Source organism: Conger conger, chromosome 11 (genome assembly GCF_963514075.1).
Source record: "Conger conger chromosome 11, fConCon1.1, whole genome shotgun sequence".
In the NCBI taxonomy this organism is placed as follows: Eukaryota; Metazoa; Chordata; class Actinopteri; order Anguilliformes; family Congridae; genus Conger; species Conger conger.
The window spans coordinates 8,576,483-8,720,661 of NC_083770.1; the positions used below are offsets into that span (position 1 = coordinate 8,576,483).

Consider the following 144,179-nt stretch of genomic DNA (forward strand, 5'->3'; position numbering starts at 1 on the left):
GGCACATTGACGATTTCCTTTTTCCTCCTCAAGATCTTTATTTTTTCCAGAAACTAGCGGGGTTTATCATTCGTCGGTAAACTACCTCCAGAGTGAGCGTCGCATTGTCACGGCTGTGATGTACTCAGTTACCCCCCCTTCCCTCCCCCTCCAAATACAGGCATATCCTTGTCTTGCTGGTTGGAAATATCTGGTGTTTGTTTTCTGATTTATGGCCCAGCGCACTTTCAGACTGTTATTTCTCTGTAGCGTCCCGCCGGGTTGTGCTAAAACAGAACTTCTCAGTCCCGTCTCTTGCGCCCCACGCTCTCCCACGCCGAACCTCCACTGAACTCTGGGCTCCTCTCCAGGTTTTGGGTTTCGTCGAGCTCCCATCGGCCGAACAATCCCGGGTCAGGTATCCAGGTTCAAAGGATGTCCGCTGTGCATAACGTTCAATTGTTTAAGAGCAGTTCCAGCACACTGTAAACTGGGCTTTCGGTGAGGTCGCGTTGAGCCAGTCATTACGTGCATACAACAGTAATTATTCTCCAACTCATCTGGGCTGAAGTTAAATGCCACCTTTGAATTTCAGTGGTTGGTGAATGGTCACGTGTGATTAAGCTTCAAAAAGGCTTCAAAATCACAAGCTTAAAAAGTAAGTACAAATAATTTATTAAGTATAAAATACATACAAATTTAATGCCATGCATTTTAGCTGATGGGGGTAAAAAGCTAAACGTAAAAGGCTTGCACTTGTGTTTTTAAACAGAACAGTGGCAAGCTTTTCTAGTGCAGTAGTGCCATCTGGTGGCTGCAGATGGTCTTGCAAGCACACCTGATTGGAACAAATGTAATATACAGGGGCACCATGCAGTGGACTCTTGTCCATGACTAAGGACATATTAGTATGAAGCTAATATCTGCTATCAAAACTCACCCAGAATTATAATGACCACACACACACACACACACACACACACACACACACACACATTCAGCATTCTGGTTAACTGGAAAGGGTAAAGCATTTGCTTTAGATCATTTCTGCATGATGATGCCACCACATAGAAATCCCTTAAATATGAAAAACTACATGAGGAACACATTTAGTTTTCTTTGAAAATAGGGCAAAAATAACAGAGAGTTTGCTTTTCCAGAACTTTCCTGGCATTCAAGAACCTGCAAACTGCAGATCATAAGCTTCTTCTAATACATTAAATCACAGCCTAGATTAAAAGCTTTTCCGTAACCATTTACACAAAGCTTTACTTCCCCCACCATCTTGGCTAGTTTATATTAAATTAAAAAACACACACAGAATATAAACTATCTATACAAAACCATACACTTCAAAAACTTTACACAATAAACACGTTCCCCCCCCGACCACGCGTGGTCATTAACGGTCCTTGTCTGTCGTGAACGGTCTGGACCCTTTCAGTCCCAAGCCCAGTATCCAAAGGGGGTTAGGCTTTGGTTGAGAATTGAGAATTTAGTTTTAATATAGGCTCAAAGAGTATAGCGGTCATGTTGGTTGAAAAGGTATAAGGTTAAGGTACAGGGCGGCCTGTAGCGTACTGGTTAAGGTAAATGACTGGGACACACAAGGTTGGTGGTTCTAATCCCGGTGTAGCCACAATAAGATCCGCACAGCCGTTGGGCCCTTGAGCAAGGCCCTTAACCTGGCAATGCTCCAGGGGAGGATTGTCTCCTGCTTAGTCTAATCAACTGTACGTCGCTCTGGATAAGAGCGTCTGCCAAATGCCAATAATGTAATGTTGACTTGGGATTTTACGATAGTTATGCTCGGGCGCCATACAGCACTCTTGGGACTGAAAGTGGTAACCGTCCGCCCCACGCGTAGCCGCGCTAACCGCCCACCCCAGCGCGTAGCCACGGTAACCGCCCGCCCCAGCGCGTAGCCGCGGTTACTGGCCGCCCCGGAGGGCCACGCCCTCCTGGATGCGGCGGTTGAGCTCGATGATGATGCGGTCGTCGTGCGTGTACACGCCTGTGCGTAGCAGCGTGTCCCTCTCCTCCAGCAGCCGGCTCAGGTGGTCGTCTGCGGCCTCGTTCTGAGGGGCGGGCGGGGACTCCCGCCACGGCCGCGCCTCCTCCTGCTGCTTCAACCTGGGGACGCACGGAGCACGTCTGTCTCACAAAGCGTCCGTAAAGCACACACCCGTCACACTGTGAACGCCAGGCTGCTTAACTCCTGGTCCTGTGGGCATTTGCTTCAGCCACATACTACACCACTGGACTTCACTAATGACCTCACTTCCTGAACAAAGAAGGCTAAATAACAGGTGGTGTAGCGCATGGCTGGAGCAAATACCTGTAGACACTGTGACCTGGAGCCAAGTAGCCCTGCTGTAAAGAATCCAAACCTCAACAGGATTCGCAAACCTGACAGGAGCTAGTCTTTCTAAACACACATTGGAAACGCTCATAAGTAAATTTACATAAAGAAACCAGACTTCAGCAGGCTCATTACACTTAAAAATCCGCCTGTCATTCTAAATAAACAAAAGCGTCTAACTTACTTGACCTTCAGTAAACGCGTTAAGCCAGTTTAATCGTTTGCTCAAGCAGTGAACTCGTTTTGTCTGCACACACATACTCTAGGAAAAGCTCACAGCAAAAAAAAAACTAAAAAACCCTATACACAGCAGGTTTATGTGCAATAGCGGCCATTTTTGAAGCTTGCCTACCAAGCATTTTAAAGCATGTCCGAGTCTGCGTGAGGTCTGGTGGCTGGTACCTGTTGAGCTCGTTCTTAATGTCCTCCAGCTCCTGCTTCTCAGTTTTCACTGCCTCCTTTTCTTCTGTAGCCAGGTAGCGAAGCCTCATGTGCTCCAGCTCCTGCTGTTGTTTCTTCAGTCTGTTCATGGCGTTCTCCTGCTCTCTCTGGCACAACACAACACCGCATCATCACTGTGAGCCACTGCTCTCTCTGGCACAACACAACACCGCATCATCACTGTGAGCCACTGCTCTCTCTGGCACAACACAACACCGCATCATCACTGTGAGCCACTGCTCTCTCTGGCACAACACAACAGCGCATCATCACTGTGAGCCACTGCTCTCTCTGGCACAACACAACACACCGCATCATCACTGTGAGCCACTGCTCTCTCTGGCACAACACAACACCGCATCATCACTGTGAGCCACTGCTCTCTCTGGCACAACACAACACCGCATCATCACTGTGAGCCACTGCTCTCTCTGGCACAACACAACAGCGCATCATCACTGTGAGCCACTGCTCTCTCTGGCACAACACAACACACCGCATCATCACTGTGAGCCACTGCTCTCTCTGGCACAACACAACACACCGCATCATCACTGTGAGCCACTGCTCTCTCTGGCACAACACAACACACCGCATCATCACTGAGCCACTGCTCTCTCTGGCACAACACAACACACCACATCACTGTGAGCCACTGCTCTCTCTGGCACAACACAACACACCGCATCATCACTGTGAGCCACTGGTCTCTCTGGCACAGCACAACAGAATGCATCATCACTGTGAGCCACTGGTCTCTCTTGTACAGCACAACAGAATGCATCATCACTGTGAGCCACTGGTCTCTCTTGTACAGCACAACAGAATGCATCATCACTGTGAGCCACTGGTCTCTCTTGTACAGCACAACAGAATGCATCATCACTGTGGGCCACTGGTCTCTGGCACAGCACAACAGAATGCATCATCACTGTGAGCCATTGGTCTCTGACACAGCACAACAGAATGCATCATCACTGTGGGCCACTGGTCTCTGGTACAACACAACACACCGCATCATCACTGTGAGCCACTGCTCTCTCTGGCACAACACAACACACCGCATCATCACTGTGAGCCACTGGTCTCTCTGGCACAGCACAACACCGCATCATCACTGTGAGCCATTGGTCTCTGACACAGCACAACAGAACGAATAATCACTGTGAGCCACTGCTTTCCTGCTCTCTAGCACAGCACAGAAGAACACGATCACTGTGAACCACTGCTTTCCTGCTCTCTAGCACAGCACAGAAGAACACGATCACTGTGAACCACTGCTTTCCTGCTCTCTAGCACAGCACAGAAGAACACGATCACTGTGAACCACTGCTTTCCTGCTCTCTAGCACAGCACAGAAGAACACGATCACTGTGAACCACTGCTTTCCTGCTCTCTAGCACAGCACAGAAGAACACTATCACTGTGAACCACTGCTCTCTCCTGGGCCTCTGGCACAACACAAGCATCATCACTAAGAGCTACGTATCCCCTCAAACCAGGGGTGGTCATGGTCTAGACTTCCAGACGACTAGCAACAATTCCCATGTAGCATAGGCTTCATAAATGAATCAAAGGTTGTGATGAGCAATGAACAGTCCTAAAAATATAACACTGCTCTTCTTGCCTGACCCTTTAAATCCGTAAAACTGCAACATGAAAGGGATATGCTCACGCAGACACTTAATTTATTTAGTTTGTGTCACTCGGTTCAAGAACAGCCCTCATTCTGGTCTTCATGCCAAAACCAAAATAACCGAACAAAAACCTTGAAGTACCGTCACAATTAGCATCCATTAGCCTATTGCAACTGAAACAAAAATGTGGACCGGCTCATTTTGACCCTGAAGCCAATTTGTGCATGCTCCTCCTCCCCCACACACTGGAGTAAAACCCCACCTCGTTTACCTCAGTAAACCAACACAATCGCATTGGGAATCGAGCACGCGCCTGTGCTTTCAGTGAACGTGCGGCAAAGAAAACAAACAAAAACGCGCTAGTTACCAAACGTGTGGAAACAAAACACTGAAACTATTAACTCCTCTGCTCCATCTGCAATGCTTTTCCCTCGCTACTGGGGGGTTGATCAGTCTACTAAGTATTTCCAGAGGTTAAAAAAATAAAGTTTTGGCTAGGTGTGTGGGCCCCGCACAGCCTACACTGACACATTCTGTGATACCAGCCAGCCTCTGGATGGAAACGGCTCTGCAGAGTTTGGCTAGCTTCAAGGATAAGGGGGGGGGGGCATACAAGCGCTAGGTGACCAGTGAGTAACCCCACTCTCTCTCTGGCCCGTGACCCACAGGGTCAGACCGAGTATGGGCCGCAGTCAGGGAACCAGGCCAGGCACGGCTCAACTGCAGTTTTCTGGAAATAACTGCACTGACAGGGCAGGACAAGTACCTGGGGGATTTCACGCTCCCATTTTCGCAGTTCTCGTACGGACACAAAAATACCAAAGCATCCTGGGAAGGCGGAGTGGAGAGTAGCAGGCATGTTAGGCCTGAGATTAATCAGATGGCTATATCTGCTGCACTGGGAGCCAAAAAGATAAGGCCTGCTTGGAGTTAAAGACAGGAATGCACACAAGGTTAAGAGGATGGGTTGAGTTATTTTCAAAAGACCCCCCCCCCCCCCCCCCCAGAAGTCTGGGAACATTAATAACTCTCTGCATTTATTATTTTTGTAAATCGCGAAAATTAATGGCACACATCACCTCCAATCAGATTTTAAGCACACAGCCATCAATTAAGCAGTGGTGATTTGTCACCCAAATATCAATGCTTTAAGGACAATCTGACAGACCTAACGTTCAAGGCTACATACATTATATTCCTTGATCACAGCAAGCCGAAGCTTTAGTTACTTTCAGGGCCCCTAACAACCGCGCGTGACATTTAAATGGTTAAAGTTATGTCTAATGCTTCATATAATACAAACATGATTTATAGGCTCATTTCATGTGGAGTTATGAAACCCTTAGTGCAGCATAAATCAATTGGTGTTTTTTTTTGCATATCTGGCACTTAAGTTAAAAAAAAAAAAAAAAAAGAAAGAAAGAGAAAAAAAAAAAAGAAAAAAAAGAAGAGAAAGGGAGCAGGTCAGAGTTTCCAGCTGGCTTTCGTCTTCAGCAGTTATTAAGACGGCTTGATAAGCTCTGGGAGCCGGCTCTGTTTACAGCGGCGTCTCCGCGGGGCCGCCCCGCCGTCCGCCGCCGTCTGCCCCGAGGCAGAGGCCTTTCTTACGGCTTCTCACCGCTCAGGCGCGGTCACAAACCCGCTTCTGCCCTCTGCCTTTCACAAAACAAAGGTCCAGTTCTGCCCTCTGGCTTTCACAAAACAAAAGGTCCTGTTCTGCCCTCTGGCTTTCAAAAAGGAGAAAAGGTTATTTACTTTCAACTTTTTAAATAAAAGTAGCCTATGCATATGACAAATACTAAATAAGAACAAATACTGTATTTCTTGTGATGAGAAAGGTAAAATTAAAATGAATGATGTTCATTTAACATTTCAAACTACATCTCAATTGTACTTTGTGCCTCACACTAATGTGCAAGTTCATGCAATTTAATAGTTCATGCAATTAAAGACCATTTTTGGACCATAGTCTAGGCTATATGCCTCAACTATGATGCACAGCTGTAATGTTACTCTTTTGATGTAAAATTACGCTGTGCAATAATGACACTTGGCATTGTATGCATGTACAGTATCACAACTGCATATTTTGACTAACTCGTTTTTTCAGCTATTCTGTGTACCCGCCCCCTTGTTCCAGAAGCTTCTGTGACAGGTTTAATGTATGTTCCTACGATGGCCTTGTAAGTTTGAATAAGAGTGTCTGTCAAATAAAATAAATCGGAAAATCCAAGACTAAACCACATACTAATTAAGAAGATAAGACTGAAACTTTATTAAACTTGGACAAGTGTAAAACACCCTCCAAGTGTCTGAATATTTAATGGCATACCTGTTTAAATCTGGCCAGTTCTTTTAAGGCACGCCCCCACTGCTGCTTGTAATGAAGCTTGGACTTGGTTGTGGATTCCAGTTTTCTTTCCAGTTCCACCTTAAATTGAGGGTGGTAAATCACAAAGAGCCACATTAGCCCATTACAAACATTTCTTGAAAGATTATATATACGCCTGTCTGGATTGCAGACGGTTGATCCGCTGTGAGGAAAAAATATGGTTTCAATCAGCTCATGTCACATTAGCTAAATATTATGGCAGACGAACATTTTCTTTTCTTAAAATATGACCTTGTTACTCAGTTAGTCATATGAACGAGAGAGAGCCCTTCACAGGGTCAGGTTTGAGATGTGTCTATATTTAGTCAGAAGTGCAGGAGCTGTTCTTCCGGATATTACTCATGGTTCCTCTGGTTCCCCCCCCCCCCCCCAGCCCTGACAGGCCCAGTCATTCCATTTTTACCAGTTTAACTCCCTTCAGGTCTGGGCAAACTTAATTCCTGCACTACAAAATGCTTACTTACACCAGTCTTCTGTCAGCTGTTTGTGTTTTCCTTGTCCTTTCACTATGTAGTACCAAGCAAATGAGAATCATGCCAAATGCTGGGGATAGAGAGGTCAGACTGGTTCAGTACAGGTCAGAGGTCGGGGAAAGCGCTTTGTTGCCAGTAAACATTGGGATATGTAATAAATAATACCTTCACAAAAGCGAAAACAACTGACTAGTATCGTCTGTGAGCCAGTCTCAGTCAAAACAGACCGTTCACCCGTTGACCTCCCCAAAAATTAATCCCACTTTTAATCAAGGTCAAGCACTGAGACAACGTTGAACAGTTTTGCATTTGAGGACAGACCGCTAAGCAGCTGAGAGAGCTTTCAAAAAGGAAACTGTAGTGGTCCTTTTAGCAATCATGAAATGGTAGCAGGGCTCTTTCCATTAGTTGTTTTTTTTATTTTTAGGAGCCCACTAATGCACCCTAATGAGTAGATGTGCCCCTAAAGTATTCGTCCAGTTAGCACACATAAAATTTCCAGACCAAATGCTACAGAAATGGGAGCACTGGCTGTAGAGCCCTGGGTAGGAATTGTTTCAGCATTACTGGGTTTCTAACATGAGACATGTGATGTACTCAGTGCGCCATCCTAAATCTGGCTCTCAAATCCAAATCTGGCCCTGGTTTTCTCCCAGGTAATCAACTAAACAATTAGTGATTGGCCACTAATTGGTCACACTTGACTCCCAGGTGGGGGGGACCCCAGCAGGACCCCAGCAGGTCTCTGCCCTGGAGGACAGTGATTCTCTGTGACATGTCTCAGCCCTGCGTTTGGTGTAGCGGGGTTATGAGGTACGGGGAGGGGGGGACCCCAGCAGGTCTCTGCCCTGGAGGACAGTGATTCTCTGCATTCGGCGTAGCGGGGTTGTGAGGGCAGCGGCCTCACCTTCTCCAGGCTCAGCAGGTTAATCTCCGACTGCAGACGGAACTCCGGCCGGGTGTTCTGCTGCTCGCGGAACTGCTGGAACTCTTTCTCCAACTGCTTATACCGGCTTTCTCCATCCTGGATCTACGACAGAACAGGAAGAGAGAACTCAGCAGAACTTTATAACAAGCTCGCAATCCAAGGCCTCTTTTACCACCATCTTTTTCCACAATATATTTGTTTTCTTGGCAAATCTGTTGCCTATCGGAGGACATCTGAAAGTCATCCAAATCTCATGTCAATTGCCTTGAGAGGCGAGTTTAACGCTTCAGCATTCTCTTCTGTGATCACAAACATGCTACTGACAAATAACATCCCATAACAAGTGCGACGGAGTTGCAAGATGGGCTGGTCGTCAGGTTGGTTGGAACAGGAGAAATGCGATCAGTCTAAAAGCACAGAACTGAATAGGCAACACATAAAAAGATCAGCAGAAAATTAACAAGCACATGCCTCAGATCTGATACAGTTGACCAGTTGGATCAGATTTGAGTGTAAACAGACCCTTAAGCGAACAATGTGGAGACAGAAGGCTGCTGAAAGGCAGATGTGATTATCTGTGAAGGAGACTCTGCTGTACTGGATTTATACAAAACAGGCTTTTAATGCATCTTGGGCATTACAGCATGAGAAAATAATAGCAGAAAATATAAACATTAAACATTAAAAAAGCTAGCCTATAATCACTTCAGTACTTGATATGATCATTTAAAGCAGCCTTGCACCAGGGGTTTGTTTCCAAGTATGTAAAACTCAACCCTGAAAACAGCATGTGGTATTAAACATTTTATGTTTAAAACATGTTCTGCCAAATCAAAGTACACTAATTTTTTTTTTTCAGATGAAAAGATGACTTACAGCTCACTACATTATTCCTCCATTGCAGACAACAGGATCGTGACACACCAAAAAATAAAACGAACAATCCATGGGAATGTGACCGTTTCAGCCTCCGAGGGGGTTTTAAAAGTTCCCAGTTCGCAGAGAGAGATCATGGCTAGACACCTACTCGACACTAGTCTGTCCTTTGACGCGAAGCAGACGTGCAGAGAGAACCTGGAGCACAACGGCTGGCATTCTGCTCGGGAGGGGAGTGCACAAACAGGGTTCTGCTCGGGAGGGGAGTGCACAAACAGGGTTCTGCTCGGGAGGGGAGTGCACAAACAGGGTTCTGCTCGGGAGGGGAGTGCACAAACAGGGTTCTGCTCGGGAGGGGAGTGCACAAACAGGGTTCTGCTCGGGAGGGGAGTGCACAAACAGGGGGAGTGTGGGCCGATAAGCGGGGTCGCGGGGTCGCGGCGCGGGCCGAAGGCGTGTTTACGCGTCCCCCGCGCGGGGAGACGAGGCGCAGGGCCGAAGGCGTGTTTACGCGTCCCCCGCGCGGGGAGACGAGGCGCAGGGCCGAAGGCGTGTTTACGCGTCCCCCGCGCGGGGAGACGAGGCGCAGGGCCGCGCGGCCCAGGGGCGACGCCGTTCTCAGGGCCGCCTTCGCACGGTGTCAGAAACCCACTTTGCTTGATTTGTTATCGCCGGGGTGTCCAGATGTTTCTCTGTGAAAACGAGACGCCAGACAGGACTATTTCACTAAGTGGGCTGTCGGGGATGGAGGGCTCGTGAAAGAGCGGATGTTTCTCCCTCAAAAAACCTGCGCTAATAACTCCCGCGGAGAAACATGCAAGGAAAGGAAGCCAGGCTATTTCCACGGAAATGTGCTTCTCTTTTCTCATTATTTGCCTGTGCAATAGCCTGCTTCATGGTTGTATTTGCATGCGTATGCCAAACAAGTAGTTTGCTAAAAAGACTGAAAAGCTTGGCCTGGTTCAGCAGGTCAGATCCTGTCACAGCTTGATATCCTTCAATGTCATACAGGTAAAATTCTGTAGGTGGGGGAGAGTAACCAAAAATTTGCAGTGTAGTAATTTCTACCTATAAAACTCCGCCTTCGGCAAGTTATTGTATTGTGCCTTTTCCCGAAATCTGGTCATCGAGTCATCCTAGTTACAGTAGAGAAACCAGGCCTTTAGTCCACGTTCTTAAGACCAAAAATATCTTCCAATATTAAACGTTCAAGAGATTTCACCTCCTAAGACGTTAAAATAACAGGTCTCGGTCGAGCGGCTTGCCAGCAGTCTCTCTGGGTGGCAGTGCAGCGTCAGGGTCTGGGCACTCCGGGCTCGCTGGCTCCACGCCCAGCTGGGCCCCTGCCACTGCACCCTCGAGCGAGGCACTTAACCTTATTCGCCTCAGTGAAACATTCAGCTGCATGAATAGATCGCACGTACCAGATTGTAAGGTCGTTCAGGATAAGAGCGTTTGCTAAATACCGTAATGGAACACAAATGGCTTTCGTAGTAGGTTCAAATGCTAGCGTGGAGAGAATCCAGTTAGCAGCAGGTCGTCCATTCGAGTGATGATATTCATATTGATGATATTGCAGAGAATGAAGGACAAGAACTGAAAGTGTAAAACTGGTCACAAGGCTTGGCTGTGCAGAGGCTACGTTAGCCTTGTGTTTCATTTTCCTACGGGTGTGTTATTGGCTGATTATAATTCAACTAGAATTCAAAGAATGTACAGTTTGGAGTTAATTACCAAGGAAATAAACTGCTAAATGAAACACTAGCTGCTAGCTTTGTTTAAATGTATGAATAACCTCATTATTTTTATGGTCCTTTATGCTATTAACAAACTGGCAACACTTTTACTGAGAAATGAGTCTACACAAGTATCTAAAAATAAATAATTAGACAGAATACATGACTGATAGCCTGCTTTTGAAATGATGCTTTACTTCATGGTTCATAGCTTGATAAGACATGTATGCCCACAACACTGCAAAACGTACTTAACGTCCATACATACCATTTACATTTGCCTAAATATTATTGCCGTATCAAAATCCAGCGTGCAATTTCGTAATTATACCACAAGCAAGCCCGTTAAAAACATGCAAGTGACTGATAGCGGTCATTTGCGCTAAAGGTATGTGAAGGTTCGTATTCAGAAGCCTACAGAGAGCGTAATGCCAAGTCTGAATTTCTACTTTGGGGGCTGGCATGCTTCTGCTTTCAGGGTGAGACTGAAGTGTCATGACACTTTGGTTAAGTGAGTGAGGGTCCCTGCAGTGTCACATTAGAGAGCGGGTGTGCGGGTCGACAGGCAGCCGACGCGCCCCGGTGACCCCTCCCTGACCCACCGGGCGTCCCCCGCGCCTACCTGCTGTTGCAGGCGGGAGCAGTCCTCCTCCGCCTGCCTGACCTTTGACCTCTCCAGCTCCACCTGGTGGGCGCAGTCCTCACGGAGCCGGCGGCCGCTGTCCTGGAGCTCACGCATGCTGAAGTCGTGCTCCGCCCGCATGTCCCTCTGCAGCCGCTGCGTCTGAGGAGGAGACGCCGCACACGCCGCGTCACGCCAAGCACACGCACCAGAACAGGAGAGACGCCCACACGCCACGTCACGCCAAGCACACGCCGCGTCACGCCAAGCACACGCACCAGAGCAGGAGACACGCTGCGTCACGCCAAGCACACGCACCAGAGCAGGAGAGACGCCGTACACGCCAAGCACACGCACCAGAGCAGGAGAGACGCCGTACACGCCAAGCACACGCACCAGAGCAGGAGAGATGCTGCGTCACGCCAAGCACACGCACCAGAGCAGGAGAGACGCCGTACACACCAAGCACACGCACCAGAGCAGGAGAGACGCCGTACACGCCAAGCACACGCACCAGAGCAGGAGAGATGCTGCGTCACGCCAAGCACACGCACCAGAGCAGGAGAGACGCTGCGTCACCCCAAGCACACGCACCAGAGCAGGAGAGACGCCGTACATGCCTCATCATGCCATGCACACGCACCGATTGAAGGCCCACACACATATTCTACATGTTTTTCAGCTTTTCATATCATCCTGGAGTTTGTGTTCCATGCCGATCCAAGTAAAACAATCGCAATTTTAGTAGAATATTTATTTTCAGGCCTAACTGAAATTTTGGACCCGTTTGCAAAACCATTTCCCACGTGACATGCGGTTGACATTGCTAAATGTTAGCACAGAGAGCTGACCACAGGAGGTGGAGGGGGAATTGAGCTCTGGGAGCAGGGTCAGGGACAGGGACATACTTAAAAAATGAAGAAATAAATAAAACACCCAAAAAAAACCTACATCACTGATGACTTTGCGAACATTTTATGTGAGAACACACTGAGGCGTGTGGCCCTTTAACATTGCCGGCAGCTTGCCAATGGGCTTCCCTTCCAGAAACTTCCGCAGAATACTCACCTCCATCTCCGTGTGAGCTAGATGCCTCTCCCTCTTCTCCACATCAGCCAAGGTTTTCTGGAGCTGCTCCTCTAAAAGGTTATACTCCATCTCCTGTCACACAACACAGCAAAGGTCGCATTAACCGTGACCAACTGTCTTTGCTAAATCATACGCGTCATTTTCACACGTTTTGTAGGATAAGGACCATTTTATATGAAATTCAAAAAGACAAGTTTACATTTGTAGATCTCTCGTTAGCTAGCCGTTAGTTGAAGCGGTTGAAGTTATAGCTAAAGCCATGATTGATTGATTGATTGATTGATTTTGGCTGAAAGTAAACAGTCAATCAACCTGAGGTCTGCCAACCACTGTAATGCTTGTTTGGGGTGTTCCAGGAATTCTAGCGTGACCTAGAACACAAATATCCAATTTCAATAATTGTGCAATTCATGAAAAGACTGTCCGGAATGTAATACCTCAAAAACGCAAACATTAATGCAGAGTACTTCAATCTCAAATGTGTAAATTTCAAATGGGTTAGCCAAAACGAGTAGGCAGCTACAACATTTTTTTTAATATGATCTCCTGCTGCATCAATAAAGGCATTTTAACATAGTAAATGTATTATAGAAACAAATATTTGTGTTCATAACTCTCAATGAACTCTATAAAATGAATCTGTCCAAATGTACAGCTTTTGGAAACAAAGTTAGAAGCGGTTTTTGAACAAAAACATGAAAGTAAAACAGGAATGACATCAAAAAAGCCCAGAAAGCTATCCCTTTAACAGCAGCAGGGGTTTTGCGCAGTGCAGTGGTAGCTTGCAAGGTGAACAGCAGTTTCTCTGGACACTGCAGGAGGTCTGAGGTTAAGAACACCTCTTCTACCTTCAAAGCAGCCAGCGCCCCATGTGTAGATCTGTTCTCTTTAAAAGAAACGTTTGCAGTTAATGCTATAAACCTTCTTAACAGTTCAATGTACTTCATCTTGTGCAGGTTTACCATCTTGGACAGAAAGCCTAGAACTATTGTCTCTCTGCTTGTGCAGTTAAACACAAACGTATTGAGACAGGCACTATTTTTGTTGTCTTGGCTTTGTACTCCAGCACATTGGATTTGAAATAAAACAATGAATATGAGTTTAAAGTGCGGACTGTCAGCTTTAATTTCAGGGTATTTACATACACGAAGAGGCACAGCTGCGAAGATGCACGGCCACAAAGCACCAGGAGCCAAAGCACAGTACAGAGCCAAAACAACAAAAACTGTGTCATTGTCTCAAGACTTTCACATTTAACTCCATGTTGACCAGGGGCTGTGAAACTCTGAGGTCAGGGCAAATGATTTGTGAGTGGGCGTGGCTACCTTCTTCTTGACCAGCGCCTCGCGTTCTCGATCCCTCTTCCTCCACTCCTCCGCTAGCGCCCGCATGTGACTCAGCTCCTTCTGCTTCAGCTGTGGAAGGACATATAGCATTTAGCATCACAGCTAACGTATAATGCATAGCATTTAGCATCACAGCTAACGTATAATGCATAGCATTTAGCATCACAGCTAACGTATAATGCATAGCATTTAGCATCACGCCTAACGTATAATCCTTCAGACACAGACGATCCGCCATGTCACCAGCAACCAGAAACGCAACGTGTGCTGTCCATCCTAATCCGTACTCACAAGGACCACGATCAGAGTGAGGTCATGTTCTGAAAAAGATTAAATTGCCTTTGAAAATTAGTCTTTCTGCCCTCCTCAAAACGATAGCAGGTGGAATTAGGCCATGGGTGCGCACTCTTACTAACAAAGGGCCAATGTGGGTGCAGGTTTTCTTTTTAGCCCAGTGCTACAAAAGTCAAGTGCTTCTATCAAGACCTTGATGAGTTGAGTCAAGTGTTGAGCGGCCTGCAGCATCGTGCCTAAGGTACGTGACTGAGACCTGGAAGGTTGATGGTTCAAGCGCTGGTGTAGCCACAGTAAGATCCACACAGCAGTTGGGCCTTTGAGCAAGGCCCTTAACCCCAATATTGCTCCAGGGGGGACTGCCGCCTGCTTAGTCTAATCAAGTACAAGTCACTTTGGATAAAAGAATCAGCTAAACAACAAATTATTTATAGAAACCTGCATCAATAGTTCACAGATAGACTAAAGGAGACCCCTGAAAAGACTGAACGGGTCATCTGAACGGGGGGGGGAGACTATGTAGGGACGGATGCTGTGCAAGGCCAATCACTCAGACCTCCGGCGACCCCTAATGGAGCGTGACGTTACCTGGCTGTCAAACAGGTCCTCCTGCTCCTCCTTCCACATCTCCAGCTCCAGGGCTGCCCTGTACTCCAGGGTCTGGCGGGGCTCCTGGGGAGGCTCCAGGGGGGCCTCCGTCGCGGCCAGGGCGCTGCGGGGCCTCCCGGGAGGAGGCTCGGCTTTCGGCTGAGCAGGAGGGGCGTCCTGTGGCGACATAAGCAGCGGTTTTATCACTTCTCCCGCCCGTGCTCCTCACTGTGAGACCTCCTCACCCTGAATCCTCCTCACTGTGAGACCTCCTCGCCCTGAATCCACCTCACTGTGAGACCTCCTCGCCCTGAAACCTGCTCACTGTGAGACCTCCTCGCCCTGAAACCTGCTCAATGTGAGACCTCCTCGCCCTGAACCCTCCTCACTGAGACCTCCTCGCCCTGAATCCACCTCACTGTGAGACCTCCTCGCCCTGAACCCTCCTCACTGTGAGACCTCCTCGCCCTGAACCCTCCTCACTGTGAGACCTCCTCGCCCTGAATCCACCTCACTGTGAGACCTCCTCGCCCTGAACCCTCCTCACTGTGAGACCTCCTCGCCCTGAATCCACCTCACTGTGAGACCTCCTCGCCCTGAATCCACCTCACTGTCAGACCTCCTCACTGTGAGACCTCCTCGCCCTGAATCCACCTCACTGTGAGACCTCCTCGCCCTGAACCCTCCTCACTGTGAGACCTCCTCGCCCTGAATCCACCTCACTGTGAGACCTCCTCGCCCTGAATACTCCTCACTGTGAGACCTCCTCGCCCTGAATCCACCTCACCGAGAGACCTCCTCGCCCTGAATCCACCTCACTGTGAGACCTCCTCACTCTGAAACCTGCTCACTGTGAGACCTCCTCGCCCTGAATACTCCTCACTGTGAGACCTCCTCGCCCTGAATCCACCTCACCGAGAGACCTCCTCGCCCTGAAACCACCTCACTGTGAGACCTCCTCGCCCTGAACCCTCCTCACTGTGAGACCTCCTCGCCCTGAATCCACCTCACTGTGAGACCTCCTTGCCCTGAATCCTCCTCACTGTGAGACCTCCTCGCCCTGAATCCACCTCACTGTGAGACCTCCTCGCCCTGAATCCACCTCACTGTCAGACCTCCTCACTGTGAGACCTCCTCGCCCTGAATCCACCTCACTGTGAGACCTCCTCGCCCTGAACCCTCCTCACTGTGAGACCTCCTCGCCCTGAATCCACCTCACTGTGAGACCTCCTTGCCCTGAATCCTCCTCACTGTGAGACCTCCTCGCCCTGAATCCACCTCACTGTGAGACCTCCTCGCCCTGAATCCACCTCACTGTCAGACCTCCTCACTGTGAGACCTCCTCGCCCTGAATCCACCTCACTGTGAGACCTCCTCGCCCTGAACCCTCCTCACTGTGAGACCTCCTCGCCCTGAATCCACCTCACTGTGAGACCTCCTCGCCCTGAATACTCCTCACTGTGAGACCTCCTCGCCCTGAATCCACCTCACCGAGAGACCTCCTCGCCCTGAATCCACCTCACTGTGAGACCTCCTCACTCTGAAACCTGCTCACTGTGAGACCTCCTCGCCCTGAATACTCCTCACTGTGAGACCTCCTCGCCCTGAATCCACCTCACCGAGAGACCTCCTCGCCCTGAAACCACCTCACTGTGAGACCTCCTCGCCCTGAACCCTCCTCACTGTGAGACCTCCTCGCCCTGAATCCACCTCACTGTGAGACCTCCTTGCCCTGAATCCACCTCACTGTGAGACCTCCTCACTCTGAAACCTGCTCACTCTGAAACCTGCTCACTGTGAGACCTCCTCACTGTGAGACCTCCTCGCCCTGAAACCTGCTCACTGTGAGACCTCCTCGCTCTGAACCCTCCTCACTGTGAGACCTCCTCACCCTGAATCCACCTCACTGTGAGACCTCCTCGCCCTGAATCCTCCTCACTGTGAGACCTCCTCGCCCTGAATCCTCCTCACTGTGAGACCTCCTCGCCCTGAATCCACCTCACGGAGACCTCCTCGCCCTGAAACCTCCTCACTGTGAGACCTCCTCGCCCTGAATCCACCTCACTGTGAGACCTCCTCGCCCTGAAACCTCCTCACTGTGAGACCTCCTCGCCCTGAACCCACCTCACTGTGAGACTTCCTCACTCTGAACCCTCCTCACTGTGAGACCTCCTCACTCTGAACCCTCCTCACTGAGACCTCCTCGCCCTGAATCCACCTCACTGTGAGACCTCCTCGCCCTGAACCCTCCTCACACATCGCAAACAGATCACATTTCCATCGCTGGAAACAAACTTGTTTTGTGGAAACTGAGGATGGGTGTTTTTGTGTGTGTGTGTGTGTGTGTGTGTGTGTGTGTGTGCGCGTGTGTGCGCGTGTGTGTGTGTGTGTGTATGTGTGTGTGCATGCGTGCGTGCGTACATTTGTTTGCGGTTAATTCAGAGTGTTACATCATGTCAGGACCTAAACTGAGGTGCCCAACTTTTTTTTTTTTTTTCTCATTGTACAGTGTTCAGTATTCAGGGTTCAGTGTTCTACAACTAAATTGAACATATTTGTGATTTTTTTAATCTTAAAAAAAGGGGGGAGACTTAGGAAAATGAGGGACAACTACATGCAAAACAGAAGCTACCGCAAAGACAGAGAGACAACATACCAGCATGCATATGTCATTAAAATGCTGGACAAGTCTGGACGTGTGTAATTATGTCTAGCATGGCAACAAAAGGTGACGTGACCTCCATAAGCTGGGGGCGCATACGTTTAGGAGATTCAGCAACCAAGGCATTCAACCCGCTGAGGTTTCACATGCGATAGTGTCAAGTAACGTCAGCTCTGAACTCCAAGGCAAAGGGTAAACAAAGGGCCCCAATGCAACAAAACATATCAAAAATAATATATACTTTATTGAACCCCGTGGGGTCATCTGTCCTCTGCTTTTGACCCATCCTAGTCACTAAGAAGCAGTGGGCAGCCACAGTGCAGTGCCCAGGGACCAAATCCAGTTCTGAGGCCAGTGCCTTGGTCAAGGGCAACCTAACCTGACATGCATGTGTTTGAGTGTGGTTGGATACCGGAGTACCCAGAGACGCATGAAACTCCACACAGGGAGGATCAGTCTGGCCGAGATTCAAACCCAGAACCTCCTGCTTGCGAGGCAACAGTGCTATCCCATACACCGCTATGCCGCCCATCTGTGCATATTCATTATGGTTGGAATTTATATAGCGCCTTTATCCAAAGCGCTGTACAATTGATGCTTCTCATTCACCCATTCATACACACACTCGCACACCAACGGCGATTGGCTGCCATGCAAGGCGCCGACCAGCTCGTCAGGAGCATTTGGGGGTCAGGTGTCTTGCTCAGGGACACTTCGACACAGCCCAGGCGGGGGATCGAACCAGCAACCCTCCGACTGCCAGATGACTGCTCTTACTGCCTGAGCCATGTCGCCCCCATTAGAATAGTGGAGCAACCAGATCACTTGTTCATGAATTTCAACCTGGGGTGAAAGCAGCACTTTAATAAAAAATAGCAGTAGCCGAAAACTCAATCTGTTTATCACTTTATTAATTTATGATGGAGAAGCAGGTGAGCGGCTGCAGACGACTCCACCGTGAACGTCTAACCGGAGATGAAAGCAGTTCTTTCAAACCAATATGGTGGAACACCCAATTAAGAGACTATACTTGGCGTTTCCATTTTCCAGTTTCCACTTCTAAGGGCGGTTCCAATATGCTAGCCGCCAAGCCAAATAAAAGGACATTTATTATCTTATAGTTTCCATAAATACAATTATTCAGTTTCAAACTAAGAATAAACGGGCTGAATTCAGCATTTTGACGGAAAGATGTACCTGTGTGGATTCCGACACGACGATGTCTTGGGCTTTGACTAAACCCAGGTCCTCCAGGGTTGTGACGTAACACAGCTCAGCCAGCTTTTCACTGGGCCTGAGGCGGGAGAGACAGACACTCTCACAAAGGGGAAATTCACCCCGCAGACACAAAGACTGAGGCAAGGCCAGCAACAACAGCACCATCTAGTGGCCTTTCTGCCGCAGTACTATTCTGAAGGGCCAGGATTTCTTCTCTTGCAAAACAAATACAGTTTAGAAGATTGTTAGAATGACTTGTCCATAGTAAAATATGACTGGTCCATTACTAGTTTAAAAATTATATTACACTGAAAGATTCAGATGTTAGCAATTTGTGGAAGGAACTGTTGATTAATGGTAAATAAAGGTTAAATATCCACTGCCTTTTTTTAAATGGAACATACAATTAGCTGGTGACAGATATTATAAAAGATGCCTCAAAGTGTGCCTAAATCCACAAAGGCAAAACTTAAACCACTTAAAAAAACCCAGTGTTTGCCTTTCTTATGAGCCAAACTCTCATTGGCTCTTGCTGGTCTTCGTTCTAAAAAAATCTATTAAAATAGTCGGTATCCACCTCACGCAACAGGAATCCAGCAGAATTCTAGCAACAAAACCTTTTCCAACATGTTTGAAATGATCAGGAGCTCAAACAGCACGCAGAGCAGAGCGGTAGTTGAGCAACGTGCTTATCGTTCCGTAAGCGTCGGGCTTTACCCTCGGGCCTTGACCACGGGGACGCGGTCGGAGAAGGTCTGCCTCCAGTGCTGCTGGCCGGCCGGGCCCAGGAAGCGGGTCTTCTCTGCCGCCAGGAGGTGGGAGAGCTGGACGCTGACCGTGCCCAGAAGCAGGTCCCTCGCGCTGGGGTCCCTGTGCCACACCTCCACCACCAAGGGCACCCTGAGCCAGAGGGGCAACGCCGTTAACCATCCATCCATCCATCCATCCATTATCTTAACCCGCTTATCCTGAACAAGGTCGCAGGGGGGCTGGAGCCTATCCCAGCATACATTGGGCGAAAGGCAGGAATACACCCTGGACAGGTCGCCAGTCCATCGCAGGGCACACACACCATTCACTCACACACTCATACCTACGGGCAATTTAGACTCTCCAATCAGCCTAACCTGCATGTCTTTGGACTGTGGGAGGAAACCGGAGTACCCGGAGGAAACCCACGCAGACACGGGGAGAACATGCAAACTCCGCACAGAGAGGCCCCGGCCGACGGGGATTCGAACCCAGGACCTCCTTGCTGTGAGGCGGCAGTGCTACCCACTGCACCATCCGTGCCGCCACGCCGTTAACCATTAAAATACAATTATTTTTCTTTGTAATTAGGATTTTTTTGATTGTCGAGTTAATTGAGGGACAAGGTAGAATGTTATATGAAGAAAAGAGGACACAATAGAATTGGGTCCACACAGACACCAGGGGGAGTGCCCGCATTGTTGACACGCTACTGTAGAACCTCAGAGATCGCAACGCAAACGAATAAAAGGAAAAAAACGTGAACTGATATTAGGCAAGGGACTGATCTTCATGGCTGTTGCTAAAGAGTAGCCTATAAGTACTGCTTTTGACATAAAAGTACTAGGACAAAACTCGCTGTTGGATTAGCCTATTTGATCGCACGTTGTATGACTGTTACAGGTTTATCATGACTCAAAAAACTGAACTGAAATAAACATTTAATTTCCTAAAATCAGTGCATGTCACTTTCAGAGTCTCTGGAACGACCGTTCCTGAAGTGTGCGATTCTCTGAGGCTTTACTTTATTTAAACTGGTGTCGCTTGCTGAATCCTATATGCACTCAAAGAATCATTTTGCAGCTGGGACACTAATTCCGGGTGTTGTCAGGCGTATTGCACAGACGCACCTGAGGAACGTTTCCTGGAGCTGGTGAGGCAGTGTGGCGAAATCAAAGGCACAATACGACTGGGGGAGGAACACCTCCACGTTCTTCTGGACTTCCACAGGGGGGTTGGTCATGATTGGCCCGGCACTCCCGAAGAACTGGTAAGAATACCTGGAACAGGAGAGAGAGTTTGAGTCTAAACCGCTTAACCCATTGTGCACTAAGGCACCCTATAGAAAACCCATAGAAAGGCCTAGGAAGCACAATGCATTTCAATGGTCATGTGTCTTGAAAAAATGGGCATATGAAAAATGCTGGCATCACATTACATTAGTGACATTTGGCAGACGCTCTTATCCAGAGCGACTACAACAAAGTGTAAAGTGCATACCCATAACCAGGGATAAGTGCGCCAATTTGATCTGATTTATTTATTTATTTTTTATTCAAAAACCGCAACACTCAAATGTAAGAATAAACTGCTTACCTAGCCAAACAAAACTAGTAAAGGTATCATCCTAATACACAAGGTAAAGACAGCAGTTAATGTTGTACATGGAGGTAGGGAGGGACAGGAAGAGGTGTGTCTTCAGTCTGCGCTTGAAGATGGCAGAGTCTGCTGTTCTGACCTCCACAGGGAGTTCGTTCCACCACCGTGGAGCCAGAACAGACAGTAGTCGTGAGTGGGAGGTGGAAGTTCGGAGAGGGGGAGGTGCCGGGCAGCCTGTGGTGGCCGAACAAAGAGGTCTGGCAGGTGTGTAGGGTCTGATGATCTTTTGGAGGTATGCTGGGGATGACCCCTTAACTGCTCGGAAGGCTAGCACCTATGTTTTGAATTTGATGCGAGCCATGACAGGCAGCCAGTGGAGGGAAGTAAGCAGGGGGGTGACATGCGAGTGTTTGGGAAGGTTGAAGACAATCTGTCTGTTAAGGGAGAAGTAGCGTGCAGGTTGCATCAGCCCATAAGGGGTTAATGCTACAGGGGTTAGTGCCTGTGTATCCTTCCAGACTTCCTCTTCCCGTAATCAAAAATTAAACGCACTACTTAGTAGCGTTTATACACGTATATGCATCGGCACCGGATACTTCCATCATCAGCTATTGCATCTTGCTCAAGGATATTGCAGCAGTGCCAATATCAGGACTGACATACAAACTTAAAATTACAGTGTCAAGTCAATTGAAACTGTTTAATGCTCAGAAATGTTTAAATATGCATGCCTGGATCAATGTACTTCAACTGGACGGCTTTAATTAAGACAAAGCTATGGAAGCAGCAAGGCAGATAGAATGGGTTTGCCAGCCAAGCAGACCACCCCTCCTGCCTAGTGGCTAAGGCACATGACTGGTACCCACAACGTTGATGGTTCAATCCTCGCTGTATCCACGATAAGATCTGCACAGCTCTTGGGCCCTTGAGCAAGGCCCTTAACTCCACTTTGCTCCAGGGAGGACTGTCTCCTGCTTAGTCTAATCAACTGTAAGCCACGTTTGATAAAAGCGTCAGCTACGTAACATATAATGCAATGTCTGACCCCAGTGCTTACAGCAGCGTACTCTGTGCTTAAGTGACGCAGGGGGCCCTGCAGCGCTGAAACGGAAGCAGATCCACACCTCAGAGTGCAGTTGACCGGGAAGCCGGCGTCCATGTCTCGGATGCTCCGGAGGTCCAGGGAGAAGCAGAAGTGGTGAGCCGAGGACGGGATGGCGATCTTGGGGGCCGAGACGCTGACGGAGGAGGCTGGGGCCTCCGGCTCGCTCAGAACCCGAGCACCGCTTGGGCCCGGGGGGCCTGCAAGACCAAGGACCAAACGCAGCTCTTCAATAAATTGCTTTCTGGGTACACGGGATGTCTGCATCAGCGATACTGAGGATGGGTGTGTGTGTGTGTGTGTGTGTGTGTGTGTGTGTGTGTGTGTGGGTGCTGGCGTTGGCTGTTTGTGTGTGTGTGTGTGTGTGTGTGTATATGTGTATTTGTCTGTGGTCACTTCAGGGTGTACATTACATCTACAGTCAGGACCTGAACTGAATGATGAACAGGGAGAATGCTCCATTGCAGTGGCCCCACTACCTGCTGGGATAGACTGGGTCTGTCCAGAGTCCTCCAGTAGGCTCTCCGCCTCGCTCTCGGTGTGGAAGCTTGCTGGGGCAGGTTCGGGGGAGCTGTGCTCCGGGACAGGGGACCGGGGTGGGGTGACGGGCACATAAAGCCTCTGGTCCGAGGGAGATCTGGGAGGGAGCGGAGACACGCTCCCCTTCTTCACCGGAGACGGAGGACCATCCACCGCCCGACCAGGACTCCCCAACTACAACAACAGAAGAAGACACGTTCAGCCAATCCCAGCATGTCTGCCACTGTTTTACTGATTTTAAAGGTCCCATATTGTGGAAAATTACATGTCCCTTGGATTATAAAGTTGAAGGTGTCATAAAAACACAAAGTATCAAAACGCACAGAACCAAAATAAATCCACACAATCAATATAAGGAAAATGTGCATTTAAACCAGCCGTTTTAGCAAAATGTGAGAACATTGTAGATTTGACTAGTTTGGATTAGTTAGCTTTTGTTATTCACTTTTAAAGGAGTTTACTAGCGAGCTGGCTAGATACTGACTGCCCTGAGCATAGCTGTGACAATAGCCGCTTAATTTGCTAGGCATGTCAATTACAATTACGTCAATAGAACACCGTCTATAACGAACAATGATGTAATGGGCGGCCTGTAGCATAGTGGTTAAGGTAAATGACTGGGACACACAAGGTCGGTGGTTCTAATCCCGGTGTAGCCACAATAAGATCCGCACAACCGTTGAGCCTTTGAGCAAGGCCCTTAACCCTGCATTGCTCCAGGGGAGGATTGTCTCCTGCTTAGTCTAATCAACTGTACATCGCTCTGGATAAAGACCATTTGCCAAATGCCATTAATGTAATGGACTGTTATTTCCCTTTGACTTATTTATGTTATTTCCCTGGTTATTCATTATTCTTGGAATAGAAATTAAACCGTGTTTTTTGTTTCTGAGCTGGGTACCTGCGGGTCGACGCTCTCTTTGCGGAGCATGACGGACACCCCCAGGGTGGGCTGCAGGTCCGGGGGCACGGCGGGCAGCTTCAGCCTGGCCCTGTTGGGGGGAACCATGGCGAAGGCCCCCTCCACGGTGGCCGGCTGGGTCTCCAGCTCCGCCCCGTCCTTCAGCAGCCCCGCCAGGGAGATCTCCGAGCTTCCCAGGGAGTGGTTCCCACAGCAGAGGTGGATCTGAAAGAGAACGCACAGAGAGGATTCAAACCGGGCCCCTTCCACACACACGGGCCATTAAATGTTTAAGGTCCCGTATCGTACAGCTTTACAGGGTTTTAGTTTATGTCCTGATATCCACAAGACATTTGTGTGGTTTTAAGAACCAAAAACGATCTATCTAGTATTACATGTCCATTCTCCTGCTCATCTCATGAGATTTACCAAGAACAGGCTGTTTTACTGACTGTGTCTTTAAGGCTCATTGATATCAGTGAACCTCTGTTCTGATTGGTTGGCTAGCCCCAACTAACTGAACACCTTCTGTGCCCAGCACTTGGATTTGTTCTGGCTATAAGGTGGGCAAATGAGCTTATCAATGCAATGTCATAACGTCACAGAAGTCCAAACTACTGGTTTAAATGCACATTGTCTTCATACGGATTGTGTGGATGTATTTGGGGACTGTGAGTTTTGACATAAAATTTTCAATCTTCAACTTGCTTTAATAATCGACACAGCAAGGGAAATGTCCCCCGCTTAGTCAAATCACCCAAGTCACTCTGGATAAAAGCTAAATGGCAGCTAAATAAGAAAGGATATGATATGATATGTCGTTATATGACCTGCAGACTGGGCTGCTGGCTGAGGAAGGCCCTCAGGAGGCCCAGGCTGCTGCGGATGCGCACGGACGCCCGCTCGGGCTCGAAGCTGGGGCTGATCAGGTTGTGGAAGGGCTCGCTGGTGATGTCGTTGCCCAGGAGGGTGTAGTAGAAGAAGAACTCCGACCCTTCCTGGGAGAGCTTCATCGTGCTGGAGATGAGCTGCGTTCGGACACACGGCGGATAAACCCTCAGTGGTTACATACACACTGTCAAAGCCCGTATCCACGGTCATCTGTGATGTTCTCATTTCCATTACATTTACAATGTGGGAGCATTTATAAAATAATATACAGCAAGATACAATATAAAATCTTAAAATCTCAGATCAGATGATTACTTTAATTCCTGAAAATTAATTAATTAATTAATTCATTATCCTAACCCGCTTATCCTGAACAGGGTCGCAGGGGGCTGGAGCCTATCCCAGCATACATTGGGCGAAAGGCAGGAATACACCCTGGACAGGTCGCCAGTCCATGGCAGGGCACACACACCATTCTCTCACACACTCATACCTACGGGCAATTTAGACTCTCCAATCAGCCTAACCTGCATGTCTTTGGACTGCGGGAGGAAACCGGAGTACCCGGAGGAAACCCACGCAAACACGGGGAGAACATGCAAACTCTGCACAGAGAGGCCCCGGCCGACAGGGATTTGAATCCAGGACCTCCTTGCTGTGAGGCGTCAGTGCTACCCACTGCACCATCCGTGCCGCTATTCCTGAAAATATTATATGAAAATATACATATACGCCCACACACACACAAACCTACATACTGTGGTCTAAGAATTACGACAGTGACACAATTTTGGTTGTTTAGCTTTTTTGCTGTGTAGTCCAACACATTGGTGAATGTCAACTTCAATTTGAGGGTATTTATATAGTGGACCATGTTGTAGTTTAATTTTCCATACATATATATACAGTGGGGCAAAAAAGTATTTAGTCAGCCACCAATTGTGCAAGTTCTCCCACTTAAAAAGATGAGAGGCCTGTCATTTTCATCATAGGTATACCTCAACTATGAGAGACAAAATGAGAAAAAAAAAATCCAGAAAATCACATTGTCTGATTTTTAAAGAATTTATTTGCAAATTATGGTGGAAAATAAGTATTTGGTCAATAACAAAAGTTCATCTCAATACTTTGTTATATACCGTTTGTTGGCAATGACAGAGGTCAAACGTTTTCTGTAAGTCTTCACAAGGTTTTCACACACTGTTGCTGGTATTTTGGCCCATTCCTCCATGCAGATCTCCTCTAGAGCAGTGATGTTTTGGGGCTGTCGCTGGGCAACACAGACTTTCAACTCCCTCCAAATATTTTCTATGGGGTTGAGATCTGGAGGCTGGCTAGGCCACTCCAGGACCTTGAAATGCTTCTTATGAAGCCACTCCTTCGTTGCCCGGGCGGTGTGTTTGGGATCATTGTCATGCTGAAAGACCCAGCCACGTTTCATCTTCAATGCCCTTGCTGATGGAAGGAGGTTTTCACTCAAAATCTCACGATACATGGCCCCATTCATTCTTTCCTTTACACGGATCAGTCGTCCTGGTCCCTTTGCAGAAAAACAGCCCCAAAGCATGATGTTTCCATCCCCTTGCTTCACAGTAGGTATGGTGTTCTTTGGATGCAACTCAGCATTCTTTCTCCTCCAAACACGACAAGTTGAGTTTTTACCAAAAAGTTCTATTTTGGTTTCATCTGACCATATGACATTCTCCCAATCCTCTTCTGGATCATCCAAATGCTCTCTAGCAAACTTCAGACGGGCCTGGACATGTACTGGCTTAAGCAGAGGGACACGTCTGGCACTGCAGGATTTGAGTCCCTGGCGGCGTAGTGTGTTACTGATGGTAGCCTTTGTTACTTTGGTCCCAGCTCTCTGCAGGTCATTCACTAGGTCCCCCCGTGTGGTTCTGGGATTTCTGCTCACCGTTCTTGTGATCATTTTGACCCCACGGGGTGAGATCTTGCGTGGAGCCCCAGATCGAGGGAGATTATCAGTGGTCTTGTATGTCTTCCATTTTCTAATAATTGCTCCCACAGTTGATTTCTCCACACCAAGCTGCTTACCTATTGCAGATTCAGGCTTCCCAGCCTGGTGCAGGTCTACAATTTTGTTTCTGGTGTCCTTTGACAGCTCTTTGGTCTTGGCCATAGTGGAGTTTGGAGTGTGACTGTTTGAGGTTGTGGACAGGTGTCTTTTATACTGATAACGAGTTCAAACAGGTGCCATTAATACAGGTAACAAGTGGAGGACAGAGGAGCCTCTTCAAGAAGAAGTTACAGGTCTGTGAGAGCCAGAAATCTTGCTTGTTTGTAGGTGACCAAATACTTATTTTACCAAGGAATTTACCAATTAATTCATTAAAAATCCTACAATGTGATTTCCTGGATTGTTTCCCCCCATTCTGTCTCTCATAGTTGAAGTGTACCTATGATGAAAATTACAGGCCCCTCTCATCTTTTTAAGTGGGAGAACTTGCACAATTGGCGGCTGACTAAATACTTTTTTGCCCCACTGTACATCACCGGACACTAATGCACATGGTGCAGTTGCATCAGAAAACCCACCTGCTCCAGCCTGGTGGCGAAGGCCACAGTAACAGAAAGGACAAACAGGTCCGTGCAGCGGTCCTCCGGTCCTATCTGGTGATATCCTTCCTCTTTCAAAATGGCCTCCAGCTGACCAGACACCAGGCTGGCCAAGACAGGGGAGCCTGCCAAAAAACGCAGACATATTCACACACCGCAGGTTTGTGCATTGAACTACCAACAACAAAAATTTAAAATACAGGTATTTGACAGACACTCTTATCCAGAGCGATGAACAACAAAGTGCAAACACACAACCAGGGACAAGTGTGCTAAAAGATCTTTGAAGGAAGTACAGTTGTTCTAGGAGTGGCCACAGAGATTGGACCTTGTAGATTAATCTGATGAGACAAACAAACGAAAGTTGCAATAAAACAGTTTTAGCAAACACAACGCTTGTAATAACTTGCTGAGGAGACTTTGTGAGGAAATTCTACATTGAAATGATAAGTATTTATAGATCTGGGAACATATTCATAATGCACATTACAAAGAGCATATCAGAGACTGCCCAATACATAACCTTCCATAAATAGCTCATCCAACGGTAGAAAATCACACCTGGGATTTGAAAACAAATACTTAAAGGCAAGTTTTCGTCATTTGGAAACCCTATGTTAAGTGCGTTGTACATAACCTTCCAACTCAAAATGGACAATTTCCTTCCAATATTCAACTTTATTTGTATGGTGCTTTTCACAGAGGACTGTCACTAAGATGCTTTACAGAGTAACAGAAGGGAAGAGAGGGGGGGAGAAAAAAAAAAAAAAAAAAGGCAGGGGGTTTGGGGGAGACACCAGCCCAGTGCCCCCAGATAGCAGGAGGTTTAAAAAAAAAAGATTCAAACCTGGAACCATCGCATTAGAAGCCCAGTTACCAAACCGCTGGACAACACTGACTCGGGGAGATGGCCCACCTTGCCTCGGGGGAGCCTCTTTGGCCTTGAACCGCTCTGGGGTTTGTTTGGCATCGTGCTCCAGGGCCGCACCCAGTAAAATGGCCGGCTTCAGCTTGGTGTACTTGCTACTGAGCAAAGGGTACCATTTCGGAGCCTGTTGAGTTGGGGAGAGCGGGGCATATTGTCACTTTTCACCCGTACGTTTCTAGCAATACATCACAATGGAATAAATGTCATGCTAAATGAAAGAATGACATTTCAGGCACATATTTTGTATTATTACATCTTCATATCTTTACATTAATGGCATCTGAGCTCAGTACAGATTTATAGACAGTTAAGTTGAGGGTCTGCACTTGAGTAAGTTGTCACAACAAATAAGAACACAACCACATCATTGTGGATTTTTTTTTCTCCATTTTAAAATTCTAAACCAAATATAACCAAAGGACCACTTTTGATATCCGCACCTCAGATTAGTGTGATATCGACCACATGTAAAGAGGAAGTTGACCACAGAACACAAAGTCACACTGAATGGCTATTCAATTTGAGGCAGTGCCATTTGTTCTTCAGAAATGAACAGTGTGACAACTTACCCATGTGACCCATTTCCCAGCCCTCCACTAAAAATACAGTGAGTACTCCATGACAATACTCCAGAATCAAATTACTCATTGGCCATAACAGTAAAGACACACCTCACAAGTCTCACATAATTTGTAAACAGATGAATAACCAGTACATCTCATGTCCTGTACTGCATGTGCAGAAATGGTACCATATACAAACTGAAGTAGATTCATGCTTCGACACCATGGCAACAGGTGTGTACGTACCTGTTTGACTTCTTGGACTGATCTAAGGTCCAGGACGATATATCCCAGAGACTCCCTTGTAGAGGTGACTGTATCTACTGCATAGCACTGTAGTTTTATGGGAGTACGCTGGAGTCTGGAAAAAAAAATACCGCTTGTAGTTATTGCTATATTAAGCGTAAATCTTGACATCGCAAAAACATAGAAACAAGCATTATGACCATTCACAATTTACAATAACAAACTGAATGGTAAAGCATGTATGGAGACCATACTAATTGAACTTCACGCTTAAGTATTAGTTGGTTGAACATGACAGTACCAGGACGTGGACAGCAAGACAGGAATTTGATAAAAGGTGAAGTATCTTGCTAAGCGACCCGTTTCACACATATTAAAGCAGTAACCTTAGTCTGGAAGTGTGAGTTACCTGTGTTGGTGCAGGGTCTTGCGGTCAAGTTCCCAGGCTAACTCAGTGCAGAATTGAGGTTTATCCTTGTGGTCCACCGGGTCTGTGGCGAGCTGTTCCCCATCGAACTTGGCCTCCATTACCAGCTTGTGCCGTGAGCTCTTGGGGAACTGTCGACCTAAAGAGAGGAATGAGAACATCACAATCTGGGGCTCTCGAGTGAAGTTGGCTTTCATGGCTAATTTAGCTTAGAACTTATAGCTATTAGTACTAAATGATCACTATTAAACACAACAATATTAGTGTCAACAAGCTTAGGGTTAATGTTACCTTATATCAGAGGAGCTGTCAACACGCTTAGGGTTAATGAAGCATGCAAGTAAAGCTCCAATCAGGTTTCAGCATTTCACAACAAACAATTAGCTAGCTAACCAGTTGTAGATCAGCTGGCTAGAAAAATACAATCAGCTAACGTTGTCTAAGTAGCTAATTTGGCTCGCAATTTATTAGCGGGCTCTTGCTAAACTAAATGTCTTCCAAGGATAAATTACTGACGTTATCTTACTGACGTTAGCTAGTTTAGTAACGTAACACATCTAGTTAGCTAACATTTGCTAGCTCCAAAAAATGTTAGCTAGCAACCTGTAACACAGACTGCAACGTAGCTAATCTAAGAGATCCAAGTTACCTGGCCAGAAACATTTATATCATAGAACTAGCTAGTTAAGTCATCTGCGTGGCATATCTGCTTGTTACCATACACACAAAGTCCCCGAGACGAAGTACCTACAATAGCTAGCTAGCAACTAGCTATGAGAAAGTTCATGTAAACTTACCTTCTAGAATGGAGACTACAATCAAGAGTTGATCCGATTTAGAGGCCATGACAGTTGCTTAATGCAAGCGAGTTAGCTAGTTCCTTTGCGTTTGCCGAACGTGCTCTCGCGTCCCATCAAATTACGATGAAACGCCTATCTTGCTTTTCTTCAACATCAAAAATGCAAGACTGCTTCTAGTCATCCAATTTCCGTTATCGAACCCGCTTTGATACAGATATTTGCCGCCTCCCATTTAAAAATGTTGACTTCCGCCTAGTTACTGTTGTGAAAAAATACACGCAGGTGAATTTTCAGTAGAACAAACAAGAGTAATGTAGCCAATAGAAAAACATTATGTTTGCTATGCGCCCTCTGCTGTGTAGGAAGTCTAAGAGCAAGAAAGGCCTGGAAATCATTGTTACATGGTTGTAAAAACCTCCCTCGTTTCAGCTTGCGAAGGACAACCCTTTCCGAAATGAATCAATAATAAGCTGTAAAGGCATCAAATTATACATTTCTGATTTATCTCCGACTATTCATATGTATGTATGCATTTATTAATTGGATAACGACGCATTTATTCAGTTCTGTATATTTTGGTTTTGCCTTCCATGTTATCCTCCTTTGTTTTCACTTTTAAACCCTCTAATTTGTTCCAGCTGTAAATGACCCGAAGCAACCCAGCTGTTTTCAAGACCTTAAAGCCAGAATGTACAGCACTTTAATAATAATAATAATAATAATAATAATAATAATAATAATAATAATAATAATAACGACTACAATAAGAACAATACAAAAAACACCATGTGTAACATCATTACATCATAAGTCCAGTGCCAAAAATGTGTGTATTTACAGTATTTGCTTCCTGGTTGTTTCGTATTCAAAGACTATATCTGTGCTACAGATCAGCTAATTAAATGAAGAAGCTATCCCCAAACTGAGTTGGAGAGAACAATTTAAATGGATTCCAGGCCAAATTAAAATTATTTAAATTAGACCTTTTCTCAATATACAGTACTATAGCAAGATGTCTGCAGCTTAAGAATATAATCATGTGCATTCTGTAATGTAATGTCCTTATAAAATGAAGATTACGGGAACATAACATCTAAGTGAGCACTCAACTTAAATCTGAATACAAACGCTGGGTACTTTAGTGCACTTTTTTCAGTAGAAATCATTTAACACAGGGAAATAAACACAATGGACAGACCGGGTATATAAACATCTTTTTCTTTAATTCTGATTGCCAAACATTTTTAAGGCAGGTATAAAAAAACAACTGCAATTTCAATGTACATCTGACATTAACTTAAAATAAACTTGATTACAGCATTAAATAAATAACCAGGCAACAGCATTGAGGGTTCTCCCTACATGTCAATACTTGTAAACATTTAAAGATTGCAGCACTATTCAAGTAGGACAATCACAGATGCTATGCGGGTGAACTGGGGTAAATTGCCAGACTATGCCATAAAATAAGAAAAGAATTTACACAAGCGTGTTATACTCTGCCAAGTAACTATATACAGAATATACACCACAGTTCTATGGCACTGGATTTTGAAAAAAAAAGAAACTCAGTGTATATTTACTCTCACAGAATACGATACAATAGAAGGGCGAATACAGTCAAGTGTATACAGATGCAATCTCAGTAATACAGAAGGAGCCACTTCATAGTTACTTGTACATAGTGTTACTTCTACTGCAGTCCCCCTCCAAACAACCTGGGGTAACTGCAATATTCAATACATTCAGTAACACAAATACACAATGACACAAGTCCATACATATAAAGTAATACTGCGCTTTTTTTCTTCTTGTGGCTGATGCTTTTTGCTAGGCGTACACTTTTTCTTCTCTGACCAGCAGCTGTGAGCCACCGGTGAGATGTCTCTGAGTCCTTTTTCACCGTTACAAAATAAACAGTTAGCAGTAAATATGTTCCACCGATTATCGCATAACAACAGCTTTAGAACTCTTATAAAATCTTCATTAATAAGAAATGAAAACTGCCTCCCATGGAGGCGATGAATAACACCATGGAATTGATGTCTGTGGATCTGCCCGTCGCCATGTGAACCCGTCACATGCTGGAGGTTCAAATCTTCCCATCATTCCCTGTAGAAACAAAGACCATAGACGAGCAAACTTATCAGCCCGATCCCCCCACAACACATGGCCCTCTGTCCTCTGGGACACAAACCCGGGCATTTCTTTTGTAATTTTTTGTGCCAGTGCAGTAATATAATGCCTTCTTTTAAGCGAATGTTATGCACATATATTAATGCTTAATATTCATAGATGGCATCTTTGCAGAGTCAGCTGAACTGGGAGATTGTATTTTCACTGTACTGAGGGCTTGCTAAGAAAGCAATAGGTCTTTGGTGAAATGAGAATTTTACTCTATTAAAGGCCCACACACATTTTTCATGTTTTTGAGCTTTTCATATCATCCTGGAGCTTTCGATTTGAGTTCCATACGGATCCAAGTAAAATAATCTGGTAGAAGTATGCATATTTTAGGATGTCACTGCTATTTTTCTGAGCTGATAGTTTTTGCATAATTATCAGATGACATTTATGAATTTTAGCACTGAGTGCATACCACAGTAGGTGGAGGGGAAGGGGGAATTGGGCTCCAAGGGCAGGGTTAGGGACCTACGTCACTGCTCTTTGCGAACATTTTGTGGGCGTTGTCGATGCTAAAACCAGGGGGAGCACGCTGATGCACGTGGGTCTTTAAAGAAAGTCTGCAGTGTTCATCAAGCCTACGTAAGGTACATACCAGCTGCAGACGTCTGTGTTGGCACCTGCTGATTGGGGACCAGGGCTGTAGAACTCAAACCTGGAATGTGAGAACAACTCAGAACTCAGAACAACACACTCGCGCTTCCCTGACAACATGTTGGCACACGTTCTATATACACCTGTATTCACACACAGACCCAACACCATGGAAACATACACAGACATTAATATTTTTCCTGTTTATTATTTTCTTTTACCAAGAAAATTTATAATCTCTCTCATTGGACAGTTTCAGACTGCATATAACAGCAACTGCTTTTCTGTTCACTTACCTGACAACATGTTGGCTCACGTTATACATACAGTTGAATGCCACACACAGACCCAACACCACAGCAACATACAGACATGAATATCTTTCCTGATTTAGTTTTTTGTCAAGAACATTTCTAATCTCCCTTATTGGATGGTTTTAGACTGCACATAACATCAACTGCTTTTGTATTTCTATTTGTGTAATTATCAGTATTCTTTTTACCTTGGTAGGGGTCATACTGGCCAGGTATGAGAGGGTACCCCACCCCCAGGTGAGTGTGATGATGAGTGTGGAGATGTCGGGCGAAGGGTGCTTGCTCCCGGTCCCGCTCGGTCTCTCTCTCTCGTTCTGGGGATCCCCTCTCCCCAGGCTGCAGACAGCACAAGATCTGATTTACACTTTGAATCTAATGCCACCCCCGCTGAAAAAAGCAGCTCAAGCTAGGTTTTGAAACAGCTGGTAGCTGGTTGACCAGTTAGGCCAGCTCTATACTCAACATGGTTTGACCAACTCAAGCTATGTGGCTGGTAGCTGGTATTTCAAGCTTGTCACAGGAGTTTTCTTTATTCATAAGTGTGCTGATCATTTTAAGGTACTCACTAGAACCTCACACCTGTGTCAATATCCGCATTTTAATACCTCTGACTGTGCAATGACCCAATGGTGTTCATATTATTATGTCAATACTATAGCATAACAGAAATGTAATACTCAGCAAATACTGTAATAAACCAGTATGTTTGTCCCCTTTTCTCTCTGGTATTTAGTTGGATAAACTTTCCCACACTAAATTAAATGCTTCTATACGCCAAGACAATGTATACATCATAACAGATGACTGGAGTAAGAATGGACTGTATAAACACATTTAAACCTTAAAATGCCAATTTAGATAAATATTATGTGACATTCTGGTGGCTGTCTGCAAAAATGCCTCTAACTCCAAAATAAACAAATATCCCAGAATGGACTTATAGAAAACCTGTCTGGCTTTCTGAAGTAGCTGAAGTGAATGCAATTAATGTTGGCAGCTGTGTGGCACATCAGTGCCAAATTAGATAGTGAAATAAAATGTTGTTTCAAAACACTATTTTCAGGCAAGCCACTCTTATTTGCATATAGAGGAGAGTTTGGTAACAGCTGTAGGAAATGCATTTTCTACAAATGGCATTTTTCCCAGCATACTTTTTAAGAGGACATTGGGCTTTATGAAGTCTATTTAATTATACCTTGTTTAACGCATCACTTAGGTAGAAATCAACTTCACAAATGTTTCCTTTATGTGCAGCCAAAACAAAGCTTGCCAAACATGTAGCTTTATCTGTTATATTTAATTCTGGACTTACTGTGAAATTATAAAATCTTTCTTTGATTTGGTAGAATTGCCATAGTTACCATTTGACCCCGCCACAAAAGTGCTGACAAAGGCATACTGTGCAGGATTTCTTTCCCTGCTTCACTCCTGCGTTTACACACAAAAAACATCTACAGTACGCCCCCATTCTCAAACCCACCCGCCTACATCCCCAAGAAGATTCTTGCTGTTGCAGACTACCGTGTGATAGCCATGATAGGAATGAGCTAAGAAAACCACAGCCTAATATGATTTGTAAAACATTTGCCTTAGTAGTCGCTTTTCACATAAGCCATTCACCTAAATATTTAACTGACATTACTCGTGTTTAGCTAAATTCAATGATGACTGAATGAACCAACCAACTCTAGCCACTGCTGCTAACACCAGTGCATTTCAGTCTGATCTAGCCTGCCTGGAAGGAATCATTGCACAATTCTGTAGAAGCACACAAACACATCAAGTCATTGTCACTGTTATTTTTTATCTCAAGTCTTCAGAAAGTCCCGGAGTCTTTTGGATTTCCAACATTAGCTCTCCCGAAAATATAAGCAGTAGTACTGTGCAGGGGGGACCCAGCTATCATGGCCCACCAGCTGATGCACAAAATTAAATTTAGTTTAGCTAATAACGGCAGCTACCTATGTAATGTTACCGAACGAACGCTGGCCAGGCACTTGCTTAATTGTTAGACACCGGGGCTAATCTCTCGCAAACCCTGCCCACCACTGTTCTAGCCAATCCATACATGTCTCCTATTGCCCTCCTCCTCCTTCTATTGGATCATACAGCCTATTAGTTCAGTGTATTGGACACATACTTTTCAGATACAGTACAAAAATAAAAAAATTCCCCTGTCCAGAAACAGCCAGAGGACTTTTTAGAATAACAAATACAAGTAGACAAGCAGGGTATGGGGCAAAAGTTGGCAGTGTATCATAGTAATGAATGAGCATGTTTGTTGTATAATATTTTCAAGTTGAAAATCCTGCATAGTATGCCTTTAATGTGAAGAGATCTATCTGTATGTCGTTATAATAATGCAACAAAAAAATGAAATTCCACCCCCTGTAATTAACACAAATGTTTTTGGGAAATTAACTCATTTAAGGTGCTAATTTGAAATGTGTAAGCTCCTGTAACACCTCAGCTATCCGAATGGCTTCTAAACTAACAATTAGTGAACATCAGTGCATCAGTCTACATGCTGCATTATATATTCAGTGCATACAGCATGAACCAATGATAAAATAATTAAAATGCAGGATGAATATACTGCATTGTAAATGGAAATTCAGAGGCTGGGTAGGGGGGTTGCATGACTGGTGGAAACTCACCGCCGGAGACTTGCCATGGTATGGCAAGTTATGGTGCTGCAGTAACTCCAGTGCAGTGGAGTCACAGGGGGGCTTGCTGCTGATTCCACGGCTGCTGTGGGCTACCTCAGACTCCTCCCTGCCCGCAGTTTTCCCGTACAAGGGATAGTGGAAGCCTGACCGACACATCATTCTAGTAAACACACTGCGTTGCGTGGTTTACAGTCAGCACCGACACCACCCACACATACAGTACACATACTGTACTATATCACGGTACAAATTTTCACAAGCCATTCACTTTAACTATGCTTGGCTGGTAAGCTTCCAGGGCGAGTGTCTATGTAGTAGCACTAAAACAAATGACATGGTAGTATTACAGTGCATTACATGATTAGGGTCTGGCAAAGTAGGGTCACATCTGGCCAGAGCAAGGCAGGAGGAAGAAAGCCAGGAAATTCTCTTCCTTGATTTTCCATTTTGCTAAAGTTACTTTTTTTGTTGATAGCATTGTAGCAACATTAGAGCAACTGTGTGTGAAGTATTTCCAGGGTACGGATTGCAATGTTATCTGGCACAATTAATTTCCATAGAAAAGAGAAACACACAGTCATAACTGAGAACTTCATAGTGATGGTGGCTCTCAGGGTCTTACCTGGGTAGTTATGCACCAGGGCAGGAGACATCACCCTGTACGCAGTGTTGCTAGGGTCACACATTTGCAGGTAGGGGTAGGCGTGCTGGTACTGGATGTAGGACTGATGGGGATTCATGGGCGATGAAACGGCCACCCTGGCGTTCCTCGAGTCTCCAGATGCGCCCCCTGCGGTCTCCTGATCCTCTAGCTTGCTGGAGTCCTCGGTACATCCAGGATGGACGTCCTGCCTCTTGAGGTCTTCAGGTTCTGCCTCCATCTGAGTCAGAGACCCCGGGGAGATATCCCTCCCCTTGGCCTGGTCAGCACTTACCTCCTCAGCCATCTCCTGGGTCTGCTGTTCTACATATGTCGACTGATACGGGTTATACCAACTCTGGCCTTCGGACTCCTGAATTGCAAGAATAATTTTAGTATATTATTATACCTTCATCAGACATCAACAATCTAACTTTGAGTCTTACATGATTATTTCCATGAAGATGAATGATCAGTTTCATGGATTACTCAAAACCTGTTCAAAGCAAACACTGAAACCATTCAGATGGACATCAGAAGATGACTACCAACCAGGAAGTTTATGCCAATAATAAAATGTGCACTGCAAGCAACAGGACATTTTGTTGGTAAAGGCAACTGAAGTGTGTGTAAATGAAGGAAAAGATGTAGATAACATTTAGGCACCATTTTGAAAAAATATTTAATAGGCTCATTAAAATTTTTATTTTAGGATTTTTAACCAAATGGAAAATTACAACATAAGTTGCTCTACACTCATTTGTAATGATTCTCTTGAGAATCACTGTGCATCTGACATTAACTGTCAGCTCTTCAGAAACAGACTTTCTTTGCCACCGAAAATGCAGCTACCAGGAACATCTTAAATGAATCACAGTGCAATTCCGTGCTCTAAATTACAGCATCTTAACCAATTCCCTCTTTCCCCTGGGTCCTTACATTTGATACTTTATGCATGAAACAGTGTGTCTTTGGTATAACCTTCAGGACATGTAGGTTATATTCACTCAGCAGAGTCCATTCTGTCCAAGGCATAGATTTTACCTTCTCTTATTATTTTAGGGTATTCACATCATTAGCTCTGTTTTACAGTGGCTGGATATTCTAAAATATGTATTGATATTCAACTGAGGAACACTCCATTTTAAGCAGCAAATGTTATTATGTAATTGGATAGCTGTGAGACAAACACTTACATGAATAAACGGCGATTTTGTATCCAGAGTTGCTTGCTTCACAGCCTCTGCAGCAGGTTTCATGTCTCCAGCTTCTCTGATGAGCTGCTGGTTTTCAGTCTCATTGATAGAGGTTGATTTTCCCTGGTGATGCTGATTGGTTTGGATCTGTGGTCTCCCTGCCTCCTCTGCATTAGAGACCGCAGGCTTGGTGCAGCAGTTCTTAACCACGTCAGTAGCTTTCGACGCCACGGCTGACGAGTTCATCTTCTGCTTCACGTCTTCCTTCGATTGCTCCTTTTGTTCCCCTTCGCGATTTGACAGAGCTGATTTCTGCTCGGCGAACTGCTGATTGTCGTAATACTTCTCGTAAGGCTGCCTGTACGAGTTGGAAACCATCAACAGTTTCTGATCCATGTAGAGTCCGCGAGCGTATTGTCCGTAGTACAGCGACTGAGCGAGCGCAGTTTGTGTCTGAGTCATAGCCATTTGGAGATGCGACTGTGAAGGCAAATTCAAGTCTGCTTTTTTAGCATCTGAGAAATCTACCTTTTCTTTCTCTTCAGCTCCTTCCTTTGTCTCTTCCTTTTTAGGCTTGTCTTCGTGGGTAGATCCACTGTTTGGAAAAGCAGACGTGTTCGGTTGCCCGGTGTGCATATATCCCGGGAGATAATAAGAGTCATATCCATGGTAGTAAGGGGACTGTGGCTCTTTTCCTGGAGTGGTTTGAGGTGGTGTGGTTGGGAATACCTTGACTGTACTCTCCTTGTTGGAGTTGATATCAGCGGGCAAGCTTGTTTTGGACCTGGCTCCCTCAGAACGACTATCCAGTCCCCCGTCGTCGGCTGCGTCGGATATATCTGAGTAAGCAGGGCTGTTGGTCTTCGTAGTGGCGCCGTCTCCGTTCGAAAGCGTGCCGCTGTCGAGCCTGGAAGAGCTGCCGATGGAAGGGCTGGGCGCGTTGTCGGTGAAAGTGTAGACCTTGTCCGCCTCAGCTCTGATACTGGCCATACGGCTCTCTTGAGACTCAGACAGGCCGTTCGCCACTTCCTGTTTGCTCAAGTGCTCCTTCAACAGACTCACAGGAAATTCTTTGACCGCAACCTTTCCATCATCTGCCTTCGAGAGCTTACCGTCAGATTTGGGACTCCTCACCTCTTTGCATCCCCTGTCTTTGAGCCTGCGTTTCTCCTTCCTCCTATTGTCTTTGCAAGTGGCCAAGGACGCGTTGGCTAAACCTGGCTCTCCCAAGACGGTCGATTTCGGCTTGATGGGTTTCAGAGGGGGGCTCTTCGCCGTGGTGTGAGTAACAGCCGCGATCGATGTTGACCGCTGGGCGATAGCTCCAGTGGTGTTGGTGGTGAAGGCTGCCGTGGGAATGGCGATCAGTTTCGGGGGAGGAGGGGCTGGAGCGATAGGCCTGGTGGTTTTAGCTTTGGATGAGCACTTCTCACTTTTTCCATTAGCTTTTTTGCTCTTGTCACTTGCACCTTTTTTATCAATCAGGCCCTCAGCTTCCAGCTTTGGCATCTCCGCCGACGAGTTCCTGTCAGTCACAAGACAGTTCTCAAGCACCACAGTCATGTTGGAGATGATCGGGAGGTTACTCAGGCTATCGACAAGTCCTTTGGTCCCTGAATTCCTACGCGTTTTAGAATTTGTCCCTGTACCGCTGTCATTACTTACCATGACTCTTCTGTTCTTTGGCACCCCTAACGTGCTCATTTTGCACAGAGAGCTCGGTTTCTTCAGGGAGCCGCAGTTGCTCTCTGAGCAGTCCAGACTTATGTTGCTGAAGGACTCCTCGCAGTCGGAAAACCTGTCCTCGCTCTCCGCCTCAAACTCCATCTTGCGGTCGAGGTCCAAGTGGGCATGCGTCTGGTGGTAGCGAAGTCCATTGATATGCTTGTACTTCTTGTTACAGTTAGGATGCGGGCAGTCTATCAGCGTCGGCGACGAGCACTGCTGGTCCAGGAACGTGGGGTCCGACTTCCCCTGCGGCGTGGACGGCGCGCTCCTGGACTTCGCCCGAATTCGCTTCCCGGTTTTAGTGTCCTCCGAGACCAGGCTCAGATCCAGGTCCGCCGGGGGCTTGCTCTTACGCTTTCCCGACATCAGCGAGCCGGGCTTGATCTCCTCCACCGTGAAGAACGGGGGCGTCTTGCAGCTGCTGATGAGGTTCAGGCTGCCCCGCCGGCCCTTGCCGTGAATGGCTCCGCCCCGGCTCTTGAGCGGCAGGCCTCTCACCTTCGGGAAGGCGGGTTCCACCCCGGGGATGTTGGGGATGGCCAAGCGCATGCGCTTCCCACGTCCCCGTCCGCCCCGCATCTCGAAGTCGCTCGGGGACTCACAAAACCTGAGAGCGGAAGTAGGAAGACTGTTGATATATTTTTCAAAACCGATAAATAGAAAGTATTATGCAAAAAGATAATGCGAACGATTGTCTTCAAATTTAATCATAACCGTCAATATGTTGTATTAATAATGTGAATATATTCAATCTCTGCCTCTTCTGTCATGTAGAAAATATAGTATAAATAAATAAATACAATTCTGAGAACATTTGGTGCTGCAAGGTTCACGGTTAATATTTCTATTACGGATGTTTTTAATGATTTGAATATCCAGACGGTCTGTGGCAGCCAAGATTATTTTTTAAATATGCATTTATTTACACTTTACTGGTTATATTCATGAATTATGTCTATTAATACAGATGTGAAATAATAAAAAAGCTATTTTTTTTCATTAAAAATTAGGCATTCAAATAATAATCCAAATAATGTCTTTGGGTCTAATATTCAATTAATTTAACATTCAGTCTCATTGCTATGAATATAAAAAACAGTACATTTTCAATATTAACAAAAAGAACATATCCTCCCCTTTCAAGTTCTATAAATATGTAAAAATGAAGGAATATTTTATTTTATGGGATCCATTAAAGCATCTGTCTAGCCACATAACAACATTTAATATTTATCACATTAAATGTTCTTGTTCCTTTGCATAGCAAAAATAACTGGAAATTACTCCCCAAGTTTGATAATAAACACTGATATTATGTTCTCTATTTTATCTGCTAACTATTGCCCAAAAAGGTACAAGAAGTACCGGAGCATGACATACTTTGAAATAAAATTATGAACCAACATATAAATACCCTATATTGTATAACCAGACACCAGCCTTCATCCTACTGCATGTTCTGAAAATGTGTCCATGCATTTAGATTTATTTTTGGATAAATATAGCACAATTATGTACCTACATTTCAATTCTCTTGGCAGTACAGGTAATCTAATTGTCGAGTGTTTTGGAAAGAACTAGTCCCTGGCCTTGAGAAATGATTAATTGAGGGGGATGCATTCTAGCTGGGATGCATTACCTGGGTGGTGCCCAGTCGTGCCTGGTACAGTCCAACAGGGTCCCAACATAGGTCCGTTTCCTCCATGTTACATTCACCACAAGGACACCTACCAGCCACAAAGCAGAGAAATACAAAGAAACAAAGGTATAACTGGGAGCAATTACTACTGCCTTTACTGTAGCAGCAATGGGAAAGCCTTCCGTCTAAACCCACAGTGTTTTTTATTCATTCTCTTTTACATATTCCGAAATGGCAAAAACCCCATTGTAAAACATGCGTGAGAATTGCTTAAACACGCATGTAAGCAAATTGTCGAGTGGCTCGCAGCCTTAAATCTCGGAATTGAACAAAACAGCCTTGGCGTTGCGGGAGATATTTGCGACGGCGCACCGTCTGTCTTCCTCTCCTCCCCTCTCCTCTCCCTGCCCGCGTATGAAACCATCCAGTCGCTTCCTCCAGCGTGCAATCAAGATGGAGCAGCCAGCAGGAGAGGAGCCTTCCTCACATTCTGCTGTAAAACAGTGACACTCACCTTCTCGTTTGCTGTTATTTCACATAATTGCTTTTGTTGGCGGGCGGCCAGATTACGCCGAGCCTGTCGGGTGATGCTTAAAGCTTGGAGCCCAACCAGGGCTTTCAATTCTGATCTCATTTGCATACCCTTCCATAATGCCCACTCGTCAAAGCGCGCATTCACCACACCGCAGAACGTTCCAGAAGGGTTAGAATAGATGGATGGAAACAAACCCAGGTCTAGCTTTGCTGATTTGCCAACAAGACTCTTGAGGCTTTGCAAGCTTTTATCACTATGCAGTACATTTTCAACGCAGGAAAATTCTGCTAACACAAATGAAAATACTATATTATATAAATAATCCCCTAACCAATTGTTTTTGAACTCTCTTTGCATTACAGCTTTTGTATAATATCCATAAAGAGAAAAGACAAATTGAATCCACAAGGAAACACTATCCCAGTTGTCATAAGTAAATAACGGTTCATACATTGCCCTGATAAACATCTCACAGCATCTAATGTGCTGACATTATTCCCTGGCTTGTGATTTGAATTATGTTGAATTGAGCTAAGACTGTGAAAATAAATATGTATTTGTTGGAGGGAAGATAATTGCATAAAAAGAAAACTGATTGCATAACAGTTTTTAAAACACCATTTATTTGATAAGCAACTTATCAAATAAAGCGAGTTCTAAATGCCACCCGCATTTTGAAACAAAAATAAAAGATAATGCAGTGAAAATTAATAAAGAGCTATTTCATGATTTTGTCTAATTTGTCTTGTGTATCTCAGGGGGCAAACAATCTCCTTGAAGCTAAGATTATAATGGGAACATGTTTGGGATTCAACACAGTCACAGAAGACTGCAGTTGGTAATGATTATTTTTTGTCACTTTACACAATATTACGAGGTGAGCCGGCAATGTAAAGTGCCCTGTAAGTAATAGAAAAAGTGATGCTGGCATAAATCTCGTTTAGCGAAGGTCAAATCACAATGTCATAGGAATGGATCCAAACCAAGGGCACCTGGGAAAATCCTGTCTGTCATCTCAGCCTTCATCGACTTTGATCAAAATGAACTTTGTTAAAAGATTTAATTCCACTACAAACGGGGTGCTTTTATGCACACAATTTACATCTCAAAAGAAGCTAATTTATTAAAGTAAAGCTTATGGGCTTGGGACATTTTAATTCTTTCATCTTCGCTTTGTACAGGTGCAGCAAGAAAACAATGCACTTCACTAAGCGTGCGACTGTGTCCTCTGCTAATTCGTAGCAAAAACAAAAGCAATGATCCCGAACGCAACAATATCAGGCGGTTCAATTGCGGGGAGAAATTTGATTTTTATCAGCTGAGAACCCCCAAGTGTCTCTCGCATTTATCAAATTAACCTTTTATCTCGGCAATGGGTGGAACAATAAATCAGTCGTGCTTACAATTAATTCGCCTTAAATTGCTGGGATTTCAAAGCAAGCATCCTTTTGCAAGGGCTTCCTCCACAATGAGATCAACACAGATTAAAACAAATTGCTTTGGGTTGAGAGGCTCCGGCATTCTCCCTGCCAAAGCCTCCATTGTTGCTCTTTTCTCAGGGTGAGACATGACTTCTCCTGACAGAATAGGTGAAAGCTGTCACCGGGTAAATATCTGCAGGGATCCGTAAATCGTCTGTGCGCAGGAAGGAAGGATGGATGTCAGCTAAGGGACGCCTCGTACGTTTTCCGACTCTTCGAATGACGCTGACAAAAACGTTGATGAATTAGAAGGTCAGCGGCATAAACCAAGTAAGAACCCAAAAAAAGAGCTTCACTCCTAAATCCCGTCTTTGTACACCAAGCACACGCGGCATGCTATTCATTCACGCACTGTAACGTGCCAGTCAAGAAGGCTATGTGTCGTCAAGGTTCAGGAGGTCACGTGTCATTTGTTGAAAACGAAAGCACTGGCGGTATGCTTGCTGTTGACAGCAACACAAATGCCGATGATAGGCCTGTCATCACCTGAGCTTAGATCAGGAGGCAAATCAGGACTGGGAGTTTGAGCTTCCTCCAGGCGTCACTTCTTCTCATCAAACACTGAGCCAAACAGCCCTCACAACCGCTAGTGTTATATCGCTCATAACATTCAACTCAGGTCTCCTCATATCTACCTTCTGGCTTCTGCGTAGGGCTGCTGAAATATTAACCGGACCAAAAATACGAGTCTCTCCTGTCCTTAGTACGGTTGGTTGGTGACCGGCGTCTTTTAGAATTGATTCGAAATTTCTTGTACTTGTATACTTGTATTCTCGTATAAAATATACTTTTTATCCAAATATGTTCCCGGAAAAGCCTTGAGGCCCTCCAGTGAGGCCAGTAAAGCTTAAAAGACGTGTAGAGGCAGCCTTTGGTTTTTTGGCCCACAGCTATGGAGCAGTCTACCACGGTCTGTCAGATTTACAGCGTGAGTTCTCTTTAAAATAAAAACTCAGATAAAAACATATTTTTTAAGATGGCTTATAAATAGTATATGTATTATTTTTTCTGCTATTGTCTTAATTAATACAAAGATGTCATTCATAACTTGTGTGAAACACTTAACTTGTTATTATCAATTTATTTTATTTCTATTCTATATAAAGGATAATATAAACTTCCTTTGGAATAGGCTGCTATTCAGAACAGCTTCAAACATCAGGCATCAATATTTGAAGCCTACTCTTAGCTTCGCTCTGCTGGGAGAGCATGTACTGTCTGCTAGCTATTGAAACTAGGAGAGGAAGCTAAAATGAATGTTAAAAGATCTGCAATATAAAATCGTTTTCTAATTATATTGTGCATATATGTAGGTTTTATATAATTTGACGCATGGGTTTTGGATATTGATAAAGATATTGAAGCATGCCTAATTTACAACTGACTGCTCTAAATCTGAGTGTTTTTACTGTAAAATCCATAAAAGAAGTGACAGGGAATATGTGATGGTGAAGGTCTTTAATGATAAGCAAAACAGAATGAGGAGCAGCACTGGAGAGACAATGCCATTGGTATGTTGGAGGCTGGTCAAAGTCAGTGCGCTATTGCATGTCGTTTAGGAATGTTCACAGCTAGCCATTTCTGACCTGGCGAGCGGTCGGTGCCAAACACATTGTGTTGATGATAGGCCATGATCTGGGCCATCATGAATCATGCCATCTGGCCAAGATCAAGCCATCATTGTGCTCCATCCTAATGACTGTTTTTGCACCGACGGCTCCCCTGCAAATCCCAATCAATGTAATGCTCTTGCCTTCAATGGCTGTAGCAGGAGCCCACAGCAACTCAAACCTTCCCACTCGGATCTTCCCATTGACAGCTGCAACACAGACAATGTCTTCACTACACCCACAGATCCCCTAAAATATGGTAATTTAAATATGGATGTAATTCCTACATGGATCGCCCAATATTGGATTAATTAAGGCTGATAGTCCACACTTTAAAGTCATACTCATTTCAGGAGGAGTACAGATCATTACATTACATTAATGGCATTTGGCAGACGTGACGTATAGTTGATTAGACTAAGCAGGAGACAATCCTACCCTGGAGCAATGCAGGGTTAAGGGCATTGCTCAAGGGCCCAATGGCTGTGCAGATTTTATTGTGGCTAGACCGGGGATCAAACCACCGACCGTGCAGGTCCCAGTCATGTACCGTAACCATTCAAACACCACAGGCCGCCTTTTAATGACAAGATCAAAATGACAAGTGTCCAGGCAAAGACTACTCCTCTACCAACAAATAACAAGTGTCCAAGCAAAGACTACTCCTCCACCAACAAATAACAACTGTCCAAGCAAAGACTACTCCTCCACCAACAAATAACAACTGTCCAAGCAAAGACTACTCCTCCACCGACAAATAACATGTGTCCAAGCAAAGACTACTCCTCCATCAACAGCCAGCAAACCAACAATATCATAATCCATGATCGAAACAACATAATAATCCATATGAGACTGTTTTCAAGTATTCATCCTGTGAATTCAAACTGACTGGGTCCAAAATCCAATATCCACACTGACACTACTTTTACAAATAACACATATCGGTGCCTGTTATATTGCACATTTTAACAGGCTGGGGAGACACTTGAGCGGCTGAATCCCACTGCAGCGGCAGTTGCATTTTTAATATGCATTCATCAGCAGTTGGGCCTCAGTCAAGGATGTTAAGAAGGTGCTCGGCAATTAGCATTCGCTCAATCAATATGCACTCAGTGTCTCTCCTGCCCTCAATCACTGGGTGATTCAGCCTGGCTCCGGCTACACCGCGATAGTCTCCTGGCACGCTCGCCCGTCAGGGAGCTCCCGCTTTTCTCTTCAAATTTCGCATCCTGCTGAAAAACAGACCCTCTACAAAAACAGGGCAAACGGGAACATTGTGTTTTCATGAAAAGAGAGGCATTATGTGAAATCCTAGTTTTTTTTTACATTCAATGGCAACATGCAGTCTACTTATAGACCAAAACAAAATAATACTGTAGGACAAAGAAGATGCAGCTTGTATATGGTTGCGTGCAAACACACTGTCCCCAAATATTCAAATAAATCCAAATAATGCATCTTCAGAAAGCATCATATGGAGCCACTCTCAACAGGCTTATGAAAAGGAAGACCTCAACTAAAGAAAATAAAGAGGGTTTGTATATCAAATTAATTCCAGGGTTGAACAAAAATGTCTTCCAAGCTGTGGTTTCTGTAGAGAAAACAAATTTAGGAAAGCCTTAAAATTCTCCAGATGGCAGGCTATTGCCTTGGGATACAACAAACAGTTTTTACAGCGACAAAAGCTGGATTACGCTGCATTCCCGTCATGGCAACAGATGTTGAGAGTGCAACTTTAAAGGCACATGAAATCTGCTTTTGTGAGGAATTTGACGATTGACACTCTGTGGCAAGCCCTGCACAGAGCACCCCCCCCCCCCCTTCCACCTACAAGTCCAGAGCAAAGGCACAAAACGTCGATGCTTAGTTTAGTTTTCTGCACACGGACAGCAATGTGGCGAGTGTGCCGTTTGCCTTGGCTGCAGCTGACACAGTTCATAAATCTCGAAGCAATCACTCCATTCACCATCTGAGAATCTCGGAGAGCAGGGCCCAGCCTCAGCTCCCAGAGCTACAAGGGCACCGTTTGCAGAGAGGACCTCTGTGAGCCCTTAGGACTCGCCTGCAAACAACAGGGGAAGACATGCGCATGCTGCAGAGGTCAGCACCAAGAAGCGGCCTTCGCAGGGAGCTACCACTAGCACGAGTGCTAATTTAGCAGCCGCTCAAGGATGCCACAAATGAAATGTTTTAGTTTCGTGTGAATCTACTACAGGGAAAGATGCTGGGCTAAAGGTTAGATAGATTTTTTTGTTTTTGTCAATTACAGTCAATTACAGTCAATTAGGTGGCAGGTAGAAAGAGCCAGATTGGGAATATCTCCAGGACACCAGGGAACCCCCAACTCATTTGCAATGAGTCTTTCATGGCCACAGAGAGTCTGGTTTCATGTCTCATCCGAAAGACAGCCTCCTGCAGCACTGCGTCCCCATTTGACCAGTGGAAAGATCGCCCCATACTGGCCCACAAACACCACTTCCGGCAGAAACTTAGTTTTCCCAGGAGGTCTCCCATCCATGTACTAACCAAGCCCACACCTGCTTAGCTTCAGCCAGTCAGCAGCAGCAGGGTGCATGGTAGTATGGTTGTATACAGTGCATAATAAGAATAAATCATTAATTTTGATTGATGCCAGCATTTTATTCTGTCATTTTTTCTGATTGGAAGGCTCCATGAGCTCCATTGGACATTCAGAAAAAACTCTAAATTAATTCTATTAAATATTTGACATCCACATCAAAAGTATTTTCCAATGGTTTATGCTTGCTAAAATTCCTAGAGTACTTTGAGTTGATTGGTTATGGCATCTTAGATGGAATAAATCCATTAAGAGATTCTATGCTTCAACATTGCCATTAATTCCAAGAACACATTCCCTTTCAAGACCAATTCCCTCAAGTTCCTTTAAAACTCCTGTAAAACCAATAAAATTAACCAATTAAAAAACAATAAAAAGCCCCATAAAAACTATATAGCAAGGTATACTGTATAATGAGCTGACCATCAATGCTTGAGTTGACCAACTACGCCTGAAAATGGTTGCTATGCCAGGATATGTGAAGACTTTCAATACGATAGCCTAAATATTTTTACAAAATATGAAAGCACTAACAAAGTAAAAATGTTGATATTGTCATGAACTTTCAAGTCATTGATTTTATTTTCCTTAATTTGAGGACCATTTAGGATTCTACAGGGCCCTGGGAGCCCTGTTTCCAAGACATCTAAAAGCAGCAATGCTTATCCTTTCTTCAAAGTATACTATAATCATTGCATGAGTCACGCTTAATAACAGGCATATTTCTGTGGCTGTAGGCTACTCTTCGAACTTGTGACATTTCTCAACACTGAAAATATACATTTGCAAAGTCTTATACAATGATTTTACTGGCTTGTGTCAATTGCGGTTGCATTATGTGCACACAAGAATATAGATATTGCGCTTTCTTATATAACAAATCTATGTATTTATCTATCATTACATATGTACAGTATGTATAAAAGGAAGAGACATATTCAATTACACACACAAAGATAAGGACAAACGTACAGTTTGGGTTAGGGTTTAATTTCTAACTTTTCTGTCAGTAACAGCTTTTGGTCATTGTATTCTTTGTTTTTTTCACATGATTGTGATCTGCAAATATGTTAACCAGTAACCTGATATTAATGAATAGTTCTCAGATCTCATATCTTTTATATAATCATGCAAAGTGTTGTACAAATGGGATGGGATGACAATTCATAGTACAGAACAGATACTGGCTCATGATTTTCAAATGCCTTTTTGTGGATATGGAAATATACGTGTACTACAAGAAATATGATTTATTAATAATTGGACCAAAGCCTGCCACAAAATTTAATATAGAAACTGCATCTGTTTGTGAATGTTATATTTAGTATATATAGCATGTAGAATATTTATGTTAGGTTAACTCTCTATCATATTGCATTGGTAACCAATAGTGCATATCAGTGGCTTTTAGGTGATGGAATATCTGAATATTACATTGATCACATGATGTGGGTCTTCCTTTGTATTTGTAATCGTATGTTCTATTGAATTAATTTCACTATCATTCCAGAGTGTTCTTAGTTTTGTATGTACTGTAAATATTGTTACTGCTATATTTAATATAAGACAAATGTATTACTTAATGATCAACAAAATCCACATCCAGTTTTAGTACATCAGTAATAACTGCACATGGAACACATCCTGAAGCACAGTTCTTCAATGACTCTATTCATTGGCCCAAGATGCTTTGCAGAAAGTCCCAACATTTGCAGCACTTCACATTTTCAAGTGTAATCAGATTGACCCATTATGTCTTCTCCATTAAATCCCAAATTCTGCTGCACTACATTTTCTAAATTTCCTATTGATCCTCGAGTGAGTCCAGTAGAGAGAGGTACTCTAGCAGTAGTACCTCTCTCTATATTCCTGAAAGCATTAACAAAATTGATATGATTTTTTATTTTTAAAAATTATACAATCTGTCTAAACTATACCATTTTAACAACTTGCTGTCCCACTTTCCTCTCTCTCAACATGAATCAACAAGCTACATTTCTAAACACTGAAAATATACACTTGCAAAGTCTTATACAATGATTCTACTGGCTTGTGTCAATTGCAGTAGTGTTATATGCACAAAAAATATATAGATATTGTGCTTTCTTATATAAGGAAGGAAGAGACACATTCAATTACACACACAAAGATAAGGATAAGTATGTTACTCTTAGGGCCTATGGGACTGATTTAGTGAGACCTTTAGCAGGTGCAAGACCTTTCAGCACATGCACAACCGATAACATGACCATTGGTGCAAAACAAATACCATGACCAAACATTTGTCATGTTCCTTGCGTGTGCTAACAGGTTTTTCACATGCTAAAGGTCTTAGTCAATCAGGCCCTTAGTGTCATAGATGCCGATACTGGCACCTTGCACTGGCTCGGTCTCATCTGATCTAAATATCAATGTGCTCCCACAGGTACAGAGATGCCTAATATTGCCCCTCCTCCATCCAGCTAATCCATAACACATTCTGAAGGCACGGGAGTGAAACGCGTCAGTCAATCCTCTTCCTCTCTCACCGTGCTTGTTCATCTTCATCTGATGTGCTAATTAGCCAAATTCTATATACATTTAAGCCCAGGACAGTCCATCAACCCCAAATAAACGCATTAATCTTAGATGTACTTTGTTCTGCACGGATTCAAACATGGTGATTGGCTGCTCTCCAGAGCTCAATTTGCTGCCCAAATTAACCAAGGACATCTACTCCCTGAATATAATGCTGATTTGCTCACAGAATTGAACATGGAACTGGTTCCCAAATTTAGACAGAAAGACTGTGGTCTTCACAGAATCTGCACTAAGCAGAGAGCAAGCCTTTAGCCTCCATTTTCTTTGAATGTCACAGAATTACTGGAGAAAACATCAACACTGGTACACAATCAAAGGGCATCTTCCTATGTTGAATACTTTTCCTGCGGAGATAAGACAAAGGTATCTGATCCAGCAGGGACTGGGCAATTTCCCAAATTTTCTGCAATATTTAATTTTTAGTTTTGTAACCCTATAAACGCTGCCCCCCTTGCGGTTGAGTCGTCGATGTCCCAAATTATTGTTGACCCTCATATTTCTATAATAATATAAACTGCGACATAATAAAACTGCAAAATGGCAATGCCAGAAACAGACTCTCCGCTAGTGAGAACAGCAGTTTAGATGCTTATCAGCCTCTTATTTGCAAAACAGTGCAATAAAACTCCAGCCTCCCCCTCACCGCACTTATGACTTAGACAATAAAAGGCATATTCTAACAATCCTTGATACCATTTCTACATCAAAAATCATGTTAAAATATAAAGTAGTTCTGGCTTGGTACTTGACTTAGAAATTTAGATATTCAGTACTAACATATAAAAACATAAGTCGTTTCGTAATCTTTGGTATTTTGATGTATCTTTTGTGTTCACTGTTTGTACATACATTTGTTCTGTCTCAAATTTCTGAATGGTACAAGTCTCTTCTTTAATATAGTCTTCAACCATGTGTGTTCAGTAAATTGTTTGGGATATTGACACTAGAACAGAACAGAATGGGCGGAAATTGCCCTCTTGGGGGGCAAAGTGGAAATGGTTAATATATTTTCGCATATTTCACTAAAATGTGCCATTCATATAAAGTATTTATAGAGGCCTGAGAAGGTTTTCCCAAATAATTGAAGTGAAGGATAATACCAAGCCAAGAGGAAAATAGAACTTTTTGTAAAATGTTCAAATTAACAGTGCAGGCCCTTACACTCCTACTGTAACTCATTGTCTTCTTCTACAGGTACAGAATCTTATGTAGAACAGTTTATGAGGACTACTGAGGAATCACGACTTTAATCAATGTTTTAATAGTAAACAGAAGCACAGCTATGTAGTACAGAGCTATACCAAAATCTGCACAGTAATATTCACTCAAGGAAAATAACAAATTAAAATGCGCTTAATGCCTCATCTCATCATCATTGATATATTTTCAATGGTCAACTACTAACTGGGATTAAGCATGCAGAGGCAAAAGCAAGTGAGCTCTGTAAATTGCACTAATTGCTAAATAGCACAGAATACTCTATATGATTGCACCATTCCATTTCATCACCAACATAGTGGTTACCTTAAAAAACAAAAACATCTAGTAACATGTATATTAGCCAGCCAATAATATCTGCCACATTAAACAAATGTATTTCTCATTCTTACACAGAAGGTAACCATAGAGAATTTTAATACCACATGTAAAAACACAGCTGACATCAGTTCACCCCAAGTTCTGAGAGGTAATATGAAAGGGAATATTTCAGATGAACAATTTTCACAAATTCAGGCTACCCTAACGTTAACCAATCGTTCAAAGACAGTCTGAAAATCAACAAGCAAAACAGCCAAAGGTTATGATAAAAGCTCCTGGCAATGTAAAAGTAGCTTTCATACAGAGGAGCAACATCCCTAATTACAGAGCAGGAACACGGATCTCACCTTCCTCAGTTTCGTGCCACACGATCCCCTCCAGGTTCACACTGGTGCCCGGCTCGCAGGGCCCGAGGCAGGCCGGGTCGGTGCCGCTGCCGGCCTCTCGGGTGTTGGTGCCGACGGATCGGGTCCTCACAAGCAGCTGTTCGGAGGGGGAGGAGATCGGAGGAGACACGGGGGCGTAGGGGAGTGGGGCCTGAGTAGCCGCTGACGGCAGTGCAGGCACTGTGAACAAGGATTCCACCTGCGAAGGGGGAAAAAAAAAAAACCTCAAGGTTAGGATGAGCTACAAAACGATTTTCCGTTTTTTGTTTTTTTTTCAGGCCTAGAGTGCAAACAGCATAGGAAATTACATGTATTACTTGATCTGTGCAAATGTATCCAACACAGAAAATGGCTCCACAATACAATAATTACTCTCAATGAAATCATTATTAATTAATTCCTTGCATTTATACAGCGTTTTCCTCACCAGCCAGCGATTCAAAGCGATTTACAGTGATGAGGGGGAAACTCTCCTCAACCTCCACCGTATTACATCATTAACCGACTGCTCACTGGACTCCCAGTATCCACAAAAACATATAGGGCACACAAATGTCCAAAGATATCTGTAGCTCATTAATAAACCTGGATTTTCACTGGAGCCATTGAGGTACAACAGCGGGTTCCCAACTGGGATTTGAGCCAACAAAATAAGATGAATTCCTCTAACCGTTACCATTCATCTTTGCCTGCGAGAAGTAAGCAAGCAGTGTGCATTTTTAATCTTTACACAAAAGTATGAAGATTAAAATGCATAACAAGATGCAGGACGTGAGGATGCGCTCCGCTGTGTGAAGACACGGGACTGAATTCTGTGGAAGCGTGAGCAGTGGGCGAGTGCAGGGGCAGGCATATGCCACATGAAGCACCATCTCGGTTTGTGAGGAGTCGACGGCGTGGCAAATGTGTGACTGTGTAGCGCAGCCAGGGATCAGAGACGTGAGCGAGCATGCGATCGTGAATTACGCGTTGTAGAACTGTGCACATCGCTTCCACTGTAAGTAGAGCGGTAAATATACAACCGTTTGTTCAGACGAGGGTCGTCTTTACTGCAACCTTTCGTCTTTCGAGAAGAGTCAGCTATGATTACTGTACATCTTCTGAGATTCACGTCGCAGACTTACAGCGCAATTGGTACAGTCTTAAAGGTCACGGTGTCTGCCAAGATTTTTAAGTGACTGTGTAGCCAAGGCATAGATTAGTCGAACCTTTAGTTATTAGTTGATTACTGAACTGGAAAATGTTTTTTCTATTTTACTATTTTACTGTTTTGAGTATACTTAAAAGCATTGTAGCTGTACTGTATTGCCCAGAAATGGTAACCTTTAGTGGGAAACAGTCACCTTATCAATGATCTTCCATCTTGCAAATCTGTTTACTTATGTTGCTAACGTTATTAACACAAACAGGCTTACATCATTGATTCAACATTTTAGAATAGCCCAATGCTGCTGTAGCCTGTGGCTGTCTGTTGCTGCTCTAAGTAATTAACCACAGCAGTTGTGCAGTTTGCAGGGGATGGAGGAAGATTCCTGCTCATCTAAGCAGTGTGTCTGTGAGCTGACTCCAGCAAATTATTAACATTTCTATGTAGCGTGATTACTGTGTTTCTGCTATTAGTTTTACTAATAAAAGTACAATTATGTGTTTGTCGTAATACAAGGCGTATGTCCTATATTCCATTGTGATCTTTGTTTTTTAGCGAAAGATTTCAGACTGGAGAAAGTTGAGAAGCAAACAGCAAACCATTACCGGTGTCACAAATGAATTGAGTTTCATTCACAGCAACACAATTTGTGTAGGCTTTGCACTTCAGGACATTGGATTTGAAATAAAACAATAAATATGACATTAAACTGCAGACTGTCAGCTTTAATTTCAGGCTATCCACATCGGGTAATCCATGTAGGAATTACAATCCTTTTTATGTGTGGTCCCCCACTTTAGGGGAGCAAAAGTAATTGGAAAATTGGCCGCTCAGCTCGTTCTTGGCCTGCTGTGTGTATTTGCATCATTAGTCAATGCAACATGAAAAAAAAGCTATCAAAAGGTTGAGAGTTGATTGTCGATTGTAGAGTCTGTTGCTGTTGTCTCTTAACACAAGTGCCACTTTCAGTAAAACAGGCCATCATGAGGATGAAAAAACTGAAAAGAATTGATCAGAAACATGACCAACACATTGGGTTGGGTGTGCCAAAATCAAATGATACAGTGTTAGGCCTGAGACAAAGATGGGCAGGAACAAAGTCTTAAGGATGGATGAGTATTAACCTGTTCCAAAATTATTATAGGAAAGTGTGGATAAAGAAAGGAATTACTCATGACCCAAAGCACCCCCCACCCCCTCATCTGTGAAATATGGTGGAGGTAGTGTTATGTTTGTGGAATGTGGAATGTTTTTGTCTGGCCAAGTCGATCACCCATCCGGAATGCAATTGAACCTTGCTGAAGACAAGACTGAAGTAAAATACCCAGGAAACAAACAGGAACTGAAGATGGATGCAGTACAGGCCTGGCAGAGCATCAGAATATTAAGGATTTGCAACCAAGTACTAAATATGATTACTTTATTTGAGATTATGCATGGTGTATAGAAAAGGGCTGTAATTCCTGCAGTATCGATGTCCTGTATGCCCAGACCTTGCCTATCCATATGGCCATATAGGCAACCGCACAAGAGATATAAAACCTCCACATCACAGAGGAACTTCCTGAAATCAACATGACAAATTCCAACACCTGACGCCGAGCTACAAATACAATGGCAAGTCCTTTATTAGAGTAACCAATGAAAATGTTTTCATTGGCACAGAATTATTTGTTTGAACAGAGCATGTTTGCACTAACACACGTCTTTATATGGTGTTAACCTCAGTGTAGGCCATGGATTGCCACTGTCCGGCAGAGCAAAAAGAGTCAATTAGCCTTTTTACCTTACCTTAGCATTTTTTTTAATGTGAAGCCAAAAATGTGTTCACATGCAATAGCATAAATGTCTTCAGAATCTTCAGATATGTCAAAGAAAGTATAAAATGAAGAATGCAAGAATAGAGGCGATGGGGAGAATATTCTAGACACTCTCATAACATTTAGTGACCCAGACCACAACCGTCTGTGGTTTCACACTCATTACAGCTGTTTGACACTTTATGACTCTTAGCAAATTGCCAGGGTTGTGCAAAAACCTTCTATTATTGTCCAGATGAAAAAAAAATTTCTCACAAAGTTCCCATCTAACCTTCTGTACAGCACTGCAAAACTCTCCAAATAGCTCAATAATTCATGAAACTGAGTCAAAACACTATGTGACTAAACTACTGTGTTGTATTGGAAATGTGGAAGGGCTTTCCTTCTATTCCTGAGAATTCAATACAGTTTTTGACATTTTGGGTTTTCGGTGGCAAGCAATGACAAATATACTTTTCCAAACTGTCAGAGACACTGTAACCGTTGACATTTTCAGTGCGTTTTCTGATTACTGACACCAGGCACGGGCAGAACGGGGCGAGCGGGAGGCATTGGTAGACAGCGCTTGCCCCAATACCCTTTCCCATAAGAGACACACAAGGGGGAAGGGGGAAGACTTGAGCCAACCACAGGATACGCTAGCTAGCTGGAGCTGATTTTCTCACTAAGCAGATGCAGATAATTTTCACTCACTCCTCTCCACTCATTCACGGTACCAACAACCATTGTGCTGGAAATCTCACAAATAACAACAATAGCATTGGCAGCTAGCTAGCGCATGCACTCAGTGTGCCCACTGCTTCTATCCAATTTGCATTTGTCTGTAAAAAGTTGATATAAATCAGTCTGAATGTCATCCAGCTCCATCTCATGAGCAATGGGAATGTAATGAGCTGTGGATGTATATGCAAATTAACTCCATGACATCACTCAAATATGCAAACTACTGGAGGACATCATCGAGGGATTTAGTGACAAATCTGAAGCGCAGCAGTGACTTTTTTTCTAGGAAACTGGTCCCATTATTTCACTCCTGTTAGACTTCACAGTAGAAGAATATAGATAGGATGTAATGATACAGAGAAGCCATGTTATAACGCAATAAGTGAGGCCCAAAAAATTCAATCATGTAAAATGTGGGTCGCGTTATTCTGAGGTTAACAAAATATTCTATATTAGTCTTTCATTTATTGTGTGGGAAAAATGTTTTCCCTCATTCTCGAAATACACATGCACGTGAGATAAATTTACTTTGTTTATTCCATTTTGAAAAAATAAAAAAAGCATCTGCTGATGTTTAACTTTTATATACACATACTCAGCTAAACAGAATCAGGTGTAGGGAATAGACCAATTATTACAAACAAAAATGTGCATGTGGCAAATATGACCACATAAAACCTTGCTAGAAATGACATTGATATGGTTTACTAATAGCCATAGCCTATCAAAATACTGTAGCATCAATTACCAAATGAAAGAAGCAGTGCTGGGTGCTGGGAAACAGAAACGAGGGCCGCATTGTCAGCACAACTCCTTTAACATTAAGAATTAAAAAGATAACGGGAGTCAGGATGGATGCCAAGCGATGGTTCGCATAATGGCGGGGTGTGTTATCATGGGGCTGTACTGAATATATGAATATGCAATGAAAATGCAGTCAAATGTCTACAGGAAAAAAAAAGGAAACTAAACAGTTTCCTGACAGTGAAGAACACTTGGGATTTCTGCAATAGTGTGGCACAGTGGAAATTTCCGGGCATTGTTTTGTCCACTTGTACCCGGAGTAGACAAGGAGGAGCATGACAATGATGTCACACAATGTCAAGGCCTCTTCAGTCACCAGATTTTAACACAACTGAGCATTTACGGGGGAAAGTCTGGAAAAAACACTTGAGTCACTGTTTTCCAATTCCATCAGCTAAGCCTGGGTTTGACAGCCCTCAGTGCATACAGGCCATAGGCCTGCAGACCACGCATGATGGATCAACACTGTTTTTAGTGACATAACATTATTGTTTCCATCGATGTCCTACAGCAACAGTATATAATCATAGCTGCGAACAGCCAATGTCATACCCGTGTCATTTATAATTCACTCCAAGAAAATGCTACAAGCTCACTCAAAACCATCTGAGATTTGAATCTATTCTTTCCAATAGTTAATAACCCTAATTCACCATTATACTTAATTCACCTTTCATTTTTCCTTCAACCTTAAGCATGACTAACATTGGTAGCTCCTTCACACACAGATCAACCACAACTGGACTGACAGCAATATGAGGACATACGGTACCACACAGAACCTAAATAACAGAAGCAGGAATACACTTCTTATCATTTTTATTGCTAGAAAATGCTATTAAAAAGTATTCAAAAGGTTTGCACTCATCATCAAAGAAAATAGTCTTTAATCACCCATAATACCATGCAGCCAGCGACCTCTCTCTTTGTCTATTGGCAACATGCAAAAATGAATAATGTCTTAGTGTTGGCTGGCCCTGACCTAACCAAAAATTTTACTTTGATTTTTTCTGTACTCACACAGTTTCAGAATATTTATATATACTGTCAAGATATACACTCATTGACCACTTTATTAGGAATACCTGTGCACCTACTTACTTATCTCATCAGCCAATCGTGCGGCAGCAGTGCAATGCATAAAATCAGATACGGGTCAAGAGCTCAGATACGGGTCAAGAGCTTCTGTTAATGTTCACATCAAAAATCTGGTGATTTTGACCGTGTCATAATTGTTGTTGCCAGACGGGCTGGTTTTGACTATCTCCGAAACGGATGATTTCGTGGTATTTTCATGCACAACAGACTCTAGAGTTCGCAGAGAATGGTGCAAATAACAAAAAACATCCAGTGAGCGGCAGTTCTGTGGATGGAAATGCCTGGTTGATGAGAGAGGTCAATGGAGAATGGCCAGACTGGTTTGAGCTGACAGAAAGGCTACAGTAACTGAAATAACCACTCTGTACAATTGTTGTGAGCAGAAAAAAAAAAAAAAACATGTCAAATGTCAAAACTTGAAGCGGATGGGCTACAACAGCATAGACCACGTCAGGATCCACTTCTGTCAGCCAAGAACAGAAAGCTGAGGCTGCAGTAGGCACAGGCTCACCAAAACAAGACAGCTGAAGACTGGAAAAATGAATCTCGATTTCTAGAGGCGTACAGATTTTTGCGCCAACAGCGTGAATCCATTGACCAAACCTGCCTTGTGTCAACATTCCAGGCTAGTGGCGGTGGTGTAATGGTTTGGGGAATGTTTTCTTGGTACACTTTGGGCTCATGAACATGACAATGAGTTCAATGTTCTTCAGTGGCCTTCCCAGTCATCAGATCTGAACCCAATAGAAAACCTTTGGGATGTGGTAGAATGGGACATTTGCTGCATAAAAGTGCAGCTGACAAATCTGCAGAAATTGCATAATGCCTGTCAACATGCATGGAATAGAATCTCAAAGGAATGTTTTCAACATCTTGTGGAATTTGCGCCAAGAAGAATTGAGGCTGTTTTGAGAGCAAAGGGAGGCAATATTCAGTATTAGTAGAGTGTTCCTAATAAAGTGATCAGTGAGTGTATGTATACCCACTGCACTTCACTACCCAATGGTAGACATCACAAAAATTGCTAGACAACTTACACTTCAAAATGGTGGAAAATAAGTCGTTTAAAAGAACAAGTTGTCTAGAGGACTGAATTAACTGCAACTATTGATCTATATATAATAATTCTACTGGGTATGTGGCTGGGGTCTGTGATTGTACTGTAATCGCAGTACATTCAATTTAAAATATATTGCTTTTTAATCATAACAGAAGTGTCACATGCACTAATCACTTTGGTTTCATTTTTGTTATTCTGCTGGCTGTTTTCACCTTGCAGTACATCGTATGCACAACATTCACTCTGGTGGTTTTGGCGTGTTTAGGCGTAAAGTGCTGAGTGAAATCTTCTTTCTGCATGACAACTGCCACAGTGAGCTCATTGTAGCGTTCAGTTGTCGGGAATCACTTGTGAATGAAACCTGCCCTATCAGGTGACGCTGTGGCCAATTATGCATTGCCGGGTAGTCTGCATGGTCTCGGTCATCACTGGCACGTCATAATTTGACCTCCTCCATGGGGCCTATCAATACATTAAGAACAAATATCGTAGCCGGATATACCACCCACGAGCCCTAAAAGAAATATTGTTCTTTAATCAATAAACGCTCTCGAGTCTCGAGTATCGATCTGTTGTTGTGTTCAGACCAATGCTAACACATATTAGATTAGCGTCTCTGCTATGGCCATATTAAATGGGTTTGTCCCAGTAAATTCTCTATGGTTTTCTGAGCAATTATTGCTGGTAAGAAGCAGCTTTTTGTTCAAGCCAAGAAGGGAATGGTACAAACCACGACAATAGTAGAGGCCGATTGAGCATGAAAATAACCAGCAATGGGTTATATAAATATTGTATTCGTCATGAAATTCAGGCTTTCCATTGAATTTTCCATTAATTTCCACTGAAATTCCCATTGTAATGTGTTCTCCATTGCAGCAAGGCAATGATCCCTTAAAGCTATGTACTTATTTTATTATATCGGCCGTCACCATGTCTTAAGGACACACAAGTCATCACTAGCACAGTTTGTGTACACTTGCTTCTTACAGCACTATAGCGGCATCAGTAACAAAACTAATTTGCTTGATAGCCACCATTAGCAGAGTAGCTTATTAAATGCAATCATGAGGCATGTAATAATGTAACAAACTTTTATCTTCCGCATGTGTGGCGCTCATCTCAAGTGGACAATCCCTAATCCTATGGAAAGAAACCCCACTGCATTTGTTGGCCACATAACAAAGTGCAGCGTTGCCTTCTCAGCAATATCGGATTTTCTTTCTGACAAATATTTTCGAAATATGTAAGTAGAAGATACTGGTGTCTGCCGTGCAGCAGCAAGTAAAGTGCCGTCTTCAGGGATATCTCGTGCCTCAAGCTATATTCAGCTGTGACAGGTCAGCTTCAGCTTACCTCTGTCGAATGAGAGGAAGCCAGGGACACAGCTCTGTAAGCAACTTTGGTAGCTGGCTGTTCTGGCACTGTTCTGTCACTACCTAGTACACATAGCAGAAATATATATCTGCTACTTGCTGTGGTAGCTAATGAGCTAGTTCCCTTGTAAACAGCAGGCATCCCCTTATGTATTGGATTTACTATCTGCAGGCTGAAGTTGACAAAGTTTTGGCTGTAAATTCAAATTAAGACTTGTGCGGTATGTCTGAGGAGCAGTCAGGTAAGCGCTCATTGCTGTGCAATTAAGAAATATATTTGCCCGATTTTGCTTGCTAGCCGTCTTATTTGCAGCCCTTACTGAGCACAATAAACCAAACCAAGCATCCTGAGTTTGCCAAACTTATTGTAATTATGATTGGAAGAGAGTTCTATGGTCAGATGAGATTAAAACTGAATGTTTTGGCCATGCACATGGACATGGAAAATGGAATGCATTCAAGGAGAATCGCCTCATACCTACTGTAAAATATGGCAGTGTGTCATTGATGTTTTGGATATGTGTTGCTGTCAGTGGTCCAGAGGCACTATTTAAGATCAATGGCACAATGGATTCAACAAAGTACTAGGAAAACTTGGCATCAAATCTGGTTGCCTCTTAGTCAAAGATAGATTGTCCAGCAGGACAATGACTCCAAGCATACATCAAAATCCACACAGAAATGGTTAAGTAAAAACAACCAATGCAATGGCCTTCTCATTTTCTAGACTTAAATCCCATGAAAAACCTGTGGTCTGAACTGATGAGGGGGGTATCCTAAGAATGAGTGAAAAGTTCTGCATCAAGGAATGGTCAAAAATCCGAATCCGAATATGTTCTCTAACCGTGTCACAAATTATAGGAAAAGACTCATGGCTGTCACCCTTGCCAAGGGTGCTCGCACAAAATATTAAACCAGGGGTGCCAATAATTATAGAACCTGTTTTTTGGGGAAATATTTTTCTTATTAGAAATGACTATTTGTCCCTTGAATCATTGATAAAGGGCAGTACGTTACGCCTGTTAGAAAATAAGGCTTATGTGAATAACTATTATATTTCAGTTTACAGCACTTTTCGTCCATATTTATCAAGTGTGCCAATAATTCTGGAGCCCACTGTACATATTTGCGGTTATTGACATAAGTGCTTATGAATGCTTATGTAGTGCTTATGAATGCTCATGTTAGTGTTTATGAAGGGATTATACAGCCCTTCAAATAAAGTGTTACCAAAATTAGAATGCCTTTCCACACTTTTGCTTACTCACGTGTGACACACCGGGTAATTAAGCGACAGGCCACTGAATTCATCACAGCGGACCATGCGTAGCAGATCTGACAGCCCAGTAGACGACAGTGGGCCGACCTTTTATGTTTCCACAGGTACCAAGGAGACAGCTCATTTCTATAAGCTTTTTCAGATGACCAGTTACTCACAACAGCACTACACAGTAAAATGTCCAGTGCTAATTCAAATCTAACAGACTACATGAATCCAGGAGGGATAATTTAACAATGAACATTTTACTGTACAGGGCTCAACAACGATCATAAATCTGTACCAACGCTTTCTTCTAAATAGCCTCACACTTTTTCTACTGAAACTTTTTTATCCACACCTAAGGTGAAAACATTTGTTCATTTTTGTACCAATGTTTGCTTACCAATAACTAATCTAAGCCTTACAGCTTGGTCATTCATTAATATTGGTACCAAACCATTTTTACAGATAGTCAGACAGAATCTTGACAGATTCAGCCCGGAGACACTTGCTATCTCATAAAACAGCTATTTACAGAAGTAACTTCAAAATTATAATGTTAGCTATCGAGCAAATTCATCCACTTGTATTTTTTGCTAGCAAGCTAACCAAACGACTAAAAGAAAAACAAACTATTCATTGTTTTATCCTCGGTCTCACCTCGATTCACAATTCAAAACACACCAGTAAAGGAGAGATCATCCACAATTTCTGCATCTGCAATTGGTCAATGAAGCTTGTCCATTATTCTTTCATATTTACAAAAGGACTACAATTTTTGTAGAGCTGTAGATTGGTATTTTGACACTTTTAATCCAAATAGTCTGTTTAACCCCCTTAACCCTTTCCACTTTGCCACCCTAGAGGGCAATTTCCACCTATTTTGTACTAGTCCTGTAAAAGTGTCAATATCTCTATAATAATATAACTATTTACTGTGCTCACATGTTTGAAGACTTAAATGAAAGAAGATGCTAATACTACTCCGACATTTGAGACAGAATTAATATATGTCAGAGCATGCACATACAGTGTACACAAAAAATACACTGAAATACAAAAAAAGTACAGATCTCCTTATGTTTCTATAGTTTAGCACTGAATATCTCAATTTCTAAGTCAAGGACGAACCCAGAACAACGTTAGATTTTTGCACAAAAGTTTTGCACAAAATTGATGTCAACCTGTGTAAAAAATGTAGTAAAGATATTGACAGGGATTTAAATTCCACATGAGTTTTCCCAAAATTGTACCCAGATTATACCTCAAGTGTCCCTAAATCTCTAAATATTTTTGTCCAGACAGATGAATGATAAGAAAAGCATATTTTTCTTTTGAAACAGATTTTTTGATACAGATGAAACAGGTATTTATTGGAATTTTTAGACTTATTGGTTATCTGTTGCTGTAGCCTATCCACTTAAGAGGTTTGGAGATTTCACACATTGTGTGTTCATAGATGCTCTTCTGCATACCACTGTTGTAATGTGTGGTTGTTTTTGTGTTACTGTCACCTTCCTGTCAGCTTTGACCAGTCTGGCCCTTCTCCACTGACCTCTCTCATTAACTAGGCATTTGTGCCTACAGAACTCCTGCTCACTGGATGTTTTTCACCATTCTCTGCAAACTCTAGAGACGGTTATCCGTGAAAATCCCAGGAGATCAGCCGTCTGGTACCAACAATCTTTCCACAGTCAAAGTCACTTACATCACGTTTTTCCCCCCTTATGACATTTGTCTGAAAAACTGAACCTCTTGACCACGTCTGCATGCTTTTATTCATTTAGTTGCTGCCACATTGCCGGCATCACCGTTTTGCGGTTTCGTTACATCACAGTCTTTTGTATGATATGAACGCAACAATAATTCGAGACGTCAACGACTCAGACACAAGGGGGCAAAGTGAATAGGGTTAAAAAGTGGTTGTGTTCATTTTCAAAGCTGGGGCAGTGGAAATGTACCTGGGGCAAGCAGAACATTGACCTACTAGCCCGATTAGACCAGTGGAAAAATTCCTTATCGTCCAGCCCTGCTGCATTCATGGGGATTTCTATCACAGCTCGGCGGAAACCCCTGAGAATTATAGGGGACAGGAAATCAGTGCATGTTTAGGCATATGGAATAGATACCTATTGCAACAACAAGCAACAAACTCTCCTTAATTCGTTTTCTGAAGGTATTCACAATGACCTTCTCCTTTGGCACTCACCAGCCCCTCCCTGACATCTCCAGTCATTTAAAATAAAGGGATGGTTCACGCTTCAGTTGAATTCAGTTGAATTTAGGTCACTAAGTGCAGATGAAGTTGGTGAGCAAAAACATTGAATAGCCAATGCAAAGTCAATACTTGGGCCTGCGCAGCCTGTGTGTGCTCTGGCACAGTCTGCCAGCCTCTGGGGCTATGCAGGAGGAATATGAAACCACTGTTCAATGAGAGAGTCAATCAACTCACGCTTACTTGATACAAGTTGAAAGCGCTGTCTCAATTTGGTTTGATTGGGCTTGTTGCAAGCACAGAGAACAAAGACCAAATCAAACAGGCTAAAAGCAACGTGACATTTGACAACGTGAAAGCTGACATTTCAGGGTCCTATGTTTCCAGCTCACAGGCTGCTGCTCTGTGCATTCAAGTCTAGTCGTTTTACCTAAAATCACCCCGCTCCTACCACAAAATCAGATAGGGGAAAGTTTGCCCTTTGTGAGGTTTATGTGTTATGTATATTTTGCTGCCTGGACAATATGATACCTAGAGTATGCATTTGGCAGTATTTCAGCCGCTTATTAAAATATGTGTGGCAGTTCTCTAATAGTGTGGGGCAAAAATAAAGTAATATAATGATGCAGTATAAATAGTATATATTTTTAAAACAGTATATCCAATATTTTCAAGGAAATGTACAGTATGTGTAAAAACAACTGCATTATCTGTATCAGGCTTAAAAATGATATAAAAATGTGCTTAAATGTTGTACCATGTCCTCACCTCAGTGCTTCAACACAATTCAGTAACAAACATTTAGTGTGCAACTCATCCCCATGCATCCACAACACATGCAGTTAGCCTTAATTATAGGAGGATTTTTTTTGTGAATTTTTCTTTGTGCCATCCACAGTTCATAATTGGCCAACAAGAATTTGTAATACTGCCCTTTCGCATTATCTGTGCTACTTGTTATTTTAGTTTTGCAAGGCATTTTGCAAGGGAGTTTTCTTGAGCCTTTGTTCATTAAATGATCCTCACACTAGGTCTAAGAAATCTTGGTAATTTCCTGTCCATCCACTGGCATGCACTAAGCAGGGCTTATAACTGCTGCATAGTAGGTAAGAAGCCTAAATTATCTATGCTTGTTTACTGACCTAGTCACTAAAAAGGTAGTTTGCCCAAAAATCATATTTTTAAAATTATACATCATTATAATATGTATGTGTGGAATCAACCAATGTCTTACATTTTTCAAAAAATATATATATTTAGCTAAAATACCTTTTTGACCATTCCTCCATGCAGAACTTTTCATCATCATTGATATCCTTGGGTTTGCGCTCATGGACCCCCCCTTTTGATGGGACTTACTACTGGAGACTAAGATGGCCAATGCAGAACTTGGAGGTTGCTATTATGTGGATTGTGATGTATGTTTGGAGTCATTGTCCTGCTGGACAATCTATCTATGACCAAGTCTCAGCTTCCTCACAGAGACAACCCGATTTTCTGACAAAATGTTGAATTTGTTGTGCCATTGATCTTAAATAGTGCCCTGGACCACTAGCAGCAAAACATTTCCAAAACATCAATGACCCACCACCATATTTGACAGTAGGTAAGAGGTGCTTCTCCTTGTATGCGTTCCTCTTTTGCCGCCAAACATGTAGATGGTGTGTATGACCAAAACATTCTATTTTTGTCTCATCTAACCATAGCACTCGCTTCCAGTCATAATTTCAATGAGATTTGGCAAACTCCAAATGCTTGGATTTGCTTAATGTGCTCAGGAAGGGATGTCTCTGTGCCATCCTACCAAAGAGTCTGTTGGTATGGAGGTACCGTTTTGTGGCTCTTGACCACAAGATGCCAGCAATCTCTGCAATTTTTGAACTGTGATCCTTTGGGTTCTTTATTCTCTTATGGGACAACATGCACTTGTGTCCTGTTCCTGGCAAGTTTGCAACCCTTCCATACGTTATATTTTTTTAATGTTTGCCCTTACAGTGTACAGTTGTACGTTTTACCATTTATGTATGTATTTTTCGTACCTATTGCCAGACGTGTGACAGTCAATTGCTCTCTGTCCCTTCTGAATTGACAGTTCTTTGGCTTTTCGCATTCTGATGAATGACAAGGGGATTTTATACAATATAATTCCTTTAGATGTACACTCACTGAGCACTTTATTAGGAACACCTGTACACCTACTTATTCATGCGATTATCTAATCAGCCAATCATGTGGCAGCAGTGCAATGCATAAAATAATGCGGATACGGTCAGGAGCTTCAGTTAATGCTCACATCAACCATCAGAATGGGGAAATTCAGTGATTTCAACTCTGGCATGTATATTGGTGCCAGAAAAGCTGGTCTGATTATTTCTGTAATGCTGATCTCTTGGGATTTTCACATACATCTCTGGAGTTTGCAGAGAATGGTATGAAAAACAAAAATCATCCAGTGAGCAGCAGTTTTGCAGGAAGAAATGTGTTATTAATGAGAGAGGTCAGAAGATTAGAGCCAGACTGGTCAAAGCTGACAGGAAGGTGACAGTAACGCAAAATAACCACGCATTACAACAGTGGTATACAGAAGAGCATCTCTGAACACACAATGCATCATAACTCCAAGTGGACAGGCAACAGTAGCAAAAGGCTTTATAAGTCTAAAGTCTAATAAATACCTAATAAAGTGCTCACTGAGTTTAGTTCCATAAGTGAAGTGAAATTGTTTTGCCAATTTCTCTGTTTGATTCTATTTACAAAAATTAGGGGTGCCAATAATTTTGACACATATGTTTTTCATAAAAAATGAGCAATGTAAGTATAAAGAGAAGTATATCGTTTTTTCATATGTTTGAACATTACATAGACTATTATCTGTGTTTCTTATTACATGCAGTTTTTGTTATTAAGGTGTTGCAAATATTTCTGGAGCCCACTATATATCTATATACACTCACCAAGCACTTTTACTTTATGACACCTACTTATTTGTGCGATTATCTAATCAACCAATTGTGTGGCAACAGTGCAATGCATACAATCATGTAGATACAAGTCAGGAGTTTCAGCTAATGTTCACCATGTTCATCAACCATCAGAATGGGGAAAAATTTTACTTTGACTGTGTAATGATTGTTGGTGGCAGACAAGGTGGTTTGAGTATCTCAAACCGCTTATTTCCAGGGATATTTATGCATAGTCATCTCTTTTGTTTGCAGAGAATGGCGCAAAAAAACAAAAAGAAATCCTGTGAGCAGCAGTTCTGCAGACAGAATCTCCTTGTTAATGAGAGACGTCAGAGGAGAATGGCCAGACTGGTCAAAGCTGACAGGAAGGTGACAGTAACGCAAATAACCACACATTACAACAGTGGTATGCAGAAGAGCATCTCTGAACACACAATGCGTCATAACTGTAAGTGGACAGCAGTAGAAGTCTAAAAAATAAGTCTAATAAATACCTAATAAAGTGCTCGGTGAGTGAGTGTGTGTATATAAAAAATATTTGTAGGTTTAGTTTGGATATATATATATATATATATATATATATATATATATATATATATATATATATATATATATATAGCCATATTAAACCTACACAGAATATTTTCAAGTTCATAGATGTGGGAAGCATTCCCCCAGACACCTCCAGCCCCAGTGGTTTTTCAAACTCTATTACCGTACAGGACTTAATAGCTATTGTGCAGTGTAATTTGTATTGCCGCATCAAGTTCTTAATAACCGTGACAACCATCTATATTTCAGCACCCATCCAAACACATACAGGGAAAGAGCGGGTTTATACATGGCCAATAGCAAATTAAATCAGTGGTCTGTTTTCAGGATTGATGATATGATTTACACATATGCAAAATGCACTGCCAGATTCCCCGCGAGCAGAACAATTGTCTTCGGTGGATAAAAGGGCATCTTACCTTCTCGGTTTTCAGTTTCTTTGCAGGTGTGCCGATTTCGTCATCATTCTTCTTTCCGACAATAGCGTTACCCATTATCCCAGAATCCATGCCACTTTTGGAAATGTCTCCTATCCCGTTGTCTCCGCAATGACACGGACTCCCTTTCCCTGCAAATCCGTACCGATTGCCAGATGCAGGGCTGAAGTCGGGGCTGGTTTGTCTAACATCTTGCTTTTCTTTCTTCGCCCTGGCAACATCCCTCTCCCTTTTCAATCCCCTGGTTTGATTTTTGCCATTTTTTTCCTCTTTGCCTTTGGCGCATGAAACGGTTACATCACTAGTGTTTGGGTTACTGACCGCTTGGCCCAGTGCTGAATTCATCCCAAATGCTTCTCCCGGGCGTCCTTGAGCGTCTTGCGTTTTACCAGCATATATCTCAGGAAGTCCATACAGGGTAGGAGCTGAGGCAGATTTACTGATGTCCTTAGAAGTTTTGCTCCTTTTCACTTTGGATTTACCATTCTCCTTGTTGTAATTTCCCGAGGGACCAGGGGGCTGGACGGATGGAAATGTAAGGCCACTTGATATGGCTGATGCTGCCTTAGAACAACTAGATGCCAGCCCCTCGCAATCCTTTGAGCTGCCTTTGCTATTCACAAAACGATTCATCTCCAATTTTTGTCGGTCTTTCTCCAAATCAGCATCCAAGTCAATTATTAAATTACCAACCCCAATTTCCCAGTCATCGCCACTGTCGTAGGTTTCAACTCCGTTTGGCTCCACACTCTTCTCAACTGTAGAAGTGACTGACATCCTGATAGTAGAAATTCTGACAGAAAACGATGATGAATCCCCCGGCGTTAAGATGGGAGGGCATTCGTCGTTTTTTTCAGTCTCTACCTAGGCTTTCTGTTAGCTTGAATTCGTAAGATGGCAATCAGGTCCATTACGCCCTGTGGCAAAAGCGAGGGAAAAGTTGGTCTGTTGTTCACGTCCATGCCCTGCGTGGACATAAAGCTATTATGTTAACTTAGGTTAGCGTTGCAATGCTCGAGAGCCCTGACCTTATCCAGGCATGGTCTTAATAGATACGAAGATTACTAAATAATAATAATAATAATAATAATACCTAAGCCCACAACGCACTTGTGTTTCAGCGTCAATGTCATGTATGTTTAGGTCTTAAATGTACATTTTAAAGGGGGGCATATCTCTCCAAACAGCATTGCATTTATTCCCAGTAAAATCCGTAAGAAAGTCTCATCTGCTCAAAAATCGCAACGACCAGCATTCCTTGCAATAGCCTATATTTCATGATGACCACCGCAGTGAATTTTAAATCTTGAATAAATCCAACCTTTAGATGAAAACAACAAATCCTTGCCATAATATTCTGGTCTTTCTTACCTTCTCTTCCGTCAAAACATTTTCCCTTCACTGAGGGTTGAAATCAAACAGTACAATTATTTAAAACCTCATATTGTTGATGTTGATACCACAAATCTAGATCGATGTGCGTTAAATGCCACCGTCAGAATGAATTATTCAATATTCCCCGTGGCAAATGAATCGAGATCTCCATCATTTCCTCGCCTTTTGCAGAGACAAGAAATGGTAAAGCGGCACATGTCAACCTGACAGAACTGAAAGTATTTACATGAGAAAGCCGAACCAAACGAGTCCAAGGCATTGAGTTTTCAAACTTTACATTCATCCTACTCGACAATCCAGTTCAATGCATAGCTAATGATGGCATGACACAAACCCACGGGCAGCCGCTTGAAACATGACAGAATTTTGCTATGCCTGGGATAAATTACCGAGAAAAATGAAGAAGGTGAAAAATGTGGAGTGGAATTTGATTCGTGTCTGGACTGGCACCGCTTTAGACTGCTTTGCTACAAGCGACAGTGCTTGGTATCCTTTCTCAATATCAATATTAAAACAAAGCCATCGAACCACTTAGATTGCACATATTCGCAATGCAATATGTGACGAACGTAACCGAGTAGGCGAAAAGGCTAACGTATACCTCCGGGCTAAATACTCATTTCATGACGGGTGACAAGACAGTCCAGCATCGTCTGACCGTCAACAAATCTCCAAATATAACTCAACACAAGCATGTAGGCTGCATCTTAATCGTTACATCTCTCTATAATAATTGTGCCAAAATCATACTGCATATGTCACACCCATATTGTCAGCATTAATTATTGGAAACTGTTCTGCCGCTGGTATGAGCAAATCTGGTTAAAATGGCCAAAATATTGTTTTCCGTTCTGAAACCAATACAACGCGCAGGATACAGATATGTCATTAAATGAAATATCTGTGCGTCCACTGGCGAACAATTTTCAGTCATGCATAACAAAAATCTCTTATTAACACCAGCCTTGCCGAGTATAAGTCGCTGATCTATCTGTATAGCTTGCTTCTTGTCTCTTCCACAATGGTACATTGACGTGTATGTAGTGTCAGTAAATGGCCAGCATTGCTTATTTACAATAATAAGATATTGTAAAACCCCAGTTCTGCCTGCGCCTGACTTCTGCGGTCTGAAAATACAAGTGTTAATCTGAAGGCAGGAACCCTCTTTGTTCTAAATAGCCTTCCCGATTCAGCCAATGAGATCCTTACTTTTGTGAAACTACGGGTTCTGATTGGTAAACTGATTCTCCTTTGCCAGAAGATCTTTTCTCTACACAATATAACAGGATAGCCAGTTTGAAATAAAACAAAGATATGATTACTAATATTGAACATGTATTAATCATGTAATCGCGGGGTTTCGTAGGAAAACACTATTTCCGCTGTTGGTGTTTTTTATACACAGGAGTAATTTATGTGATAGCAAATTAATGGAAATTGTAAGCATGCAATATTTCTAAAGTGCTGGTGTAAATTTATGAATTACACCCTTGCTTCGCGACGCCATTTTACGCGCTAGTAATTAGTGGAGCATTTGAAAGGTAATTAGTTTTTATTTCAGTCTCATTTTGATCATCCTATTCGACTATTTTCAGTTAGTTTGGCTGTTTCATTGCCGGATTAATTTCCTAAAAACCCTTTTTAATGGAAATGGCAACATCAAAACCGTGTTTGCAGGGCTATTCTCCTCTTCCAATAAGTGGACTGAAAAATAACGAATGATCCGTTGCCATTGAATTTCGAATATATGGTGAAATTACTGCCTACCCCACCTATCATTCATTTGTTTATTTGTTAGTCAATTACACATTGTTTTGTGTTGCTATGCATCTGACTATATCAATATCCAAATATTTGTGTTTTTTCCATTGCATAAAACTTCACTGACATTTACATGCAGTATGTAACTGACTGTGTGTGTGTGTGTGTGTGAGAGAGAGAGAGAGAGAGAGAGAGAGAGATTAATGGCACAACTCAGTTGGTTCCTATTATGTTGGCAAATATTGTTAAGCAATATAGTATGAAGAAGTGGCATACAATACTATTTTAATATCCAAATTATACATGTATATTCTGGTGGTTCAATAAATTCAAGCATTGTCTTTTGTTTAGCTACCTTTCATATTTTATGATCATCCACGTCCAGTTCTTTTTTGCTAAAAGAACAGGCACCAACACAATTCATACATTACATTGCACTCTATTGAGAAGACACTCTTCTTGCACCTTATCAAGCTTTAACATCAAGGATGAAGCCATTTTATGTAACTCTGCCAAGTCTAATGGATTTTATTCACTTTTGTTTCTTTCAAGAAGACGCTTCTGAACATGAAAGGAATGGAATATGTATGTTTTCAATCAACAAGCAAGTTACAGCTGTGTCCCCCCCAACTAAAGTTGTTACCAAAAGGGTCAATTACGTTATTTTCAGAACACTTTGTGTTCAAAAGCAACTCTAATATTCAAACAAACAACAAACAACACTCCAGCTGCCTTGCAGATTATTTTGTCACATGCATCTAAAATGGCTAAAGGAGATCATTCTGATGAGATTAGATATAAGATAATTCACCTGCGCAAGGAAGGTGCTTCAGAGCTGAAGAAATCCACAACAGTTTCTGTCAGTCCTTCCACTATGAGAAGACATCTTAGTGCTATTGGTCTGGGCTCTATGTCAAAAAGACACTGATGAGAAAAGAAAATAAACAAAAGAGAATAAAATGTGAATAAAATAAAAACCGAAACTGGACACCGGAAATGTGGAGTAAAATCTTATGGACTAACGATTGAAAATGTTAGATTTTTGGAAGGCAATGGTATCCACACCACTGAAGCAATGAAAGAGTCACAGAGCCATGTCTATATCAGTCAAGCATGGTGGAGGATCAGTGAACATTTGGGGTTGTAAAAACATCTGGATTTGATGATTTGGTTTTCACTGAAAGCATCAGGAATGGTGATAAATACAAGCAAATTTGAACATATCAAGCAATACCCTCTGGGCAAAATCCAGCTAAGACCAGCTTGAAATACCAGCTACCAGCTGTTTCAGAACATCGCGTGAGCTGTTTTCTTTCTGCAGGGTGGTCAGAGGAGTCATTCATTTTCAGTTGAACTACCTACTTCAGTAGTTATTTTGATGGCTACTTTTACCTTTGCTTGAGTAATTATTATTTGATGTATTAGACAGCGCTCTCCATCACCATTGTCAAAACATCAAATGATGGAATATCTTTTTGAGTTGTAGTTGTAGAATCTATGCACATTGAAGCTGCTCTGGCAGTTCGTGGCAGCCCAACACCTTAGTAAGACACTTTCATGTTGGTTTTTCCTTTAATTTGTCCCCTGTCTATATACACATACAGCATTCAGTGATCACTCCATTAGTAGACCTGTACACTAGCTTGTTAATGCAAATATTTAATCAGCCAATCATGTGGCAGCAACTAAATGCATAAAAGCATGCAGATGTGGTCAAGAGGTTGTTTTTCAGACCAAATGTCAGAATGGGGAAGAAATGTGATCTAAGTGACTGTGTAATGATTGTTTCTAGAGTTTGCAAAGAGTCGGGCGAAAAACAAGAAACATCTAGTGTTCTGCAGGCAGAAACGCATTGTTAATGAGAGGTCAGAGGAGAAGGGCCAGACTGGTTGAAGCTGACAGGAAGGTGACAGTGACACAAATAACCATGTATTACAACAGTGGTATGCAGAAGAGCATCTCTGAACACAACACATCAAACCTATAAGTAGATAAGCTAAAGCAGCAGAAGACTAAATAAATCTAAAGAATAAGTCTAATAAATACCTAATAAAGTGCCCACACAGTGTATATATTTGCTGTTGCTCAGAACAGAATTTTAATACATTTTGTACAGTTACTATGAATTTACATATGTTGTTTATACAAGCCAATTATTTTGCTATTATGTTTGTAACAAAAAAGATATCTAAAATATATTTTGTTACAAATTTGACACATTTGTGCTTAGATTTCCTTAAGCAATACTTTTTCAGGAAAACAAATACTGTAACCACTGATTTTGATTTTTAAGAAAATAGGGTGTTTTATGTAACTGCATGTGATCCTTTTAATAATTTGTAATACCAAGAAAATGTAGAAGTACAAAGCTGAAGGGTAGATTGCAGTGTGTATTCCATTTGCATTCAATTAATCAGATAATTATGCAAAACACCAACTCAGATGCTGATAATTACTTATCAAGTATTCAGGGCTTTTCGAGAGGGTGTTAGTGTATCAGCTGTTCTAAAAGCAATGCGTATCGCTGCACTAATGTACTGTAGTGGGGGATGGTGGATTTTGGCATAAATTGTGGTATTAGTATTATTAGTCAGGAGTTGTAAATATCATTTTAGATTTTGTCGAGCCAAGTGATCAATGTGAAATCAGGTGTGTTTCAGCGCATTTGACAGTGATAAAGAACAATCTATACATTTTTGGACTTGGAGTATAAAAAAATGGAATCGGGTCAATCCTTAAAAAGAATGAACAACCATCTGCGAAAATAAATCACTGTAAACAAACTGCAAAATAATTTCTGGTTGGCAAGCTTTTTCTTTCATTTAAGGTCTGAAAACGCCTCTGCTAACTGACACTGTTGATGATACTTTTGAGTTAGATGGTACAGAATTAGTTGTAAAGCACAATGCCTGTGATCGCTTGAAATTCCATCTCTCAGTGAACCACAGTATAAGGAAACAGTGTATGAATGAGCAGTTTATGACTATTATTTTACAATTTGGAAAGTAGGGCAGCTAGCAATTGAGTTTGTAAAAAAATATAATAAACAAATACATAAATGGGAAAAAAATATGCTGGGGAAACATTAAATTGTGTCACCAGTTGTGGATAAAAACATACCTGAAAGGCCTGAATCAAATAAATACATTAATATTCACCTAGATTACTGGGAATTCTTAAATCTCTTGTCCAGAACTTTGAAATAATCAGACAAATGCAGAAATTCTAATGTCCAGCCCCGTCAATAATTTCCAAATGTTTGTTGGATTCAACATATCCGACTGTCACGGATACTGCCTGCTGTCACACCGAAGAGACTTCAGGTAAAATGAGTGCCATATGACAGTATAGCAGCCCTCTCAAATGGCCAAATAAACACTGCCCTGAAAATAGGATGTGAACAGGGAGCTGTCAGCCCCGACTCCCTATTGTGCTGCTATCACTGCAGTCTCATATTGACTCCTCTGTATCAGCGGGGTAACCCCCTGACATGAATTCCCCTCAGTCTCGCTGCCGTCTTCAAAAACTATCCCCCTCAAGCCCCCTGCATCCTAGCAACAGCCCAGGACCATTGATGCGCTATCGATTTTTCCTCCTCAAATCCGCATCTCCCTGGAAAAGCTCACCAGTCAACAACTAGCAAACAATTAAATACACCCCTGACTGGGGAAATGAACAAAGGTGATTCACTGCACACAATTGTATCTACTGTCAGTATAGGCTGTAGCAAATCATGCCTGTGGCGCACATATTAATTGAAATTGTAAGCCGCTCCAAGCGGGTGGATGTTACATGGGTTGTAACTTCGCTATTGTATTGCTATCTGTATGCTACCAGCGTACTGTGGCTGGTAACCATTTAAATCAAGCTTCCCGTAAAGAGAAGAGGAAGGTGTGCAGCCCCCCGCCCCCCCCCCCAATGGCACCTGTTTTGTGAATGACTTTTTAATTTGACAATACCGCTTCATCGATTAAGCCAGTGTTGCATTAAATATCAGATCTGCCTTGCCCTTTTGGCTTCTTCACAAATTGGCAGGCGTAAGTTAAAAAAATAAAAATAAACAGTTGACTAAACTTCTGATTTTTGCTGTCGGATTGCACAGTGTAAGTTTTAGAAATTATGAGCTGTGTGTTTTTGTTGACCTCGGAAGGCTATATTTTCTTTTTCAGCCTTTTGGCATTTTTTAACCGAGGCTGTTGAGTGAAAGCAAGATAACCACCTCACTACATTTACCATTACAGATGGATCACCTGGTGTGGCCATTCACGTTTGCATAAACCTATTCTTTAACGCATTCGCAGAGAAACTGAACAGGTAATGTGGTTCGATGTATCTTTTTAAATGCATCTATACCCAATGATGTGTCCAGCATGAGAATTCCCATTTTCCTCCCTATTCATCACTACATGACCATGTATTTGTAGGGAATTGACTTTCAGTTTGTTCACTCAGGGCAACAGCCTCTTCACAAGCATTGTCAATCAAACTGACAAACCAGAATCTTGGCTGGCCCACTCAAACGTGCTAATGTCCTGTGCTATGTTTATTTGAGGTACTGTGATTTGTTAGCTAGCCAGTTAATCTATGTGTGCATTTCATTATGTATCTACAAGATATGAAGGCTACTGCTACCTCAGATAGCTCAGATAAAAGTACACTATAACTAAAGTGGTCATTGTTCATTGTGCTTTTACGTACGTGCATGGGCATTGTGTTGGTACAAAGCATGTTTATTGCATTAACAGATATGATAGGAAGGTTAAATGAATCAGCGTTTCAGTGTTTTACTGGCTACATTGATATGATATCCGTCCCATGCTATTGTTATCCACAGCATGTGTATGGGCACAATGTTTATTTGCAAACACAAAATGATATGGTAGAAATTATACTTTGATTCAGAAACTTTGGAATTTCAAGTAAAAAAACATTGCTTCATACATTTCAAAGGCTGCCTTTGTGTTGAAAGATATATTGTTTTAAATATATTTAATCATACCCTTTTCAAAGGTCAAACATATTGCAGCAATCTATGCAGGATTACATTAACGGGCAGGAAGAAGAGCGCACAGCGAAATTGCTTCAACTTGACCAAAATTACCAATTAAATGTGGATTAACTCTGCAGGTTTGTAAGGTTAAAAATAAATCACTTAGCAGAGGCATCTGTGCTCAAAGCCATTGGCAACCATCATCCCTGCTTATGAAAAAGCAGAGGACATGCTCAGTTTAAACAATCTGTCAAACCACAGTCATGTAATATTACAATAATGCATAATAGCATTTACTTAAAGGATACGTATGTTAGATGATTGTGTTATGAGACAGTCCTTTCACATCAATGATCTGGGTGTTTGGGTGTGGGATTATACTACCCTGCGGAGAAAAAGAGCTCAAGCTAGTAGCTGGTTGAACAGTTAGACCAGCTCTATACTCAACATGGTTTGACCAGCTCAAGATATGTTTTGAAACAGCTGGTAGCTGGTTGAACAGTTAGACCAGCTCTATACTCAACATGGTTTGACCAGCTCAAGCTAGGTTTTGAAACAGCTGGTTGCTGGTTGAACAGTTAGACCAGTTCTATACTCAACATGGTTTGACCAGCTCAAGATATGTTTTGAAACAGCTGGTAGCTGGTAATTTCAAGATGGTCCTAGCTGGATTTTACACCAGGATAAATACCTCTTTCAATATAAGTTAATCAAGGAGAGGTATTTGAAATACATGAGAGTAGCCAAATTTACACAAGGACTATGACTAGCTAAAGAGGGCATGTTTTTTTCATTTGTTAGTTTATTTATTTATTGTAGAAATGGAATGCAATATGGTTAAAAATGATGAAACATTATTCTTATTTGCCCAAAATTTGCATTTGTCCAGTGTCACTATAGTTGAGCGTGTGTTGATTTCTTCACCCAAAAAGGCTCTTTACTGTGTCCCTGGTGGCTCTCCCAGAGCTGGGAGAAGTGCTTCTGCTATTTATTCTACACCGAACCCACTGTGCAGACTGATCAGGCACCAAGCTGAAGCAATCCAGGCATATGCTCAGGGTACTTGGTAACAGATGAGATGGAGGCCTGGAAACCTGAGATGAATGTCGAACTGCAGAAAAAGTCTGGTTAACCATGTAGAGAGAGAGAGAGGCAGCTGGACAGCTCAACCTGTTTCACAGCTAGAGGGAGCAGGCAACAGCTTTTTCGTGACACCACTGAAAAATATCATCTTCAACATCTTTATGTTTGATGTATTTTTGTGCCATCTTTGTTGGATTTCTGTGACTATATGTCTATATGTACTGTTGGGTAGATCCCTGCTATATCTAAACTAACGATTTTTAGGTTTATCTGTTATGTTTCATCCTACTAGGGAGATTGGTCAGAAAATCTGTTTAGCACTTTTCTGTCCTTATGGATTTATTAAAAAACAGCTATTTTCCCTATGCATCCAAAGAGCAGGACTTGCTTTACTTGCTTAGATTTTGGATTCATGCAACAGTTGTGCTAACATGAACAGATTATTAATGAAGCAATATGTATTTTTTTCTCATTCATACACATATTATGCAATTAATATCATAAATCAGATAGACATCAAACTTCGTAACATATTGATTTGCCAATCAATAGAAATACTTCACTGTTGATGACTTCATGTACTAATACTGTAACCAATATCCACTAGCTGGCTCTAATGGGATTAAAAAGAAGAAAGAAGTTGCTCCAATTTCCATTTATAACCACATTGTATGTGAATATGACTACATAAAATTGAGAAAGGAAGCCTTGCCATTGTAATTACCATTTGAACCATTTAAATCTTTTTAAAGATTACATTAGCCATGCACTGACTAATCAACAATGTGGATTGTCTGAAAAGAATCCCATGAAGTTTACTACAGGCTCGCAATGTAGTTTGCATATTCAAATAAGTCCCATGAAATTCAAATTGGAAACCATATTAAAATCCTGTCTTGTTTAACCAGACCATTACTGGAAGAGGAATCATTACTGGAAGAGGAATCACACCTGTTGTAGCATTGGCCTAAATGCAAATAAATCCTCAGTTCCACTGAAAAGTAAACTATCAATATCAACACACTGAGGAGAAGCAGAGCCTACCTAGACAAGTACATGAGTGCAGGTCAGCCATTTTGTTTCTCTGTGCAATCTTCTAATCAAACACTGATATGAGGCTAACTGTATGTTTCATAGTTTGATGTTTGGCATTTCTACATCTTTTTCCACTGTTTTCTTCTGTACACACATCCCAAATGTTGTGGAAACTTGAGAAATTAGAGGAAATAAGAGTAGCCAACAATCATGTTAATGCAATCAAATTGTGTTCAATTCATTAACTGAAATAAGCAGTTGTGTGGAGCAAGAGACAATGACTCACCAGAAGAGTGGTTCAGGACAAAATGAGTACACAATACATGCACTTGGAAAAAAAGGGTTATTTGACTTGTCTCCATAGAGGAACCCCTTTCAATTGTTTATGGAACCCTCCATCATAATCTCCCAGACAAAGAACCATTTTGCCTGACAAAGAACCCTTGAACTAGATAGGGTTCTTCGATGGAATCACAGGGTTCCTTTAGAGAGAGTGTGGAGTACGCTGGAACATTCAACCAGGATCAGGACTCCCTCACAATGGAATGATCTTGAGATGCCTTGTCTATGATAACTGTTCTCTGTCCTGCAGTGCACTCAAAGAAGTGCTTTTCACGCCCATCAGTAGTACAGGATTTCTGATTTTACAGCACTACAATAAGTCTTGTATGTGTACTCTGCATTTACTGGGTGCTGTGTTCCTATGTTGTGTACAGCAGGGTCCAGAGATGATCACTGATCCTCACTCAGTGTGTTTGAGAAGAAACCTTTTCTTTGCCAAACCAAAAAGCAGACCAAAAAATATAATCAAACAACTCTGTTTACTATGCTGGACCTTTACAGGGGACTTTGTCCTGTTTTTCTCAGATTAGTTTGCAAACAACATCCACCTAGACCTGTTTCTCAATAAACAGTACACATTCTCATTGATGGATAAGAAAACATAACGGGATATTTCAACCTGGCTACTTTACCATCAGATGTATACATAATGTCAGCTAAAGTTTAGACTGAAATAGATTTGCACCAATGACATAGTGTTCATGATGTGTTCAGCTTTATTCCTACTTGTACAGTTAATGCTACAAAAACATGTCAAAAGGCTCATGCATGCTTTTGATAAAGCCAGTCTACTGCAAGAGTGAGCTATTTTAACCCAGAAAGAGAATTATATAGTGACACAAAAGTATCAATGATAGACATAATTTGGTATTCGTAAAATATCAAATAGCTCTTGGCCAATTAGAAAAACTGCATGTATACATTTGTGCCACTCAAATTGCATGAGAATGGCAGGACAATGCTTTGCTTTCAAGCATATGACTTCGCATAGTGCCAAACTGTCAGAAAAATTACTATAATCCAAGAAATACAGAGAAGTAGGAAGACATCATGCCCTCTGAGCTATTCTTAGGTATGCTCTGGACAGGCTGGAGACCGTACTGTACAGACCAAATAAAAGATACTGCAAGAAAGATAAAGTAAGAAAAAGTGAGTCAGATATAATCAGGGTTGGGAAGCACCTTAGGGGAGTAAGCTGCACTGGCCATGTATTCAGAGGGCACACACTGAATATATAGCAAAAGTTAGACAAGAAAACATCTCAACCCAATCCCTGATTTGTGTTGACTTTTCTGGAGAGGGTTCCAGAGGTCACTCTGAACTGCACTGTGCTGACTGCAAACAGCCAAACTTCCGAACCGAGAGACAAGTCTCTCATAAAAGAGAGAAAGCCCATTGAGCTAAAACAATACATATTTCAGAGCCCTGATCAGAACAGCAGATGTCTTTCAAAAGCACTTCTGCACCTGTGTATTTTACACCTCAGGATTTAGAGCAAAATACAGACCATTGTAGCAGTGGTTTTGCTATGCTTGCACGGTATGAGAATCATTTTGAGAGCACAGTTGGTAATCATACCTCCCAGTACATAATGGGACATAACCATCAGTGTGTGCTTTCACATATCCCTTTAAACTATGGCTGGCTGATGTAACACTTTCCTCTCACACTATTTTGTAAATAATATATTGTGTATCATTGCCACAAAAATAATACTTTCCGTAAATTGTGGCATTTCACTTATTTTGTGCCACAACACTGGAGTGGTAAATGTTTTTGTAGGAGGTGCAGGTGCAGAGGCCAACTCATCAGTTTAGGCAATGTACCTGAAGGATGCACAGCAATCATATTACACCTGAACACTTCCTCCCATTATTAAGAGAGAGCAACAGTAGCATACTTAGCCGACTCTACTGGGCTGATTAGATAGCTTGTTTGGAAATGTGTTGAGGAATCAGGAAAGCACCAAAACTCTGCAATAAACGGCATAAAGTATTCACCAGAATGAGTCATAATGTTCAATAAAAATATGAATTAAAATGCTTCTGTTAACTCAATATGGTATTTTGTAATTGGACTAGAGAGAGTGGGCATTGCAACCTTATTTTCAAATGTTTGTCGAAGGTTCTCATCCAAGTAATAAATAGGCCCACTTAGTTTTACTCACATATTTAAGATAATGCAATTGGATATACCATAGTAAACATTCTGAGCTTTCTGATTTGTATATAGTCATACATTTATTGTGCATATAATATACATGTGCGCGCAAGTGAATTAATAATGATTACAACAGTCAGCTTGTTAGGTTCTTGTTGTATAATAGCTTCAGTCAGAAGTCTGTCATACAATGGGCTCCAGAATGATTGGCACCCTTGATAAATATACACAGAAAAACTGCTGTAAACTAAAAGATTAGCCAGTTATTGACATACTCTTTATTTTCCAACAAAGTGTGGTTTATTCATGATTCAGTGGAATCAACTAACTTCTTATATTAAAAAAATAAAATAATAAAAAATATAAATCCACAAAAAACAGGTTCCACAATTATTGACCCCTGGTTTCATACTTTGTGCAAACACCCCTGGCAAAGATGACAGCCATTAGTTATGTGTCATTAGGCTAGAGAACACATTTGGAGGGATTTTTGACCATTCCTCCCTGCAGACAATTTCTGAAACATTTATATAATTGGGATACCCCCTCTTCAGTTTAGACCACAGGTTTTTCATGGGATTTAAGTCTGGAGACTGAGATGGCCATTGCAGAACATGGTTGTTGTTTTTTCTTAACTCTGTGTGGATTTTGATGTATGCTTGGAGTCACTGCTGGACAATTTACCTTTGACCAAGTCTCAGCTTCCTTGCAGAGGCAACCAGATTTTCTGCCAAAATGTCCTGGTACTTTGTTGAATTAATTATGACATTGATAGTGCCTCTGGACCACTGGCAACAAAACATCTCCAAAACCCACTGCCGTAATTGACAGTAGGTATGAAGTGATTCTCCTTGCATTCCATTTTGCTGCCAAACATGTAAATGTTGTGTATGGCAAAAACATGGCTGCCAGTTTGAGGGGTAACACTTATCTGATTGCATGTATGGACTTTTTACAATTGTGTCCCAACTATGAATGCAGTACATATGAAAATGAGATGAACAAAAGTGTTGAAGAATGTAAAGTCACCTTATGGAAATCAATGTCTTGATGATGGACCATATGTTGATTCAATACATTCTTTAGACACAGGCAAGGGGGGCAACATTTCACAACTATAAACCATAGGCAATAATCTTGTATTAACAGTCTGCTCCATCCCCAAAACAATTAAATATTCAAAAGCTTTGTGTTTTTTAAACAGTGCAGTAGTTTGCAGCAGTGTGCAACTCTGTGAACTCTGGTCCCAAAGATATTCAAGTAGACACTTCAATTCATCATTAATTATTATTTTAACATGGAGTTATGTAAGAGTGATATTCATTACCATAAATTAGCTGTGTATATACTCACTGAGCACTTTATTAGGAATACTAATACTGGGTAGGGCCTCCCTTTGCTGTCAAAACAGCCTCAATTCTTCATGGCATGGTTGAAAACGTTCCTTTGAGATTCTGTTCCATGTTGGCATGATTGCATCAAACAAATACTGCAGATTTGTCAGTTGCACATTCATGATGCGAATCTCGCGTTCTACCACATCCCAAAGGCATTCTATTGTATTCAGATCCGGTGACTGGGAAGGCAACTGAAGAACACTGAACTCATTGTCATGTTCATGAGACCAGTTTGAGACTACTTGGTGCATTATTATGCTGGAAGTATCCATTAGAAGATGGGAATACTGTGGCCATGAAGGGATGCACATGGTCAGCAACAATACTCAATACTGTGGCATTCAAGTGATGATTGGGTTATCTGAGTTATCGTAGCCGATCAGCTCGAACCAGTCTGGCCATTCTCCATTGACCTCTCTCAGCAAGGCGTTTCCGTCCACAGAACTGCTGCTCTCTGAATGTTTTTTGTTTTTCCCACCATTCTGGGTCAACTCTAGAGACTGTTTTGTGTGGAAATCCCAGGAGATCAGCAGTTACAGAAATACTCAAACCAGCCTGTCTGGAACCAACAATCATGCCACAGTCAAAATCCCTGATCATATTTTTTCCCCATTCTGAAGGTTGATGTGAACATTAACTGAAACTCCTGACCTGTATCTGCATGATTTTATGCATTGCACTGCTGTCACATGATTGGCTGATTAGATAATCACATGAATAAGTAGGTGTATAGGTGTTCCTAATAGTGCTTAGTGAGTGTATTTATCTGTGAAATCAGGCTGGAAAAAAATGCCCACATGTGATTTTCTTCCATTAAACATGTTTCAACAGTACACATTTATAACTGTTATTTTGCAGAGTACTTCTTTTTAAGGTATAATTATGTTGGTTGCCCTTATTTCTATTTTCCCCAGAGATATACACATTTGAAAATGGTGCCTCAGTAAAAGGTGGCCATTTTGTGGTAGGTGGAATTTCCTGCTCGGCATTGCTGCCTGTCGCACCTCCTCCAGTGCCCATGGGTCAGCTGCAGGGTCATCAGCCAGGAACCACCATTCACCGACGTTTCGCCCCTTTAATCCTGGAACATCTCCTGGTGGCGGGGCAGTGACAGGGACGTCGCCCTGTCACCCCCTGCAGCTGATGGATCTTCCCCCCTGCGGCTGTTGTTGGGGTTAGTTGTTCTTTCCCCAGCTCCTGTCCTTCCTCCACAGCCAGAGCCAAAAGCTGCCTTTTTCAGCCTCCTCTGCCAGTTCTTTCGTCGCCTTTCGCAACTTTCTTCCGGTCACTCCTGCGTCCCTCAAGAGGCGTGCGGTTGACAGTCCCACATAGCCTCGGCATCCAACCTCCACTGGGTAGATGGTGGTCTTCCAGCCAGCCTCCCGGCACTCGGCAGCCAGCTCAGAGTACTTGGCCTTCTTGCGCTCGAAGGCAGCCTCGATCCCCTCCTCCCGTGGTATTGTGAGCTCGATGAGGTGCACCGATCTTGCCTTGATCGACCACACAACGATGTCAGGACGGAGAGACGTGGCGGTGATCTCAGTGGGGAACCGAAGCTGCCTGTCAAGGTCGACCCTCATGTCCCACTCCTGGCCAGGAATAAAGGGCCTTGGTGTTTTACTTGAGTTGGTATATCTTCGTCCCCCTCCTTCCATGACAAAATTGATGTGGCTCTCTGCTGGTGGTGATTCTTTGCTGCCCTGTCGACACCCCTCCAGTACCTCGGCTAGCTTTCTCAGGACCTGGTCGTGTCGCCATCTGTAGCGCCCCTGAGAGAGCGCGGTCTTACAGCCTGACAGGATGTGCTGGAGGCTTGCGTTGGGAGCGTTGCAAAGTGAGCAGTATTCGTCATTGCCGAACCACTGGTGAAGGTTACGAGGACAGGGAAGTCGTAAGATGAGCGAATTAGGAGACTGAGCCTTGCCTGTGGCATCTTCCACAGGTCTGACCAGCTGATGTTCCGGTTGACAACTCCCTCCCAGGTTGTCCAGTTTCCTTGTCGGCTCTGAGACACAGCCTTGATCCTGTAGCGCTCTTCCTCCATCCTCGTCACCTCTGCCACCACCATCTCCTTCCTCTCCTTGCGGTTGGCCTTTGACCAGAAGCGTGGCGCCTCTCCCCATCCTAGTCCTGCTCTTCCTGCCTGGATTCTGCCAACAATCTCTTTGTGGTGTAGCCTGCTGATAGCTCGGTCAACCTCAGCTTGAGCATTCCACTTTCGGCCAGTAGGAACCTTAGCATTTGCGTTCCTTACTGACTGATCAGTGGACTCTCTTAGCTCGAGAACCAGCCTCGTCTTCTCTTGCATGTAGCCCAACCTGATGGACTGCAGTGGCAGCTGCAGCGTGTTCCTCCCGAAAAGGCCCGTTTCAGAGAGGCACCGTGGCAGCCCCAACCACTTTCGGATGAATGAGTTGGCTTTTCCGTCCATCTTATTTGTGGTGGATGAGGAGATCTCACTCATTTTCAGCGGCCACATCACCCTCCTGTACAGCATGAACTGGTAGCACCAGACCTTGTACTTTCCAGGGAGTTGGCTTTGATCGATTCTTGCCAGGCCATCCGTGAGCTGTTTCATGATGGTTCTCCCCATCTGTTTGTCAGACAGTTCTGCAGTGTACTGCCTCCCCAGGCTTTTGATGGGCTGCTCAGACAGGAGAGGGATTCTCTCTCCCCCAACGACGAAGATGGTGGTGTCGTTTCTGACTACCTTTCTGAGTGACAGGCTACGTGACTTGGTGGGCTTGATCACCATTCTTGCCCAAGACATCAATTCGTCCATCCTTTTCAGCAGTCCAGCTGTACATTGTAGCTCCTCAATGGGGGTAGCCTTTGACCAGATGGTAGTTTGATCCCTCCAACTGTTTGTCTTGCTCCGATGAGGATTATCTCAAAGGCTGCTACGAACAGGATTGGAGAAATGGCACACCCCATGGCGATTCCTACCTCTAGCTGCTGCCACCTGGTGGTGAAGTCCTGGAGGGCAAAGCACATCTGCAGATCGCTGAAATAGCGTGCCACCAGGTTCTTGATGCAGGAGGGCATATGGGAGAACTCCATGGCGTAGTTGATCAGCTGGTGTGGGACAGATCCATACGCATTGGCAACGTCAAGCCAGATGATAATTGGTCATTTATTTCTATTGGTATCTGGAGCTCCAGTTTCAGTTTTTGTCTTTACAGATAATAAGGAATATGTATTTTAAAAATGAAGGGATTGTGACATTTCCTGTGCAATCTCAGAAATAAAGGTACGAAAAGTGCGTAAAAAGGTACAAATCTTTTTTGCTGGGGCAGTACTCTATATGTGTGTCAATTGTACCCCTAGCTAGCAATATATAATTAATTTGTACCTTTTTTGCTAGGAAAGTGTTCCCAAAGAGAACATTACTGTACTTTCAGGGTACATTCGAGAAATGTGATCCCCCACTGTCACTTTAGTGCGGAATGACTCTACTGCATTACTAGCAATTAGGTCAAACTAATATTAGTCGAAGAAAAATAATGTAATAAACAAACTCTGACCTGAGGCTCAAAAGGTGAGGTTGCAGGTATGATGTCTCAAAAGTTCTGACTATCAATCGTTTTTACAAACGTAAGGTCAACATTGCATTTGCCTAAATGTGGCAAATGGCTCTGAAACGAACAGCGTTACGGCAGGCGATAGCCTAGCAGGCTTACGTTGCGCTACTGTAGTCACCTTGCTGGAAAACTAAAACTTGCTGATTTACTCGCCCTTGAGTCATATTCTTACCTGGTGTGTATTAGCTATTTAAACTATGTGGAGGAAACGGTTTATAGCGTAGGAGCTGTAGGCAATTGGAACACCGTTCTCTACAAGGAGCAGGTAAGGCGAGACTTCGGACAGCAATGTACATTTCTGCGGGGAAGGAAAATGCTCTTACGCACAAAAGTTATCTTATTAAGTATTTAGCAAATTACGTGGGTCTATCTGTATAGCTTGCAATTGAAATAAATATCTCCACAGGCACCAAAGGAGGAAGCACAGTTTTGTGTATTGAAATTCGTTTCCTCCTCCCCCTCTCCGTCGTGGACTTTTCTCCGCTTGATTGAAATTTCCTGGGAAGGGCCTTTTCCCCTAGTTTAACCTATGGGTGGTGGAAGTGACATCTCGAGCGAGCGTACTTAGGTAGCAGGCTAGTTTGGCTGCTGGAGGCCAGGGGAAGGGAGTCAGTCACCAGGCAGTCCCTAACGAGATGGTACTGATGACCGACCAGCCACAAAGTCCTTTAACTCCTCTCTCTTCGCCAGATGAAGTCAGATCCGTTAAGACAAACGGCAGAAAAGAATTACGAGATCTACACTTCATGTAAGTTTGTATTGAACTTGCGACTGTCCGTTTGTCACGGCCTAAGTTATACGTCGAGCTTGTTACTTTAATGTGAGCAGATTCCGTCGCTAAATGTGATTCTCGTTGTGCTAAATTAAAAGCGTTGTTTGTAGGCTACAGTTGCTAATTAAACGTAGCTCCCGGTGCTACATGTAGCTATTAACTTTGTTTAGATCTCTGACCTTTGTCGCGAAAAGTCCTTGTGCTTTAGTTCTTGCTTTTGTTTGTTTTTTAAAAAAACATTCGACAATGCAATATTACTGAAACTATGTTTCTAGAATGTTATTGGTATGTGCTTGTGAGCGTGGCGTTTTGTTTGGCTTTTGCAAACAAAGCAGCTCCAACTCCCAGATACCTTGGGCTATATGTAATGTTATGCGGTAAAACTTAAGCTGTTAGCTTGTTGCGCCCTAGTCGCTTTTCGTAACGGAACTGTATGTCCTGTATTTTTATCGGATCGTTGAAATGGCAATTGTGGCGTTGATATGGCATACAATGTAGACTCTGTACAATGTGATTGATTTTCCATCAGCCAAATAACTTTTCTAAAATAAAGCAGTTTTTTCGGAATGGACTCTGTGGCAGTGCATTGTTGCAGATTTCTGCTACCTTTTACTGTGCACTAAATGGCTTAAGTTCCAGATAGGATATGGTGTTTGGCAGCTATCGTGATTATAACTGTTTCTAAAACCGGCACTAGCAGGGCAAGCAACGTTTTCTGCGAGAGAATCAACTGAAGCAATTGCGTTCCGTTTTCCACCGGTATTAAACTGGATTGTAATTTGTGAATGTTTTCATTTCGACTAGACTTATTGTTTGCTTAATAGTTTTTCCTCCTTGTTGCAGTCATACGTATATTTAACCAGATGGTAAAATGATATAGCTATATGTGAAATGTATGCCTTTAACCCATTTGTAAAATGTATTTGCTTATGTTGACTTTTGCATCATTGATAAAGTTGTGGTTGCAATTGGAACCTCCTGCTGGTTTAAGAACCCCTGCTGATCATCGCTGCTGTTTAAAATTATCTCCCTTTTGGAGTGACTCACCGTCTTGACATTCATTACTTATGCAATTTTGTGTTTGTCTCTCTTTCATATACAATTTAATTTAAACACTGATACTTGCCTGTGCACTGTGTTCTACCCCGGGCTGAATAGGCCTACTACATGCTCAATTATAAGTATTGTATTTGTTCCATACATGGGTACTTTAGTCTTTTTTTTTTTTTGTTGTTGGCTGATCCTTAATCAGTGTCCTGTGATTGTTGTGCAGCTTTGAGGCAGAAAATGGAGGAGAGGAAAGGCAGAGGAGAAACGGGAGGCCTGCTGCTGCCCTACAACTGTCATTGGAGGCCGAGTCGGATCTGTCTGAATGCAGGAGAAAACCAACACTCGTGAGGTCAGCTGTCGTCTTGTCTGTGTGCCTGTTGTCTGAATTCTTTTATTTCAGAGCCATCGGTAAGGCAGGCCTTTTAAAGTGTTTCTGGTTCGATTAAGAGTTTAGAATGTCATATAATTGATTATGGGTGCATTTTTAAAAGAAATTGACAAAGTACTTTGTTTATTCATACAATAGTTGAATTCCTCTGTACCTGGTCATTATCCCAGAACCTGCGCTGTGTGTATAGTGAGAGAAACCTCCATGTTGGCTTGCAACAGCTTGCATTGCAAAACCAGTATTGACATGACCTTACCAGTGTTGATGGTTACACTTTTCTGGCAGGAAAATGGCAAAGAAACATTGTGTACTGAACAGCTCCACATAAACCCGCACATGGTTCGTGTATGTGGAATGTAATGTGTATTGCTTTCATTTTCAGGTCAAAAACATTTGATCATTCCCCTCTCTCGCCAATCTCAAGTGACTACGAAGCAAAGATTGATCGGAAAAAGTCCCAGACCAGCCAGGTTTGTGTTGGAGAGACGAGTGGCTTACTTTTTATTAACCTTATCCTGTCAATTTTCCTAGGATTTGTTTCTATGCATGTTTTAAAATTACTTTTACACCTTTTATTTAGTATCACCGATATTGTATGGTAGTGAAGTTCTCAGTTATGCTTTAAAACTGAAACTGGATTTTTGTAATTGTAATAATTTGTCTTTCAGTTCTCAAAGACAAATGCCCAGTATCACAAGATTTTCACTGAGATCAGTAAGGATGAGCTGCTTCGACAAAGTAAGTCATTATGAGCGGTTCTGTTATTTATCCCAGTTTGTCAGCAAGGGCTAATCAGTACCGAGCGTGTTTGGGACAGTTTGTCAATTTTAGCTCCGAATGCCACCTCCCCACTCTGTTCTTAATGTAATAAAGTGTGCGTTTTAAATGCAGAGCTCAGTTCTGACTCTTTTGCAATACTTGCGCAAGCCCATTTGTGCAATTTGTCTACAGTGCACATTCCCTCCTCGTGTATAGGTTGTCCCACACCTAGACTCAAAAGCAGGCAGAGGTCCTATGAGTGTTTCCGATGTGGAATTGGCTGTTGGCATATTTGTGTTCACACGTGTCGCTCATAAACGAACAGTGCAATGCAGAAAGGTGTGCATGTACTCTGCTGCGTGATGCTGAGACACACTGCAGATGGTAGTAGAGTGAGGTGCATGGTTAATTTGATATTATATGCCTGTTGAAATAATGGGTATTTCCCCAGTGGACTGAGACTGTATTCACATGTTATGCCTTCAGCAGTTATATTACAGGTGTTGCAGATGAGGATCTCTCCAATAAAATTAAATTAGATTGCTCTTCAGGGCCGTTTGGCATTGTCACATTTTTTTAATGAAACCATATCCATTGAAGTGTCGATATAGCTAGCATTAAAGCCTAGCGTCCTCATAAAAGCATATTGAAACGTTTGTGAACCAGGCAAACGCTGATTGAACGTAGTGTTAACTAGCTAGGTAATATGTGAAAGCCTACAGTAAATACAACACACACAGCTGATTGTGATTAGGTGATTGAGTTGCATCGCGTTCAGAGAAAATGACGAGCTGTCAGTGCAATCCTCTCTCCCAAGACAGTGCATAAATTGCCGTTAAATTTAATACACGAAGCTAGTGTGTGTGAGAATGTAGTTGGCAGTGGACAATATTATTAGGCGACTGATTTTATAGTTACACATACCATTATATACATTTAAAGATATAATGTTTTATAGAGTAGCAGCCAGCTACACGTGAGTAGTCGGCCATTTAGCCAGCAGCCGGCGCTTGGAACACACTGCACTACACTTAGCTGCTAACTGGTTTGATTAACTGGTTCAGCTTAATCAAAACTGAGTTGAACTAGAATTAACACTGCTGCAGTGATTCTCATCAACACTGAACGGATCAGAAGTGTACAGGGTGGGGTAGAGCCACGGTAGCTTTATAATTTTTCTCCTTAAGTTTAGTCCTCAGTCTCTTTATTGTTGTTGTTAAGTAGGCACTGAAAGAACTGCGTGTGACCTCTGAATTATTTCCATGTATTCCTGCGTAAATGGAAAGGACATGTAAATGGCCATTTGAATGGCTCTGAACCGACATCTCAATGGCCAGGCGTACTTGAATATGGCCAGTGAGATGAATGGCAAATAAAAGGCTTTAATGCGGTTAAACTTTTCCAGGGGCACAAAAGGTAATATTTAAAAACGTCACTAAAGTTTGTACACTGCAGGTATGCCAAAGTAGTATGCAACCGGGTGAACCAAAACGAAGAAGAAGGATTAGATGATTATTCTCAAAGCTTTGCTTACATGCATGTTCTTGGTACAGGAGTCTTGACGAGTTTTGTCTGGTAAAGCTTCCGTAGCTTTCTAGAGGTACTAATTTTGCCAAAAGTGTAATCTTTCTTTTCATATGCATGTTTTATAGTCTGTTTAAAATGAGTTTTTTCATTAATGAAATCAGTTTTTCATACATTGGTTTCTGTTCCTAGGTTACACATGTGCTTTGCAAAAAGACATTCTCTACCAGGGAAAAATGTTTGTGTCTGACAACTGGATTTGTTTCCATTCCAAAGTCTTTGGTAAAGATACGAAGGTACGGAACATTTTTAATGCAGACTTTCACTTTTTAAAATAATTTTTGAATTAAAATTGAGCCATGGCAAGATTACTTCTCACGTATGTGTACTTTTTAAATTTTATTATCCCCCCATTAGATTGCTGTCCCAGTGCTGTCTGTGTCCCTTATTAAAAAAACGAAAACTGCCATTTTGTTGCCAAATGCACTTGTGGTGGCCACCACAAATGAGCGGGTAAGTTTGGCTTCATGGACATTCATTCATTTTTTTTAAGCCTGGCTTGCTGGTGAAACCATTTTGAAATGTTCTTTGCAGCACGTCTTCGTATCGTTCCTCTCTCGCGACACCACTTACAAGGTCCTGAGATCTGTGTGTTTCCATCTGGATGTAAGTGTTTCTGTGGCGTGTCCCTTCAATGACATCTGTACCCCATCTGTGATTTGCATTTTAATTCAGCTACTTGGTTGCCCATGATGTGGTAATTTGTTTAGCTGCACTTCATAAAAGTAATGGTGTACATGACACATTTGTTTTATCTATTTTATTACTGACCTGCATTAATTGTTTGTTTGAAGTTACCAGAACCACTTTGCGCCAATGTGCAAACTAACTCAACATGTTGTGAACCGTTCCAGGGAATTAGCACGGGAAGCAGTCCAATGCCTTCTTCTGCAGAGAGCAGCTTCAGATCCGATCGTCCCGCCTCTCTTCCTCTGGTCTGTACACTTCTCTACATGGTCTGTTTATAGCAGTTCGAGCAAGGCTTTCCAGCTCGAATTCTGGCGAGCCGCCTTGTCTGCTGGTTTTTCAGCGTTTGCGTACTCAATGCAAGTCATTGATTGGCTAAATGGCGCGCATCTTTTTTTCCAAGCCCTAGATTAGCACCTCTTTGAAGAGAGAACTACAAAAAGCTGCAGATGCAGCGGCCCTCCTGGATTGGAGGTTGAAATGTATATATTATAGCGAATAGAATCAATAAATTCAAAACCATATTTAGCGGAAACTGGTTCTCTGCCGCGACAGTCTCAAAGCTACATGCCCCCAATCAAAGCCAAAACCCCAGTGCAATGCTCTTAAAGCCACAAATGGCATTCTGTAGCAATATGGAAATGCCTCAATGAAGGAAGTAAATGTAGCCTATAAATGTTATATTTCACAATAATGCTGTTTCATTGCCTTTGGTTGTTTATAAAAAAAAATGTGGGAGGGAGGGCCAGTTCCACTTCTGCGCTGATGAGCATGTCAACCCATATAGAGTATACACGCATTCCCCCTTGGCTACATCAGGGTCCGGCTAAACCAGGCTCAGCTTTGAATAAAGGTGCCTTAAAATATTCTTTTTGGTTACAATTAAATTTCTTAAGATTGTGTTTTATAGGTCTCCTATTTCTGGAAGTCTAGCCTCATGCTGCTCATTTAATACCGGCTTAGTAGTTGCAGTATTATTGTGGCAATAACTAGGCTTAGCTAGTTTGTAAGAAGAAATATTAATCATAGGGGAGTTCCTAAACAATTGCACAAGAGAACATACAGTAATGGTTTGAACTGTTCAACACTTGCAGGCATAATAACATTGGTTTAAAGGATTAATGTAGTGAAATGGACTAGAAATGCTGTTTAAGGTAGCAAGTTATTTTCTAGATTAATGTTTGGTGCCAGATCAGTCCTGGAGAGCTGCAACATGTGCTAGCTTTTGTTCAGGACTTAATGACATTGGCTGTATGTAATGTAATTGATAATTGATCAATTCACACGACTCATCTGGTTTCTTGGGAAGGAATTGGTTGCTGATATTAAGGCGCAGACAAAAACCAGCACACCCTGCGGCTCTCCAGGACAGTTGCATTACATTACATGATTGGCATTTGGCAGACGCTCTTATCCAGAGCTCCGTACAACAGAGTGCCATGTGCATACCCATCACCAGGAACAAGTGTGCTGAAAGACCCTAGAGGGAAGTACAGTACAACAAAGATAAGGACTTGGGCCCATTTCATTAATCTGACAATGGTTTATATCTTAAACTGTTTTTATACAGCACAGTGCAGTAGAATGATATACACTTATGCAGGAACAATAAACAGCTTGCATAGCCAAACAAAATGAGCAAAAATATCACCCACAAGAGCAAGTTATTACACAAGCAGTGACACACTATTTAGGACGGGACACTACTGAGGACCTGGTGTGAGGACCGCTGTGGTAGATGATGGCTGGTAGTTGCCAAGTGTTGTCCCTGGCTTTATGTTCAACTGTCAGTTTTCACCACAAAGCTATTAAAGTGCTTTGCAGTTGTCTAAGGTGTTCCGTTGGTCTGCTGACAGTATGCGTGTCTCCGTCATGACCCGACAGGACTTCTCTCGGGATTTCTCCGATTTGGACGGGACTGTGAGGCAGAGGAGGCAGGAAATGGAGGAGAGCAGCAGCTCTGGATCCCAGACCCCAGACTACGACAAAATGGCGGGTGGGTTCCCCCCTCAATATCCTTGAATACAGTGTCTGGTGTATTCACAATGCTGTGAGCAGATTGGATATTATGATGAGTTTTACACCTAGAATTCATGCGACTTGATTGCCTTGTGGAGACCCCTGGGTTTTTGGAATGTGAAGTCCGAAAGCTATGAAGTCTTCACTTTGACCAATGGTTTGTCCTGGTGTGCTAGTGTGTGAGCTCATCTGGTGTCACATTTCATGCAAAAGACATTGAGTTTTAGAGGCCATTGTTTGTCAAAGGCTATGTCTGTTTGGAACATACTTGAAACAACTTGAACAGACTAAATAGTCTTTTTTAAATATTTTTTTTTTTTTTTTTTTTTTGGGGTGTTCGTGCTTGCAACAGAATTCCCAGTCCTCCCCGAGACCTTCCTGAACGTGGTGAAGCAAGGCGAGGTGCCGGTCCTCGCAGACGTTCACCTGCAGCAGACCCCGGACGCTGCCCTGGGGCAGCAGCCGAATGGTACTGCTCTCGCCCACATCACGAAATGAACTAACCCACCGGTCCTCCATTCTCACTGACGTACGTGTCATTTACACCCCCACCAGGTCCCTCCCAGGCTGCAGTGGTCGTCCACAAAGCAAAGTCCCTGCACCCGGTGTCCCTGAATACCCTTCTACTCGTGTACTTGTTTTTGTGAGTGCGTTCCCATCATTGTTTGTCATTTGTTCAATACCAGTTCCTTGTCTCCTGACGTGGGATGTGTGTTTTCCATAAAGCATGTTGCTTTTAAGTGCCCGTATGAAGTAAAACATTTTAAAGAACTGTCCTGTGGTCGCAAGCTCTTCTCTATTCTGAAACGTAAAACAGGGTTACCAAACAGGAAGTAGAGACCATTTTAAACGCATAATGTTGGAATATAATTATACTTTTACAGTGAAGTGCTGATATGATAATTTTTATTTTAAGAAATGCATGATGGGTTTTTAGCCTTGGTGCCTTCAAAGGATCAAAACATTTGTACAGTACTACGCAAAGGTTTTAGGCAGGTGAGAAAATGCTGTAAAGTAAAAATAGAAATGTTAATAGTTTATTTTTATCAATTAAAAAAAATGCAAAGTGAGTGAACAGAAGAAGAATCTCAATCAAATTCAATATTTGGTGTGACCACCCTTTGCCTTCAAACCAGCATCAATTCTTCTAGGTACACTTGCACAGCGAGCAAAATTTAATGGCAGACGGGGGTTTTCAGATGTGCTGTCCAAGCCCTGTTAAAGAAGCACAAAGAAACGGGCAACGTTGACGACCGTAGACGCAGTGGTTGACCAAAGAAACTTAGTGCAGCAGGTGAGGGGCATCATGCTTACTTCCCTCAGAAGATGTCCAGCAGTGTCATCAGCTCAGAATTGGCAGAAACCAGTGGGACCCAGGTACGGCCATCTACTGTGCGGAGAAGTCTGGTCAGAAATTGTCTTCATGGAAGAATTGCGGCCAAAAAGCCATATGTGGAAACGAGGCCAAGCGACTCAACTATGCACAAAAACCCAGGAACTGGGGTGCAGAAAAATGGCAGCAGGTTCTCTGGACTGATTAATCAAAATATTTGAAATATTTGGCTGTAGCAGAAGGCAGTTTGTTCGCTGAAGGGCTGGAGAGCAGTGCAAGAATGAGTGTCTGCAGGCAACAGTGAAACATGGTGGAGGTTCCTTACAAGTTTGGGGCTACATTTCTGCAAATGGAGTTGGGGATTTGGTCAGAATTGATGGTCTCCTCAATGCTGAGAAGTACAGGCAGTACCATCGGGGGGGGGGGGGGGGCATCTGATTGGCTCCAAATTTATTCTGCAACAGGACAACAACCCCAAACATACAGCCAATGTCATTAAGAACTGCCTTCAGCGTAAAGAACAAGGAGTCCTGGAAGTGATGGTATGGCCCCCACAGAGCCCTGATCTCAACATTGAGTCTGTCTGGGATTACATGAAGAGACATGAAGAGACATTTGAGGCCTAAATCCACAGAAGAACTGTGGCTAGTTTTCAAAGATGTTTGGAACAACCTACCTGCAGAGTTCCTTCAAAAACTGTGCAAGTATACCTAGAAGAATTGATGCTGTTTTGACGGCAAAGGGTGGTCACACTAAATATTGATTTGATTTAGATTTTGCTTTTGTTCATTCCCTTCTGTTCATACATTTTGTTAATTGATGATAAATAAACTTCTATTTTTGTAAGCATTTTTATTTTTCAGCATTTCACACCTGCCTAAAACTGCTGTACAGTACTGTATATACTGTAAAATACATTTAATTGACTTAAAATATGGAAATAAATGTTAGTGCTCCAGTCAGGCAACTTTTACAACTCCCTGTTCCCTGTGCCTGGATTGATTTGATAATTGTAAAGGCAGTAACATCGTCATTTATTATAATATTATTTAGTTAAAAAAACATTATTAATTCCTGAACGGTGTCGTGACTGCAGAGTGTGCCTCCTGGTCTTCTCCTCCTGTTACATGGCCTTCAAGATCGTGGCCCTGGAGCAGCGTCTGTCTTCCCTCGGGACCCTGGCGGAGTACCCGCACAACGAGTAAGCGCGGGCGCCTCTCCGTCGCCGGCGGCGCTGAGCGCTTCGGCTCCAGAGCCTTCCGCCGCGCTCTAGCCTGTGTTCCCATGCACGTTTTGAGACCGCAGTCGAGCAGTTCCCTTATTTTACGCCCAATTGATACATGTAGTCTCATGCATAAATTGCGTGGCCAATATTCATATTATCAGACTTCGTTAATCTGTGCATTGTGATATTCTGCTTTTAGAAATGTGGTGTACCACAGACCCCAGATGGAGGTGAATGCTGAAATCTATGGAGAGTTATCTACAAACCTATTAAAGCTGGAAAAGGTTTGTGGAAATTGACCGTATAGTGGAAAAACTGTGTAGTGAGGAATGGGTCACCATTTCAGCTTGGTTCAGTGACCAGGTTTGTGTTGCTGTGCAAACTAGGGCCTGTGAAACATGACCACAGTATTGTTTCCTTAATCAAACATTTATAGTCACTGAGCTCACCCAGAGCATTGTCCAAGGGCTGTAACGTGAGCTGCTTGTTGTGCACTGTTGACTTTAGCTGATCTTTCAAAATGGACAAATTATTGACGCCTCTTGCCCTTTAACCCTGCGGTACAGCCTATAGACCGATGGAGGGGAGGACCTTGTTGTATGTTACTGTGTTTATCATGTTCTTACGGTAAGAAAAAGAAATCCATATTCAGTATTTGTGAAGAGGGGAAAAAAAAAAAACCCTGAATATTCCAAGCTTTGTTTCTGTTGGCTGGGTCATGGAAATCTTCATCTGGGGAGGGGTGTTAATGTATTTATTTAATGGAGTCCCAGTTGAGGACAAATGATCCCAAGGAAAAAGCTTTTTCAGATTTTGTGGCTGAAATTAGTTTAATCTTTTCTGGTTCTCTCATTTCTAATTAGATCCAGAGGAACCTGCAGAAGTTACTGGAGGAGGCTGAGTGAATCATAATGTTTTTCTGCACTTCTGTTGGAGGATCCCACTCAGACCTGGAGCCCCTGTCAGCCTCACCCCCACATTCAGACTGGCTGGAATCTCCGACCTGGGATGAAACTAAAGGAACTGCAACATTGACAGCCACACAAAAGTTCAAGGCCTAAATCTAAGATGTCCACTGCCTCAGTCGTGCAATATGGTTGCTCTCTCAAACCTCTCAGGACTCGACTGCACTACACACTGCACTGCGTCTGTTACATTCACCTAGTGGTTCAAATAAAGGAGAAATCAACGGTTACAATCTTATTTTTCATGTTTGCACTTTTAGAAGTTTCCTGGGTTCATTGTTCTCAAGGAAGTCTACTCTTTATCCATTGTAGACTGAGTGGTGTGGACTTGACGCTGGTGTAGTTGACTAGACTTATCTTGTAACCCTCCACGCATGACTTTTCTTCATTAGCGGAAGTGGTTCTGAAGGCTGTATATTTAAAACGCCTACAGCGCGTGATTCAGCAAAAGGATATGTTATGTATTCAAATCATAAGACCGGAGGTACAGAATCTTAGTTTCTGGGCTGTGAATTGGCAGAGGCAAAGCGGTAAGACTTGGAAACGCTATATCTCTTAAGTTGCTACTCTGCAGAGTATGAAGGCTGCAGTAACTCCTCCACCAGGGTCATGCAATATGTTGGGGGGGAGGAGACTACAAGAACCACAACATTGTGCAAATGTGATATCTTTGCTCCTGTAAATCATTTCAAATGAGTGGCTCTTTTTTTGTGTGTGAAGAAGCAAAAAAATCAACTGTGGGGGTAAACCTAATCTGGTCTTATCGCTCTCCATCTGAAGTGTAGTTTCAGCACCTAAAAAAAGCACCATAAATCCAACCACAGATGGAGTTAATTTGGCTGATACCCGAAACATGCAAGAAAAAAGAAAAATGCCCATTTGCATGAAAACCCTTTGGCAACAGTGCTCCATGCCTCTAAGTACACTTTCTTGTTTCTGTTAGATTTATACACTGTGTATAAGATGGGTAAATTGATTAATACAATATCTTTGTAATATCATTAGTGTGTATATAGTGTGCTATGACTTTGTGCTGGCTTTGCACTCGGTCAGGATCTTTATTTAAAAGGCAATTTCCCTGTGGTGGAAATTTAATTTAAAATGCATATTACAGTGTTGAGAAAATTGGCAAATGGATATTTTAATATGCTTTGAATCAAAAGCGTATCAATTCTATTGTGTGCCTTTCCTTTCAAAGTCCCAAAATGTATGGTCTGCTTCAATATACATACTAAAGGAAATAAAATATTTTTAATGATATTTGGAGAATAAATGCCATTACAAATACATTGCACAGAATGTACATATCATTCAATATTTGTACTATTGTAGCTGTGTCCATTGACACCAGTTTGTGAACTGATAGTTTATCCTTTTCAGTATGTTTTGTGTCTTCTATTTGTCTTCCAATATTTTGTCTGTCCTCGTTTGTATCTCACGGACACGTTGATTTGCTCCTGTGCAATTTTTGTTTGTGTCCCATGTGCTAGTACTGGCTGGCATGTCCTGATCTTGGAGATGTTGAGAGGAACATTTTTGGACATAGTGCATTTCTCAGTGGGACATGGAAACCTTTGATTATGATAATCCTAATTATGCATTACTTTTTCAATTGCCTTCTTTGAAGAAATATTTCACCACTATTTGGAAAGTCTAATATGTCTATATTTATATTAACATTTAATGCTGCTGCTTCTGTTTCTCATTTTGCGGCCTACCATCTAATCTGTGCAGCCATTTCATTGGATGACTGTGATTCAGGAGCAGGCCGATCGCAGCTGCCCAACCAAGCAAGACAAGCTTTTCCATGATGAAGCATGGAAACCATTTCACTGTCAGTACCACATACAATCAGGATTTCATTCCAAACTGCATTGCTGTAGTGACAATCGGTGTAGTTTCTAGCTGCCTGCTTAACCACAACCTTTTTATACCCATGGTTATCTGTGCTTAACTTAAAAACAGTGAAAATGTCAACATGCCACTAAAACTGTTTGGAGAACATTTGCCAGTGCACATTTATGACATTTATGACCTAGTGCATATGTGACCTTTATTTTCACAGTATTGGAGTAAATGTGTTCTATGAATTGACCAAGCTACATTGCACGATGATGTCCAGTTCCTTCAAACCAGATAAGTAAACTGGAATAAGTATTGCTCTGTGACACAATCACAATGTGTCACTTTGAAATGTGGGTCCCTGACCCACTTGTTTTCAACAAACAAAGTCAATAAAGATAGAGTCAGAAGAGTTTGCGTCATTTGGAACAACCTGCCCGGGTCTGGTTTCACTTCTAACTCTGCCGCACAGGAGTTCAGTTACTCCTCAGCCAGCTATTGTTGCCATCTCACTACCCATTACCCATGGTGCACTGCCAAGTTTCCATGGGTTTCTCTGCTGTCAACAAACACGGCCAAGATGTCCACGAAGGCTGAACCAAATAAGTGAGTTTCCATTCAATTCCTTAATTTCTGCTGTAGTTGAATGATTTATTCAGTATATACAGGTATTTTATGTAAGTGTTCCTTTGAAAATAAGTGTCATTACTGCCAGCATGCTATATATTTATTTCCTGATAGGTACAACTGGGTACAACTACTTTATGAGCAGTTTATGTATTTTTAGGATTTTACAATTACTATACTTTCATCATATTAAAACTTAGACATATATTAACTGATCAAAACAAAAAAGATATATGATTGACTATAAAAAAAGACATGCCTAGACATGAAATCTCTGAAATGCTTCTACAGATCAGAACACTCACATATGCCAGCCTTCTCTGTGAGACATCCCATGATTCCAAAGCTCTACGTTATGCCATGGAAACAGGACATGAAAAACCACAGGCTTTTACTGAAGGTGAGGATATGCTGTGCTACAAATGAACGCAATGTCTGCATTTAATAAAAACAAATCTAATATTAATTTTTTCTGTGTGCTACCTTCCCCTGGCTCCTGTCAGAATGTGTCTCTGGCCCAGATTCCCCGTGTGGCTCATGAAGATAGTCTGTTTTTGGAAAGCAGTGAGCGCCTTTGTCATGGGCAGGACCGAGTCGGAGCGCTGGATCCCGCCACCCCAGGCCTGCCTCACACCTGCCTCCCGCCCCCCACTGCCTCACACCTCTCCAGGTACAACAGCTCTCTTGCTACTACTCGGGGGTTATATGGACAAGCCCCTCCCTGACATTCTAAGAAGACTTTCATCACGTGTCACGGAAGGTGTTCTCCGGGACTAGGATGACGTCCGTGCTCCCATTTGTTCACCTTTTGCTGTATTTTGTTTCATTGTTTTGGCACGGGATGTGGGACACAATGCATTTCACGAAGCATTTGTCACAACTGCCTTTTATGATGTGAAGAAAAGAGATTGTACTAGTCACAGAATAAATTGCCTGTATTTACTGGTGTTCGTTATTCAGCAAATTAATTGCTCAATTGTTGATCGAGATGGCTACATGGAAACGGCTTGTGAGTCATTGTTGAATTAAGGATATGTTTTCAGCCACCTCTTTCCAACAGGCCTGTCCCCGCTGGCAGTAACCTTGTGTTTGTTTCGTTTTGTAGATCTGCAACTGTTGCTCGAGAGCTTTTATTTCTCCTTCCAAACTTGTGTCTCTCTGTGGGGGCAAGATGTGGAGTTTTGCTTTTGTTAATTTGTTTCTAACCACCTCCTGACTTCAGCAATCCTTTGTCTTGTTTCTTCTGAGAGTTCTACTTTGCCCATGGTGGTGGACTCCAAGGAAACAGTACAGTTCCCTGTGAAGATATGGTTACAGTATACATTTTGGTTATATATTTCTAGCATTTCACAAATGAACTGCTTGTTTCTCAAAATGATGGAGACAAAAAAAAAAAACAGGTTCAGAAGGTAATACCAATGGATGCAAAACACTGGTGCTGTACTATGAGAAAAAGACTGAACATTAACCAGGCACTGCTCGATACTATTTATCTATCGCTGTCCAGCATATACTGGCTACTGTAGTACTTTCTTATCGTAAGTCAGGTGATATTAGAAATACACAAAGTGAAAGCATCTGCAGAGGGCTTGCTATTCTCTTTAATATAGATGTTAAAAAAACTGCATGCGCTGCTTACTAATCAAGGGTGTTGTTTTCCAGTCATGAAAACGTATGCTTTTCTGTATATTCATACATGCAATCAGGGTATTTGCACATAGAAGATCCACCGTAATACACCAGAAGCCTACACCCTGATCTTTATCATGCACATAACTGTAACAGAGATTCACTTTGAAGTAATGGCCCGGGCAAGTTTATGATAATAATTTTGTACAGAATGATGATGAAGTTTCTGTTTCTAACTTAAAGTTTGCAATACATATTCAGTACATATGTCATCATTGTAATATCAAGTTTTGAATTCTTACATCAATTATAGTAACTGACAGCAGGATGTCAGTGGGAGTGCAGCTAATTTACATTTTCAAAGGTAGTTTAAAATTCATTGAGCATTAAGTCCTGTAAACCTGGCCACCCTTTTGCCATTTTACATAAGTATATGTCTGTTATATTTGATGATCGGTTTTCATTTCTGCTACAAGTGCTCACAAACCAATAACATTCCACAATGCCCCGGTGCAATGCATAGAATGCTTATTCAGAACAGTCATGTAAGTCAAGTAACATATGTCAACCCCTGCCTCTGTCTCCTCACCAGACAGACAAGATTATGGTATTGGTATATATTGTGCCTCCTCTATAAGCAGATGAATTCACCAATATGAGGTGACAAATTCCAAACCACAAGAGCATTGAATTTCAGGGTTAATAGAGTTGAGACTGACATATCCATGCACTGGTGGCAAACCTGAAGTAGCCACATAGCAGTTTATTTTCCACTTTACTGTTTAGGCCCTAACGCATTGATACATCAAAGTATATCTTGACATTATAGGCTACTCTGTGTTCTTACAAGATCTCCAAGACTCAAGTTATATAGAAATACTTTGTTTAAATTAGTGTGATTTGAGGAAACATTTGTGGTAGCATATGAGATTAATGTGTTACTTCAGATGTGTTAGTACATACTCTAAAAGCTGATTTTACACTTAACATTTTCTTGTGCATCTAACAAGGAATAACCTATGTAGTTTATTACCTTGTGTTACTGAGATACAGTGGCACAAGTCAAGTCAAGTCACATTTATTTATAAAGCACATTTAAAATAACTACCGTCAACCAAATTGCTGTACAATTTCAAATTACTATATATGCCAAAAATAAAAACAGTGAAAAAAAAAAAAACTGTACTGCAATAACAATACATATAGATACAACAAAAACTATTTGTATTTACATACATACAAATTACATACAAGTGCACTTTCAACATCCACACAGGCAGATGGATGTTTTATGTCCCACCTTTGGAGTTCAAGAACTGAAGTGCAGTTAGGGGGTTAATTCATTCATTCATTCATTCATCCATTCATTCATTCATTCTCCCACATGCTGATGTTAATTAGCACTGTTAGACATTAATGTGGGGGGGTCTTTTCGGGTTCCACCAGAGGCAGCAATGTTGAAATGATGTAGTTACATCAAATGACAATCGAGAACAGGCTGACACACATCAGGACATGGAACAGGGTGGCTGGGCAGTGTTGCATTAGTAATGCAGAATTTGCAGAACAGACGTGGATTATATTTAAAAGTCCATTAATTTTAATGAGTTGGCTTACACCAGCCACAGAGCAACACAAGGGTCATAAACACCCAGTTACCATCATTTTTTTCACACACTGCTCATCATGTTTTCCCAAATATCCAGCCACTGTTTAAGGATTCATTGTGTACTGCTTAACTTATGTTTACATATTGGTAATGTCTGGAAAGAATGACTCTTCCATCCGTATGAGCAATGCCATATTGGTGTAGGCTGCTGCATATGAAGCCAGGTCCGTGGGCATGTGCAGTGCACACACACACACACACAATTACCATTAAGCAAGAGCTAATGCATATTTAATCAATTAAATATTTTATGGACACTTAAAACTTAAATTGTTATTGTGCTTTTGTTTTCGCGGAGCCATAAACCGATTTAAAAACAGAACATTGCTGGCTGGTGATAGCTTTGTGCTATCATAAACAAAATTGTGTTGACGTTAACCCCAGCGCTGTGAGACCCAGTAATTTACTTTTTCATGTATGCAGTATAAATGACATATTTTCTACAAATGCAAAAAATGATATGGACGTGCACCAGTATGACAGTTACTGAACCAGGCCAACTTGGCCAGCTTGGCTAAAGCAGGAGTCATACACTGTGGGAATAAATCCATTTGCTGAAATACAACAGTTGCCTTCATTAAAGGGAAATATGGTTCAATTCCGAATCCTGCAGTTTGAACGATCGACACCCTTGTTTAACGTTCGGCACTGAAGGGCATCAACCGAATACAAGAGCAGCAACTGTTGAAACCCTTCACTTATCCAACATGTAGAATAAATGTATTGAATTTAATTAGTTATTACCAAAATATATCAATTATCAAATAAACTACCGAATTCATTGATAGGGAGAACAACATTACCAACTCACAATGAAGAAAATTAAGAATGAACAAAACTGACAAGGTACAATAGGTAATTTTGGACTCCTAACAGTCAAGAGAGGAATTGCAGCAGCAAACACCATCAAACCAAACACTGTTTATCCCTCCCACAGTCTATGAATATAGTCCGTAATTTAAAGCGTTATTATACAGTTCAGTGTTCTCATGCACTGTTTTGGAAAGCTGACAGTGACAAATGCGACAAAGCCTGCCAACTTTTCATAGTGTTCTAGCAAGAATATATTTGCCGAACAGGCCTGTAGCATAGTGGTTAAGGTACATCACTGGGACCTGCAAGGTCGGTGATTCAATGTGTAGCCACGATAAGATCCACACAGTCGTTGGGCAGTTCAGCAAGGCCCTTAACCCTGCATTGCTCCAGGGGAGGATTGTCTCCTGCTTTGTCTAATCAACTGTACATCACTCTGGATAAGCAAGTCTGCCAAATGCCATTAATGTAATGTAATGTTATGAAATATTGACTTTAGTGTGCTACACAATACTATTTATATTTTTTGGTCTTTTTGAAGTTTTCATTTTAGCTCATTTTAATTTTAACTATATTTAAAATCAACTATATTATGAGCAAGCAATTTATTTGGGTATGTAACTAGCTGGTTATATAACTATGATATGGTAGTCTACCATAAACGATGCAAGACATCAAAACATTTAGCTAAAGGGACATGTAGCTGCCCAAATTGCACTCCACATAAGCAATCACTGAAACTCTGTATACTATTGCTTATTATCCAAGCAAAAAATACATATCTAGTTTTAAAATGATACCAGTTCATTATTGGTCTCCACTCAAAGCTAAATGGTAAATGGTTGGAATTTATATAGCGCCTTTATCCAAAGCGCTGTACAATTGATGCTTCTCATTCACCCATTCATACACACACTCACACACCGACGGCGATTGGCTGCCATGCAAGGCACCGACCAGCTCGTCAGGAGCATTTGGGGGTTAGGTGTCTTGCTCAGGGACACTTCAACGCAGCCCGGGTGGGGGATCGAACCGGCAACCCTCCGACTGCCAGATGACTGCTCTTACAGCCTGAGCCATGTCGCCCCTAGAATTGTTTCTAAAAATGCAACCGTGGGGCAGTGAGGTTGGGGGTGGTGGTGGTGCAGTATGGTGTGTGCTGCTGTTCCTCCAAAGCCATAAAGTAATAAAATTATCAGCATAAGTAGAGCAGGATAGAGAACAACCAGATAACATTCCATAAACATGGTTTAAGAGAACAGGGTACTTAGACACATGAGCAATGAGAGAGTTTGCTAAAATTATTTTATAAATATTTTGTCTGTCTCTCAAAGGTAATATACAGACCAAATATCTGACAACACCATATGCTTATTTGTGGTTATTTAGATGAGCGCTTAGGAATGCTTATGTAGTGCTTATGAATGTGCTATGTAGTGCTTATCAAGGAGCTATAGCTCTTATGTAGGACTCTTCAAATAAAGTGTTACCATCTGCACAATATAAATAATTGACAGGATATAAATATTCAAGTTACTTTAGTAACCCTTTGGTTTTCTAGTAATATCTGCAAAAAATGCTGAATACCACACCTAAGTAATGAATCATGCATCATCACTATTCTTTATAAACACCACCCATTACACCACCCATTAAATGGAAGCTCGGAATAAGAATCTACAAACTACCCAACAGTAGACTGGAATGCTTTTACATAGTGTTCCTCTGCAACACCAGAGCTTTATACACTGTTTTTCATTTGCAAAAATTCTTGTGCATAAACACAGTCCAGATTGCAGATTGCAAAACAGTTCCAGTGGTTGTGTAAGGTTTATTTTTCCCTTGCACTTTGAGTATTTTACATTGACTTTACTGTGGGCTCTATTACAATTAGTGAGAACAAGAATTGTTTGTGCCTCTGCATCAAAGCATGAAATAACATTTACTTAGACATCTCTACATCACAGCCCAATGTCGATCTGTAATCACACTTCATCATACATTTAATCAACCACATGAAACAAAGCAGCACATCCAAGGCTCAGTTACTATAGCTATTCATTACTAAATGACAATGACTACTTTCATGAGAGAGCTTGCTCAAAAAAATGACCTTGGTAGAAGCTATTGTATGTTCAGATACTGTATGTTTTATTTGTTGACTACATGTAAACAGATACCTCAAGCTCTTGCTGATGCCCAAACCACAAATCTGTGTCTGACTGCCTGAAAAGCTTGGCAAAATGCCCTCCTCATCAATTTTATTTTATATTAAACGTCACTCAGACAGTGCAAGCTGGCGTATTCAGTAGATATGAATCTCTCCAGAGTAGGGGAGATCCGGGGAAATTATAAAACATGTATAACTCAATTAGTGTTTATGCAATTAGTTCTCAAAATTTGCAATGAGCTACCCATATTTGTTTGCGATAAACACTAGTCATTTAGACACCATCTACAATATCAGATAATGCGGGACTTTTTTTTTTTTAAATACAAGGACTGCCACAGGATGGCCTGTAGCATAGTGGTTAAGGTACGTGACTGGGACCCGCAAGGTTGGTGGTTCAATCCCCAGGGTAGCCACAATGAGATCCGCACAGCCATTGAGCAAGGCCCTTAACCCTGCATTGTTCCAGGGGAGGATTGTCTCCTGCTTAGTCTAATCAACTGTACATCACGCTGGAGAAGAGCATCTGCCAAATGCCATTAATGTAATGTAATGTATTACAACCTACCACACTACTGGGGTGAATTGTGATACTAGATGGGCATGGATGTAACAATTTAACAGAAAATTTGCTTAAATCAGAGCCATATTATTACAATTAAACAAGAACTTGTGCATAAGCCCAAAGTATGTTTTTAACAATAAAAAATACTTTTATTCTTAAACGAGAAATATAAAATGCCTATTTCTAACAACATTCGAAAACAAAATCCGTTTTTATATTTTTTATAACGTCACCCTTTTCAAATTATATATTTCAAATAAAATAAATGGCATCCTGTATTTTATTTGAAATATATAATTTTGAAAAAATTAATATATTGTAATAGAGGCCACAGTAAAGTCAATTTATCCTTTCAATGTAAAATAGCATTACTTCTAAAAATCTTTATCCATAAAATATATACTGTAACAGCATCACACGCTTATTACTGCCATGGAAGTTCAACCATTTTACCTACAATATTGTGACTGCTACACAAAAAAATGTAGCAATAGAAATGATAATTGTGTACCTCAAAAGGATTTATTTTGGCTTAAATCTCAATATTGCACCAATATTTAATATCGAGTCATCAAACTTCTCAAAGGGGACTATGGGTCTGGACAAAAGTGATCACATGACCACGACTCATTCCTTGTTGGTCAAATTGATGTTGTTACAACTAACCAATTGTTTCAACTATCACTATCACAGGAAAAACCTGGATGAACAAATTAATGTAAAGCTGAGTCCTGGGGTGATGTAAAATGGCCCTTGAGTTCTTCATCACGCTATCTTTGCATGAGGAAGCAGCAATCATTTTATCACATGGCTCAGAGCTTTTAATTGCAAAACATCTGCTCATTATAAATCTTACCCGTATGCTCCAGCATTCAGGTTTGGTGTCAATTCTATATCAGTTCAATTAATTGAGGAAATACATTTTTATTCAGTAATAATTCCAAAATGGTCATAATGTTCAGTGCTGGTTTTTTAGTAAATAAATAAAATAAATTGCGAACAATAATGATTTCCCAGAGTTTTTAGATAATTTACGCATTATCCTGAAGAATCTGTACTTTCAACATGGTCAGTTATTTAGGATTTAGCTCTAAGAAGCGTACAGAAGCAAAGCCTTCTATTTCTAACATACATTGCTGCAGTACATAGCCTAAATTACAAATGAATTCCAGACTTAATGACAGACAAGAAATGTTGTGAAAAGAAAAGTAAAATTAAGACTATTCATTGTATTTCCATTACCAGTTACTACAGCAAGATTAACAAAGAAATTGACATCTGCTAGTCAGAAAGGACTATTTTTTTAAAAGTTCAATTTTTGGTTACATCAAATTGAGTTAAGTGGTGATTACACTCTCTATAGGCCTTGGCACTAAAAGCAAGTAGGCCTACATTACATTTCTGCAGCCAGAATTGGACTATACTCAAAAAAATGAATGGCATGTGTGCTGGTTTAAGGCAAAATAACAGGCATTCAGTGTTTTGAATTTTGTCACCAGTGTTGGAGTTGAAAGGTTGTGATTTATCATTGGTTTTCACTGGTCACGTGTCTGTTACATAGTCATTAGCGGCCATATTAGTCATACCATTTCTTTCATTAGACCGGGGGATAAAGTGAATGGAGGAAATTCCATTAGTTTAAATTTATTTTTTAGAGAAAAATATGATTAACTAACTGTGGTTTTCTTATTTTAGCTTTTACGTTTCTGGACGAAGACTAACTAAATTCCATTCTAAGTATGAGCACATTAATTTGCTCATATACGAGCACAAAATCTGCAGCTATTGATATTGTATTAATTTAAAATAATAGCAAGCCGCTATTCGCGAAATTTCTTTTGAATATTTTTTTTTTCACACGCATTTACATTTTAGGCTGTGCTCTGATTTTGTAGACTACGCGTGCTGCTTGTCTTATCATATTGCGTTTGCGATATAATGGCGGCAGCTATTTCGACCCCGGCCGGGCAGAGAATGAGCACCCGCGCCACTGCCGCTACTCCGTTGAGCCCTACAAGAATATCTAGGCTGCAAGAGAAGGAAGAATTAAGAAACCTGAATGACCGATTAGCCGTGTACATTGACAAAGTACGAAGCCTCGAGTCCGAAAATAGTGTTCTTCACCTGCAGATCACCGAGAGAGAAGAAGTGAGAAGCCGAGAGCTCACTAGTATTAAATCACTGTACGAGACTGAGCTTGCGGACGCGAGGAGATCCTTGGATGACACAGCTAAAGACCGCGCCAAACTTCAGATTGAATTGGGAAAGTTGAACACCGAGCATGAGCAACTGTTGCAAAAGTAGGCTACGTTTTGCTATTTTATAAATATCGCTTACTCACCTTTGCATAATGGGGTGATTGATCCTTTCATGTTTTCAGTTATGGATTATTATTATTATTATTATTATTATTATTATTATTCGTGTTGCTGTTATTTTACAATTTAAATATTTCCACTAAATCAACTCGGGGTTGAAGTTTCACTGTGACATTGTTTCTTTAGAGGCGTACCTAAATCACACAAATGACTGTTTACTTGATTTTAAGATTTGCGTGTTGACAGTCTGTTTGTACAGTTATCACAAACTAAAGTGAATAATTTCATATAAAACGCATGATTGTATACAGTTACATTCAAAGGCCTGCTTTCATGCTAAAGTTTATTCAAATCGCATAAGGGCCCCAGCCACAGCACAACTCTATGAGCTGAGCTTGCTTCTTCAGAACTTGTTCAGCCACAGTTGTCCCTTCTACGAACTGAGCCCCTCTGCTTCCCCAGCTATGTGAAGAAAGACGCCGACTTGGCTGCCTCCCAGGCTAATCTGAAGGACATAAAACGCATGATTTTAAATCGACGTAGCATAGGAGGAGTACTAGACGATATTTAGACAAAGAGATGGATTCTAAATCCGGACAACTAAATACAACAACTACTCAATAATCAACATCTTGATATTGGCTTGGGAATCAAGTTACTCTCAGGTCCAAATAGATGCTCCAACTTAAGCAGACTTTGTTTAATATTTTTCTTGACTGTTAAGTCTAATAAAGTGCTCGCTGAGAGTATATGATAGATGACCAAAATATGATAATTCCACTGACTCGCTCTGAGCTAGCAAATAATGTAAAATGGCATTCCTGAAGTGTTGCTGGCTATCAATTATTGATCCCACTCGCACTACTGTGTGTTTCTGGTCTGCCGCTGTTTCTGGATATGTGGTCCATCAGGTGACAATGCACTGTCCAAATTCCCATAAAATGAGATACAGAATGTGTAATGAAGAAGCTGAACTATCTATTATTTCTGGGAATTTGATGAGGGTATGAAATCAATGTTGTCGCCATTGCTGTTTTTGCTACATGTGAGGAAACATTAAGCCTCTGATGCTTTTGACTAACAGCTTGTTGCTGAGGACACCTTTGGCTGCTCTTTCATCTTGTAACCACTGACATTTAAAACAGACACAAGAAGGCGAAGTGCCTGAGTGGTATTATGTTGTTGTAATTAAAGTAATATCCTAATTACAATGCGTTGCTCTCCTATTCGTGCACAATGAGTGCTCCTCTCCAACCAGCTGATTAGTGTCTACACGAAGTGCAAAGCACATTTTGCAATGGAGAAATTTATTTGGTAATCTGCTCTAAAGTACTACCCCATTGAGGAGGGATGAGGAACTAGCCACCAAGAACTGAAGCCATGGCGCTCTGACATGCAGCGTCTGCCGATTCTAGTTCCCGTTTGATGGAGTGTGCTGGTTTTCCTCCAGTGGCTCCTGTAATTACATCTGATTTAGCAGACAACACCATATCGTAAGCCAAGTTCCTTACTCCTGTTCCAGTGAGTTACCTCAGCTTCTGTAGCAGGCTTAAGTGTTTTTCTGAGATTAAAAAAAAACTTGAAGTAGATGTATCACACCCACACACACACTACTGTGAGGCTAAAGTTACTGAGTGCATTGGTTAACAAAGACTTTCAGTTAAGTGCTGTGACACTGCTTTTTTAAGGCTCAACACTGCTAAAAATACGTAAGCTGGATACGTGATGCATCTCAAAGAACGGAATAGAAAAGTGCCATTTTGTCTCATTTTGATATCTGAAAGCCAAATGTAAACTTTGAAACACCCAGGTGACATGCTCCAGCAGCACTGAAATTGTGCAAAATCATGCATATCTAAAAATATATAAACATTCAACAGTGACTGACTGATATGTAGCAGCCAGGCTTTGATAGCACCTCAAGAAATTAGAAATTGTCTGCTCTCTACATCATGGTATTGTGCTTTTCTGTGATATAGCCTTGTGTTCTTTCTCATGCAGCCTCTTGTAGATGTGTATATATTGCACATCTTGGCTATAGTATTTGCTGTGCAATATATTCAGTGGGGTCTAAAAGTCTGAGACTACATTGAAAATCTGGGACTTAATTTGCATGTAATCATGGAAATAAACAGAAAGTTTTAGGATTAAGAAAATTTAAAAACAAATGCAAGAACTAGGCGGCACGGATGGTGCAGTGGGTAGCACTGCTGCCTCACAGCAAGGAGGTCCTGGGTTTGAATCCCCGTCGGCCGGGACCTCTGTGTGGAGTTTGCATGTTCTCCTCGTGTTTGCGTGGGTTTCCTCCGGGTACTCCGGTTTCCTCCCACAATCCAAAGACAAGCAGGTTAGGCTGATTGGAGAGTCTAAATTGCCAAATAGGTATGAGTATGTGAGTGAATGGTGTGTGTGCCCTGCGATGGACTGATGACCTGTCCAGGGTGTATTCCTCCCTTTCGCCCAATGTATGCTGGGATAGGCTCCAGCCCCCCTGTGACCCTGTTTAGGATAAGCGGGTTAGGATAATGAATAAATGAATGAATGCAAGAACTACTTGAAGACCAAAGTAGAGGAAGGAGTAATGCACAATCCACAATCACCGGACATCAACCCCAATGAATTTTTTAAATATAAGCCTTCAAAGCTTTAAGTTATCAAAATATTTGTATTGTTAACTTGTTTTTCAATTCAAAAGTTTATTGAAGAAATGTTTTCATATCAATATCATATCAATTCTTATCATTTCACCCTATCATGTGTACTAAAGAGCAGTTTATATATTGACAGTATCTAATGTTGTGGTGATTATAATGTATCATTATTTTTGATCTGATGCACAGTGAATACAAAAGGGAAGCATAGTATAACTGTATTCGCACCCAGTGAAATCAGAGGGTGCAACACTGCATCATTGAGGCAGGACAACATGTTTACTATTTGCTTGTTAACTGTGTTTTCACCTTTCCCCTTCACACTGCTCACTATGCTCTGTGAATTGGTGAGCTAAGTATTTCAGCACATTTATAATGACAGCAGAACTCCCTCTGATTATCAGTGTAATTACGCACAGCTTTCAGATGGGTTTATTGCTTGATTGATTGATTGATTGATTGATTGATTGATTTAGATCCATTAGGAAACTTTGTGTGACATGTGGCATCAGATCACATGCAACAAGACATTGCAAGATATACAAAATACACATACAACACATAGCATCACATGACTTCACAACAGAGCATGGCATGGGTTATATGGACGTGGACATGAGATGGTATGAACACATGAATACAGAGCATTAACATGACACACCAAGCAACACATTAAGCAGCCCAACGAGACAAATGTACAAGGACAACCATCATCCACTGTATATAATCACAGTCATACGAAGGCCTGCTTTCATGCTAAAGCTTATTCAAATCCAACTCTATGAGCTGAGCTTGCTTCTTTAGAACTTGTTCAGCCACAGTTGTCCCTTCTGTGATCTGAGCCCCTCTGCTTTCCCCAGCTATGTGAAGAAAGATGCCGACTTGGCTTCCTCCCAGGCTAAGCTGAAGGACACTGAGGCAGCCCTACGCTCAAAGGAGGCCAAGCTAGCCCATGCACTGTCTGAACAGAGGGGTCTGGAGGGCGGCCTGTCTGACCTGAAGGCACACATCCTGGAGGTACCAACCCCTTGTGCACAAGTCCACTAGTTTATCTTTCATTTCATTCATAATCTAAGCTCCACTGCCTCACATCTGTGGAATTTCCCGACTGGAACAGTCTAGGGCTGTCCACTATATGTTTGGCCTTTGTACTTGGCAAACCTTGCTCTGGAAGGTGTGAAACAGCACAGTGAACACAGGGGAGAGCAGATCTGCGAGCTGGGAAGTGTGTCAAAAGCTGGAAATGAAGGAGACGCTCGTTTAGGTTTTTGTGTGCTCCACAATGAAGAACGGCAGTGCTGAAAGCACAAAATGAAACGAGCGTCTCCTATCAGATGTGACCTGGCTGAGAAGTATTTTTGCCATTTGTAGTATTGCCTTATTTGAAATTAGCTTAGGTAGGGGCACTTGCAAGGTAGCTAAGGTTTGCCTGTCTAAATTTGACTAAATGTGACCTGTCTAAATTTGACTTAGGTGCTTATGCTTCCCTTTTTGACAGGGCTCTGAGCCTGCGTTGGCCAACTGGTCTTCAGTATAGGACACAACACAGTATATGACTACAATAACATGACCCCCACCCCCAGACCACCCTGTTTAGCCATTTCATGACCTAGCAACTTCTTGAAGATTCTGATGTTTGGAGGACATGAGCACTGACCATCTGTTGTGCCCACAAATATAGCAACCTGCGCTGGCCTCAATATGCTTGTGTGCCAGTCTGGCGCAGAATCCTTGAATGTGCACTTTCTCATAAAAAACATTTCTTGTGTGTAATCCTCTAACTGGGGAATTGCGTTATGATAATTTATCACCAAACAGGCTGAATGCATCAGGCTGGTGTTTCCTGTGTGTTGCCACTGCCAGTTCCTATGCATGTGGGTAAATGATGTTGAGGGCCACTGTTGTGGTCTTTATGGTAGTGAGAATAAAGGCCTCCTTCTCCGCGGTTCTGGTCCACAGCTGGAGACCAGCCTGGCGTCCTTGAGGAAACAGCTCGGGGAGGAGACGCTGCTGCGGGTGGACCTGGAGAACCGCTGTCAGAGCCTGGCCGAGGAGCTCCAGTTCCGCAAGAACATGTTCGAGGAGGTCAGCTCTGCTGGGAAAATTAAATCCGCTCCGAGCACAAATTCTAAAGCTGTATCTCGGACAGAAAGCTGTCAGAAAAATATCATTTTGAAAGAAAACTTTTTTGCAGCTGGCCTATCCTGCAGTGTGTTCACCCTTGTCAGCCTAAATTGAGTGAGCTGATAAAGCTAAAGAGGGAAATCAGTTTCCTCCCCCCAACCTTAACCCAGTGTTTCACAGACCTCAACATTACATCTTTGAGTGTGTTAACTGTTGATAGTATAGATTACTATGACACAAATATGACTTTTAAACAAGTGCAACAAGATTTAAGGCTCCTCCGCGCCTATGCCTTCCTCAACCCGTGCTCTTCTCTCTCCTCCCCCCCCCCAACACGTCTTCACCCCGCAGGAGATCAACAAGACGAAGCGGCACCACGAAACTCGTCTGGTGGAGGTGGACTCGGGCAGGCAGGCGGAGTACGAGTTCAAGCTGGGCCAGGCTCTGGCGGAGATGCGTGAGCAGCACGACGGACAGGTGAAGCTCTACAAGGCCGAGATGGAGCAGACCTACGTGGCCAAGGTGAGGCGCCCACCGCCACGCAACCCCACCTCGTCGGTGTTTAACTGTGTAGCCGCCTGTAGCGTAGTGGTTAAGGTACATGACTGGGAACCGCAAGGTCAGTGGTTCGATCCCCGGTGTAGCCACAATAAGATCCGCACAGCCGTTGAGCCCTTGAGCAAGGCCCTTAACCCTGCATTGCCCCAGGGGAGGATTGTCTCCTGCTTAGTCTAATCAACTGTACGTCGCTCTGGATAAGAGCGTCTGCCAAATGCCATTAATGTAATGTAATGTAACCAGAGTGTCTCCAGTGATGTGTTGGGAGTGGGACACGCAGAGGAAGTCCTGTTGTGAACACATTTGTGATTGTGTCACGTACACTTACTGAGCACTTTATTAGGAACACCTATTTATTCACACGATTATCTAATCAGCCAATGGTGTGGCAGCAGTGCAATGCATAAAATCGTGCAGATACGGGTCAGGAGGGAAAAATGTGATACAAGTGATAGTAATGCAAATACCCACACATTACAGCAGAACAGCATCTCTGTCTGAACACACAACGTGTCAAACCTGTAAGTGGATAGGCTACAGCAGCAGAAGACTTAAGTTTAAGAAATAAGTCCACAGCGAGTCATACTTTAAATAAAACTGTAAACAAGCATTAGAATGCACAGCCATGGTATATGAAAAATGTATCACTGCTATGAACTGATTAGATTGTTTTAAAAACATACATAATTATATATAGCTGTGCTTATGTTCATTAATAGTCTTCATATGCACCCATATAACATTTATAAACAAGAGAGTCATCGTAGAGATGAGAATGTGCCATCTGCATTTAAGTAAACCATAATATACACTCACTTAACTGTCACCAACACAAATGAAAATATTTAGTACATGTTTTGGTACCCATTTAAATGCATAGCCCAAATAAAGGGATGCCATCATCATCTTGGCTTTTACGAAACCAATCACAACATAAAGTAAACGCGTGGTGCGAGAGTGTTGAGAAAGATAATTGTCGAGGTGGAAAAGCAGTGGGAGTTGTAAACTGTGGTGTTTTTGCCTGAGGTTATCATACCTTAAAATTCTCATACCGGCCTACTTGTAATGAGTGAGATGTGCAGCCCCTGTGTTTCATAATTTTGACCAAATACTGTAATAAATGATCTTGCCTGATTGGTCTTTACACTCACACATTTCACACACTTTGGTCTATCTCTTTGCAAGAGCACTTCAAAGCACAGCTCAACCCAAGCACATGTCTATGCCATTACAAATCTGGGCAACCAGATTTCGGCGGACAACCGCCTCTACATATAATTTGTCCACCCCTTCTGGCAGGTCAGGGACCCAGATTCCGTGTGAGTAATTGGTATGGCTCTCGTAAGAGAAGCGACAGTTGTGTATGTGCCTGACGGTTAATTTCATGCCGTTTCAGCTGGAGAACGCCCGCCTGTCCTCGGAGACGAGCAGTGCTGCGGCCGGCACGGCTCGAGAGGAGCTGAGGGAGTCTGTGCTGCGCATGCAGAGCCTGTCCGCCCAGTTGGCCAACCTGCAGAAACAGGTACCTGCCCATTTTACTGCTAATGGACAGCGACTTGGTGCGGGCAACGTACTAACAGTCGCGGCCGTGATTACAAGCTTGAGCGCTGCTTTGGAGGGGCAGTGGACAGAGCTGACCACATCAGGTTTTTAATTGAAGTTTCGGATGCTGTGCTCCCTGGCCCAGTTGGTCGAGGTCCTGCTATGGCTCCAAACAAGCGTGAAATGCATTCTGGCAGCTCATAGGTTAGCACAGCGCTGCTCAACTCCACTTCCGCAGTGTCTGCAGGCATTTGCTACAGCCGTGCGCTACAACACCTGATTTCACTAACTAGCTTATTATCTGAACCAAGCAGGTAAAATAATGTGTGAAAACCGCTGGTGTAGCGCACAGTAGGAGCAAATACCTGCAGACACTGCGGCCCGCAGGAAGAGGAGTTTAGTAGCGCTGGGCTACCATATACAGAACTACATTACCCATAATGCCACGTGCTGCGAGTCATGCTGTTTTGGGGGGGGGGCTTGGGCAGACCCGTGGCTTGCAGGACCGGATCGGTGAGCTGGAGACGGCGCTGGGGCAGGCGCGGGACGCCAGCCGCAGGATCCAGGCGGAGAAAGAGCAGGAGATCGCCGAAATCCGGGCCAGGATGCAGCGGCAGCTGGACGAGTACGAGCAGCTGCTGGACGTCAAGCTGGCTTTGGACATGGAGATCAACGCCTACCGGAAACTTCTGGAAGGAGAAGAGGAGAGGTGAGAGAGTATCGATCGTAATTTTGCTGTCACGCCAGTGTCCCTACGTGTCCTGGGTTTTTAGTGCAGTTTTCATAGTCAAAGAAAATGAGAAAATTGCCTCCATGTCCTGCAAAGTAATTAGCTCGTCCTGGAAAATATTTTCTGTTTAATGTTATAGGCCAACACCACAGGTGCCCTGGGTGGCAATCTAACAACCTTCCACCCCACCGCCCAATCAATAATTTCAGTCAATCTGACCCCAACTGCACTGCCCAGTCTGCAATTGCAATCCACTCCCCCACTCACCTTCTGGTCAATGATCACAAACTGCCCCTCTATATACAGTGCATTTCGTGAGTATTTGGACAGTGACACATCTTTCGTTGTTTTTTGCTGTGTACTCAAGCAGAAAAACATTTGAAATAAAACAATCACTATGTGGTTCACGTGCAGACTTCCAGTGTCAATTTGAGGGTTTTTACCCCAAATAAGTAAATTCCTACACGGCTCACCCGATATGGATGTAAAAACACTCAAACTAAAGCTGGAAGTCTGCACTTTAACCTCATAGTGGTTGTTGCATTTAAACTGTACAGGAGTACAGAGCGAAAAACAAAAAAAATGTGTCACTGTCCAAATACTTACGGACTGCACTGTATATTACAGGTAAAATTTCCTGGAGGATAATGTCTTGAAAACGTTGCGAACCTGGCTATGTCGTAGGTGACCCATGGCTCATTTGGGGCTCGTTCCGCGGTTCCCTCGGCAGGTTGAAGCTGTCCCCCGGGCCGTCCTCGCAGGCGTCCTCCAGCCGCGGCGTGCGCACCGCGCGCGGGAAGAGGAGGCGCGTGGACGTGGAGGAGTCCGAGGCCAGCGTCGCCAGCATCTCTCACTCTGCGTCCGCCACCGGGAACGTCTGCGTCGACCGACTGGACACGGACGGGAATTTCATCCGCCTGCAGAACACCTCCGAACAGGTGAGGGTGCTCTGACGTCTCGCATAGCATTTACAAAAGGCTACTTTTTTCCTTTTTTGCCCAGATTATGACACGAAAAGCCTATAAACCACATATTTGCCTTAGGGCAGTGGTTCCCAACCCTGTTCCTGGAGATCTACCGGACTGTAGATTTTCACTCCAACCCTAACAAACAAAGCACACCTCATTCAATAGCGAGAGATTAGCTGCTAATTAGGAGAATAAGTTGTATCAATTTACGGTTGAAATGAAAACCTACAGGATGGTAGATCTCCAAGAACAGGATTGCGACCCACTGTCGTACAAAAGACTCGCAAATGTTTCACTTGAATTATGGTAGAACTGGTGAGCTGCATTGTCAGCTTTTCAGCATTTCATCAGTGCTTAATTGAAGTCCCTGACTGGCTGAAGAGGCACCACACTTTGTTTTCTGGGCGTACGTTTCACATTGCTGGGAGAGGAGAACCTAAAGAGCTGCTGACATTTTGGCTCTCCAAGACTGGAGTTTCAGATCCCTGCTGTAGACCTTCCATGCAAATACTGTCACTGTCAGGAAGCCGCAGCCCAGCTGTTCTCCACTCCACTTTGTAGAGATTGGTCCCTGTATATAATGCCTGTGCTCTAGTGTCTGTGTTATCTGTACATTATGAACCAATAGCAAACAAGGAAAATGACACAAGCAGGCTGCAGATATGAAGACAATGTTTCTGTTTGAGGTTCGAGTTTGGCTTCTAATGAAAAGGTGGCATTCATACAGGACCAGCCTATGGGGGGTTTTGAGATGACCAGGACGATTGGAGATGTCTCTGCTACCTACAGGTTCACTCCCAGATATGTCTTAAGAGCAGGGCAGAAAGTCACGGTAAGTCATGCGAAGTTGCATTACGATCAGGTGTTCTCTGCGGTAGATGGTTGCTTACACCCCTTGTTGAATGCATTCAACCCCACTGCACAGCACGGCAAAGCGATCAGTTCCTCTCAAAACGTTGTTCTAAGTAACTGTTGAATGTCATCTTCACTCACAGATTTCACCCACTAGTCATCTTTAAAAAACCCATTTGTAGCTCTGCCACCAACATTAACATTAACCACAGAGGAGATTGATGCATATAATAATACACTTTTTGTGATTAGTAAGCTCACCAGTGCTCTCTTTCTTAATTACGTTCCAAACAGTTGATTCTGGTAAGCCTAAGGTATGGCCGATATCTCTAATCATTATATTCTTGTTTCTTAGTCTTTGACTCTTATTGGCACAACTTTGGTCCTTATCTAAGATAAACAGCAATAATAGTTTCCAAAGGTGGTATTTATGTATTACTTGCAATTAAACACCCCTGAGCAATTACAAACACCTTTGAAGCCGTGTGTCAAACATTATGGTACCCTGAAATGGGGGGACTATGTACAAACACCGCTGTAATTTCACACAGTGAAACCAAAATGTATGAAAATACCCTTTAATAAAATCTGAGAACGTGCACTTTAGCCGCATGTTAATTGTGTGATTCCAAACCTAAAATGGTGGCAAATCAGAGCCAAATCAAGACATAATGGGTCTTTTCCCAAACATTATGGAGGGCACTAAGTTCATTTCTGGTTATTCACTTGTTCAGTTTTACAAATTCTTGGTTACTAAGACTGAATTGCAGAGTGAATTCTGAGATCTTTTTGTATGGATCCCTGAAGCAGTGTGTTAATTTCATCAAGGTTATTATTTCCTGCTATATTCAGCAAGTGTGATATTACTTATGTTTGATATCCGATTCCTTGTACTTTGCCAGTGGATCTAGGTCTTATGAACAGATGATGAAATCACTAGAGAGCTGGAAGTATTGATTATACAAACATTTTCATATGAAGCTTAATTAAAGCTGTAATTTAAAATATCCTTTTAACTGATTCTGTGTTGCTATCCTCACTTTGAAAACTGGGTGTTAATTGGATGAGCACAGACAGCTTGAGAGAATTGTAAATTTTCAATATACTTGTACTATACTTTTACATATGAGCTTTTCAGCTATTCAAATTGCTTTTCGCTGATGTGGTTGAGCAATCATCTGAAATATGCATCTGCACAAACAGTCTATCCGCACGTGTCTGCTTAGTGTAGATAACTTGTAACTGGGTACAATGATTCATTTTTAAATGTCTCTTTATGAAAATAATCAGGGATTTTATTTTTTTGTAAAAACAAAATTCTGATTAATACTTGTACTGAAAATGTTCAACGTTTGTTTCTGTAACACAAGAGACAATAGGATAAAGACTCCGCGGTTGATATTAAAAGTAGAATTCCTGAAACGGAATGGCTTTTAATGGTAATGGTGCGTATTTCTTCTTAACACAGTGAGACACTTATTTGATACAATAGCTGGCTCGTCAGTTTCCCATGGGGAGCTTTGATGGCTGAAAACACAGGACTCTTCTTGTCTGGTGAATCCACTTCATAATTTAATTTTCATGGCCTGCCCATGCATCTTTGTTTGGGGATCACAACGTACATTTTTAATAATGCAGAAGCGCATTTGCGAAAGCTAATTTGCGATCAGCCGAAACGACTCTCTTTGCATAGTCTGCGCAGACACCGTTAGCTTGTGCTAAGTAAATATCCCGTTCATGCTATTCGTGACCCGGCAGTGGACACCCCCAGCTGTGCTTTCTCAACCTGCCTCCCTGTGTTCAGGTCTGGGCCTCCGATGCAGGCGTGAGCTCCAGCCCCCCTGCTGACCTCGTCTGGAAGAACCAAAGCTCCTGGGGTGCTGGGCAGGACGTCAGGGTGGTGCTGCGGAGCCCGCAGGGAGAGGTACGGAGCAGTCTGGGCCTGGCGGTCTCTTTTTCTGGAGGGCTGTGTTGGGTAGCGTAGTGGTTAGCACCGTTGCCTCGCAAACAGGAGGTTCTGGGTTAGCATCCTCTCTGCATGGAGTTTGCATGTTCTCCCCCGTGTTCGTGTGGGTTTACACTGGGTACTCCGGTTTCCTCCCACAATCAAAGACCTGCATGTCAGGTTAGGTGTGCTCCTGCCGTTGCCCTTGACCAAGGCACTGGCCTCAGAACTGGAGTTCCCCGGGTGCAGCACTGTGGCTGCCCACTGCTCCTAAGTAGCTAGGATGGGTCAAATGCAGAGGACAAGCTACCCCACAGGGTTCAGTAAAGTCTTATCTTGAGGGGAGGAGCGGAGGACCTCCTGGAGTACCTTCGTGATCAGACCGCTCTGTCTTTACAGGAAGTGGCTGAGAGGAGCATGGTCTTTAAGATGGTCTCAGCGGAAGAGGAGGGTGAAGAGGAAGAAGAAGAGGAGGAGGATGAAGACGAAGAGGATGACGAAGACCTCGAGGTCAGTGAGGCGTTTCGATGACGCCCCCCCGTCATCGAAACGCACAATAATTCAGAAGGTTCCCCCTTGCAAAGTCAATGCTCAACACCTAGCCCATCTTTTACAGGGTGAAGCACATCACTCAAAGAGAGGCTGCTCCATCATGTAAAGGCGCCAACACGATTTCCTCTGACCCAACGCGACCCGATTATGATGACGCTGCCAACAGAACTGCCACAGAGCTATTTTTGTAACCGTTTAGTTTTTATTGTGAACGCGTGATTGCATTTTTATACCTTTGGGAAACGCAGAAGATTGCAAGCCATTCTGCTGCCATTTTCTGCGAATTGCAGAATGTAGCCATCGTGAGTTGTTTTATATGAGTCCGTTTTTGTTTTGCCAGATGACTATTTTTGTAGAATAGATGAGAAAACTGAGTTTGTGAAAGAGAGGCAGCTTGCAGAATAATATTCTCCTGGTGCTGTGGTCATATTTTTTTAACCACTTCTATATCCTGACTGTTTTAAGGTAGCATTTTAAGGCACTTCCTCTTGGATAGAAACCTTTTAGTATTTTCTTTTTTAGACTAGCAGGATGCTGCATGTTTTCCTGTAAAACAAAAAGTGCAGGATTTGCTGTCATTTTGGAAGCCTGTGTTTGCATGTTCTGCTTGTACAGTAAGGTTACCGGCACCATTGATAAATATGCACAAAGAATATTGTAAACTAACAATACCATTAATGACATAAACCTTATTTTCAAACATGTATAATGTAGTGTGCTTTATTAATGATTCAATGGAATCAAAGTCTTACATTTTCCAAATAAAAATGTATTTACCCCATAAAACTGGTTTCACAGTTATTGGCACCCCTGGTTTAATGCTTGACAGCTGAGAGTCTTTTCCTATAATCTGTGGTATGGTTGGAGAACATATTTGGAGGGATCTTGACCATGGCTTTGATATGATTTAATTTTGGAGATTGAGAGGCTGTTGCAGAATGTGGATGTTTATTTTTTTATTTTATTTAACCATTTCTTTGTGGATTTTGATGTATGTTTGCAGCCATTGTCCTGCTGAAATATTGACCAATAGTTCCTGGTATTTTGTTGAATTAATTATATCATTGATCACTGTAACACAAGAGACCACTGGTAGTTTATTGTGCTGACTAAAGGCTGTCTTCGTGCCGCCCTTCCAAAGAGTTTGTTGGTATGGCAGTGGTGTTTTACATTACTTCCAGTGGTAAGTGGTATGTTTAACCGTTTATGTACAGTAGTGTGCAAAAATCTGGGCACCCCTGGTCAAAAAATTGAAAGCAAGATTACTTATAGTCATTCAGTTCTCGCTTTTGGAATTTTTCCCCATTCCTCCTCGCAGAACAATCACAGTGATATCAGCATGTTTGAGATCTAGAATGTATTAATAATATATTCCTGTGCCCCCAGCTGCCACACAACCCCAAAGCATAATGGATGCACCTCCATGCTTCACAGTTGGCAAGGTGTTCTTCTCTACAAAGGCATCACCCTTTATTCTCCAAACGTTCCTTCTTTGATGATGTTCAATTTTGTTTTCATCACACCAAAACACAGGCTTCAGGCTTCTCAATGTTTTCTTTTGCATAGTCCAGACGCTTAATTTTGTGTTGAGATTGTTAATTCTGGCAACTCTGCCATGTAGGTCTTTGGTGTGTAAAGTATTGTTGTCGTGTGAACAGCTGGACTTATGTTTGCTACTCTTTTGTGAGGCTCTATTGCAGTGATGTGTTGGTTCATCAAAGCATTTCTCACCAGGTCTCGGGCCATTCTATCTGAAATCTTTCTTTGTCTTCCAGGCCTTGCCTTGACTTCAACTGCTCCATTTATCTTCCATTCTCTGATAAAGTTACTGACAGTGGAAATGGGTAATTTGAAACATTGAGCGTTTTTGTAGGCTTCTGTTTCTTGGTGGAAATGAACGATCTTCATTCTGAAATCCTAGAGGGAACCCATGGTTGTTAACACCAGACAGAACAGCGACTGCAGTTGGATACATTAGAAGGCATGGAGTTACTTCAGAATAATTGGATAAAGTTCAGCCCTAGAATTATACTCACTTGACTCATTGAAGCCCTAACAAGTAAATCACCTTGGTCGGGGCCTAAGTAATTATGTTTTTTAAAAGTTTTTTAAAATAAATAATCCAAAAGGGTTCCCAAACTTTTGCACAGTGCCCTTTTTTATAATTCATAAACTAAAAAATTTGAATACAAAGCAATCTTGCTTTAACATTTGCAGAAAGGTCTCCTGTTTAACTCATTTAGAATTCAGGTTTGCTTTCGATCACATTCAGATTCATTGTAACACACATTTAAACCAGCGGTGCCCAAATTTTTGCACCCCACTGTATTACAAACTGTCTGAATTTACACTTGTTTGCCTTTTCTCATGATGATTTTCCCAGGATGACAACGGGATTTTGCATGCTTGTTACTTCATTTTTATACTCGGTGATGGAATGACTCAATAAAATTCCTTTAGAAAGAGATTAACTTAATTAACTAAATTATTAACTGTAAAATCACAATTGTGATTTTATTTACAGTAATTGTGGGGGTCTGCCAATAATTTTGACAACTATAGTTTTCTGAAATGTATAGAAATAAAACTATATTGTTTTCCTGTATGTTTGAATATAAGAGATTATTATCTGTGTTTATTATATGCAGCCTTTCTTTGTTTTTATCAAGGTTGCCAATAATTTTGCAGCAGTCTGTACATACACTCAGTCAGCACTTTATTAGATGTTTATTGGTCTTATTTTCTGGACTTAGACAGCCTCTGCTGCTGTAGCCTGTTTGACATGTTGTGTTGTAGCAGTCACCTATTCTCTGGTGCTGTAGTAGTAACAGTAGTTTCTTTACGAGTTTTTTTCCTCTTTTGGTTTGCAGCAGAGCAAACTTTCACTGAGTTAATTGGAAGATGATTTGCTTCACCTGCAGCTCAGGGTGTGGGAACTGGCTCTTAATGAGTAATTAAGTGCAGCCTTTTGCATTCCCCTCATGGCCAATCATGGCCAATTCTTGTGGTCCAGCCTTTTCAAGTGCAGTCCTCACGGCAGAACGAACAAGAATTATATACTAGAAACTCTGAGCCTGTTTGCTCTCCTTTGAGAATTCACTGCTCTATCCTAGGGCCTATCCTTGCTAGAACCTCTTGGCTAGCCCAAATAATGGAACTCTGCAGGCTTTAATTGTTTGGAGAATTTGTTTGTTTGTTTTGGGTGTGCTGGCTGGCCAAATGTACCTCCTAGTGGTGGTTATGGGTATGGGAGCTGAACGCGCAGCAACCTTGATCCACCCTGGGTAGTGAGGTTTAATCAGCCACCATTTTGTGTGTTTTTTTATTTTTTAATTTCATTATTATTTGGGGTTATATAAGCACCAGTACCCTTTATAATTATTTTTAGAGGCATTTGTTAGTTATCCTTAAGTTTTTCCTTTATTTTCCATTTATTTTATGTGGCTTGGAACTGTTTCTCAGGCGTCTTCAAGCAGAAGCTGAAGTTTAAGAAACTACCTCTACAGTGTGTTCAGCGATGCTCTTCCTCATACCACTGTTGTATGTGGTTATTTGGGTTACTGTCGCCTTCCTGTCAGCTTTGACCAGTCTGGCCCTTCTCCACTGACCTTTCATCAACGAGACATTTTTGCCTGCAGAACTGCTGCTCACTGGATGTTTTTTGCACCATTCTCAGCAAACTAGAGACTGTTGTGCCTGAAAATCCTAGGAGATAAGCAGTTTCTGAGATATTTAAACCACCCTGTCTGGCACCAACAAACATTCCACGGTCAAAGCCAGTTGGATCACATTTCTTCCCCTTTTGGTCTGAAAAAACATCTGACCTTCTTGACCATTTCTGCATGCTTTTATGCATTTAATTGCTGCCACATGATTGGCTGATTTAAATATCTGCATTAACAAGCTGGTGTACGAGTGTATCTAATAAAGTGCTCACTGAGAGTATAAACACTGAAAACATCTAGTGTTCTATCCTATGAGAATCTGTTGTGACGCCCAGCTGAGTCTAACCATAAGATACTTGCTTCATGTTGTAAAAGAGAAGTGTGAACATAAATGTTGGAAGTGCTGGTAGTTAAAGGCAGTTTTGGAAGAGGATCATATTTTCTAGTATGTCTGGACATAACCTTGTTTTCAGGTTATTGTGTTCATTGTTTCAGTTGATTGAAACTAAGACGGCAAAGTGGTACTGGGTCTTCATTTCTGTGCGTCCACCAGATGGCACTAATGCACCATTATTGGTGCTTCATTCAGGATTATTTCCCTGTTGCATTTACAAAAAGGGTTCGCAAGCATTTGTCTAGCCATGATACCCTAATGACTTACTGAAATTCTAACTCATGGCATCCCTTTATTCTATCAATGCATTACTCACATTGCAAAATAGCTGTGTCTTCAGACTGGGAAGTCCATATTAGGTGTATGACAAATGATTTAACAAATCTATCGTATGCTTTTTCTTCTACGCTTTTGCTATTTTAATGCCTGTTAACAAAAAAAATGACGGATAAAGAGTTTGCTTATTCTTGGCATTTTCCAGAGGAGGTGCATGAGGATCTGTGGACATCTGTGGAGTATGTTCTGTATAGAAAAACCCCTGCTGTTGGACAATGTCTAATGAGGCATGTGAAAAGGTCTCCAGGGATGTGAAATGCAACTGTTGTATAGTATAACTGAATTCTACAGGCCGCTATTCTTGTTGATATCACCTGCTCAATAATGTAAGCAGAGTGATGACAGTTTACTGTCAGAATTCCATTTCATTTTTAAAACGGTGGTCTCCGTGTGGGTATAACTGTGTGATGTGGAGAGCTGGAGAAATGCACTCCATTCATCACCCCGTTATCCACTGGCAAAGACACCGTCCAGACTATTCCAAAAGAGATGACGATGCAAAGAACCAAGCCTTAAACGGTGCCTATGTAATGGTCCATTATTCCACTGACTTCAGAATATGTAAGACAATTTATAGCAAATGTACTAATAAGATCATACCATTTTACAATTACCATTACCCTAGATCAGTTGATTTGAATCACTGTGATTGTGATTGTCATAATTGCCCATGAGCGCTTCATTAATTTGTCATTTTCATTTTGTGATTATGCTGGGTACTAGAAATGAATTAGAACAGAGAAGTATGATGCACCATTGGTATTCAATTATAGTTAGATATGGCTGTATGGTGCAGCCGTAATTAGACAGAAGTCAGAATCGGAATGCGACAACAAAAAAACACTTACCATTGAAATAATGGTATAGTTCTGTGTCACCCAAGGTAATCCATAGCGTTCATAATATTTAATTCTGCAGTCCTGTTATTTTCTTTTCATTTCTTCATTTACTTACTACCATAGGACTGTTAAATATTGGTTCAGCATTAGTTAAATGTAATTGAACAGAGTGGTCTGCAAACCCTGTATAAATGCGCAAGCCTTTTGAGGACAGACAAGACTGGCATACACTTCAGTGAGTTCACTCCTAAACTTTGTATCCTTCAGAGCACATTCCAAGCCCAGCGTCATTGAGCTGACCCCTTCTCCAGATGTGCCCTGATTCGGGTCCATCCTCGAAGCTGGTGTGTGCTTAGAATACTCTACTGTATAGCCTCCAAATACCTGCTCCTGTTATACCACTGCACGTCTGACAGCTTCATGCTACTCTATCTGACAACTTGCACCTGTGTTTTTTCTGGACTCGGAGAGCTGTGTACAATCACAAAAATGTCTGCGCTTCAACAGTATCTGAGTAAACAGACAGCAATATAAACCCACACACAGGCTGGTCTCTTCAAATCCAAGAGTGATCAAACAAAAAATGTGTTGTCAGGAATTTGACTGTTAGGAACATCACAATGACCCAAACAGTGCATTGTGCGATGGCATTCAATTCAAGTTAGACTCACAGATTAAAGCGAGACTGAGACCTGAAGATGGGACAAACTCCTCCTCTCCAGTAGGGGTGTAACCCAGTGTTGTGAATTGAATTAGGAGTGGCAGAGTGCATAGGCATAGGTACTGAATGGAGAGAGAGATCCAACCGTCCATACAGGTGGTAAATGGTGGAGATATGAGCGAGAGCAGGAAGCAAGGAGGTAAAAAATCGGAAAGAGCCCTATGAGTGAATGGTGCGGAATGAGCTACCTAGGACACTATGCCCTCCCCAGCGATAAGCATGAGGGATCAATGTTATCACACTATTGGTGGGCGTAGATATGGAGCAGTTATTAGTCATAACTGTAGTCAAGCAGAAGTGATTTCTTGAAGCTATAAACGAGTTCACTTGGAAATCTGAACACGGCTTATATGTTGTAGGCCGTCCTGCCCCAAGTCTGAAAAAGTCACCAGTTCAGCAGCAGTTCTTTCCCAAGGCTGTAATTATGAAGCAGGTTGAAGGTGACATTAGCTCAGGAGCTAAGAGCGGCCCTCTGAATTTGTATGAAGGCTGTAAAGCGAATAAATTACATGGTGCTGTGTAGGCCTTCGCTTTTTGTGATTAGGTTTTTTTATTAGCTTCTTCGTTGTATTTCTAGTCTCTCATGGATGGTTGACTAGTCACCCAACTTCAGATATCGCCCATGGATTGTTGACTAGTCACCCAACTTCAGATATCTCCCATGGATGGTTGACTAGTTACCCAACTTCAGATATCTCCCATGGATGGTTGACTAGTTACCCAACTTCAGATATCGCCCATGGATTGTTGACTAGTCACCCAACTTCAGATATCGCCCATGGATGGTTGACTAGTCACCCAACTTCAGATATCTCTCATGGATGATCGAATGCACTGCAATGTACAGAGCTTGTTATGTGGGAACAACACAAACCTTGCTGGCTGTGGGTGTGGGACATCCGTCTGGGGGGAACAAAAAAAAAAAAAAAAAATCCATGTTGTGTCAATAACAAAAATAAGTCAGCCATTTTGACCCTTCCCCGACCCTGAACTACTCCCCACGTAGTTGGGAATCTTACCGTGGCCAGCACAAAGGCAGGAACCGGGCCTGTGTGGGGAGGCATTATAATAGATACAATGACCGAGGCAGGGAAGTTTCATACGAGCCTTGAGACCTCGAAAATAATAGGTGTTTTGAGCTACTGTCCGCACACATAGGCCACGGAGACCCACATCTTTTCATGGAATGGCATCACTTTTTACAATAAATATCTTTGACCTTCTGAAGGCTGTTTGAAGCTAAGTGCAATTGGTGAGGGTGTCCTTTATATCGCCTGCACAGCAGATTTGACATGTTTCTATCAAGGCCTTGTTTCTGTTGCAGGTTGGTAAATTGATAAATGATGTTGAGTGAGAAATCTGATTGATTTTTTTTTTTCCCTGACGGCTTACACCATCTCAATTGAAATGTATGGCGCCTATGAGAAAGCAGGCAATTGACACGCCAGTTGCAGTGTCTCTCAAAGTGAATGGATAGAAAACCATTGTTTTTATTGCTTGCTCTCTTTTTTCCTGTTTCTGCTGCTGCTTGTATTGTTTGTACTGTCCAGTGCTTTGACCTTGGGAAAAGTGCTTCACAAATTAAATGTATTATTATCATTATTAATAATGTGTTAGTCCCAGCTACCAAAATGTACATTACGGAGTTACAAAAAGTGAAATTACAATTTGCTGTTCTAAATGTAACCCAACATATTTGTTTGCTTTTATTTTCATTTAATTTCATAATTGCATAATTTATGCAATTCCCTCAAGGTTTAGTCCACTCGTTTTCTTTCTCCATACCAAGTCTCTGTGTGCTGTTATCAAATTCTCTTATCATTGTTACACTGATGGCACACAACTTCTCTCCTTCCTCTCCTGTGATACGCTGACCATGGCGTATATCTCAGCTTGCCCACAATACCTCTCAAACTAAATGACAAATCAGTGCTGAAAGCTCGACTTTGCAAAAGCTGAGAAGCTGTACTTCCCAGCCAAGTCCTCCCCACTGCTGTCCTTTCCTTCACCCTCAATATACACCACGGGGTCACCATCTTTCTTCTGCTAGGTAACACTGGATAGCAAAATTTTCCTGACATTTTGACAGTTTTTCCTGTACAGTCTGGTGAGTCCGTCCCTTCCTCACCACCTACTCAACCCAACTTTTAGTCCAAGGGTTGGTTGTCTCCCCCCCCAGGTAGCCTCCCTGCTGCCTCCACCATCTGATCTCTGCAGCTCTTCCAGAAAGCTGCTGTTCATCTGATCTACAACCACCCCGTACTCAGCCATGACACTCCCATTGTTATCTCCCTCCGCTGGCTACCTGTATCACCTCACGTCAAATTCAAATCCTTGGTGCTAGCCCATTAGGCAGCTAAAGGGACAGCCTCCGTTATATCTTAAAAAGGTAATCGGATCCTGCATGCCAACCAGCCCACTCCGGCATGTTCTTTGTGCATCTGTGTTCATGAGAGTAACACTGGTGTTCTCCACTACTACACATTGCTCTGAATGAAATTATGTGCTGAGTGATTGAAATGTGATGTAAATTAACATCAATTTATATTGTAGGAGGCCAAGAGAAACAAGGATTGTGTAAAAAAAAAAAAAAAGAAGAAAAAAACGTAATCCATCTTTGATGAGGCGGCAAGGATGGTGCAGTGGGTAGCACTGCCGCCTCACAGCAAGGAGGTCCTAGGTTTGAATCCCGGTCGGCCGGGGCCTCTCTGTGTGGAGTTTGCATGTTCTCCCCGTGTTCACGTGGGTTTCCTCCGGGTACTCCGGTTTCCTCCCACAGTCCAAAGACATGCAGGTTAGGCTGATTAGAGAGTCTAAATTGCCCATGTGTGAGTGAATGGTGTGTGTGCCCGGTGATGGACTGGCGACCTGTCCAGGGTGTATTCCTGCCTTTCACCCAATGTATGCTGGGATAGGCTCCAGCCCCCCTGTTCAGGATAAGCGGGTTAAGATAATGGATGGACGGACGGATCTTTGATGATTGGGCTAACAGCAAAAAATACTGTTGAGGGTCGTTCTTACGAACAATCGTAGCATTTCCAGCATTCAAGATTGTTGATTTAACTTTCTGTTAAAATCTACCTCAGTGTATTTTCTCATTTATGAAAATTATATTTCCCTTGCTGGATAATACCATTTCAAAAGAGAAACTTTGCCATAAACTTCAATAAACACGTGGAGGTCAGAACAGCAGAGAGTCTGACCACCTTCAATTGCAGACTGAAGACTCACCTCTTCTAGCTGCAGGTCTCCCCACCCCTCCCTACCTCCCTGTAATCTCTAATCGACTGTTGGCGGTTATATTTAGTTCTCACAATTGTGTGTCTCGTTATTACTTGGGTTTTGTTCGCTAGGATGGTTTTATTGCTATGTAAGCTATTTATTGTTGTTCCTGCATTAGTGTACACTTATTCTTTTGCGTTGTGTTTCCTAAAACAGTTTTATACTATAGATATAATCCTTTGTCATCAGATTAATCTACAAGGCCCAAGTCCTTATCTTTGTTGTATTCCAAGCACTTGAAACTACTTCCCTCTGGGGTCTTTTAGCGCACTTGTCCCTGGTTATGGGTATGTACTTTGTTGTATGTCACTATAGATACGAGTGTATGCCTATAATATCATGTGGTGTAAAGTGGCAAATGTGCATGTAGGGTTGCAGTATCGTCCATGTGTGTTACAGAGATGTGTTTTAGTGGAGAGATTTGCCACTATATTAAACACAGTTGTATGTGTTTCACAACTATACTAATACGAATGCCTAATACTTAACTATACATCACACTCTCACTAAAGGTAAAAACAAACTGCCTAAAAAGGGACAAATACTTGTAGCTGTGGCAGTCCCCTACTGGTACATAAAAGCCAGAATATATCATTATATTTTTTGCTTGGGAAACCTACTAATTTGTACCCAAAGAGAATATTACGGTACTTTCAGGGTACATCTGGGAAATTCGATCCTTAATGAACAAAAATGTACCTCCACGGTCACCGAGACCATACTAATGTATATGACTGCAGTTTTTCTGGAATATGCTCAACAAAACAATTATTTTATTATTTATTATTATACATTGTAGTGTGCAATGCATTTAAAGCCAGTTGGATAATTACTAAAAAGAGAGTTGCTCCTTATCGTTGCCTCAGCTCTGTTAATGGCAAGTGGGGAAAAAAACACATTTGCTTATTTTATTGTGTTTGTCGTGTTTGTGTAAATAAAGGAAGTTTTTAAGGGAGTTTTTTTCACTGCCCATCAAACTACAAGGATACATTACGATGCTATACATTTTCCTCAAATTTCAGTGCTTGCCAAAGAAAGCATCTTTTATTTGCTGCTCAGCCTGAAGTCCACTTTACATTCCGGTACCGCATACAGTCTGGGACCACTGAGAGTCTTATTGCACTCCTACACAGCAGTGTGTGTTTTCACAATGCTCCTGCCCACATCCAGCAATGCCTGCCCACATTTCATTCCACACTATCTCTGTCATACATCAATCCTCAAATACCCCCTCTGTAAGATGCTGGTTCAGCAGCCTGCGTATCTTATATTTTACAGAGGACTAGACTGAGGCTTATAGCTTAACATTGCTATTGTGAGGCCGGGCTAAATCATTAGCTGACTATAACTGGGATTCCGCAGCGAGGGGCACAATTAGCAAGGGTTCCTAAGGTTGCTATTGCATAAGTGCCACCTACCTGCCCACTAGCCACCTAGAGGTCACTAGCTGTCAGTGAGAAACAAACGGCTCTCATACCGTACAATTAGCGTGAGCCTTCACATAGTGTTTTGTTGAGATTGTAGTGTGGAAAATGCACTCAGGTGTTTAGGAGGAATGCAAGCTTTGATATTCCCTAAGAGGGAGTATGTGGGATAGCTGTAATGGAAAAACACGCAGTGCTGTACAACTGAGGAAAAAATGGGAGAAAACAGCCAGGGAAATAATTATTTCTCTTTTCACCAAATCCATCATTTGTCACCCGATTTAATTTCATTTTATTGAATTCGAGAACAAGCTGAAACATTTTTGTGATAGCTGAGTTAACTCTTTCACGATCTTTCACTGGAAATTAATTCCATGTTTTCATCCTTGATTCGTACATTTAAAACTACAAGCAAAAGAAAAAACGTATCTTTTCACTGTAATGCCATACAGGTCTACAGACAGACTGGAACTACTGCAAATGCATCAACTCTTATCTGAAACAAAAAGAGTTATTTCATGTTTTCATCTAAAGACTAAAACATGAAGAAGAGGTGAGCCAAGAGCAGCCCATGCCAGCTCAGCAGCCCATCAGGGACGGCTGCATGGTTCTGGGCACGGTGCCAGCCCTCCGGTGTGCCACCACGGAAACATCCATCAGACCGAGCCTGTGTGCAGTGCCCTTCCAGGCATCCCCTGCCCTGGGCATTAATCTGAGCAGAGAAACGCTTTCTGGAGTCTGCCATTTGTTTTCGCTTTCTCTTGCTCCTATTCCTTCCCAGAGGTCAAACGGCGTTTTATTACCCACAACGCGGCTAATATTTTTTACCCTCCGCTGACACCCGTGACGGCAACGATTAAAAGGCCATCACGACACGCCGTGATAATCTCTTCTAAACAAATGTATTCCCACGCAGATACACAAAGAAAATGTAATTACGAATGCATTTTGCAATCGTACTTGCTCAGCTGTTATTTCAGATCGGACAACTTTGTAATGCACATCTTTTTAAATTCTTTTTATATATTTTTTTGGGATCTCAATTCAGATTGTATTTTTGAAGATTAGCAATGATGATTTATGAATTCAGAAATGCTATGTATATCAACCAGAAAACTGGAGTGAGACAGAAAGAGTGCTTGCATGCATTGGGGGGGGGGGGGGGGGGTTTAGTACATTTGTAGTTCTCCAGGCATACGGCTTTGTTTCTGATTGCAGCTGTATCAAAAGAGAATGTACCCTATATAACACCTCCATCATGAGTTAAACACAGCACACATGGAAAATACATTTTTACAACGATTTCTTGACCTATGCACTGAAAAATAATAATTACTACATCCCTTTACTACTCAGTTGCAGAGAGCAAAGTTCCACCAGCAGTATTCATAACAAGCAATTGATGTTATTGAAGAAATTAAGATGTGTTGTATGTTCAGAGATGCTCTTCTACATACCACTGTTGTAATGTGTGATTATTTGCGTGACTGTCACCTTCCTGCCAGCTTTTTTTGTTTTTTTTCCACACCATTCTCTGCAAACTCTACAGACTTGTCTGTGAAAATCCCAGGAGATCGGCAGTTTCTGAGATACTCAATCCACCCTGTCTGGTACCAACAATCATTCCGCAGTCAAAGTCACTTAGGTCAAAAATGTTCTCCATTCTGACATTTGGTGTGAACAACAGCTGAACCTCTTGACCACGTCTGCATGCTTTTATGCATCTGGCTATTTAAATATTTGCATTAAGGAACTGGTGTACAGGTCTGCCTAATAAAGTGGCCACTGAGTGTATACAGTACATCCATATATAGAACTATTAATATTCAAGAAATCTATTTATTTTAAAAGACAAAGGCCTAGATTGTAAAACACTGTCTCTACATGGATGACTAATAGTGTCATAATAGAATATTTCATCACAAATAATGATATATTGTACTCAAACAAACCTCAAAGGAATGTTTAAGCGTTCAAGCAAAGAAATGCTTAAAGCCTTCATTGAACACAACCTTTCTGTTAGTTTTGCCAACATGAGTGGAATTTTAATATATTCCTTTCCAATAGAGAATTTAAAATGATTAGACAGATACACAAGAAATTCCTCAGGATCTGAAGAGAGATGACACAATCCACAAGTATAATTAAAAACCCATGCAAGCACACACACACACACACACACACACACACAATGCTGGTTTTGGCATTGCCAAAAAACTACAATTCTATTATATTACCTAGTCTATTTTACTACTATTTTACTACTTTTAGTGTAACCCATAAATTCAACAGTATAAATTCAGACATGCATTCAGAATGTGAAATTAAAAAATAATGTGTAAGTACTGTGGGGTAAAGTGCTTGTACAATATGTATGCCCTCCTCTATATGCTTTCTTATGATCTTTAAAGATGATGACTCTTGGGATATACCATGCAGTCCATATGTATTTGGACAGGTAGTACAATTTCTGTTCTTTTGGCTCTGTCGTCCAGCACATGATACTTGAAATTAAACAATAAATGTGTGGTTAAAGTGCAGACTGTCCCTTTTCATTTGAGGGTTTTTACATCCATATCAGGTGATGTTGGAATCACATAGACCCCCCCTCCATTATAGGCCACCAAAAGTAATTGGACAGTTGAATAGTCATGTCTATTCAATTGCTCTTTTAGTGCAGGTATATGAAAGCAATCTTGATTCTAGGCTAGTCTGTTATCGTCAACATAAGGCCCGAAGTTGTGGAAATGACAGTCAAGTGAGGCTGTCAATGACAGCCCCTTATGAGGCTGAGAATTTAGAGAAAAAAAACAGTCATAATGCAAGTCATATTTATTTGTCTGTAAATTGGTTGTTGTTGCTTGTAGGCTTAATTTTAGCAGTTAAGGTACTGCAGTAGTCATGCCCATGTTGCAAACCGAATTAGTACAATAAATAATACTAGATGGCAATAGAAGTTTTTAAGATTAAGCCAGAATGTGTTTCTTGGTTAGAAAAAATATACTTTTTTCAAACCGCAGGCTAAGCATTCCTAAACAAGCTCTAAAACAATGTACAATTATGTTTATCATAAGCCATTTACTGACACAATTTTTGAATATACTGACATATCAGGAAATGCAGATAATGCTTTGTACAGAAATTTAAAGGGACAATAGGTAAGATTTTTGTGTTAAAAAATTGTTACAGGACCACTGTAAATCCCTTCCTATCATTGAAAAAGGATCACTGACATGTTGACTCACCCTCTGCCTGTGTTTATAGTCCTTAAATTCTGGTTTCAAAATATACAGGTGACGGGCCGTCACTCTGTACCAAAGCATTGCACAGCTGGCCAATAATTCAAGCTCATTGGTTGAAAAATGATTCTAATTGATTGTTCGCTTGTAGCTGCCTAAACCGCACTCCAGATAAGCTATCACTTGAACTCTGTATACTATTGCTTATTATCCAAGCGAAGACTACATGTCTATTTTTAAAACAATATCAGTTCGCTATCGGTAGCAACAAGCAAATTAGCCATAGTTAGCTCAACAAATTTACAAATTTCCACCTGAGGCAATACGAACATAGTAGCGAGCATTGTTGCACACGCGTTGTCTCAGGTGGATATTTGTAAATTCAGCAAGCTAACTAATAGCTAATTTGCTTGTTGCTACCGATAACTAACTGGTATTGTTTCATAGACAATTCATTCACTAGATATGTATTCTTGGCTTGGATAATATGCAATGGTATACAGAGTTTCAGTGATGGAGTGCAATTTGGGCAGCTACACGTTTCTTTTATCACTTTGTGTGTTGAGTCATGTGTGCTTAGCTAAACCTTTAATTGTCTCAAACTGTAAGTTGCAGTTGCATTGTTTGTGGTACACTATCATATCTTAGTTATATAGCCAGCTAGTTCCATAGCCAAATAAGTTGCTTGCTTATAATATAGTTGTTTAGCTAAAGTGAAAACTTGAAAAAGACAAAACATATAAATAGTGTTGTGCAGCACATTAAAGTCAACGTTTCATAAAGTCATGCCTGTTCGGCGAACATTTTCTTACTAGAACACTACGGAAAAACGGCAGGCTCTGTCGCATTTGTTACTGTCAACTTTCCAAAACAGTGCATGTTGTGGTTTGAGCATGTTTGTTGCTGCAATTTGTCTCTTTACCGTGTTTACCTATTGTACCTTAAACTATCCATTAAAAAAACATGTATTGATGAATCTCACTGATGAGTGTAGGGCTCAAAAGCACCCAGAGTACCCAAGTCTCGCTTGGTGTCAGCTTCACAAAAGTTGCATAGTATATCAAAAAGCGCAGAATATCTGAGAAACAGTGAAATACCTTTAGGTTTTCTTATTTAACTGGATTTATAGGTGCCAGGCGGCCCAGCAAATGGCACCTCTGACACCACCGGCTGTCATCTGGGACAGGAGCCAGGCATGGACAAGGCAGCAGCCGCCTCTCACTCTCCCCTCTTCCCACCAAAGTCACATCATTTTATGACAATGCACAGTACACCCCTTAATCAACGTCCATCTCCTGAGGGTATCACATGCAGTACAAATATAAGACCAATGACACTCCACTGCACAGTCATGTATCTGGCTTTATATCTTTAAAATACTGGAATACAAGCAATTATTTGGACATTCATATTCTACTTAATGTTACTTTGTGAATTTTCTCTTCACAATACATTCTCATTGAGTACTTATCTCTTGGTCCCATGGGCTGAAACTGGTTTTGGGAAAATAACACTTCAGGCATTATTCCCCTCTGCCTTGAAAAGGCAGCAATACTATTTTATTTCACTTGATACAAGAACAATGGGCCTCATGCAAGAACAGATTTGTTCTTAAATCGCTGAAATCTCATGTTTGTTTTTTTCATCCCTTGTTCCCAACTATCAGACGGAACCCAGTGACAGTACCATATATACTGTATTATAACAGACACCTTTAATTAGGACAGTTGTCTGAAGTTGGGTTTGAATCCAACGTGGCACACTTGTACAAGCCCTTTGAATGAAAAAAGTAAGAGAAAGTTATATTAATATATTCTTGCATTAGGCCAATTGTTATTGACTCTATTACCACGCTGTGGCAAGAGTACTTTTTGCGGGAAGGAAGCAGGGCAATCTGGTTTAGTAGGCGCACACCTAGATTACAGTTAAAATGAGTCCAGGCTGTTCAATATGTGCTCTAGGCTTGTGCAGTAGACATCAGAGACCAGGGAACCACAGGCGAGAGAGTTGTTGTGCGAGAAAGACGGAGCTGACAAGCGACAGTTGGGTTTTGTTTGCCGTTATTATTGTCGGTTGTTTTGACCCGTGATCCCATGAGGGTGAGGGGCGAAGACCGTGTTTATTTTCGGGTTTGCTCTCGCATCGCTCTCTCTCCATTCCCCAATCCTGCGAGGCTGAATCGAGGTCTCCCTGTGTCAGCTCGTCTGTCCTCTCAGGGGTGTCACGGCATGTGTCACAAGCATAGTTTGGCTTTTAAGGTTTATTATTGGTTAGCGAACCTGACTCATTTGAGCTATGATCAAGGGCGGCCTGTAACGTAGTAGGGCGGCCTGTAGTGTAGTGGTTAAGATAAATAAGCCACAATAAGATCCGCACAGCCGTTGGGCCCTTGAGCAAGGCCCTTAACCCTGCATTGCTCCAGGGGAGGATTGTCTCCTGCTTAGTCTGATGAACTGTACGTCGCTCTGGATAAGAGTGTCTGCCAAATGCCAATAATGAAATGTAATGTAATGTAATCAATCCTGTGTTGTTGCACTTGTATTATAGTTTGTCATTTTCAAATGCAATTTGTACATGACATTTCTGCTGCTATCTTGGACCAGTTCTCACCAAGAATAAAATGAGGGTTTAGTCTCATCTATGATTCAATAAGGCTTAAATAAAATAAAGCATAAATTAATGATGGCACTATTTTCATAGACCAGGAACAAATCACGTGTCCGAGGAACACAAGTCACACGTCTGCCTAAGATGCTCATACTTTGTGGGAGTGGTGGCAGCCTTGGATGCATCATGGCCCTTGTGTGTCTCTTTGTAGGACAGATGTGCAAAGAGTGTATGGGTATTGTCTGTCATCTTGTTATTTGTTTCACCTGAGTCTCGTTACCTGTTTGCCACTTCCACACCTGTTCGTCATTTCAGTTCATTATGTCTGTGTATTTATACCTCCCAGTTTCCCTTCGTTCCCCACCAGATTCTTATGTGTCTCGTACCATTCATTCCAGCGGTTTCCTGCCTGTCTTACTCGGTTCGACCTGTTTCATGCCCCTACCACCACCTTTTGGATTAGCCTTCTGTTCGTGTTTGACCCACTCTTACCAGATTTTGATTGGACTTTCGTTGACGGAGTATTGGATTTCGTTTTGCTCCTCTGCCTCTTCTGATTGCCTTTCTGTGTACAAACTTTTGCCAGTGACCTTGACCACTCTCTGTATTATCCCTGCTGTGTCCGGTGACCCTGTGCACAAACCTTTGACTATGATATTCCCGTCTGCCTGTATATGACCATTGCTTGCCTGACCTGCCTCCTGATTAATAAAAACCGTTGTTCAATCTGCTCCCGGGTTGCTTTTGGTTCCTTTGTTCTGAAGGCTAACAGGTATGGAGGTGTCTGAGCTGCGTTTGGACCTCAACAAGGCACACAGCAAAATATTCCATTATAAACAGTTTATACTGACGCTGATAGTGCAGATTTCAAAATAACGGAATAAACTGCAGAATATTGAAAAGTACATTAAGATATTGTAATACATATGGAGAAATATACACTACACATTGCTGCCATTAGCAGATAGATACAGCAATATTCCTAAAATTACATTTCTGTGAAATATGTTTATATTTTTATAAATATTTTCCTATTTATAATATTATATTGCAGCACTATTGCATTTCCATAACTGTCTTCGAGTTCAGTTAACACTGCAGATTTTGCAGGCTGGTGGACTCTCAAAGAGGCAGGTGCTCATCCGTTATCGTCGCTCTCTCAAACCTCCCGGTGAAATCCTGCAAGCACCAGCACCAGTAATCAATACCCACCTCCAATGTCACAACGCGCAGAAGAGCCAACGCTTTAGTTCTCCTCTTAAGTTTATATTAGCGATGTACCCCGCGCTCCATCCCAGGATGTTCCAAGGTGACACCGAAAAAGTTATTACGAGCTTTTATGTGCACTGCGCAGTTCAGCACTTTTATGCAGGCTGAGACATGCCCACTGCAAAGATGTCAGGTGAGATATACACGGTTTCCTACTGATGAAGAGTTGTGGGAAGGGACCCGGTCATAGGGCCACAGTTTTGATCGTTGCATTTTTTTTCTCGAAGCTTCCAGAAACTTCCGACCTCTGGGACAGGGGAGAGGCTTGGTTGGTTTCGGGTGATACTCACTGCTGTGTTTCTAACACAGCTTTAGCCCGAAGACCAGTGAAATTCTGTCCTCCCTCTGAGTGAAAGTGCCTACAGCCATTCCCTGTTCGTTCGTTCTCCGTTTGTTCAGAGCACCACTCACACATTCTCTATCACCCCTTTGTTCTATTTACCAGTAATGGTAGAAATTGATCTCCCATTTCTCATCATTTCACCACATGCAGTTTGCTGACCTATTATACAATTTGTACATGTTACTTGTATAGATATTGTTGTTTTTTATTGGCTGTTGTATTGTTGTATTCCGGGCATTCCGGGTATTCTTGCTGCCAACTGTGGTATGCTACTTTGAAAATTGATTGTACTCTTCAAGGGTTCTGATTATCTGTGTTTACATGAGGACTCGGAACTGTACTGTCCTCAGGTCCTCTTAACACTCATACTTGTTTGATTTGCACTTCATTGTACGTCGGTCTGGATAAGAGCGTCTGCTAAATGCCATGTAATGTAATGTAATGTAATGTAATGTAATGCCATGTAATGTAATGTAATGTAATGCCATGTAATGTAATGTAATGTAATGCCATGTAATGTAATGTAATGTAATTTGCGCAACGTGTCATTCAGCTCATACCTCCACCAACTGTAGAGAAGCATTTTTTCCTCCATCCAGACACAGTACCTAATTTACAACTTTTTCCCTTATTAAATCATCAATTTCACACTTAAATTGAGCAGGTAGCTCACACAAACAAACAGGAGAAACAGTTTCCATAGGTATGATTAGTTATTAACATATGCTTTATTCAGATCCCTCGTGGCTATTTTCAGGACAGTTGGACCAGAGCCTCTTTTGGCCTGCCAGTGAACTCCTGCGAGCATGATGGAAGTTGTGTCACGTGTACAGTGGAGGTCCCATCACTGTTGTCACTATTGTGTTTTCTTTCTAATGCATGGCAACATAGGAACAATGGACTCTTGCTAAGATTTTTACACACATAAGTTCTTCTGAAGAGGACAGAGAGGACAAATTGCTGCGGTCCCCTCTGTTTAGGAACAGCTTGGAAATGAGATTTTTGTTCTCCTCTTAACTGGATTGATGTGCATTGCTCCGAGTCATCTCGCGCAAAAACAAACAAGTGAGTGGCTAATGGCCGTCTCCCTCCCCAAGCCAATATAATCTTCTAGGCTTCATTCTAACCTTAACATTTCACAATTTCTGAATGCTTTCCAGCACCTCATAAACATTTGTACAATAATACAAATTATCCTATAATTGAGATAAACTTAAAGTACATGTTCCCAAATTTTTTTTTTTTTTTTTCAATATCCCTCCAATCGCAATTAAAGTTACTTGAGCATTGCGGGAGGTAGCGGCAGAGGGACAAGCTCTTCATCAGGAAATTTGAGCACGGCCCACGCAGCAGAGCCGGTGGTAAAAGCGTTCACGCTCTATTAAGAAAGAAAACCTCACCTTTAAACCTAATGAGTTATAAAAACCAATGACTGATATAGAAACGGGAGAGAGCCGAACGACACTGCGCGAGTAAATCCATGCACCGCCCACTGCTTGTGAGTTAGCGGGGGTTGTGTTGCTTTGGTCTGCAGACGTCTGTGTTAGCTCGATAGGTGGAGGAGAAACACTGCAGGGGTCACCGGCCAATATTCTGCAAACAGAGGTACTGTTCTGTACGTACAATAATATTTTTTGCGGGAGGCATTATTACATTTGGAAAACTTTGTATTACACTTGTTTTAAAACACACTCGCACGAGCGCGCGCGCACACACACACACACCGCAGAGAGTGAGAGAGAGCAGCAGCTTTAAAAATAAAGATTTTATTAAAATTCATTGTATATGCATTCTTAGAGGTGCATATCGCAATATGAAGTTTACCACTGTAATATCATTCAGTTGTTTTTATTGATAGTGGGACCTAGTAGTTTCAATGTGGACAAACAGACAGAAAATGCAGTGCATTATTGAATGATGTGAACATTTAAGGGGGAATTCAGTTTAACAACTGTTATTTTGAATGTCGCCTGATGGGCAACAGCAATATGAAATCCCGTTGGAACATAAATGGCTGTCTCATAACCCTGATTCTTTTTTATGTTTTGAAAATAAAAGAAAATCAATTGTCTTCTGCATTGCACCATGTTAAAAAGCAGGCTTATAGTGTGTAAATCTATGTTATGAAAGAAATAAATTTGCCCATGTAGCAGTAGTGTATATACACTGTCATAACCTGCCATTAGATTCTGTACTCTCATCAGTAAACCTCCTCAGTACAATATGTAAACTGTCATACTCGTACAATAAACATAAGTCCCACAAGGGCAAAGTAACCGTTTTCATAGCTGTGCTTTGAACCTACAATGTGAAGGTCATGAGTTGATATCACCAAACAGTAAAAAATGACACTGTAATGCACTTCTGTAGAGTGTGATTTAGCAATATAAAGTTAAAATGGATGGATGGATGAATGAATGGATGAATGGATGGTCTAACTCTTGCCCATATCTGTTTGCATCATATCCTTACACAAAAATACTCCGCTAAAGTGAAGCAAGACCTATTGTGGAATATTAAAACAGTTATACTTTTATGCAGGTATTGTTGAAGGAATAGTATGAAAGACCTATTCTTAACATTGTCATGGAAACGATAAGTACAGTGGGTAGCTCAAGCAACATTCTACCTCAAAGTGAACAAAACAGGGCTTTCATGAAAACTGTGCCTTTGTGTTACATATGGTACAAAAGATAAAAGTCAATTTTCAGTCAGGAAAGCATTTTGACACAACAAAAATAAAAACACCAAAAAAAGCTTGTTTTGTACTCTGAACCAAAGCCCATGTGTAATTGCGGAAAAATTCTCTTGTCAACATATTATCCAACTCCCAAGCATTTTACATCCCAGGCGACCAAAAGAGAAGCATTAGAGTAGTACAGAGGAAATGCATTATGTTACACTCAAGAGTTACTTACCGCAAGAATAACCAACAATACTCTGCTCATGAATCAGGCTAAAAATTGTGCATGCATTGACAATATCTCATTGAAATATTCCTCTATGGATGGTAGTTGCTTTAATCTTCCTTCAATTAGAGGACGCGGATCGATATTAATCGCATTATTTTCCAGTTTTCCATTTGTTTGCTGCCCGGCAGGGTTTTGAGCAGTGACGGCTCCGCTTTTTTCCCGTTATTCTACAATTGAGAAGGAGAATCTTTCAGTAATCATTATTCATAGAAAAATGCAATTCGTTGTTTTGTAGCTCCAGAATGCCCATACATTAGACATTGATCGGCGGGCAGTACTTTATTTTATAACTCTGAGATGATTTCATTACCGCATTACGGTTACTTTGTTCTTCGTTTCTTTAAACAACCTGCACACACTTTGGAGACGTTCAGGTATTTGGAAAGTCTAACTTTGTGATTTTTCTTCCCTTTATTCTGTGCAGCTGATTTCTCTCCGGCTGAAATTGAGGAGGGGTGGCACTGCTGACACCCACCAAAAACAGGATGTTCGCCCAATGTTGCTGGAATGTTTTGACAATGTCAGAACATTGGCACTACATGGCAGCAACATTGTGGGAATGTTTGGCCTTAGTTGGAGCTTCAAGCCCATCTGCGCCAACAGATGCTTGGATAGAAAAGCGGTTTAATGTTTTCCCTGACACTAACACAGTTTGGCCTTTTTGTCAAAGTAAATCAAATTAAACTGTATTTATATAGCACATTTTACAGAAGAAGTCCTTACACTATACCCCAACTCCCTACAGGTACTGAATGTGACATAGGAGGAAACCTTGGGAGGAGCCTTACGTCCTCTGGCTCACTCAGGGTGTGGGTCCACAGCGGCCAGCATGGTCAAGTCAATTATTCAGTCTGGAACAGAATATAAACAAACAGAAAACAGAGGCTAGAACTGAACTGAGAACTACCTTACACAAAGAAAACAGAACTGACGAACTAGCAATGAACGACTGAAAATACACTAACAACTAAACGATAAACAGGTGTGGGAACTGGGGAACAGAAAATGAGGAACAGGTGAGAGGAATTGATAAATGACAGGAAGATAGCCCAAATGAAGGAGTGAAGGGTGGAGATATAATAAAGAGAGAGGGAAAACAAGGAGTGGAGTAAAAACACAGAACATAGAAAATGGAAAAGGACACAGATGTGATACAAGTCAATGATTCAGTCAGTCTGAATCCGTTGAGGATAGGTTGTATGATGTGGGGGCAGGCTTGAGTGGAGATGCAAAGCAGTTGCAAAGATTGACTCCCAAATCTTTTTGAAGGAAAAAGCAATACTTGTAATCTATCAACTCAAAGTTAAGGACACATCTTGATTGGATCCAAGCTAGAGACCTCACTGAATTCCATCAGTCTATGGTCTCCAGAGAAAGAAACCCTATTTCCGGGAGGAACAGGATAGAAAATGGTAATATTCACTGCGTACGATTGCAGTGTGTCAGCAGTGCCTCGTTCCATTAGTTTTTCTCACCAAACTTTCTCATCCAACTTTTGTGCTGATGAGAAACAGTGACAGAAAGGCTTGTCTTAATTAAATGCGTGGTTATCCAAGCAGCAATAGGCTACCCCTCCCTAATGCAAACAGGGTGACGGTGGGTGTTAGCAGCAGTAGGAATACAGTACGCACCACTATGAAACGTGCAAATGATTCAAATTTTAATCGGAGGATTCTCGTGTTGCCACTTTCTACTGGTGCATATAAATGTGTTTGACAAACCACCCAGAGTTAGAGGCAACAAATAACAATGTTCTCTTTCGTATCAGGACTATCTCTCCAGCTTGTTACATATGTATGGGGAAGGATTCCCCTTGGTCATTAGATGTGGATATTTTTTAAGATACACCCGCTGTGCCGGTCACACCCTAATTAGTGTTCTATAAAGCACCTGAGTTGGTGTGTTATCACTGATCATTTGACCTCCAGTCTGTGTTTTATAACGTGATTGAGAATGTAGGTAAGGAAAGGAAAGGAAAGGAAATGAAAGGAAAGTGAACTATTACTTACTGTCCATTTACCCAGCTGTAAGGTTAAGGCCCCAGCTGTGAGGTTAAGGCGCTTGTCCTTTGGGGGCCTCCCCAGGAGTTCTTTGCTTGGATATCTTTCAAGCTTAACTAGTACTCTATTGAATGTATTTGCATGCGATAGCGTTCAAGAGGTCTATGTTGTGGTGCTGACATGTGGGCTAAATGTAAGCCGTAAAGTGATGTGTCTGTAAGTTGTGCGCTCGCTGGGGAGTTATTTTAAAACAGCATTAGAACCAGTGAGCCGCAAAGTGGTCAAACCAGGGTAACGTATAGCCCACTGAAGGTGGCAGCCATAGGATGTACTGCATGTGATAGTATGTTAAGTCCAGCTATGCATGTCTTCGGTACAAGAGTAGCTATAACTTCAGCTTAGCTTTATATTGGCCAAGCTAGCAAACTATACAACTGCAAACTATTACTTGGCTTGCCAGCTGATCCATAGCAGTTAGATAACCTAATCTATTACTTTGAAATTATATTGGTCTGCATTTCTGGTATATTCTTACAGATCTCATAGCTTTTCTTTAGTTGGTTCTGTAGATCAGCTGGGGTCTTTACATGTCTATGGGCAGTATGCTCTTTTACATTCAATACCTCCAGGTGCTTCTCTGCCTGGCCCTTCCCACACCCTCACACCTAGCAGGCAGGAGTGGTGCCGTGTACTTATTTTGGTTATAATGGAGGGCATTATAGGGCATAATGAATGGTCTCTGTGTGACCTGCTCTGTCATGAAGCCTGCTGAGAATGGGCAGATGTGTGTGTGTTTGGGTTATGACCGTGTATTAGGGGCTAGGGAGGTCCCTACTTCATGCGCACAAGGGAGGCTCATTGTCATGTTCTCCCTCTCCTATTGCCGGATGATTCCTGGGCTTAAACGTGTTTGGCTTGAACCCACCCCGGTGTCCTCCAGGGCTGATCATGTCGTCTTCTACTCTGTCGAGAAGCAGGAAGGGGAGGAAAGGGGGGATGTGGAGATGGAGAGCCCTTTGTCATCCCTCTTCTCCCAGACTTTGAGGAGATAATGCAGAAGCCGTTGTGGGTGGGGGAACCTACTCACTGGAGCGCTCTGCTCTCTGGGATGTGCAGAGCTATGGCAGTCCAGACATGGCTGATCAATACGGGCACTATCCTTTCACTAAACCTCTGCCACTTATCACCTAGGCTACTGGATGAGCAGGACATGGATGTATTGGAAGGACATCCAGCAGGTCTCAGCCTTCCTTCCTACTGTCCCGGGGGAGCAGGTGGAGGCTGCGGATATGGCCATGGCTACATTCTGGACCAAGAAGCCCACCACTATGCTTGTGAGGTCTCATCGATCCCCTGGTTTAATCCTGGGTGTGTGTCTTTGAGAAAGACACCTAACCCCCAAATGCTCACAATAAGCTGGTTGCTGCTTTCCATGGCAGCCAGTTTCTGTTAGTGTGGGTGAGTGTGTGTGAATGGGTGAATGAGAGGCATCAATTGTAAAGCACTTTGGGTTAAAGCGCAAAATGAATTCAGTCAATTTACCATTTAGCTTGGACAGCCACAAGTTTTGTGCTTGCTAGCGAATTGGTCCCTGAGCATGTATTGCTCACTGCTGTTTTGAACATCTCACCTCTGCTTCTTGGGTTCCCCGACTAGTTGGTGAGCTGCATATAATCAGCACTACCACCACCTAGCAGTTGGGAGAGATACTGTGCCATTGTACATTTGCCAGGTGTGTGGATGCGATTGGCTGATCTGCGCCCACATGGAGCGGCAGTGCTTTTGTCACATGATCCTGCTCTTGGAACACATTCAAGCTTTGGGCCTCATCCTAGCTTGGAGAAGTCAGAGCCATCGCGGACAGCAGCTCTGGATTCCATGACATTGAATGGGCACTTAAATGTTTTG

General features: G+C 42.2%; 5 protein-coding genes across 7 annotated transcripts; 3 read left to right on the forward strand and 2 right to left on the reverse strand.

Moving 5' to 3' along the window:
• Nucleotides 1–630: 630 nt before the first annotated feature.
• On the reverse strand, nucleotides 631–30,216 carry cep120 (centrosomal protein 120). 2 transcript variants are annotated; one of them, XM_061261032.1, is made up of 20 exons: nucleotides 29,968–30,216; nucleotides 29,153–29,309; nucleotides 28,744–28,858; nucleotides 27,923–28,058; nucleotides 26,986–27,131; nucleotides 24,366–24,563; nucleotides 23,536–23,760; nucleotides 22,574–22,808; nucleotides 22,117–22,294; nucleotides 20,524–20,673; nucleotides 19,361–19,543; nucleotides 18,623–18,719; nucleotides 14,764–14,940; nucleotides 13,861–13,950; nucleotides 12,515–12,607; nucleotides 11,447–11,608; nucleotides 8,192–8,314; nucleotides 6,752–6,850; nucleotides 2,744–2,889; nucleotides 631–2,112 (listed from the first exon to the last, which is right to left on the reverse strand). In XM_061261032.1, the coding sequence occupies exons 1-20, from the start codon at nucleotides 30,014–30,016 to the stop codon at nucleotides 1,911–1,913; spliced, it is 2,961 nt and encodes a 986-aa protein (XP_061117016.1). In that variant the 5' UTR covers nucleotides 30,017–30,216; the 3' UTR covers nucleotides 631–1,910. The 2 variants fall into 2 exon arrangements, with proteins under 2 accessions (XP_061117016.1, XP_061117014.1); XM_061261030.1 differs by having other exon boundaries at nucleotides 27,854–28,058.
• A 956-nt stretch (nucleotides 30,217–31,172) lies between these two features.
• On the reverse strand, nucleotides 31,173–68,106 carry znf608 (zinc finger protein 608). Its single transcript, XM_061261029.1, has 9 exons — nucleotides 67,082–68,106; nucleotides 51,608–51,845; nucleotides 40,935–41,022; nucleotides 37,568–39,902; nucleotides 36,354–36,744; nucleotides 35,720–35,874; nucleotides 33,251–33,398; nucleotides 32,750–32,809; nucleotides 31,173–32,082 (listed from the first exon to the last, which is right to left on the reverse strand). Exons 1-9 carry the CDS (start codon nucleotides 67,874–67,876, stop codon nucleotides 32,063–32,065), a joined length of 4,230 nt encoding a protein of 1,409 aa, XP_061117013.1. The 5' UTR covers nucleotides 67,877–68,106; the 3' UTR covers nucleotides 31,173–32,062.
• A 17,240-nt stretch (nucleotides 68,107–85,346) lies between these two features.
• LOC133140604 (GRAM domain-containing protein 2B) lies at nucleotides 85,347–95,858 on the forward strand. 2 transcript variants are annotated; one of them, XM_061260641.1, is made up of 14 exons: nucleotides 85,347–85,591; nucleotides 86,889–87,014; nucleotides 87,436–87,523; nucleotides 87,722–87,791; nucleotides 89,529–89,632; nucleotides 89,754–89,849; nucleotides 89,931–90,002; nucleotides 90,251–90,331; nucleotides 91,968–92,079; nucleotides 92,455–92,571; nucleotides 92,658–92,745; nucleotides 94,532–94,636; nucleotides 94,860–94,944; nucleotides 95,524–95,858. In XM_061260641.1, exons 1-14 carry the CDS (start codon nucleotides 85,479–85,481, stop codon nucleotides 95,563–95,565), a joined length of 1,299 nt encoding a protein of 432 aa, XP_061116625.1. In that variant the 5' UTR covers nucleotides 85,347–85,478; the 3' UTR covers nucleotides 95,566–95,858. The 2 variants fall into 2 exon arrangements, 1 of the variants encoding a protein (XP_061116625.1); XR_009710018.1 differs by having other exon boundaries at nucleotides 85,348–85,591; nucleotides 94,575–94,636.
• Nucleotides 95,859–97,952: 2,094 nt separating this feature from the next.
• LOC133140039 (sperm-associated microtubule inner protein 10-like) lies at nucleotides 97,953–99,021 on the forward strand. Its single transcript, XM_061259564.1, has 3 exons — nucleotides 97,953–98,073; nucleotides 98,386–98,494; nucleotides 98,598–99,021. The coding sequence occupies exons 1-3, from the start codon at nucleotides 98,048–98,050 to the stop codon at nucleotides 98,817–98,819; spliced, it is 357 nt and encodes a 118-aa protein (XP_061115548.1). The 5' UTR covers nucleotides 97,953–98,047; the 3' UTR covers nucleotides 98,820–99,021.
• A 7,529-nt stretch (nucleotides 99,022–106,550) lies between these two features.
• Nucleotides 106,551–119,966, forward strand: LOC133140355 (lamin-B1-like). The gene is made up of 11 exons (XM_061260251.1): nucleotides 106,551–107,240; nucleotides 110,770–110,926; nucleotides 111,869–111,994; nucleotides 112,385–112,555; nucleotides 113,988–114,113; nucleotides 114,622–114,842; nucleotides 115,594–115,801; nucleotides 116,559–116,663; nucleotides 118,488–118,607; nucleotides 119,028–119,138; nucleotides 119,245–119,966. The coding sequence occupies exons 1-11, from the start codon at nucleotides 106,879–106,881 to the stop codon at nucleotides 119,284–119,286; spliced, it is 1,749 nt and encodes a 582-aa protein (XP_061116235.1). The 5' UTR covers nucleotides 106,551–106,878; the 3' UTR covers nucleotides 119,287–119,966.
• Nucleotides 119,967–144,179: the final 24,213 nt, after the last annotated feature.

Bases quoted from the DNA above. Each gene is read 5' to 3' on its own strand.
- znf608 (XM_061261029.1), bottom strand. From the start codon at position 67,876: ATGTCAGTCACTTCTACAGTTGAGAAGAGTGTGGAGCCAAACGGAGTT. The intron at 51,846-67,081 runs GTAAGATGCCCT...CCCCCTTCGCAG, and splicing joins AGAAACTGAAAACCGAGAAG to GTGGAATCCTTGTTCACAGT. The intron at 33,399-35,719 runs GTGAGTTTCCAC...TGCTGTCTGCAG, and splicing joins ACCATGGCAAGTCTCCGGCG to CCTGGGGAGAGGGGATCCCC.
- LOC133140355 (XM_061260251.1), top strand. From the start codon at position 106,879: ATGGCGGCAGCTATTTCGACCCCGGCCGGGCAGAGAATGAGCACCCGC. The intron at 114,843-115,593 runs GTGAGAGAGTAT...TTCCCTCGGCAG, and splicing joins CTGGAAGGAGAAGAGGAGAG to GTTGAAGCTGTCCCCCGGGC. The intron at 118,608-119,027 runs GTACGGAGCAGT...CTGTCTTTACAG, and splicing joins TGCGGAGCCCGCAGGGAGAG to GAAGTGGCTGAGAGGAGCAT.
- cep120 (XM_061261030.1), bottom strand. From the start codon at position 30,016: ATGGCCTCTAAATCGGATCAACTCTTGATTGTAGTCTCCATTCTAGAA. The intron at 28,859-29,152 runs GTAACTCACACT...TTTTTTTTCCAG, and splicing joins AAGACCCTGCACCAACACAG to ACTCCAGCGTACTCCCATAA. The intron at 23,761-24,365 runs GTCATATAACGA...GTTCTCTTTCAG, and splicing joins GCCAGCAGCCCAGTCTGCAG to ATCCACCTCTGCTGTGGGAA.
- LOC133140039 (XM_061259564.1), top strand. From the start codon at position 98,048: ATGTCCACGAAGGCTGAACCAAATAA. The intron at 98,074-98,385 runs GTGAGTTTCCAT...ATGCTTCTACAG, and splicing joins ACGAAGGCTGAACCAAATAA to ATCAGAACACTCACATATGC. The intron at 98,495-98,597 runs GTGAGGATATGC...GGCTCCTGTCAG, and splicing joins ACCACAGGCTTTTACTGAAG to AATGTGTCTCTGGCCCAGAT.
- LOC133140604 (XM_061260641.1), top strand. From the start codon at position 85,479: ATGGTACTGATGACCGACCAGCCACAAAGTCCTTTAACTCCTCTCTCT. The intron at 87,524-87,721 runs GTTTGTGTTGGA...TTTGTCTTTCAG, and splicing joins AAAAGTCCCAGACCAGCCAG to TTCTCAAAGACAAATGCCCA. The intron at 90,332-91,967 runs GTCTGTACACTT...ATGACCCGACAG, and splicing joins GTCCCGCCTCTCTTCCTCTG to GACTTCTCTCGGGATTTCTC.